Here is a 144,179-nt window from a genome sequence, read left to right as displayed (position 1 = left end):
AAACTCTGCCTGTTTGAGAATCATGTATAGAAGGAAAAATGACCAAGCGCTCTTTTACTGGAAAAGGATTAAGAGCCACTGAACCTCTGTAACTAGTTCACTCTAACGTCTGTGGACTGATGAGTGAAGCTACGAGAGGGGGTTTCGAATATTTTGTCGAGATATGGTTTCATTTACCTAATGCATAGAAAGTCTGAAACTTTTGAGAAGTTTAAAGAATTTCGTGCTTACGTTGAAAACCAATTAGGTAAAACTATTAAGACCTTCTGATCGAATCGGAGAGGCGAGTTCTTAGATACAGAGTTCACCGACCATTTGCTGGAACATGGGATTGTGTCACAGCTTTCGGCTCATAGTAACCCTCAACAAAATGAGGTTGTTGAAAGGAGAAATAGAACTTTATTAGACATGATAAGATCCATGATTACAGACTGCTGTGCATATATTGAATCATGTTCCTTCTAAATCTGTATCTAAAACCCCTATGGAATTGTGGAACGGAGCGAATGCTGGTTTGCTCTATTTTCGTGTATGGGGATGTCCCGCTCATGTCTTGAAAAAGAAATTGAGCAAATTAGAACAAAAAACAAGTGTATGCTTCTTTGTTGGTTATCCTGAAGGGACAAAAGGAGATATATTTTATGATCCTATTGATAGGAAAACTTTCAATTCTACGAATACTACTTTTCTTGAAGATGATTATGTTAAAACCCATAAACCTCGTAGTAAGATTTTACTTGAGGAAGTGATTAGACCAACCCCAACGACTAATTTCGAAGGGAATCCATCTTCACCTACAATTGATGTGAGAGTGAGAGATGAAGAAGAAAACACAAACATTGGTCCAAATGTTATACTGCCTCGTCGTAGTGGAAGGGTCTCTAGAGAGCCTGACCGATATCTTGGCTTTGAAGCAAACGTCATTGCATTGGATGCGAATGACGACGACCCTTTGTCATTTAATGATGCTATGGTCAACTTGGACAAAGACAAATGGCTAGATGCCATGAATCAAGAGATAGAGTCTATGCACTAGAAATTAGTCTGGACTCTGGTAGATCCACCCGATCAAATTAGACCGATTGGGTGTAAGTGGATCTATAAGAGAAAGAAATGAGCTAATAGACAAGTCGAAACCTTTAAGGCTAGACTTATGGCTAAGTGTTTCACCCAGAGAGAAGGAATCGACTACGACGAACTTTTTCTCCTGTAGCCATGTTTAAATCCATCAGAGTTCTTTTGGCCATTACCGCTCATTATGATTATGAGATTTGACAAATGGACGTAAAGACAACATTCTTGAATGGCTATCTTGAAGAAGAAATCTATATGGCTCAACCAGACGAATTCAAACAAAGGGGTCAAGAGCACAAGAATTGCAAATTATTGAAGTCCATTTATGGACTTAACCAAGCGTCTAGATCTTGGAATCAAAGGTTTGATGAGGTAATCAAGACCTATGGTTTCGAAAGAAACGTCTCTGAACCTTGTGTCTACAAGTATTCGAGAAAGGACGTTGTGATTTTCTTAGTACTTTATGTGGATAACATCCTTCTCATAGGAAGCAACATAGCGTTGCTGTCTGATATAAAGGCGTGGCTGGCAAAACAATTCCAAATGAAAGATTTGGGGAATGCTGCTTTTGTTCTTGGAATCCAAATCATTCGTGATAGAAAGAGCAAACTACTAGCTCAGTCTCAAGGCGCTTATATTGATAAGGTGCTAACTCGCTTCTCGATGTGAAACGCACATAGGGCTTTATTTCCGATGCGGTCAGGTTTACACTTGTCTAATGAACAGTGTCCTAAGAACTTCTTAGCTGAACTAAAGGTTGTTCCCAACATGAATGACCTTGTAAAACTCCACTGTGATAACACTGGAGCGATTGCAAACTCAAGATAACCTCGCACCCATAAGAGAGCTAAACACATAGAATGAAAATACCACCTGATAAGAGAAATAGTTCGAAGGGGAGACGTGGTAGTAATGAAGATCTCGACGTTGGACAACATCACACATCCGATGACTAAGGGATTGCCTAAACTTGAGTTTTTCAAAAACATAGAAGGGATGAGACTTAGATACATGTCATATATTCTCTAAGTCAAAGTGGGAGATTGTTAAGAATTCTTGCCCACGAGAAGATATTATTTGTAACTTCTCGCTGAAATATATAATAAAATAAAGTTTTGACATTTATTATATTTTTAGTTGAAAGCGATAGTATCTTAATCCAAAGATTTATCAAACATTTATCATTCCATAGTCTCCGTGTTAAACTGAGTCGCATGCTGGGCATCCGAGTTCGGGCGGTGAACTAAAACATGGTCGATGACTGATACGCACCTCAAAAGCCATATCTAAAGTCATATATGTGGAACATGAGTGAAGGTTGATCACTGAGTGGGAGAATTCTACACTTGAAGAATGTGTACGACCAGGACAAACTGGTTTGGATAGATGCGTCGTTTTAGGACCGTTTCGATGCACTAGCCGAGGTCTCTTATAATGGTCACATTGACGCTTGATCTAAATCCTGAAGTAATCATGGACTTCTAGATCATGTTACAGAGTTCTTTGATTCACCACGTTAAAAGCTAATGAAATGCTGACTAAATAGGTGTTTTGGGAAATCGGGACATGGTCGTTGGATGAAGTGATTTACATATATGAAATCCAGCCTTCCTGAAAGAAGGTAAATGTTCTCTCACCTAAGGGTATATTCCAGAACCGATTGATTGCGCGCACTTCTGAAGTTGGCTTATGTTCGGAAGATTCGTTAGCTGGGGAAACAACTGTGCTTAGGGTATATATGTAACGAGAAATGTATAACGGAAGAAATTGACCTATCTCGATATGGGTTGAACTTGGAGAATCATGATCACGTACTGACTAAATCAGTGGACATCGTCACAGATAAATCGATACGTAAAAGAAAAATGACTATTTCGTCTTTTGATCGAGATTGTTAAGCTTCAAATACTAGGTCCGTCGTCCCCGATTCGGCTTCGATAAAGGCGAATAAAAACTTTCTAATAATAATGATTTCATTATTATTATCTCACAAAGCTGCAATGGTGAAGACAACATTAATTCTGAAAAACGGTTATTTACGGAATTAAATATATATATTTATAGTAATACTGTATATTTATTGTTGGATCAAGTAAATAATTTTTTTTTTATTTATTGTTGGACAAGTAAATAAGAGTTAAATGAGTTTAAAACAATTGGGCCTTGCACTGAGCAAATTTCGGCCTCCCCCTACTTCTAAATGGCCGATTATATCAATTAGGCAAAAAACCAAATTTTTCTCTTTGTTGTTCCTAAAATAAAGGAGAGATAGAGTAAGAGAAATTTTATTATTTAGACTTAAAAGTGATTAAATATCAAGATTATACCTTAATTTTGAAAATATCTCAAATGAACTTTTGACCCAAAATCGGACAAAAATACCCCTCTGAAACCTATACATCTCTCACTCTTTATTTTTATCATTTCAATATTCTCTCCCACACTCAAGTCCACTCAAATCCTCTTTACTTAAGAGGATTTCAAAAGAATCATGGGTAATATTACTAACTTAATTATTTTTACAAAGTTTATGATTGTATATGATAGAATGTAGCAATAAAAATCGATCAGATCTAGAAACATAGTCCAAAATCTGAGTTTCAACTTTTTTGTACGATGATATACGATATGGTAGGATGAGATTTAACTTTTTGTATGATGAAATTTTGAAAAAAAAGTTACGGTCTGTACGATGCTGTACGATGCGGTACGATGCTATACGATTATGTACGATGCTGTACGATTATGTACGATGCTGTACGATTATGTACGATGCAATATGATAGTTAAGCTAATTTTTCATAGTTTGACTGTTTTTTTTTTCAGTTTTTGTCATGGTTAACGGCACTTGGGAGAAGGAAGGACACCTATGGATTTTCACCAATGCAGATACGCATGCATTTGAAGTTCCGAAAGAGGTTACGTACACGGAGTCAGTAGATTTTTTATACGAGAAGCTCGAGTTAGACAGATTCGTGTTCGACTTAAAACTCTAAGTCCCATACACAATCGGTACAATTTTGTTGGGTCCTGCCATTTTGAAGGACAATGGTGATGTTTTGCATTTTATGAAGCACAAATATCGTAATAGATTTCCACTTTGTGTAAGTTTGGTACTGAAACAGATCATTGCGCCTAATGCGTATCGAGGAGTATGTAAAGGGAAAGATGTGGAAGTTGGAAGGGTGTCTCACAATGAACCGAAGAAGAGACGGAATACTCTTGTTATCGAGGATCGACAAAATGATTCTATAATTGAAAACAAAGACAATGGCTGTGACGATGACTTGTTTAACGAGTACAAGGGTACCGAAAACGGTGACGAAGTATACATGCGTGATAGAGATTGTAATCACAACACTGACGAATATGATGGACACAGTAGTGACGAAGGTGATGAATACGAAGTTGGCAAATGTGATGAATACAAAGGTGGAAAAGATGATGAAAACGAAGATGGCGAAGGTGATGAAGAGAATAATGACGGATATGATGGAGATAACAATGGTAGAGGTGAAGAATTTAAAGAATTAGCCAATCCAGAAGAATATGAAGAGTTTGTGGAAACGTTTACAGTACCAACGGGTCATTGTGAACCATCGGGTCAATGTCAGCGTGATCCTCCGATGATCGGATCACCTATCGTTCCTTATTCATGGAAAGCACCCGAGTTCACCGCCGATGATGTTGTGAAGGAAGAACCGAGTCATTATCCAAGTCATTCTTCTACAGGTAATTTAAGTGGATTTAAATTTTCAAGTATAATTTGTTAAGTTATTGTTTAACTAACCTTTGAAAGTAACCGGTAGCTCAGAAGAAATATATATTGGGCAGCAGTTTGAAAACAAACTTGAATTGAAGAAACATATCCACCTGTACGTGTTGAAAAATAATTTCGAACTTAGAGTGAAATCTTCTTCGAAAAAGAGATGGTATGTTCTATGCAAAGACGAGAAATGCACATGGAGGTTGAGGGGTGTCGTGTAGTGGTCTGAGATGTGGGAGATTACGTTGTACGAGGGTAAACACTCATGTGCGCGTGTTGTTCGAACAGTGGGCCATCGAGGAGCTGCACCATGGGTCATCGGTCACGTATTTAAGGACAAGTACTCAATTAACTCTATGGCGGAGTATTCGGCGCATAACGTCAGGGAAGAAGTGAAGACAAGATGGGGTGTGAGCATATCGTATTTGAAAGCTTGGAGATCCAGAGAGAAAGCTATTGGGTACGTGCGGGGTACACCGGAACAATCGTACCAGATGTTACCGTTTTGGCTGTACATGTTGAAGCAAAAGAATCCTAGGACATTAACAGACTTTGTGCAAGATGGTGACAAATTCAAGTATGCTTTCTTTTCTATCGGGGCGTGTCGTAGAGACTTCAAAGCATGTCGGCCGGTCATAGCATTGGATGCTGCATTTCTGAAGACAAAATACGGTGGACAGTTGCTTTGCGCAATTGCAATGGATGTGAATTCACAATTATATCCATTTGCATTTGGAGTTGTAGATAACGAGTGTCATGCTTCTTGGATTTCGTTTTTGAGAAGATTGCGAGAAGCTATCGGTGAAGACGTACCTAATTTGGCGTTCATGGCGTCCTGGTGCACTGCCGCTTGGATGATGCCGCTGAAACTCTACCGAATCTCGTCTGAGCATTCGGCATTGAAGCTGGTGGCGGCGTCTAATTATTCGACATTGAAGCAGATGGCGGCGTCTGAACATTTGGCATTGAAGCTGATGGCGGCGTCGTCCCAGGGTGCAGAATCGCCGGGTATGTCTGCATGGGAGACGGATGATGTTGTGTGTAGGCAAAGAACTGTCACTAAAAGACCTCCATTTGAGCTTGTTGCTCACGCCTCATCTCTTCCATTGCGACCTGTTGTGCGGCCAACGTTGCTTGTAGCTCGCTAACCACTGGATCTGGAACGCGCCTCGATGACAAACCTGATGACGAGCTCTTGTCCTGAGCCTGAGCCAAGAGATATGAGGATCTCGGGATCAAGGGAACTATCTTGACATACCAATCTTGACGTTGCCCGAGAACAGTATCCATCGCCTACTACTCCGCCTGGTCTATATCAAACGTTTGGCCTGACTCCGAAGCTTGTCGCTGAATATCCTCGACTTGAGTCCTAATTCACGCCTTAAAAAATATGTTAACAAAATTATTAAGATTATCGACTATTGATTATTAAGTAATTAACACAAGTAACTTACAAATGCTTGTTTCGCCCAATCTGACGTCCAATTGCCTTGATCATCTTGATGTTTTTTCTCCTACGTGTCTAACACCGAGGCCAAAGTCCCCTTCCCTACTCTGCAGTTTTTATCAAAATATGAGTAATGTATTTATTGCAAAATAAATATTACAAAATTAGAATAAACTTACGTTCAAATGTCGATGAGCCAAGAAAGAAATCGACCCTTGTGTGGACTTCGTTTTCTTGTTCTTTGAATTGTCCCTGTTGCGATCAGACTTATTATGCAAATATTAAATTGCGTTATAATTTGATTTGATAGAAGATAACATAATTTTTTTGAATTATACATTACCTTCCAATCGTCAGTTACGAACTCCTCTATCACCTTCTCCCAATTGTCTTTTTGATATCCTTTTGAGATTTCTTTCTTGGCGACATTTATTTGCCCGCAACATTTGCCTAAAAAAGTCCCTGATAATCTAGACTTTTGGTTGCGCCTCATTTGCTTAGCATCGCGAATGATAGTCTGGTCAATCTGATGACGAAAGCAGTCCGCCGAAAGCAGCTCCTCGGTCTCATCATCCTTGTACACGAAAGTGTACTCGGAATGAAGTGCGCTCAGAATATTGCCCAACATCTGGGGCGTTACTTCATTCCAATCACGAACTATGACCGGGATATGGACTTTCACCAAAGCGCCGCCACGATTGTTGAATACTCCTACCTTTTTTTTATTGTTTTCCTTACATCCTGGTAGAAGGTTTGGTTGATTGGGTCCCACCTAACAACTTTCGCATCGGGTACCCAATGCGCTGCTTTTGCCGAAGTAGAGCCGGTCGTTGGTCCCCTTGTTTTCTTAGGACCTTGTGAACCCGGTGTCTCTAGCGGAGACTCATATCCACCTGCTCCTGAACGGTGTAGCGGAGACTCATCTCCACCTGCATCTGACATCCTGTAAGATGTGAACAATATTAGTAAATAAATATTAGTTTTCAGTTTAAAAAAAAACGTGGACGGCACCACGGATTTTATTATTAACAAACCTCACATATGGTGGAGGAAAACCTTGGTTACATACTAGTAAATAAACATACTAAAAAGATATTACTCATTCATCGTCATCTATGTCACGACCCGCGACTTCTCGTCGGCGGCTCACGGGCCGAGACGGTGGGGTTACGTCTCAGATTTCAACATCAATATATAACAATATATCTCATATCAGCGGAAATAGAATCAAATCAACATAATAACCATAATACTTATATTTAACATAACACGATCATATATAAGTACTATAAGTGGTTATACGAAAACCTGGGTAAATTTTTCGCTGTTTAACTTTAGGAATTAGAGCCTTATAGCGACTCTTATTTATACACAAGCTCCCTAATTTTAAGTATATATACAAGGGATAGTTTGGGGATCATAGTTTACGAAAGGGGTTCAACAAAATATAGATATTATTATAGAAGGATTTGAACCCGGGTGAGTTCCCATTAGCCCAAAGGTCAAGAGATACACGTCTGGTCTTCATCTACGACTTCCTTATTCACATCGGCGCCTTGCCCTTCTCTACATTACCAAGGGTCATAAAACTATGAGTCGATTGACTCAGTAAGTGGGAGTCTAACCTAGAAAAATAAAAGCGACTAATGCCATGTGATAACATGTGACGTGCAAACAGGCACTTAAGAATGCATGGATGCAAATCTAACAAGTTCTAGAGCATGACTCGTGTGTACACACTCTAACTAGTACTTGTCGTCTTTAAGGTTACACACATCCCCCGCTATAACCTCTAGAACGACAAGAGACCAGCCTTAGACTTCGAGCAGCAGTCGTCCGGTACGAAACTAAGAACTCGTAATGACCATATCGAGTACGAAAAGCAGTTTTCGGGATGTCTTCATCTCGAACCTTCAGCTGATGGTATCCCGAACGCAAGTCAATCTTCGAGAACACTGTCGCCCCTGACAGTTGATCAAAAAGATCGTCGATCCGCGGCAACGGATACTTGTTCTTGATCGTTACTTGGTTCAATCCACGGTAGTCAATACAGAGCCGTAGAGAACCATCTGCTTTCTTGACGAACAAGACCGGTGCTCCCCAAGGCGAATGGCTTGGTCGTATGAACCCTTTGTCAAGCAACTCTTGTAGCTGCGTCTTCAGTTCTTTCAATTCCGCTGGAGCCATACGATATGGAGCTTTCGATATCGTAGCTGTGCCTGGAATGAGTTCTATGTTGAACTCAACTTCTCGATCAGGAGGTGGCCCTGGAAGATCTTCTGGAAAAATATCAGGGAAATCTCTAGCAACTGGAATCTCCTGTAGCTGCGGCTTGACCGTCTTCGTGACGTCTACCACGCTTGCAAGGTAACCAGCGCATCCCTGATGCATCATCTTCATGGCCTTCAGCGCCGATACGATCGGAAAACTCGGTTTCCGAGAGGAACCTTGGAACTGCAGCGGTCCAAGTCCTAGGTTCTGGAATAGAACCGACTTCTTTTCGCAATCTATGATTGCATGGTGGGTACTTAACCAATCCATTCCAAGGATTACGTCATAGTCCACCATTTCCAATTCTATCAAGTCTGCTTTCATTATCCGATCATGAACTCGGATTGACACATCTCTATACCAGTATAATGACTGGTACTTTTCCCCAGAAGGCGTAGCCGTGACGAACGGGTACGAGAATTCCTTCTGATACTCAGCTAACTGACCAGACTTCCTAGATGCGATGAATGAATGCGTGGCTCCTGAATCTATCAATGTATATGCAGAGAAGGAATCCACGAAAATCTGACCTGTGACAGCGGTGGACGACCCTGCTCGCACATCATCTTCACTGATGGAGAAGACCCTGGCATTGGCTCTCGGCTGCTCTTTGGGTGCAGGGGTCTTTACTTCTGGATTCTCACATACCCGAGACAGATGACCCTCTTTCCCGCATTTGAAACATACCAGCGCACGAGCATAACACTCTCCCTCGTGCGATCTGCCACACCTTCGGCACACGGGCGACTGATTGCTTCCAGAGGTCCTAGGCTTCTTACTAGGCGGCCCTGACCGTCCGCTATCATCACGGCCTCTGTTCCGGTTCACCGACTGTGATCGGTTTCCAGAACCTCCCTGAGGTCGATAACTCGAGCCTTGCTGGGACCTCATTCCGTCTCCTCGCTGCGGCCGACTCTCCCATCCTGACTGGGATCTGAATCTTTTCCTTGATTCACTCTGCTTTGGGCCAGCAGCTTCAGAAGGTGTTGCAGCAATTGGTTTCGGTGCAGGAGTTCGATCACGCTCGCGCCAACCAGCAATCTGTAAAGCTCTTTGCACGGCGTTGGCGTAAGAGCGAGGTCCATCATCGCCATTATCAACTTGGCTCACAATATCCACGTTGAGCCCATGCATGTACTTCATCTTCCTAGCCTGATCAGTAGCGACTAGGGAAGGAGCGAACCTTGCTAACGTGTCGAACTTTGTCGTATATTCTGATAATGACATTGAACCTTGTTGAAGGCTCATAAACTCGCGCACCTTGTTCGATAGGTTAGCTTCACTCAGGTACTTCCCATGGAACAAATTGAGGAAATGGACCCACGTCATTGAGTGGACATCCTCAGATGACGCCACCACTTCCCACCAGCCCCTAGCCTCATCCTCCAGTTGATTCACAGCGCAAGCTACTCTCTCGCTATCAGACAGCTGCATGTAATTGAAGATCTGTTGTATCTTCTTTACCCAGTTCTCAGCTGCAGCTGGATCAACATGGCCATCAAACGTCGGAGGCTTCTTCTTACGAAACCTCTCGTATACCGGCTCGCTCACAGGAGGAACGACGTCAGGAATATGGAAGTTGAGCTCCTCAAGAGGATCCACAGGCACTGGCGGTGGATTATCTAGTCGTTCTCCTGGAACTGGAGGCACTGGGTGCTGTTGAGGCGGCGCATTCAGCCTCGTTAAGAGTTCTGCGATCGTGCGGTTCTGTTCCTCTAGCTGCTGCGCGAACCTCTTATTCATCTCATCTCTCTGGGTCGCGTCGGCAGCTTGTCTCTCCAGCGCGCGTCTAATCTCCGTGAGATCGGCCGCTGTAGCATTCTCGGCATTAGACGGGTTTCGTCTAGGGCTCATGCCTGCTCAATTCTACTCATGGAAGAGGGCACGGTTTAAATCCAAGTCACAACATCGAGAATGCGAGAAAAGAAACCATATCAACACACGATCCTAACTCAAAACGACATTTCACAAACATTTCTCATATCTACATCAAGTCAAAAGATATATGAAACATGCATTCATGCATTTACTCTTTACACGTCACATGGCAACTAACGCTATTTATACAAATCTAGACTCCCAAAAAGAGACTAGCCTTCTCCGAGGCTTAGCCAGACGAGTTTCAAAAAGGGTAATCCTGACACTGCTTACTAACCATCTGCGTCCTATCAACAACAAGGCAACATTAAGCTCAGTATGATCCCACCATCCGTACCGGAACGTGTATCTCAAGTCTACAGAAAAGGCTAAACCTGGGCTCTGATACCACAAACCCTGTCACGACCCGCGACCTCTCGTCGGCGGCTCACGGGCCGCGACGGTGGGGTTACGTCTCAGATTTCAACATCAATATATAACAATATATCTCATATCAGCGGAAACAGAATCAAATCAACATAATAACCATAATACTTATATTTAACATAACACGATCACATATAAGTACTATAAGTGGTTATACGAAAACCTGGGTAAATTTTTCGCTGTTTAACTTTAGGAATTAGAGCCTTATAGCGACTCTTATTTATACACAAGCTCCCTAATTTTAAGTATATATACAAGGGATAGTTTGGGGATCATAGTTTACGAAAGGGGTTCAACAAAATATAGATATTATTATAGAAGGATTTGAACCCGGGTGAGTTCCCATTAGCCCAAAGGTCAAGAGATACACGTCTGGTCTTCATCTACGACTTCCTTATTCACATCGGCGCCTTGCCCTTCTCTACATTACCAAGGGTCATAAAACTATGAGTCGATTGACTCAGTAAGTGGGAGTCTAACCTAGAAAAATAAAAGCGACTAATGCCATGTGATAACATGTGACGTGCAAACAGGCACTTAAGAATGCATGGATGCAAATCTAACAAGTTCTAGAGCATGACTCGTGTGTACACACTCTAACTAGTACTTGTCGTCTTTAAGGTTACACACATCCCCCGCTATAACCTCTAGAACGACAAGAGACCAGCCTTAGACTTCGAGCAGCAGTCGTCCGGCGGCCTAAGAGTTTTAACATCTGTCTGGGATCCACTAATGGTACCACTTCATTCGACGTCGGCGCCACCCCCAGGCCCTCATAGCCCGTCAAGGTCTTCAGGCCTTCATAGCCTGGCAACAAAGTCGGGTACGACTCTTGGTCGACTCCCCGCTCTTCAGGCCTTCATAGCCTGGCAACAAAGTCGGGTACGACTCTTGGTCGACTCCCCGAAATATGAGTACTCAGCGCCATCCCCCAGGCCCTCATAGCCCGTCAGGGTTCAATTCCTTTTTGGTACCATCGACACATCATTTCTTTAGGGTTCGGGTACTCTGCAGCACTCAGAGTACACACCTATGCTACTTACAGGAGAGCGACTCGGGTTAAATCCCGAAAGAATTATCATTTCACTTTTATGCTCGTTAGTGTTTTAAGTTGAAGACTCGGGATATGACTCCCGGTACTCCTACCCTCGGCTCGAATCCGAGAGTCCAACATGCTCTCCTGTCACCTCAGATCTAGCTAAACTCTATGGTTAGCAGAGGGATCTAACTACAACAAAATAGCAACGTGGCTGGTTCAAGTTAGCATCTGAACCTATGGGTATAAACCCAACTAAATTTTCCAAAAAGAGTGGCCGAAGCCTTAATCTTTGGTGTTTGTGTCTTTTAAGGCTTTTCCTACTATTTTATTATTAACACGTAAATGCACGTAAACAGGATCATTCCCTTGGTAAGTAGTTGACTTATGTCTCCACACTTACCTGGAATACTGTGACAGAAGCTCGACGACCTCCGGCGATGTCTTGCTTTTCACGTTCTATGAGATACTTGACGCTTGTCGAAACGTCTAAAGAACTAGCATCCGAGGTTGAAAGTCCGTTAGTTATTGGATTCAAAATTACTTGAAAAATATAGGGTCCGGTGTCGGGATTAGATTTGAGTCGGTTCGGAATTCGATAACGAGTTACTTCCTTAAGTCCAAACTCTTATCAATTTCCAAAATTCCAAATCCGACATCTCGATTCAAAAACCCGAACCCAAACACGACCAAACACGAATCCAACTAACTAGTCGCAAAATTCTTAGACTTGTCATTAAATCCACATTTCAAATTCAATTCTCACGTCTCAAAATCCCTAACAAACTAGAATATCTCAACATCACAAAACAACCAAAGCAAATTACCTAGCCAAACAAGTCTCACGGCCAAACAAAAGAATGCTCACGGCCAAAGGCACACACATGGCCAAAAATATTTCAAACTCACGTTCATAATTCCAGCTTCAATACCCTGTTTTCAAAAATTCATAACTCACTCAATTCTCAATGGATTTACACGTTCTTGCTCATTTTAGAAACCTCATGACGTCTATTATCCAAGAAAAATATCAACAAATCCAAGTTAAATTGGTACCGAACTGCCCACGTCAATTTACAGAGGCTGTTCACAGCGAGCTCAAAATCCTCAAATCATTCAAAACGGACTCAAAAACACAAATCCGAGCTAGGAACATCATTAATCAAGTCCAACAACCAAATAAAACCCATCAATTCTACTGATTTTAGCTCGGATAAAAAACCCCCAAATCAATGAAACCTAATTTCGAGTTCCTCAATTTGGTTAAACAAACCTCACCTTGCGTTTGGAGAAATCAACCTCTCCGTGCTCACTCTTCTCTTCACCGGCGTCCTCTCTAGCTCGCGGAGGCTTGGCGGCGGTCGCTCGACCTCCTCGGCGAGGCGCGCACGCACGGAGCTCAGGGTCGGGCTGATGGCGCACGGGGATAACGAACGGGGAGGAAGAAGAATGAAGCCGCGAGAGTGATGAGGTGATCTGGTTCGGCCGGAGCTCGTCCTTGGAGCGGTTTGGAATTTTTTTTTTCTTTGTTATCCTTTGCAGGTTTCGCGTGGGAGAAGAGGAAGAAGAAGATAAAGACTTGAAGAAGATAAGGAAGAGAAGAGAGATAAGGTGAGCTGGCCGAATGTGAGTGGAGAAAAAGAAGGGGATAAGAACATCACGTGGCATCTTCTCATTGAGCCACACGTCTCTTGAAACCACCCCTCAAAAATCTTTTTCTTTCACTCTCGTCCCTCAATTTGTTGCACTTTAATCCTTTCCAAATAAATTCTCTCAAACTCGTCCTTAATTTATAAAAAAAATAATCATGTAAAATAACCGAGAATTTCTTATTAATTCCCGTTATTTTAAATATATTTAAGGGATTTCGGAATTTATTTTCATTCTTTAGATTTTAAGTCTCCGAGTACGTTCCGAATAAATTTATTCGGAAATAAATATCGAGTTTACTCGAATATCCTTATTCCGAAATTTCATCGACCTTAAATATATTTATGATTATTATTTTTTTTTCTCCAAGATATTTAAAATTTAAGGACGTCTCATGTGCAACAAGAATTTGATTCAAAATAAAACTTGTTTATTTTATTCAAATTCACAAGTCGAGCATTACAAAAGTTTGTATATTACAATCTCTACCCCCTTAGAAGAGTTTCGTCCTCGAAACTTAGAACAAGGCAGGGTATTTCTTTTGCATTTCGCTCTCAAGCTCCCAAGTAGCTTCTTCTGCGGAGTGTTTCTTCCATAGTACTTTGACTAGAGGTATTGTCTTATTCCTTAAGACTTTCTCCTTGCGATCTAGGATTGCAACAGCTGGTTCTTCATATCTGATGTCAGGAGAAATTTCCACCTCTTGATCTTGCAGTACATGTGAAGGATCAGACATGTATTTCCGCAACATCGATACGTGAAACACATCATGAAGGTTGGACATAGACGGCGGTAGGGCTAGGCGATACGCTGCCTTGCCTACTCGTTCTAGAATCTCAAAAGGTCCAACATATCTCGGGCTGAGCTTTCCTTTCTTCCCGAATCTCATGACACCACGCATCGGGGAAACTTTCAAAAAGACTTTATCTCCTGCCTCAAACTCTAGAGGTCTTCTACGCTTATCTGCGTAGCTCTTCTGACGACTTTGTGCTGTCTTCATCCGGGCTTGTATTTTCTTGATCGCTTCGGTGGTCTGCTCGAGCAATTCAGGCCCGATGTACTCGCTCTCACCAGCTTCATCCCAATGAACTGGAGAGCGACACTTTCGCCCATAAAGAGCTTCATAGGGTGCCATCCCAATCGTCGCTTGGTAACTATTATTGTACGAGAACTCTACCAAGGGAAGATAACGACTCCACGAGCCGTGGAATTCCAAAACACACGCTCGGAACATATCTTCTAACACTTGGATCATGCGTTCACTTTGGCCGTCGGTTTGGGGATGAAATGCAGTGCTGAATTTCAATCGCGTCCCCAAATGTTGTTGTACACTCTTCCAAAATTTGGACGTAAAACGACCATCACGGTCAGAGACGATTGAGCTAGGAACTCCATGTAGACGGACAATCTCTTTGATGTAGAGTTCAACGAGTTTATCCACGGTGTGAGTAGTCTTGATGGACAAAAAATGAGCTGATTTGGTCAATCTGTCGACAATGACCCAGACTGAGTCGTGACCAGCTGTGGTTTTTGGCAAACCTGACACGAAATCCATCGTTATCTGCTCCCATTTCCACTGTGGAATCTCAAGTGGTTGCAGAAGTCCAGCTGGTTTTTGATGCTCTGCCTTAACTTGTTGACAAGTTAGGCACTTCTGAACAAACTCAGCTACATCTCTCTTCATTCCTGGCCACCAATATACCTTTTTCAAGTCTTGATACATCTTTGTCACACCTGGATGTACCGAATAGGGTGTCCCGTGAGCTTCTACCATCAATTGCTTTCTGACTTCCTCGTTGGATGGTACACAAACTCTTCCATTGCACCTTAGAACCTCGTTCTCATCCAACTTGAAGTCACCTTCTTTACCATTTTGAGCCTCAAACATCTTCCCAAGAAGATATTCGTCTGCGTACTGACCATCTTTGATCTGTTCCAGCAACATCGGACGTACGCTGAGAGCAGCTAATCTCCCAGTGATCAACTGAAGTTCTAGCTGCTGAACATCGTCCTTTAGTTGAAGAGAGGTTTCAACCAAACTTGCTAAGGACGCTACAGATTTCCGGCTAAGCGCATCTGCGACTTTATTTGCCTTACCAGGATGATAATGTAAATCAAAGTCATAATCATTCAGGAGTTCCATCCAACGTCCTTGGCGCATATTCAACTCCTTCTGAGTGAAGAGATACTTTAACGTTTTGTGGTCTGTATAGATGTCACAATGGACTCCGTACAGGTAGTGTCGCCATATCTTGAGTGCAAACACTACAGCAGCAAGCTCTAGATCATGGGTAGGATACCTAGTCTCGTAATCCTTCAGCTGTCGCGAGGCATAAGTGATGACCTTTCCATGTTGCATCAAAACAGCGCCCAAACCTTGCTTAGACGCGTCGCAGTAAATAGCGAATCCATCAACTCCTTGTGGAATAGTGAGCACTGGGGCGGTTGTCAACCTGTTCTTGAGCTCTTGGAAGCTCTTCTCACAGGTCTCGGTCCAAAGGAACTTCTGTCCTTTACGGGTTAGTTGGGTTAGGGGCATGGCCAACTTAGAGAATCCTTCCACAAACTTCCTATAGTAGCCAGCAAGACCCAAGAAACTCCTTATTTCAGTGACTGTCTTTGGCTGACTCCACTGCCTCACGGCTTCCACTTTAGCAGGATCTACCATGATACCAGCGCTACTGACAACATGACCAAGGAATACTACACGCTCCAGCCAAAATTCACACTTCGAGAACTTGGCGTATAGTTGCTTTTCCCTCAGCCTTCTTAGCGCTAGTTCCAGATGCTGCTCATGCTCTTCGTTAGTTTTCGAGTAGATTAGAATGTCGTCGATGAACACGATCACGAACTTATCCAGAAAGTCCTCAAATACTCGGTTCATCAGGTTCATGAACGCTGCCGGCGCGTTAGTCAATCCAAACGACATAACTAAGAACTCGTAATGACCATATCGAGTACGAAAAGCAGTTTTCGGGATGTCTTCATCTCGAACCTTCAGCTGATGGTATCCCGAACGCAAGTCAATCTTCGAGAACACTGTCGCCCCTGACAGTTGATCAAAAAGATCGTCGATCCGCGGCAACGGATACTTGTTCTTGATCGTTACTTGGTTCAATCCACGGTAGTCAATACAGAGCCGTAGAGAACCATCTGCTTTCTTGACGAACAAGACCGGTGCTCCCCAAGGCGAATGGCTTGGTCGTATGAACCCTTTGTCAAGCAACTCTTGTAGCTGCGTCTTCAGTTCTTTCAATTCCGCTGGAGCCATACGATATGGAGCTTTCGATATCGTAGCTGTGCCTGGAATGAGTTCTATGTTGAACTCAACTTCTCGATCAGGAGGTGGCCCTGGAAGATCTTCTGGAAAAATATCAGGGAAATCTCTAGCAACTGGAATCTCCTGTAGCTGCGGCTTGACCGTCTTCGTGACGTCTACCACGCTTGCAAGGTAACCAGCGCATCCCTGATGCATCATCTTCATGGCCTTCAGCGCCGATACGATCGGAAAACTCGGTTTCCGAGAGGAACCTTGGAACTGCAGCGGTCCAAGTCCTAGGTTCTGGAATAGAACCGACTTCTTTTCGCAATCTATGATTGCATGGTGGGTACTTAACCAATCCATTCCAAGGATTACGTCATAGTCCACCATTTCCAATTCTATCAAGTCTGCTTTCATTATCCGATCATGAACTCGGATTGACACATCTCTATACCAGTATAATGACTGGTACTTTTCCCCAGAAGGCGTAGCCGTGACGAACGGGTACGAGAATTCCTTCTGATACTCAGCTAACTGACCAGACTTCCTAGATGCGATGAATGAATGCGTGGCTCCTGAATCTATCAATGTATATGCAGAGAAGGAATCCACGAAAATCTGACCTGTGACAGCGGTGGACGACCCTGCTCGCACATCATCTTCACTGATGGAGAAGACCCTGGCATTGGCTCTCGGCTGCTCTTTGGGTGCAGGGGTCTTTACTTCTGGATTCTCACATACCCGAGACAGATGACCCTCTTTCCCGCATTTGAAACATACCAGCGCACGAGCATAACACTCTCCCTCGTGCGATCTGCCACACCTTCGGCACACGGGCGACTGATTGCTTCCAGAGGTCCTAGGCTTCTTACTAGGCGGCCCTGACCGTCCGCTATCATCACGGCCTCTGTTCCGGTTCACCGACTGTGATCGGTTTCCAGAACCTCCCTGAGGTCGATAACTCGAGCCTTGCTGGGACCTCATTCCGTCTCCTCGCTGCGGCCGACTCTCCCATCCTGACTGGGATCTGAATCTTTTCCTTGATTCACTCTGCTTTGGGCCAGCAGCTTCAGAAGGTGTTGCAGCAATTGGTTTCGGTGCAGGAGTTCGATCACGCTCGCGCCAACCAGCAATCTGTAAAGCTCTTTGCACGGCGTTGGCGTAAGAGCGAGGTCCATCATCGCCATTATCAACTTGGCTCACAATATCCACGTTGAGCCCATGCATGTACTTCATCTTCCTAGCCTGATCAGTAGCGACTAGGGAAGGAGCGAACCTTGCTAACGTGTCGAACTTTGTCGTATATTCTGATAATGACATTGAACCTTGTTGAAGGCTCATAAACTCGCGCACCTTGTTCGATAGGTTAGCTTCACTCAGGTACTTCCCATGGAACAAATTGAGGAAATGGACCCACGTCATTGAGTGGACATCCTCAGATGACGCCACCACTTCCCACCAGCCCCTAGCCTCATCCTCCAGTTGATTCACAGCGCAAGCTACTCTCTCGCTATCAGACAGCTGCATGTAATTGAAGATCTGTTGTATCTTCTTTACCCAGTTCTCAGCTGCAGCTGGATCAACATGGCCATCAAACGTCGGAGGCTTCTTCTTACGAAACCTCTCGTATACCGGCTCGCTCACAGGAGGAACGACGTCAGGAATATGGAAGTTGAGCTCCTCAAGAGGATCCACAGGCACTGGCGGTGGATTATCTAGTCGTTCTCCTGGAACTGGAGGCACTGGGTGCTGTTGAGGCGGCGCATTCAGCCTCGTTAAGAGTTCTGCGATCGTGCGGTTCTGTTCCTCTAGCTGCTGCGCGAACCTCTTATTCATCTCATCTCTCTGGGTCGCGTCGGCAGCTTGTCTCTCCAGCGCGCGTCTAATCTCCGTGAGATCGGCCGCTGTAGCATTCTCGGCATTAGACGGGTTTCGTCTAGGGCTCATGCCTGCTCAATTCTACTCATGGAAGAGGGCACGGTTTAAATCCAAGTCACAACATCGAGAATGCGAGAAAAGAAACCATATCAACACACGATCCTAACTCAAAACGACATTTCACAAACATTTCTCATATCTACATCAAGTCAAAAGATATATGAAACATGCATTCATGCATTTACTCTTTACACGTCACATGGCAACTAACGCTATTTATACAAATCTAGACTCCCAAAAAGAGACTAGCCTTCTCCGAGGCTTAGCCAGACGAGTTTCAAAAAGGGTAATCCTGACACTGCTTACTAACCATCTGCGTCCTATCAACAACAAGGCAACATTAAGCTCAGTATGATCCCACCATCCGTACCGGAACGTGTATCTCAAGTCTACAGAAAAGGCTAAACCTGGGCTCTGATACCACAAACCCTGTCACGACCCGCGACCTCTCGTCGGCGGCTCACGGGCCGCGACGGTGGGGTTACGTCTCAGATTTCAACATCAATATATAACAATATATCTCATATCAGCGGAAACAGAATCAAATCAACATAATAACCATAATACTTATATTTAACATAACACGATCACATATAAGTACTATAAGTGGTTATACGAAAACCTGGGTAAATTTTTCGCTGTTTAACTTTAGGAATTAGAGCCTTATAGCGACTCTTATTTATACACAAGCTCCCTAATTTTAAGTATATATACAAGGGATAGTTTGGGGATCATAGTTTACGAAAGGGGTTCAACAAAATATAGATATTATTATAGAAGGATTTGAACCCGGGTGAGTTCCCATTAGCCCAAAGGTCAAGAGATACACGTCTGGTCTTCATCTACGACTTCCTTATTCACATCGGCGCCTTGCCCTTCTCTACATTACCAAGGGTCATAAAACTATGAGTCGATTGACTCAGTAAGTGGGAGTCTAACCTAGAAAAATAAAAGCGACTAATGCCATGTGATAACATGTGACGTGCAAACAGGCACTTAAGAATGCATGGATGCAAATCTAACAAGTTCTAGAGCATGACTCGTGTGTACACACTCTAACTAGTACTTGTCGTCTTTAAGGTTACACACATCCCCCGCTATAACCTCTAGAACGACAAGAGACCAGCCTTAGACTTCGAGCAGCAGTCGTCCGGCGGCCTAAGAGTTTTAACATCTGTCTGGGATCCACTAATGGTACCACTTCATTCGACGTCGGCGCCACCCCCAGGCCCTCATAGCCCGTCAAGGTCTTCAGGCCTTCATAGCCTGGCAACAAAGTCGGGTACGACTCTTGGTCGACTCCCCGCTCTTCAGGCCTTCATAGCCTGGCAACAAAGTCGGGTACGACTCTTGGTCGACTCCCCGAAATATGAGTACTCAGCGCCATCCCCCAGGCCCTCATAGCCCGTCAGGGTTCAATTCCTTTTTGGTACCATCGACACATCATTTCTTTAGGGTTCGGGTACTCTGCAGCACTCAGAGTACACACCTATGCTACTTACAGGAGAGCGACTCGGGTTAAATCCCGAAAGAATTATCATTTCACTTTTATGCTCGTTAGTGTTTTAAGTTGAAGACTCGGGATATGACTCCCGGTACTCCTACCCTCGGCTCGAATCCGAGAGTCCAACATGCTCTCCTGTCACCTCAGATCTAGCTAAACTCTATGGTTAGCAGAGGGATCTAACTACAACAAAATAGCAACGTGGCTGGTTCAAGTTAGCATCTGAACCTACGGGTATAAACCCAACTAAATTTTCCAAAAAGAGTGGCCGAAGCCTTAATCTTTGGTGTTTGTGTCTTTTAAGGCTTTTCCTACTATTTTATTATTAACACGTAAATGCACGTAAACAGGATCATTCCCTTGGTAAGTAGTTGACTTATGTCTCCACACTTACCTGGAATACTGTGACAGAAGCTCGACGACCTCCGGCGATGTCTTGCTTTTCACGTTCTATGAGATACTTGACGCTTGTCGAAACGTCTAAAGAACTAGCATCCGAGGTTGAAAGTCCGTTAGTTATTGGATTCAAAATTACTTGAAAAATATAGGGTCCGGTGTCGGGATTAGATTTGAGTCGGTTCGGAATTCGATAACGAGTTACTTCCTTAAGTCCAAACTCTTATCAATTTCCAAAATTCCAAATCCGACATCTCGATTCAAAAACCCGAACCCAAACACGACCAAACACGAATCCAACTAACTAGTCACAAAATTCTTAGACTTGTCATTAAATCCACATTTCAAATTCAATTCTCACGTCTCAAAATCCCTAACAAACTAGAATATCTCAACATCACAAAACAACCAAAGCAAATTACCTAGCCAAACAAGTCTCACGGCCAAACAAAAGAATGCTCACGGCCAAAGGCACACACATGGCCAAAAATATTTCAAACTCACGTTCATAATTCCAGCTTCAATACCCTGTTTTCAAAAATTCATAACTCACTCAATTCTCAACGGATTTACACGTTCTTGCTCATTTTAGAAACCTCATGACGTCTATTATCCAAGAAAAATATCAACAAATCCAAGTTAAATTGGTACCGAACTGCCCACGTCAATTTACAGAGGCTGTTCACAGCGAGCTCAAAATCCTCAAATCATTCAAAATCGACTCAAAAACACAAATCCGAGCTAGGAACATCATTAATCAAGTCCAACAACCAAATAAAACCCATCAATTCTACTGATTTTAGCTCGGATAAAAAACCCCCAAATCAATGAAACCTAATTTCGAGTTCCTCAATTTGGTTAAACAAACCTCACCTTGCGTTTGGAGAAATCAACCTCTCCGTGCTCACTCTTCTCTTCACCGGCGTCCTCTCTAGCTCGCGGAGGCTTGGCGGCGGTCGCTCGACCTCCTCGGCGAGGCGCGCACGCACGGAGCTCAGGGTCGGGCTGATGGCGCACGGGGATAACGAACGGGGAGGAAGAAGAATGAAGCCGCGAGAGTGATGAGGTGATCTGGTTCGGCCGGAGCTCGTCCTTGGAGCGGTTTGGAATTTTTTTTCTTTGTTATCCTTTGCAGGTTTCGCGTGGGAGAAGAGGAAGAAGAAGATAAAGACTTGAAGAAGATAAGGAAGAGAAGAGAGATAAGGTGAGCTGGCCGAATGTGAGTGGAGAAAAAGAAGGGGATAAGAACACCACGTGACATCTTCTCATTGAGCCACACGTCTCTTGAAACCACCCCTCAAAAATCTTTTTCTTTCACTCTCGTCCCTCAATTTGTTGCACTTTAATCCTTTCCAAATAAATTCTCTCAAACTCGTCCTTAATTTATAAAAAAAATAATCATGTAAAATAACCGAGAATTTCTTATTATTTCCCGTTATTTTAAATATATTTAAGGGATTTCGGAATTTATTTTCATTCTTGAGATTTTAAGTCTCCGAGTACGTTCCGAATAAATTTATTCGGAAATAAATATCGAGTTTACTCGAATATCCTTATTCCGAAATTTCATCGACCTTAAATATATTTATGATTATTATTTTTTTTTCTCCAAGATATTTAAAATTTAAGGACGTCTCATGTGCAACAAGAATTTGATTCAAAATAAAACTTGTTTATTTTATTCAAATTCACAAGTCGAGCATTACAAAAGTTTGTATATTACAATCTATGCCTATAATGTTAATATCATCTTCTATATCGACATCAACATCTTCTCCCTCAAAAACGACCCGTCTCTCATTTTATCTTCTTCATCATCGTCAATGACAGTCACTAACTCAGCTTCATCGGTTTTGTGTCGATGATTCAAACGCTCGATGTTTGACAACTCTATAGTCAATGGGATCGAGGCTGAATTGGAGAGGTCAACTTCAGGAATGTCCCAAATCCCTCTATGATTGCATTCCTAGACGATTTCCCAATCGTTGCCTTTAACAAGATCTTCGATGTAAAAACTTAATTCACTTGAGTCGCGAGTACGTACGGCTCCTCTTTAAACCACTGTTTCGCAGTATAAGCACTCGTTTCTCCAGTAGTCTTATCGGTGTGCACTAATCGGTTTGCATGATACTTGTCACCGTACCAAATGCATTTAAACAATACAACACTACAGTTATGCCTATAGTTCACCACGATGACGTCTTCCATTCGACCATAGTAAGTGAAATCATCCACAAGCACACATACACCACTATTTTGAGTGACTCGTTGATTATCACGATGACGAGTGATGAACTTCACGCCATTTACAAAGCAGCTCGGATATTGATATGCAACTTGAAGGGAACCGATAGAAAGCGAATAGAGCTTGTCAGACACGTCAGAGCCACTAGCTTTCATATAAAAAATCTGGTTACGAAAGAAAGCATTGATTAGCACTTGTGCGTTTATAAAAAAATTGCATTGATATTGTGTTATTACCTTCTTCTCAAACCAAATTTTGAACCTCCCTCTGCTTCAATATCGCGAATTCCAGATTCGCTCAGGAGATCCAAATGCTCATTGTTGTTAAAAACATTACACAACGATACAATAATGAATTGAAACACATTCTCAACGATAATGAATTGAAACACATTCTCAACGATAATGAATTGAAACACATCCAAATTTTGAACCTCTTTCTATGCTCTGCTTCAATATACAAGAATGAATTGAAACACATTCTCAACGATAACTTACGTCAAATATGGATCCACTTCAAGAAAGTTGTATAGATGTACCACTCCGCATTCTCTTTCTGTTCATCGTCTAATACTATTGGCTTCATCATCTCATAAGGCACACACATCTCGGATCGAAAATCAGAGAGCTCTCACACTTGAACTTCATCGACACTTTTTTTATCTTCAAGATACCTTGCAACGAACGTTAGAGCTTCTTCTATAACATAAGCTTCCGTAATAGAGCCTTCTGGTCTAGCTCTATTTTTGACAAAATGTTTTAACATCCCAAGGTATCTCTCAAATGGGTACATCCACCGCATATGCACTGGGCCACTATACAACGCTTCCTCTGGTAGATGAATCGCCACGTGAACCATGATCGTGAAAAAAGCTGGTGGAAATATCATCTCAAGCTTACACAAGATCTCGATGATGGACTCTTGCGCATTTTCAAGATCTTCTACTCTCAAGGTTCTCGAACTTATCAACTTGAAAAAGTTGCAAAGCTCGGAGATCGTCTGCTGTATTTCTTTTGGCACAAAAGGATGAATACCAACAACCAATAACCTCTGCAAGATCATGTGGAAATCGTGTGACTTCAAACCTGTGAGTTTTCCGTCATCAGTCACATTTTTCTTCAATTTCCAGCGAGCCCATATGGGAATTTGACAGATTGTAGGAACTCGGTAAATCGCTGCCTCTGATCAAGGGTTAGGGTGTTCGATGCTTGCGGTTTGTACCAAGAATCCCCTTGTTTTTTTCCAGTGGAGAGCGGTCTTGATGTCCAACCGTAGTTCTTCTTTTCTAAGCTGAGCATGGTTCCGAGAAGATTCTCGCACACATTCTTCTCTTTGTGCATGAAGTCCATGTTATGCTTCAACTCTAAATCTGATCAGTACGGCAACTCGTAAAAGATGCTTTTCTTGGCCCAATTTAGTTCGCACTCGGCTCGATTTCGTTTTCTGCCCACGGAGCCAACGTGTTTTCCAGTTGTCGTGCAAGACACACTACCCAACTAAGCAAGTATGTCTTGCGGAGTCAACTTCTCGGGTTTACTGCGTTTCTCGTGGTGATCCTTGTAGTGATCGGTGCTTTTCCTCAATCGGTGACGCGTACGCAAGAATCGACGATGGTCGTAGTACACGATCCTGTTTCTGACTTTCAAAGACGGCGTGTCAAGGTTGCACGTAGGGCAAGCGAGATACCCATGGCCACTCCATCTCGATAAATACGATCGAGCCAGAAAATCGTTTATCGTCCAGAGTAGCGCGGCAAGCAATCGAAACACTTCATCGCTGGCGCCATCTCGAACACGAAATCCGGTCTCCTACAGTTCTTTTAGCTCTTCAACAACTGGCTGCAAGAACACGTCCATGTCCTTTCCTGGTGAGTGAGGCCCCGGGATCAAAAGCATCAGCATCAGGTACTCTTTCTTCATGCACAACCAAGGCGGCAAGTTGTACGCAGTTAGTACCACAGGCCACATGCTGTACGATAGACTCATTTCTCCGAATGGATTAAATCCATCCTCAGCTAGTCCAAGCCGCACGTTTCTAGGCTCTGCAACAAAGCCTGGGTATCTTTCATCCAGGTTTTTCCACGTCGTACCATCCGCAGGATGTCGCAGAATACCAACTTCCCTGACGCGATCTCTTTCGTGCCACTGCATCAGAAGCGACGTGTGTCGAGATGCGTACAACCACTTCAATCGATCTTTCATGGGAAAATATCCCAAAATCTTTTTCGGTATCATTTTCCCAGTTGGCTTCCATCTGCTCTCATTGCATACTAGGCACACGTCGGCTTCCGCGAGATCTTTTCGAAATAGGCCACATTCGTTAATGCACGCATCGATCATCTTGTATCCCATGCCAAAACGCTTCAGCTTCACCTTTGCCTCGTAATGCTTCTCTAGAATTCGACTACCAGCTGGATGAGACTTCCTCAAGAGCTACAAGAGTTCTGTGAATGACTTGTTCGTCCAATGGTTCGTGACTTTGAGGTGCATCAATGAAACCAAGAAGGACAAAGAAGAAAATGTTGGAATTGATCTAGCGTTTAAGAAAGAGTTTAACGCTTCGGTAAGCGGCGGAATTTTAAAAATTTTCTTTTGATAAGTAAAACGTTTTTACTAACCTAGACAAAGAGCAAGCACATGTAAATAAAAACTAATATGAGCATTAAAGATTACTAACATTTTAGAAGCATGAACGTTGAGAAGCTTGTGGAAAAGGTTGCAACGTTCGTCTCCCCTCGCAGCACGTCTCTCTTCCTTCCTCGGCAACTCGAGCAACCACGAAAGTTTCTATCACTAAATCACTCGAGAGAAAAAGGAATTAGTGTGTGGGCACTTTTAAACACTACGACTTAGGAACAAGTCTTAAAGTCGAAGAGCTAAAACACTAGGTCAAATGAGGACCTAGGTGCCAAAACCAAAAATGAAATTGAATAGAAAGAGAGAGAGATAGAGGAGTCGGCCAAGTCTAGAGAGAGAAGCTCTCAAATCTCCAAAACTTGGATGAATGAAATGTGAAGAATAAGGCTCCTATTTATAGGATAGGTCTTACCTTCAATAAGGTAGTTTCCTCTTCTATAAAATATCACATATTCATGAGCCAATTTCTCATTTTCCCACTTGAGATACTCGGCCAAACAAGGTCTTCTAGAAGCCTTGATTTGTTTCCTCTTTTTCTTTTGGCAAGTATCTTGATACATTTATGCACAAAATATTCTCTCTTTCCCTTGGGTAGTAGGCGCCCATATTCAATCTAAAAGGGGCTTCTAGAAGCTCCTTCATTTGTTCATGACAACATGAAAAAGGCGCATTCAGAATTTTCAATAAAATTCTTATGAAATGAAATTAATCCACAAGGCCCAATAAAACTAATATTGGCCGAGTGATGTATGTCATCAAATGACCATGTCAAAATATTTATTGACATTCATTTCATCCTATGTCTCAAAAGACAAAAATACCATTTTGACAATTTTCGTAAAACTTGTCTCGTTTTTGTTTTGACTTAGCTTCTAGTTTAACTATTTCTACTCGATGTGATTCGTGACAGTGACTTCATGGATCCAAATGAACAAAGCTTGAGCTAAACACTTGGACTCAAAAGTTCACAAACCTTTTCCAAGTTTAGCTTAATGTCAACTGACTCCACTAAAGAGTTGACACTGAAAATCTCTCGGTTCAAATGAATTTATTTTCTACTCAAGAATTCAACCAAATTATGATGAGCGGATCCACTGAATATTATCTATGTTTACCCTTCATGAATATCATCAGCTATTCAGGATTTACGAAATTACCATTTTACCCTTCTAGTTGTTATTTCCTCAACTCCTTTGTCGCTTGTGAATAAGTTAGAAACAATGTATTGACGAGGAGCTAACAAGTCACATTATTTCATCCAAAAGAGTCAAGACTCAATTTGGACACTGGCCAGTTCATTTATTCACACTCCTAGGAACAAAGCATGAAGTGATATACATTGCATTTCAGCAATCTTGTACATGAATTCCATATCTATGAGAACTTCACAAAGTTACTCATGACATCTTCACCACTTAGTACTTCACCAATAGGTCCTGTTCGGAATTACATAGTGAGTCCGAACTCTGACTTTCTCAAATGACAATACGTAAGCTGTGAAATGGCATGTCTCATTTCGAGACATGAGACATGCCATTAAGGTAGGCATGTCTCATTAAGGTAAGCATGATGAAATTCATACGTAGTGACTTCGAGACATAAGAGGTTAAATGGTTTGTTCTTATCTTGTCTCTAGAAGTGCACTGGTCAATTCGGTACCTTTGGAAGATACCTAGAAGAACTATAGAGTCTCCAACTCTCAATGTCCCATAACCAGACATCATAGATTCTCCTAACAATCGTACTAAGGTCAATAGTCCTTTTACCCTTAGATTGCGAATATATCGTTTTAAGCGAACTACGAAGAGTTTGTTCATGCAAATCTATATTTGTCACTTCGTAAGTTGTTAAGTTTGTTTATGGACTAAAGACTAATGTTTTATCATAAAGCTTCAAACAGACGAGGAAGAATGAATGAACGTTTCAACTTTTTATTAATTAATAAGCAATTACAAGCAAGAGTCTTCGTGAGACTTTATTACATCAAATGTACAAAATAAAGACTACAACTCTTCTTGTGGGCACCACTGACAACAGAAAACTCTTTGCATCCAGGGTACAATTCCGCTTCCAACTCGGTGAAGAGGTTTTCCACTTGCTCATCTGCACGCACCACGCTCTGAGTCGGCTCCGTAGCATCGTCAAAATCCTCATGATCCCTAATATCCTCCACAACACCGTGCAATCCTCCTATTCCTCTCTGATCTGATTCTCTGATGGAATCTTCTCCATGAGGAAGGACGCCACGCTCGAGGTCGCCATGACGATACCATTTTGTGTAGCCTGGGGTAAACCCCTTGTTCAGCAGATGATTCGTGACAACCCCAATGTCGTGCCATCTCACGTTGTTGCAAGGCTTGCAAGGACACCGATATTTGTCATTTTAGTTAGGGAATCTTCTTGCAGCGCGAATAAACTCGTTAACCCGGTTTTGTACTGCAATGTCACCCGATTATTCTCTGTGATCCAATCTCTACTTGGATTGGACATTTCGCTGAATGAGAGTGAAAAATGGAAGTTGTGAAGAGTTTTTGATAAAGGACGGAGAACAAAATGAAAGAGAGATTATGAATTTTATGTTATTTTGAAGTCGGATTGAATAAGTTGGGAGTTTTTAGACTAATTGATTCGAAACTCTACCAAAATTTCGGCAGAGTTTCCCCTATTATACTGACAAACCAAAAACCTGCAAAATTATTTAAAACCATATACAAACCATCCAGAACTATCCTACAAATTAGTTCAGCCCTAACCGAACCTCTGTGGTTCAGTCACAACATTTTATAAATGAAAAACCGAAATAAGCAAAATATCACAAACTATCAAAACATGTCACAAACTATTTTTCTTATTTAAAGTTACAATTTCATTTCATGTTAAATCAACTAAACAAAACTAATCACAAATTCATTAACTTAATTTTAACCTAAACTTAATTTTTTACTAAACATGTCACAAATTATCAAAACATGTCACAAAACACAATTAAAACTTAGTTTTAACCTAAACTAATCAAATTATTAAACATCTGACATTATCAATTACAATTACTAATCAATTTCAAAGTAGCATATCACAATTAAAATTACAATTTTAATTTCATTAACCACTTTTAAACTAAACAACCTATCCATGTAATTATTAGACTAATTACAATTCCTAATTGATCGATTACAATAAATCAAAACTAATTAAAACAAAACAAGTTTAAACTAAACACTAACCTATACTATATCACAAACTATATCAAAACATGTAAAAAAAAACAATGAGAACTTAATTTTAACCTCAACTAATCACATTATTAAACAATTGAAGATATCATATTAATACTAATTAAGTTACAATCAATTTAAACTTTTAACCTAAACTAATGGAATTATTAAACTTAACAAAATTACTAAACATGTAAAATTATCAAATTAATACTAATTAAGTTACACATATACAAATTAATTCCTAACACATATAAGCTTAATCTAATTAAAATTACTTAACACCATATACAAATTAATTTCTAGCACATATAAACTAAACATACAATATACAATATAATAATTACACATATATACAATATACAATATATATATATATATATATATATATATATATATATATATGTAGATAGATAGATACAATATATAAATACTTAAACAGAAAAAAAAAGTACTAACTTGGGACTCGGAGAGGGAGCAGGTCACGGCGGAGAGAGGGACTCGGGATAGCGGCCTGCGTCGGAGAGGAAGTACCTGAACGGGGCTTGGCCGAACAGGGCAGCGGGCTCCGGCTATTGGAAGGCCGCGGGAACGGGGCTCGGCCGAACAGGGCAGCGCCGGAGCTGTGGTCGGAGTCAAGAAAGCCGTCGTCTTCTACAAGGGCAAGCCTCCAAAGGGCCTCAAGGCCAAGGGGCTGAGCGCACGGCGAGGTTCGGAGGGGCTCGGGACGTGGCTGTGAGGCAGAGAGAGAGAGAGAGAGAGAGAGACATTCGGAGTTTAAGCAACAACAATTTCAGTAAGTGAGAGAGAGAGAGAGAGAAATACCGGTGGAGGTCGCAGTAGGGCCGACGGCGGAGAAAATCCGGTGGAGAGGTCGCGCGGAGGTCATGGTCTCAGTGAAGCAGAGAGAGAGAGAGAGAGAGAGAGAGAGAGAGAGAGAGAGAGAGAGAGAGAGAGAGAGAGAGAGAGAGAGAGAGAGAGAGAAAGAGAGAGATCTGTAGGAGAGGTTGTGGGGTGGCCTTAATGGTTGTGGAGGTCGTCTGTGGTGGTTTGTGGTGGTGGAGAGGACGGAGAATAGTAGAATCGCGAGAGAAATATTTTTTTAAAAAAACCGGCCGAACAACTGGAGAAGACGAAGTGCAAAATATTTGATTTTATACAAAAACCTAAATTACAGGTGCGACTTTGTCTCATCCGATGGATCTTTCCGGTGCGAGTAGTCGCACCCAATGGATCTTTCCGGTGCGACTAGTCGCATCGGATGATATAAAAAAAATTAATTAAGAAAGCCACATCATAACTGAATGAAAAAAAGAAGGGGGAGAATTGGCCCGCTTAAAATTTTAAACAATTAGGTGCGCCTTTGTCGCACCTAAAAGTTTTTTTAACTATTTGGTGCGACAAGTCGCACCTGATACTCAAAACAAAAAAAAACAATTTTAGCAAAATTTTTTGGACTTCTGGGTGACAATTGGGTGCGACTAGTCGCACCCTAAAGTCATTTAGATGCGATATTTAGGTGCGACTAGTCGCATCTGATAGTCATGCGCATCAGAAAATCAAATTTGTAGTAGTGTACATACAAAACCGAAAAGTTTAAAAAAACATCCGAAAATACAAAATCACGGGATAAGATGATTGTAGAATAAGTCCATGCACCATTTCTTCCTGAACGTTCTTATATTGGCACTTTGAAGAGTGTCAAATGATTCGTTCAGTACTACGTGCTCGACATACTTCACTGCGAACATCCCGCAATCACCGCTACAACACAAAAATAAGTAAAACAAATTGTCAAACTTGTCAAAAAAGTTGTCTAAAAAAAGACTTGAAAAAAAAAAAACAAACTTGTAACAAGACTTGTCAAAAAAAAAAAACAAACTTGTACAATAACTTTTCAAAAAAAAGTTGAATAACTTAACTTGTAAAAAAAACAAACTTGTAAAATAACTTTTCAAAAAAAAGTTCAATTAACTAGTCAAAAAAAACTTTTTTAAAATAACTTGTAAAAAAAAAACTTGTAAAAAATGTTGTAAAAAAAAAAACTTGTAAAATAACTTTTCAAAACAAAGTTGAATAACTTAACTTGTAAAATAAAACAAACTTGTAAAATAACTTTTAAAAAAAAAAAGTTCAATTAACTAGTCAAAAAAACTTTTTAAAAATAACTTGTAAAAAAAAAAAACCAAACTTGTAAAAAGACTTTTCTAAAAAAAGTTGAATAGCATAACTTGTTAAAAAAAAAAAACTTGTAAAATAACTTGTCAATAAAAACAAACTTGTGAAAAATCTTGTCAAAAAAGTTCAATTAACTAGTAAAAAAAACGTTTTAAAATAATTTTTTTTAAAAATGTAAACATGTTTACCTGTATGCACATTGTGGGACATTTTGATCGACTAGCCATGTTGGGTATGTGAACTTAATTTCACCGTGCCCACTCTCCCGGTAAGACACGCGATGATTCTTAAAGAAACCACCTATGGCCACAATCCTAGCAAATGCTCGAGTTCAAGTCTGAATAATAAACATTTTAACAACGATAAATAACCCTTATAATTTTATTAACCACAAATAAAGGTAATAATTGTGAATAATATTTTAAGTAAATCCATCATCTCCGTAAAGTTCTTTTGATAATTCGGCGACTGCATGAGATCCTTTTGACAATCGAGGACGGTAATGATCCAGGCCTCGATGTCGATCCGAAATGTGAACCAATGAACGTTCCTGAAGTTCACGACGAACAGGTGATAGGTGCGTTAATCACGCGGAAAACTCCTATTTTCCCGACTAAATCCAAGCTTGTTCTCGAGTATTTGTGATGTTTTTTTGTGTGTTTTTGAGAGACTTGTAGGTTTTAGAGGCCAATGAGGTATTAAGGAGGTTAGTAGAGCATCACGTGAAGTAACAGAGCAATTTTGAGAAGATTCGAAGACTTTTCGCCAAGTTAGAGCAAAGAAGAAATACAGCGTCCTCTTGTGAACAATTCTGAGAGTTTGAAGTAAAGATTTTGGATGATCCAATTCCATGATTAGATAGAGCTCTCTCTTAGCTTTCCAACGCATATTGATTTGCAAGAATCGGAAAGCTAGGAGTAATGGCCGTTACAAAAACGGTGCGCGCGGGAAGAAAAAGCGCGCGGCGCGACCCAAGGGGGTCGCGCCGCGAGATTCCAAAAATCGTCGAAATCGATCTCCGAGCATGAAGCGCGGAACGCGAGGTCCGCCGGGATGTCAACCTCGCGGCGCGACCCTCGAACTACGCGCCGCGAGGTCCACCGAGACAAAAAAAAGAGGAAACGCGGATTTGGAGTCGATCTGAGCCGTTGGATCACTTTTAATTACCCAATCTGCTCCGAAAATTAAGAGAAACCCAAGGATTTTGACCTAGGCCTATAAATACACCTCTCAATCTCTTGTTTAGGATTTTTAAGCACTTTTTTTTATTGTTGTCACTTAGTATTTTGGAGAGATAGAGAAAAAGAGGAGAACCGTTCTTCATCAATTCGCGCCAATCACAGTTTTATTCTTCTCCTTTACTCTTGAACTCTCGTATTTTAATTTACAATTGAGTATTTAATTATGGTTTCTTCTTCTTCCTATTCTTTTATTTTCTTTTTGTTTTCTCGCTACGCTATGAACTAATTCCATTAAGGACTATGGCGTAGCGGGTTTAGGATTTGGTTATGGATATGATTTAATATATTGAAATTCAATTTCCATTCTCTACTACTTTGCTTAATTAAAATCCGTTTTTAATGCTTGATCGAGATTAGCTACCTTGTTCATGATTTAATACTTCAACCTGATGCTTGAGAAAGATTAGGTTGTTAGTGTTTTGGTTTGAATTACTATGATGCATGCCTAGGTTAGAGATAGTTAGGCTGTCATAGAATCGTGTGAATGCTCTTGATATGAATGCATGTTGTTGTTAGGGATTGAGATCGAGAGAAGATTTTCCTAATTTTGACATAGGTTGTTAGATGCTCGAGAGAGATTTAGCAATATTATTTTGTGAGTATGGTTAGCAAAGAGTAGTGAGTTGATTATTGATTATGCGTCAAATTCGTGTATCCAAACCGTTGAATAAACCCGTGAAGCCTTGGTCCTTAGCCTCTCTTTCTGCTTACAACTTTTATTTGAGTATTTTGTTATTTATTTGCGTTAGAACTTGTCAATAATTTGTGACATCTTTCCATCTCATCTTTAGTTCAATTCGTGCTAGTTGATTTGTCTGTTAATTAAGCTTGTTCCTCGTGGGATCGGCACTCGTACTTAATTCACTATATTACTTGAGCGACACGTGCACTTGCGCGCGTAAAAATCGCAACAACAGGATCTCTCGAGCACCATCCCAAGGCAAAATATCAGTGTCCATATACCCTATCATCGGGGTAATAGTTGCCTTCATGTCCCAGTCCACGGGTTCGGGCTCTGCCCCAAGCTCGATGGCCTTCTTGATGTTCGCTTCTTCATTTGTGAATCGGCCGTACACGTGCTGGACCCACCGACAATCCATGATTCGGACGTCTTACCGATATCCGTCGAGAGCTCGTTAGCGAACTCGAATCTTGTGAATTATAGCATCAATATGCTGAGAAATAACAAACATGTAGCGTTACTTTAAATTAAAAGGGAATGCGAAATATAATAAATAACGTATCAAATCATGTAGCCATTTTGTTTATGTCAACACCGTGTCGAAGAAAGTCGTGGCTCCATCGCACGTCTTCAGGCAAGTAGAATTCATGAATTTCCCGTCCCACTTCTTTGTCCGTAACCACTTAACGAAATTAATAAACTCCTTTAGCCTTGCGTCCTTCAACGGGTTGAACTTGGGGATCGGCTTCTCTGAATACTTGGGCCTCGTCGGATCAGTGAAATCAGCCCAACGCGACGACTTCTGTCGCACTTGCCGATCTGGACATGGCGGAATAAGCTGTGCCTTGTCGCTTTTCCTTTTAAGCGGAGTTGTGAGCCGGAGTTGCTTATCCGGAATGTCTTCTCTATGAGGATTTGACGAAGACGTTGAAAACCTCGGCATAGTCACAGCCTGATCTCCGATCGCTTCGACGACTCGCAATGCGAAGAAGACGACTTCTTCGATGACTCGTGATGCGAAGAAGACGGCTCGTGCGATGAAGACGCCGGCTTTTGACCCGCCGTCGGAGGAGGAGGAGGAAGAGGAGGAGGCGAAGGAGGAGAAGGAAGAGGGGTCCGACGTTTACGACGACCATCAGCTTGGGTCGTGGGAATCTCACCCCCAGGCAAGCCCACTTGTTCCTCAAATAAGATGTTAAGCCTCGTCCACATCGCAACCTGCAAGTCAAAGTAACAAAATATGTGACAAAATTTAAACTTGTCACAAAACTATGAATGAAATATAAACTTAACCCTAAACTCTAAAATGAATTTTTAACTTAACCCTAAAGTAGGGGTGAAATCGGTTCGGTTCGGTTCGGTTTTGGACCAATTTGAAAACCGAAACCGAATTTTCGGTTTTGAAAATTTTGGACCAATGACCGAACCGAATTGGTCAAAAACCGAAAATCGGTTAACCGAAAATTCGGTTAACCGGTTTTGTAAAACCAATAACCGATTTTATAACCGTTTTAAAACTGGTTAACCAGTTTCGAAACCGGTTAACCGAAAAAATCGGTTAACCGATTTCAAAACTGGTTAACCAGTTTTAAAGATGTTATAATTATCCAAATCGGTTATCCGGTTCAAATCGGTTAACCGATTAAAATCGGTTATCCGGTTTAAAACTGGTTATCCGGTTTCAAAACTGGATAAAAAAAAAATCGGTTAAATAACCGATAACCGAATTTTTGGATTTTCAAAACCGATAACCGAACCGATTCTTAAATTCGGTTTCGGTTAACCGAACCGAATTTTCGGTTTGATGACGTGGCACCGAATTTCGGTTACGGATCGGTCCGGTTATCGGTTTAACCAATTTTCGGTCAATTTTTGTACACCCCTACCCTAAAGTCTAATTTTAACTTAACTCTAAAACGTTAAATTAAGTAAAAACTTAACTCTTAAATATTAAATTAAATTTAAAATTAACTCTTAAATATTAAATTAAAATTAGATGAACTTGAATTAAATCTAACCTGGTCTTGCCTAATGCGCGCTATTCTACACCCGTTCGTGTTAAGAGTGTGTAAGACCATTCCTTGTGATTGCAGCAGTTGTTCTTGGGAGGCTCGCATTTCTTCCCACATTTCCCGTGTTAGGACAAAGGGCTCGGGAACGTCGGCGTGCGGGGTCGGTGTGGGCCTCGATCCCACTGTGGGGGTGGTCGGTGTGGGTCTCGATCCCATTGCGGGAGTGGTCGAACTACCAAGATGAACACGTGGAGTGTCTGACACGTGTTCGTCGTCGGAGTCTTCGACGATGACATCGGCTTCGTCTGCGACAGTCGCGACTCGATCTATTTGTTCCTCGGTATCTCGTGGCTCTGTCGCGTCTTCTCCCTCGACGTATATGGGATACAGACATTTGCTCGTCTGCGTGTCGAGGAGAGTGAAAAATTATTTCTCTACTGCCCTTGGTCTCAGCATTTGAAGAACACCCACCTACAAAACAAAAAACATTTATTAATATTCCAAAGTAATGTAACATACATTTGATAAAAGTTACCGTTTTCTTATTTAGGACGGCCTTGATGTCTTTGCCCATGATGACGACATTACTCGACCACGAGTGCATCCTAGGCACACAAATTCCCTAGTTTGACCCGAACCTCATCCCGATCTCTGGGATAGCCTCGTACACCCAGTAATGAAGGGTATGAAGATTACCCATCAATGTGTAATTGGCCTCTTTATGAGCCACATCCGGCTTGTCTTTCAACTTCTTCTGCAACGTCTCGTGATAATGCCTTAGGTTCACCGAGAGGCTGGAATACGTCTCCGACCAACCCAAATTTCCCCAAGGCATCTTGAAGAAGAATGGGAGGTCTTCAATGATGTATAGAAATTTCTGCCACCTTTCCTCGATGACTTTGTTGGCCGGCTACCCCAAAAGATACTCATAGACAAATACGAGCAGCCCGAGCTTGAACGCATCGTCATGGCTCTAACATATGTTGAACGCGTTGATTAACGTGCTCCACTTGCATCCGACGACGCCGTTCAAGTGGTCCGTGATCAGTCGGTCGCTCTTTCGCTCGTCTTGTTCGGCTTTGGTCGGACCGACTTCATAGCTCATCCCCGAGACGAGTGCGTACTCGAGGCATCCGAATCTTATTCGTTTGCCTCTGATATCAAAATGTATCTCCCCATGTGCCATCGCCTCGATCTTCTTTTGAAGGAGAGTATGTACAAGCACTGGTGAGAAACCGAGCTCGCTCTCCGAAAAAAATTGCTCGAACGGAGTTTCGAGGATTCGATCTTTTATCCCGAGCTCATCGAATCTCCTCCGTACCAGCTTCAAGATCCCCGTCCCACCATAGGTGTTACGCCCCGGGAATTAGACGTTGTATATGTAGTTCAAATTGTCCTAACAAAGCAAAAAAATTAGGTCAGAATCATAATTCATCGTATGACATCGTATAGACTCGTATAACATCGTATAAACAAAAAAATTGAATTTTTTTTAAAACTATCGTATAGCATCGTACGATATCGTACAGCATCGTACGACATCGTACAGCATCGTACGATATCGTATGGCATCGTACGAAATATTTTATTGGAAAAACTTTAGCCCATCGTACAACATCGTACGACATCGTATGACATCATACAGATGTATGATTTTCATCGCACGACATTTTACAACATCGTACGACATCGTACGATGCATGATTCTCATCGTATTTCAGCCCCAATTTTAAACCCTAAATATATAAATCCGATCCAAAACAGCTCAAATAACCACAAATCAGATAAATAGTAAGTCCTAATACCTATTCTGACTATTTTCGGTGAGATTTAACAAGAAATTAGTTGAAAAACTCATCTTTTTCGACGTTTTGAGAGCTCGGGATTTCAGAGCATCACCGCCGCCGGAGGTTGAAGCTTGTTTATCGTACGTATTTTTTTAGATGAGAGAGATGAGTTGAGCGAGTGAGATAAAGAGAGACAGAGTGAAAGGGAAGTTAAAATATAAGTCACAGTGGCATTTTTGTCCATTTCTGTACAAAAGTCCATTTACGGATATTTTAAAACATTAGGGTCTATAGTTGATATTTAATGTTTTATTAAGTCCAATTAATGAAATTTCTCTAGAGTAATATATATATATATACACACACATAGAAATAAGGTTGTCCTATATTCTCTCCTTATTTTTAGGAGAATATTTACAGAAAATATTTTCCTATATTCTTTCAACAAATAAAATATTTTATACTTTCATATAAAATAAAATCCTAGATACTGATCTGACGGATGAGAGAAAAAGTAGGATTCATGAGATGTGATCCAAAGGCTTAGATTAAATCCATAATGTGAACACAGAGTGTGAACAAAATAAAAGGAAATAATATATTCTAGAATATTCTAGAATATATCATTTTCACTACTATAAATTGGGGATTCATGAGAGGCAAAAATTAACCTAATTGATCAGCTATAGAATTCGACCAAAAGGAGAACTCCTCTCCTCTTGGCCGACTTCTCCTCTCTCTCCCTCTCCCTTAGGAATTTTGTGATTCCATTCCCATAAATACGGTGTGATCTAAAAACGTTATTTGAGATCACCGTGAGATGAAAGATTGTTGCCCACTCATATTTCTTATTCGCCTCGGAGATTACGTCTCAAAAGACTTTGGTGTCATCACATCGAGTCTGTGAAGAAAAGCTCGCAGGTCTGATCGTTGAGGAATTCAAGGAAGGAAGACGGATTAGGAGAAAGCTTGAAGAGTTCAGTAGTTGAGCCAAAAACTGTAAGTTTCCTATGAACTTGTCATTAAAATACTGGTTGCTTGTCAAAAGCTCTTAATATCAATTAATTAAGTAATCTAGATCTTATTAATAACCATGTTTTAATTAGCTTATGATACGTAATTAATTCTTTTCGCATTTAAATGGTTATTTGAGGTGCTAAAATCACCAACACTAGGCGCCAGCTTCAATCCATATAAGGCCGTTTTCAGCTTGTAAACATGATCAAAATGATGTGGGTCTTCGAAGCCCTCGGGTTGATCCAAAGAGACTTCTTCAGTGAGGTAGCCATTCAGAAATGCACTCTTGACATCCATTTAATGAAGCTTGAAATTCATATTACAAGCCATAGCAAGTAAAAGGTAGGTTGCTTCCAGGCGAGCAACAAGAGCAAAGGTTTCTTCAAAATACACACCTTCTATCAGAGAATAGCCTTGAGCAACAAGTCTTGCCTTATTCTTGGTGATGTTGCCTTTTTCATCGGATTTATTCTTGAAAATCCATTTGGTGCCAATGACATTGACATCAGCAGCACACGAAACAAGATCTCGGGCATTGTTTCGTTCAAACTTACCAAGTTCTTCTTGCATGGCCACTACCCAATATTCATCAACAATAGCTTCTTGAATGTTTTTGAGCTCAATGATAAAGATAAAGCAGTAATAATTAATCATGTCTCGTTAATTGAGAGCAGGCCTATCTGTTTCTTCGTTGTTCATAAAGATCACCAATGATGAAAGAAATATGATTCTTCTGAATTCTTAAGGATGGTTACAAGATGGGAGTGCTGGGAGCTCCTTGAGAGAGTTGCTTCTCATTCAAGTCCTAAAGAGATTTATCATCAGATGAGCCAGGAAATTTATCTTGAAGAGTTGCAGAACTCTCTCCTTGACCAACTTCTTGAACAACCTGGATGAGATTAGTTGATTCAAAAGTTGGACATTGTTCATCATCTGGAGTATTGTGGTCGTCACTGTCTTTGATGGTGACATTAACTTACTCCATTCCAAAAGTCGCATCCAAAAGTCTACATCTGTTGCTCATGGATGCGCCTAGTCGTATCCAAATGTCACATCCATGTTAACGATCATTTGGCTAGATTTGAAACTAGTCGCATCCAAAACCATTCTCACCAAAACGTGAAAACAGTAATATAGACATCACTCTATAAAAGAGCGACATCGATTGTGCGTAAACATAAAATAAGCACTTATCATAGTTGTCACTTTTCTTTAGACGGGAGTCTGAGTTGAGCATCTTCACATTTTTTTAGTTGACTTATTGCATGTGAAATAGTTCGGATTTGTTGCAACATGTGTACAATACTTACGAACTCCTTCGTCGCTCATATTTCATATACCTACATATTCATTTCAAAATTTCAATCAATTTCAATTCCAACAATTTCATTTATAATAATTTCAATTCCAAGCAATTTCAATTTCAAGTTTTCTACCTTATAAACCAACAAGTACTACTCAAACAATCATTCAAACATAAACTTACTTAAAAAAAAAAGAATTTCTTGGTTAAGAATATGTTTTTTGAGTCGCCGTAAAAGGTGGTGATTCGCCGGAAAAAGTGGTGATTCGCCGGAAGTCAATAAAAATTCTAAAAAAATATATAACATAGATTTTTACAATACAAACATCAATATTATATGAAAAAAATCAAATTACTCAGCAAAATCAAAAAATAAAATCATGGGTTTAGGTTTATAAGACGAACCCAAAATCGGGAGGGATGTCGCCCATTGTCACCAATTTTGTGATGATTTTGCACTCCGCCGTGTCGAAACGAATGGAAAGACACCGATTTTCGCTGGCATCTACGTGGTCACCTTCGCTGACCTTCGAACGGTGAAACTCGCCAGACGCCTATTGCTTCACTAGACTTTCACCAAAAGTCCACGAGATTTAATGTGTTTTGTTCATTAAAACGAACGAAAAGTGGCGGTCGTTTTTTGTTCGAATGACGTGTCGTTTCGTCGGTATTCGAATGACATTATAAAAAAATGACAAACATAATATTCGTCGATCATTTTTATCCCGGTGGCGGCGTTGCCGTCGAATTTTGCCGAATTTCAGCGGTTTTTAGAACACTGGTTTGTACTTTGTAATATAAATAGTTTATCTCAACAGTTTAGTGTATTAAATTGGATGAGTGGTATGGGTAGCCCAATAGTTTACTCATCCAATTCGGCTTGGCGTGTCAGCTCGCGATTCCCTCTTCCCATTTTCTCTCAATCATCACCACTATCCCCTCTCACTCCCCGTCTCAGACTCACCCTCTTCTCTCAACCTCTCTCAACGTAACTCTCTCTCTCTCTCTCTCTCGCTTTCAACATTTTGGTTCAGTCGCTCTATATATAGTTAGTTTTGAATGGTTGACTAAACCCTCAGATTGTTTGCTATAATTGAAGTTTTTTTGTTTTTTTTTCCTTTTCCTAATTTGATTTTTAAATTAAATGAAATGAAACACAGTTGAACGAATAGAGTCAATGGCTTAATCAACTTCCAGATTATAATTCAGGTCCTGTAGTTTCGATCGCGGACTTCTTGAATTTTCTCTGGTGTTCTTAAAGGTTCAATCGTACGATAAGTTTGATCACGTGTCCAAAGAATTTGTTGTTCAATGAGAATTCTGGCTTTACTCAGAACCGTTTCCTTGCCAGTTGCAGAGCTAGATTGCCGAAGCCAATAGCCATGGAAGCTCCCAAAGCCGATTCAGCGAAAATTTTTCCCATCGGATTGGATTCCACGACAGAGGAAGAGTACAGCTCTCAGTCAAAGTTGCTTCAGGATTTCACTAGCATCTCCAACATCGATAAGGCTTGGACTTTCAAGTCAGACCTCGGTACGATTCTGGAATCGACATCTTCTCGCGAATTACTATCTATGAAAGTGTAGTTTTATAGTCCCCCACTCGATTTTTTGGTGCAGGAAAAGGTTCGCATGCAATGTTCTTAGTAAGTCAAGCGAATCTTCTGGCAAACAAGAGGAGGAAGTTTATGCTTTCGGCTCAAATCTCGAAAGAGAGTACGGATTCTGTGAACTTTGAGTGGGCCCCATTTCCCGTTGAGATGACGGGTGTTTCGGCGACTGTGCCGTCGCCGTCCGGAACGAAGCTTCTTGTGATTCGGAACCCCGAAAGTGACTCACCTTGCAAGATTGAAATCTGGGGGCCGGCGCAACTAGAGAAGGAATTCCATGTCCCGCAATCTGTTCACGGATCGGTGTACATAGATGGATGGTAATTCGTTTATGTGTTGTTGTTTTCATGTTTCATTCTTTAGCATTACTAGGCTATATGTTTGGTATATGAAAATCGTAGAATTTTACTTGGATTTGTTTGGATTAAGGAAAAAAGATCTGAAGGAAGATTTGAGGGAGAATTGTATAACTAGAACATGAACTTATTCTTACTGAAAAAAGAAAGGAAAATTAAAATTTCGGGGAATTAACCCCAAGTGGTTGGTCTAGTGGTAAGAGGGATCATCGGGACCTTGTCAGTCTCCTGATAGATAGTGCCAGGGCCTCATGGATTTTAGCTGGGTCTAACTTGGATACCACGGCTATAAATAAAAATCATAGAAAATTCTTATGTGTGCGAGATTTCATTTTCGTTGTGTGAGACACGCGTGCTTCGTTTGTCTTCCTTAAAGTTTCCGTAGTTTTTTTTTTTCTCTCGTTAAAATGATTTTAACACAACCAAACTAGAATGATAAAATATAAAGGAATCTGCTTTTTTATTCTCAGATTTTCGTAAAAATCCGAACATAATATAGAATGATATATTTTAGCTTCACTCAACCTTTCAGATCCCTTAAATTTTTTTATTTTCCCAAGTCAAATTTGAATTCCAAGCGTAGGCTAAGTACGGTTTACGAGTTTCTTTTCCGGTATAGGTTTGAGGGGATTTCTTGGAACTCCGATGAAACACTCATTGCTTATGTTGCGGAGGAACCGACTCCCACAAAGCCCGCATTTTGCGATTCGGGCTATAAGAAAACTGGCTCGACAGACAAGGATTTGGGTAGCTGGAAAGCACAGGGAGACTATGAAGAGGAATGGGGCGAGACATATGCCGGGAAAAGACAGCCTGCGCTTTTCGTGATCGACGCCAACAGGTTTTTCATTGCTTCATTATAATTTGTTGTAGCTAAAATGTACTTTTTAATTTTTACAAGAAAACTTATTTTGTATTTGTGGGCAGTGGAGAAGTAAAAGCAGTGAAAGGAATTGACAAGTGTTTGAGCGTTGGTCAAGTTGTTTGGGGACCTTCAAGCAAAGGTCTAGACCAGCATTTGGTTTTTGTCGGGTGGTCGTTTGATACGAGAAAGCTCGGAATAAAATACTGCTATAACAGGCCTTGCGCGTTGTACGCAGTTAAAGCGCCATCTTATGAACCAGAGACCAACAATGGTGATCCTAAGTGAGTTTCGTTTTTGCAATGTCCATGGATTATGAGCTATGTTTTGCTTCTTATGACATCATTCATATCCGTCTTTGAAGTTTGAACCTCACTGAGTGTAATGTTCTTCCAGAGATGGTTCAGCTGTAATCTCGCCTGTGATCAATCTCACCCAAAGCATCAGTAGTTCCTATTTTCCACGGTTCAGGTTTGTATCTCATACTAAAAAACATGACTCAAAATTTGTATTAATTAATTATGTACTACCCTAAGTCTCTAATTTTCTTTTTATCAAACCCGCGCCTGTTTCAAAGAGACAATTCTCCAGTGTTTGGAAGAACTTAATTGTTTTTGTCTTTTCACATCTATAAGCCTCGTTTATCTTAGAAGGCCGTATAAGATTTGGAGTGACCAAATTGAATATACTAATTCCAGTTTTAATCATAATTTGATCTAGTAGTTGAGAGTGTTACTCCCCATCCTAACATGATCTTTTGTTGGTTACTTGAGTGTTTTCTGTCATTGACTCAAATATTAGCTAAATAAATTAGTACGTATCAAAATTTGGAGGCTAGTTCGAAAATTCATATTCACGTTATCTATTTTTTTTACCAGCCCAGACGGGAAGTTCCTCGTGTTCTTGTCTGCAAAGACTTCTGTGGATTCTGGGGCACATTCCGCAACAAACTCACTTCACAGAATCGAGTGGCCAACCGATGGAAAATTGTCTTCTCTGAAAATCGCCGATGTGGTGAGCTTTTCTTTTCCTATATCAATGCACTAGACTTGCTAATATTTGGTTGATCTCTATTTCATGATATGATTTGTACTTTACAATCGTATTGAGCTAATTAAAAAGAAATTCCAGATTATTTTCGTTGTTTTAGAAGGAATTATATATTTTCAAACTCTTTCCTTTTAATTAATTTTCCCCATTAACTAATGATGCTTTTATACTCGTTGAAGATTCCCGTTGTAATGTCCGCTGAAGATGGTCAGTTCCCGGGGCTTTATTGTTATGATATTCGTAGCAATCCATGGCTCTCTGATGGCTACACCATGATTTTATCGTCCATCTGGGGAAGCCGTCAAGTGATACTTTCGGTCAATGTGTTGAGGTAACTATAAAACAAAGTAATATAACTAATTACTTCAAAATATTTGCCTTGCTTTTAACATGGCTTATATGTGTAGTTTTTTATTTTTTATTTTTTATAATTTTATTTAAATCTAATCACAGTGGAGAGGTATCACGTATCAGCCCAAGTGATTCGGATTTTTCGTGGAGTATTCTTGCATTGGACGGCGACAATGTTGTTTCAGGTAACTTAAAGTTCTACATATATTTATTTCGATATATGATATATTCTATCTATTTTAATTTTATTTTAATTTTTGGATTTTTGAAGTCTCAAGCAGTCCAGTAAATGTTCCTCAAGTCAAGTATGGAAGACTTGTTGCTAAATCGAGTTGGAGTTGGTCAGAAGTATCGAGCCCCGTATTCAAAGTCTCCGAGAAGGTCAATGTTTGACATTCTTTTCTTTATAATTTTAGATTATGTGCTAACAATTATTAAACAATTGAATCATCCCCTTGCAGGTCAAATCTCTGCTGTCAACCAGTCAGTTTGAAATTCTTAAAATCCCAGTGAACGATGCTTCTGATCACATCACTGAAGGTATTACTAGTTATATCTCTTCCGATCATCGCTTCAAGTCATCAGAGCAAATGAGTCAAACAAATTTTCTAAGTCATTACAATGGACAAATTGAGTTCTTATATCTTCACAAGACCTTCGAATTCCAATGACAGTTTATTTTGTTTTTTTTTCTAAATATTTCAGGGGCAAAGAAACCTTTTGAAGCGATATTCATGTCCTCCAACACTAGTAAGAACGATGCTTGTAATCCACTGATCGTAGTACTTCATGGTGGGCCTCATACCACGTCATTGACATGCTATTCAAAGTCCCTCGGATTTCTCTCTTCCATAGGATTCAACTTGTTAATTGTCAATTATAGGTACGTCCTTAAAACTTCTTCAGTATCTCAAATCCTATTGCTCTGTGATTTATTAATCTCTCTGTTTCTGGATATCTCGTCTGCGAATGTCATATTCTCAGGGGCTCATTGGGGTTTGGTGAGGAAGCACTGCAGTCTCTACCAGGGAAAGTTGGGACTCAGGTGTGCTGATTATCGAATTTCATTCTTAATATTGAAATGTATTTATCTCTCAACCATAGTTTATGTAGTTTCTTGTCCTAAAAGCCTTGATTGATTTTTCTTTTTATTATAATTTACGAGCAGGACGTTAATGACGTACTCACTGCCTTAGACCACGTGGTTTCCATGGGACTTGCCGATTCGAAGAAGATCGCTGTTGTTGGCGGTTCCCATGGTGGTTTTCTTACAACCCACTTGATTGGCCAGGTTACATCTTTTCTCTACTATCTATATCACATTTTATTTTAATGTATTCCGTCTTAAATTATGTATGAATTCGTTAGACCGGGTTTAGGATGATTTTAGGTGATTTGTATATCTTCTTATTAAGCAGAGAGATATTAGCGATACTTATTATTATTATTATTATTAGAGAAATTGCATCAGCTACCACCATTTGATATATTTTTTCAATTTCCCACCAAAAGCTTAGTTTGGCAAAAAATACCACTAAGTCACTTGTACAAATACAATTTTACCATCAACAATTGACGTCAACAATTTATGTCAATTGTTGACAATAGATATCGATTGTTGACATCTATGTCAACAAACAGAGAACCAAAAAACTCACAGATGTCAACAATAGATGTCAATTGTTGACATCATATTGAGGGTAAAATTGTATATGTACAAGTGACTTCATAGTATTTTTGGCCAAATCAAAATTGTGATGGGAAATTGGAAAAAACTTATCTAATGGTTGTAGCCGAGGCAATTTCTCTTATTATTATTATTATCTAATAGATTGCCTCAACTACTACTATTCGATAAGTTTTTTTCAATTTCCCACCCAAAGTTTAATTTGCCCAAAAATATAAGTAAATCACTTGTACAAGTACAATTTTACCCTCAACATGATGTCAACAATTAACATCTATTGTTGATATCTGTGAGTTTTGGGTTCTCTGTTTGTTGACATAAATGTCAACAATCGATATCTATGTCAACAATTGACATAAATGGTTGACATCAATTATTAAGGGTAAAATTGTATTTGTACGAGTGACTTAGTAGTAATTTTGGTCAAATTAAACTTTTGGTGGGAAATTGAAAAAAACTTATTAAATTGTGGTAGTCGAGGCAATTTCTTTTATTATTATTATTATTTTATTATTATAATTATTATTATTATTATTATTATTATTATTCTTCTTTAGAGTTGTATTGGTGGTGGTGGATTGGCCTATTTCTCGAATCGAAGGCCGATTCAGTGTATCATCAAGTTCATAATAACAATAATTAGCAAATTAGTCATATTTACACTTTTAGATTGCTATTTAGCCAATCTTTAATAAATATTTAGAAAATAGCCATAATGATTACGTGGCAGCATGTAAATAACCACAAATTTTCAAATTCAAAATGTAAATAGGCGCGCCTTTCGCCTTTTAGTCAGCATACCGCTTCAAGGCTTACGCCTGGGAGTGTTTCTGGCGTTATGCGCCTCGGTCGAAAAAGGCGAGCGCCTCTGGCGGTCAAAACGCCTGAGAATCGCCTTTTACCGCCTTTGAAATGGGAGTTTTTTAAAAAAAAAACTGGGCCAAAATAATCAGCCGGGCTTTTAATTCGGGTCTTTTTAGGTTTTTTTAATGACAATTAACTATAAGTAATTAAAACAATCGGTATGTCAACCGTCTCACGCAAAACTCTCTCTCTCACGTTGATAAACTGCGCTCGTCCCTCAAACTTCTACCGACTCTCAAACTGCTCTCATCCCTCTCTCACGCTGCTCTCGTTTATAATGTAATCTCTGTGTCACAAGTCACAGCAATGAGTCTAAAACTCTTTTTTTAGTTATTGTTTTAAAACTTATGAAAACTTGAAAATTACTACGAATTTTATATATATTATATATTTTCTATATTATTTTTGAGGCTTACGCCTCGTACCGCCTAAAGGCTTACCGCCTCCGCCTAGAAATGGATTTCGCCTAAATTCCCGCCTCCGCCTTATTAAACATTGGTTATTTACCAAATATTTACTTAAGATTGGATAAATAGAAATCTAAAAGTGTAAATATAGCTATATATCTAATGGACCATAAATAATAATATCTACTTTCTGTTGTTAAATGTAGCCTTGTATCTCAGTTTCTATAATTAAACCATTTTTCTATTTTTCATCCTAACAAGGCGATATATTCAACGTATAAGTCTCATTTTGTTTTTGTGAATTGTGTCAGGCACCGGATAGATTTTATGCGGCAGCTGCGAGGAATCCAGTTTGCAACTTGGCGTTGATGGTCGGCACGACGGACATTCCTGATTGGTGCTATTTCGAGACTTACGGAGTCCGCGGTAAAACCTGCTTCACTGAAGCTCCTTCAGCAGAGGACTTGATTGCTTTTCTCAAGAAATCTCCCATTTACCACATTTCTAAGGCAAGGATTTTTCTAGTTTCGTGTTCAAGACAGAGTAGATCATAATAAGGAGATAAAACAAAATTGACACGGAAGCGCTACAATTTAATGCGACGACAAGGAGTTACAGAACCAATATACAATCTATCTCTCAAGTCCTTTCAGAGTATTTCGGCGGGAAATATTTTTACTTAGGAGCTTAATTTATTCGACTAGTTTTACCATTGCAATTTTATCTCCCAGGCCGGGACGGTTCTAGCTTAGGCACCGAAATTTTTTTCTTTTACCCTTAATTTTTTTTTTTTAAATTTTTTAACATTCATTCTCTTTTGATCTATGAAGGTGAAAACACCCATCCTATTCCTTGTGGGTGCTCAAGATCTTCGTGTTCCGGTTTCCAATGGGCTTCAAGTAAGTAGACATTTTCACTACATTGACTCCTTTTCGTGCACTTTTTAATTCTTTTTCGATTCGGATTTTTTCACTGAGAGAGAAAAATGCTTAATGATGTTCATTGAATTCGCAGTACGCTCGGGCCTTGAAGGAGAAAGGCAGAGATGTCAAAATTATTTTGTTTCCCAATGATGTTCATGGAATCGAAAGGTTTATAAATATATATATATTACTAATTTAATCCGATTTCGATCGTCTTAATAATATACATTATATTCTCTTTTATTTGGCAGGCCGCAATCTGACTTCGAGAGTTTTCTCAACATCGGAGTCTGGTTCAAGAAGCATAATAGCCAATAAAGCAGGTTTCATGATTGCACATGAAAATATGAAACAAAAAGTGCAGTGATTTAAGTCGATGATGACTTCTTGTTTTCCTTGGGAAACATTTACCTGATTAATAAAATGAAATCCACCTCGTTTGATTTCTCTAAATTGATTTTGAGGTTTGTGAAAGCTATTTTTTGTGGTCCATAAGCTCAATAAGCTATTAGAAGAACCGCCAAAGCTATTAGGTTTCAGTAACTTTGCAAGACGGCCACCATAGATGAAAACAAACCACCAAAGCAAACAAATGGAAATCAACGTCAAACGAGAGTACTCCGGCTTCTTTTTTTTTTTTTTTTTTTTTTGCAAAGAGGCTGATGAAAAACCAGAAGAGGACCGCCACAACCCGAAGAGCACATGTTTCTCCACCGAACACTGTCCGACGTAAACGTGGGCAAAAGGGACGGAACAAAAAGGAATTTTCTGTTTCAGTTGCCTAAATACCGGAACCAGAATTTTCAGTTTCAGTCCCGCGAATAATGGTGGAAAGGAAATTCCATTTGCCCACACTGTTCCAATATATATATATATATATATATATATATATATATATATATATTTCCAATATATATATATATATATATATATATATATATATATATTTTTGAAACGCTTGGCATATTTTAGTTTTTATTTTTATTTTTATTTTTTATTTTTTATGAGCAGTACAAATAATAATTTTTCGTAAACGTTTACTCCGAAGTTGAGCCCCTCGCTGCTCGCATCGCCAAAGCCCCGTAGAAGGACTTGCTTCCAAGAAGTCGCTCCTTGGGTGTACAAGTACAAGCTCATCTCCATGAACTAGGTTTGAGGTCCATGATATCTCCTAGTCTTGGCTGATCAGATTCGCTCATCATCTGTAAAAAGTTTTGTCAAAGAGCCAACTTGTGTTCGATATTTTGTGTGCAGTATTGGTATTCTACTATCAAAATCTGACCAACATTTGAACTCCATGAACACTTTCATATGATTTTATGGATGAGCCCGGTTTGTATAGTATTAACTTGATTTGTATACAGACTTTCAAAGTCAAGTAATTGTGTAAGCTTCTATCTAATGAAATTTTGTTCATTAAAAAAAAAAAAAAAACTGTCGGATATATAATGCATTTTATCTAGAGACCAGTAATGTGTCCAGAGAAGAGACCAATAATATCGGTCAAGTCCCTGACATTAATTTATCTATTTTCGTAAATAAATTTGGTTCCATTATGGAAAAGTGGTTGAATGCGACGTGTGTGTGTATTTAATATACTATATAGTTTATTCCATATTGTATTCCATTAATGGAATGGGTAGCCCAATAGTTAACTCACCAGTCACCACTCACACACACTCTCTCTCTCTCTCTCTCTCTCTCTCTCTCTCTCATAGTAGTTTTATCTCTGCTCATCTTTAACTGTTCAAAACTTTTGGTTAGTCGTTCTATATATTGCTGGTTTTAAATGTTCAACAAATTCCTCATATTAATTGCTATAACTGAAGAAATGTTGTTCATTTAAATTTTCTCTAGTGTTCTTAACCTCTTAATATATTTAGCATGAAAGTATTATCACTTGTCTAATCTTTCTCTCGCTCAACCATTTTTGCCAGTCATATACTCAACAGCTTGCTGTATATTCAGAATCATTTCTTAGTTCACAAGCCATTACAGTCAACAACTTGTTTACTGAGTGAGTCGAATTTTTTACTTGCGATTAGCGGAGCTAGATTGGCAAAGCCGTTAGCCATGGAAGCTTCTAAAGTCGATCCAATAGAAAATCTTCCGATCGGACTGGATTCATCGACAGAGGAAGAGTACAGCTCTCAGTCTAAGATACTTCAGGATTTCACTAGCATCTCAAACATCGACAAGGCTTGGACTTTCAAGTCCAATCCCGGTATAAATCCTATTAAGTCCCTTAACACCATGAAATCCGTAATATCGTTGTTGACATCATTGCTAATTTATACCCAACTCAACTTTTTTGGGTGCAGGAAAAGGTTCTCAGGCAATGTTTTTAGTCAGTCGGGCCGATATGTTGGCGAACAAGAGGAGGAAGTTTATGCTCTCGGCTCGAATCTCTAAAGAGAGTACGGTTTCTGTGAACTTTGAGTGGACCCCGTTTCCAGTTGAGATGACAGGCGTGTCTACGACTCTGCCATCGCCGTCGGGAACAAAGCTTCTTGTGATTCGGAACCCCGCAAATGATTCGCCGTGCAAGATCGAGATTTGGGGCCCGGCGCAAGTGGAGAAAGAATTCAATGTCCCACGATCTGTTCATGGATCAGTGTATATTGATGGATGGTAATTCATTCCATGTTTTCACTATGTTTGGTAGGAGAAAAAAACATGAAAGGAAAATTTGAGGGAGTTCTATAACTAGAACATAGGTTCCCTTTCCCTAAAATTTAAGGAACTCGTATAGGTTCGGATTTTTATTTTTCCTTACTTGAGACACACGTGCTTTCTTTCTCTTCCTTAATTTTCACATTTCCATAGTTTTTCTACTTGAATTCTTCTTAACACATCCAAATTACCAGAGTGAGATATATAATAAGGAATCTATTTTCTTACCCCTCAAATATTCCTTGACTTCCAAAAATACTGCACAATGAAGTATTTTGACTTCACTCTTGGGTTCCAAGTTAACGACGGCTAAGTATGATTTACGGTATAGGTTTGCGGGGATCTCTTGGAATTCTGGTGAAACCCACATTGCTTATGCTGCAGAGGAACCATCTCCCACAAAGCCCACATTTTGTGATTCAGGCTATTTAAAAAGCGGTTCGACGGACGAGGATTTAAGCAGCTGGAAAGCACAAGGAGACTGGGAAGAGGAATGGGGCGACACATATTCCCGGAGAAGAAAGCCCTCGCTTTTCGTCATTGATGTTGACAGGTTTCATGTCGTTTGATTATAATTTGTTGAACCTAAAATGTAGTATTTTTTTTTTTTTAGCAACAACAAACTTATTTTTGTATGTGTGAACAGTGGAGAAGTAAAAGCAGTGAAAGGGATCGACAAGTGTTTGAGTGTCGGTCAAGTTGTTTGGGGACCTTCAAGAAAAGGTCTAGATCAGAATTTGGTCTTCGCCGGGGCTTCGTTTAGTACGAGAAAGCTCGGAATAAAAAACTTCTATAACAGGCCTTGCGGGTTGTACGCGGTTAAAGCGCCGTCTTACGAACTAGACACCGACAATGGTGAATCTGAGTGAGTTCCTTTTTTGCTTCGCATCATCGCATGACATCGTTTTTATATGTGTTTGAAATGCACTTGTTGTTTTAGCTTATTTTCTTGTGTTCCAGGGGTAAATCAGCTGTTAATAATTCGCCTGCGATAAGTCTAACCCAAAGCATCAGTAGTTCCTATTCTCCACGGTTCAGGTGGGTATCTCTTGAAATCTGAATTCCTTTCGTGATTTTGTTTTCACAGCCACAAGTCTTGTTTCTCTTGTCATAACAATTTAGAATCGCTCTTTTGTTTGTTAACCAAGTGTTTTCTGTCATCCAATTTAATAATTAGCTTTTAAAATTAATACATTATAAAAAATGCGTATTTGTTATTATTCTATTTATGTAGGGTTGTGTTAGTTTTCCTTTATTTGGTTGTATAAGAGTTATATACATACAATATTGTATTTCTCCTCATTACGTTTATCGGTTTATTTATTTATTTTTTTTTTTCGCAATCTCTAAATCTTTAATTGTTACTCGGCCAGCTCACGCTACGCGCGAATGAGAGTATTGAAGTGGGATAGTCCCACATTGGTTGTGTGTGTAAATGAACATTTGTTTATATATCAGTTGAACCTTTCCACTTGACACCAATTGATTTTACGATGGAATTCAACTTAGTATCAGGCATTGTCCATTCACACAACTTGAATTTGGTTCGGCCCACGCGAAGCGTGGGGGGGATTGTTACTCGGCCCTGATCACGCTACGCGTGAGTGGAAGTATGATTTTAAGATGAAATTCAACATTCATAAATGTCTGTTATTTACCAGCCCAGACGGGAAGTTCCTCGTGTTCTTGTCTTCGCAGACTTGTGTGGATTCCGGGGCACATTCCGCGACAAACTCACTTCACAGAATCCAGTGGCCAACCGATGGAAAATTGTCTTCTTCTTTAAATATGGTCGATGTGGTGAGCTTTCTTCTCCTATATCAATGAACTAGACTTGCTAATATTTGATCAAGCGCGCTTTCCTTTTTATTAATTTTCCCAAATAACTAATTATGCTTTTATACTCGTTGAAGATTCCCGTTGTAATGTCCGCCAATGATGGTCAGTTCCCGGGGCTTTATTGTTATGGTATTCATAACAATCCATGGCTCTCTGATGGCTACACCATGATTTTATCATCCATTTGGGGAAGCCGTCAAGTAATACTTTCGGTGAATGTGTTGAGGTAACTATAAAAACAAAGTAATAATAGAACTAATTACTTAAAAATCTTTGCCTTGCTTTTGTAACCTATGCCTTATATGTGTAGTTTTTTTATTTTTTATTTTTTTATAATTTTATTTATATTTGACCACAGTGGAGAAGTATCGCGTATCAGCCCGAGTGATTCGGATTTTTCATGGATTATTCTTGCATTGGACGGTGACAATGTTGTGTCGGGTAACAACGTAACACCAATCAATTAACAGATTTACAATGCAACTAAAAATGTAAATAAAGAGACAAGGAATTGATAATTGAGTTTGGCGCCAATCGTGCCTATTTTTGGAGAGTTTTAATCCTGGTGGAAAAGAACTTTACTATGCAATAGAATAAATGCAATGTAGACAATCCTGAATATGATCACCTTTCAGATTGTCTAATTTCAATTCTACCCTGTGAAATTTGACTCGGGCTCCCCTGAATCTGAGCTCCCCTCACTTTCACTTAACACACTCACCAAGTGGTTGATCAACGTTTATAATTGTCTGTGATCTACAATACCACGATTACACAACCCAATTCTATCAATTACACGAACAACGGCAATAAAGAGCAAGACAGAATAAAAATCACACAAAAAACAAAGTGTTTACGCTCAAAGACTCACGAGTGTGTCAAAAAGACTCCTAGGGTAAACTTATGCTTTTATAAGAGTCGAAACCTAGCTTTAGACGCGTTGCTAGGGTTTCCAGATAAGATCGCCAAGTTCTGATTCGGTAGAGAGAAAATCGGATGGGAATCAGACAATCAAACAAACTTGCACAATATAACCACAGAATCGGATCTGTCACGATCTTTGCCAAGCAGTACTCATAGGCGTGATGTTCTATCATCCTTTTAGAACATTTGAACACAGTTTTGCCAAACTAAAAAAAAAAGCCAATTCAATGTTTCAACAAGAATTCTAACGTTTTTGTTTTTGTTATTGGATTTTGGAAGTCTCAAGCAGTCCAGTGGATGTTCCTCAAGTTAAGTATGGAAGTTTTGTTGATGAATCCAGTTGGAGTTGGTCAGATGTATCGAGCCCCATATTCAAAGTCTCTGAGAAGGTCAATGTTTTTACATTCTTTTCTTTATATTTATAGATTATATATGCTAACAATACTATTGAATGATTCCCTTGCAGGTTAATTCTTTGCAGTCAACCTGCCAGTTTGAAATTCTTAAAATTCCGGTGAACAATGCTTCTGATCACATCACTGAAGGTACAACTAGTTATTTCTCTACTGATCATCACTCCGAATCATAAGAGCAAATAAGAAATATTTTTGTTGTTGCTATTAACTGGAGTACTTTTTATTTCTTAATTTTTTTACACCACAGATGAATAGGATTCTTCTAGCTTCTCAATACCTTCGAATTATTTTTATTACAAGTTTGTATTTCTTTCAAATACTTCAGGGGCAAAGAAACCTTTTGAAGCGATATTCGTGTCCTCCAACACGAAGGAGAGCGACGCTTGTGACCCTTTGATCGTAATACTTCACGGCGGGCCTCATTCCACATTCACGACAAGCTATTTCAAGTCCCATGCATATTTCTCTTCCATCGGATTCAACTTGTTGATTGTCAATTACAGGCACGTCTTTATACCTTACTTATCTCAAATCGCCATCTTTCTGTGATTTATTAATCTCTCTGTTTATGGACATCTCGGCTGTGAATGTCGTATTCTCAGAGGCTCATTGGGGTTTGGTGAGGAAGCACTACAGTCTCTACCAGGGAAAGTTGGGACTCAGGTGAGCTGATTATCGAATTTCATTCTTAATAATGAAATTTATGTATCTGGTTTCATGTCCTAAAATTCATGGTTTATTTATATATTTCTACGAACAGGATGTTAATGACGTACTCACCGCCTTAGACCACGTGGTTTCCTTGGGACTTGCCGATCCGAAGAAGATCGCTGTTGTTGGCGGCTCCCATGGTGGCTTTCTCTCAACCCACTTGATTGGCCAGGTAACACCTTTTTCTACCATCTATATCACATTTTATGTCGATGTAGATTGACCTACTTCTCGAATTGTAGTCAGATTTGTGTATCATCAAGTTCATAATAAACAATAGTATCTTTCTAGTTTCTCTACTTCACTCTTTTTCGCTTTCTGTTTCTCCAAAGAATGAACTACATTTATGTTCAGATTCTCTCTCAACGGCTTTGCCAATTACCAATAAAAGGCCTGTGTTTCTCTTAAGGAGGCAATACATTTATGTGCAAGTTTCGTTTTGTGAATTGTGTCAGGCACCGGATAGATTTTACGCGGCAGTTGCTAAGAGTCCAGTTTGCAACTTGGCATTGATGGTCGGTACGACAGTCATCCCTGAATGGTGCTATTTCGAGACTTACGGAGTCCACGCTAAAACCCGCTTCACCGAAGCTCCTTCAGAAGAGGACTGGATTGCTTTTCTCAAGAAATCTCCTATTTCCCACGTCTCTAACGTAAGGATTTTGTTAGTTTTGTGTTCAAGCAAAAATTGGATCTCGATAAGAAAAAAAGAAAAAAGAAACAAAACAAGAAGTGCTACAATTTCGTACGACAGGAACAAGAAGTTACTAGAACTGATACACAATCTCCAAAGTCCTTTCGGATGTTTTGCCGGGACCATAATTTATTACTTTGGAATGGAGTTCGACATTTTTATACTATTGCAATTTTCTTTCCGAAGTAGTAACTTCTTGTTTAATATCTGCTCTCTTTTGATTTATGAAGGTGAAAACACCCACCCTTATCCTTGTGGGCGCTCAAGACCTTTGTGTTCCAGTTTCCAATGGCCTTCAAGTAAGTAGACATTTTCACGTCATTGATTCCTTTTGTGCACCTTTTTTTTGGCTCGATGTTTTTTTTTTTTTTTTTTTTTTTTTTTTTTTTACTTTATAAAGAAAGATGCTAACGAAGTTTGTGGAACTTGCAGTATGCTCGGGCCTTGAAGGAGATAGGAGGAGAGGTCAAAGTTATTTTGTTTCCCAATGATGCTCATGGAATCGATGGGTATTATTCTGAACATGAACACAAAATTTTCAAAATTTATCCGATCGTGTTAATAATATGTATTCTCTTTGGTTCGCAGGCCACGATCTGACTTTGAGTGTTATCTAAACATTGGAGTCTGGTTCAAGAAGTATTGCAAACGATAAGCAGGTTTCATGGTTGCGCATGAAAATTATGAAATAAAAAGTGTACTGATTTAAGCTTATGACGACTTCTTGTTTTTCCATGAGAAACATGTATCCCATTTATAAGATAAAATCCACCTATTTTGACTCTTCTAATTGTTAATTCTATTTCTCCTTTGCATGATTAGGATAAAAACTTCTTATATATTAGAGTTGAGAATTGATAGTGTAGAAGATAACGTGTCACACACGTCACTAGTGAGCAAGAGCTGCCAAGGCTCTGCTGACATCACGTGACACGTCGGACGAGTTTGTTAGGCTGTTAGGAGTTAGTTAGAGATCCTATGGCAGTCCAATGTATTTAATCAATATCATGTACAGATTCTCAATTCAATGAAACAGTAAACGAGAAGAGAATTCTCTCTCGATTCAAACACTCTACGTTTTTCTTGTTTCTTCAAAGTTTATCTTGGTATCAGAGAATCATCAATGGCGACCGAAGGTGTTTCTTCTCCGTCATCTCAGATCAACAACGATTCAAGTCCAGTGATCAGTCCTCACTTCACTACGACGCTCAACAATGCAGTCACGGTGAAACTCGATCGCGAAAATTATTCGATCTGGAGGTCTCAAGTCCTTCCAGCGATTATAGGCCACAATCTTCAAGGTTTCATCTATGGAACCAGATCTCAGCCGCGGCGATTCAATGAATCGATCGACGAGCAAGGAGCCAAAATCTCAATTCCGAATCCGGAATTCGAGATCTGGACACGCGAAGATCAACTCCTCTTGAGCTGGATGTTGTCATCGCTAACCACGACGATCCTCAGATCAGTCACAAGAGTTCGAACTGCTCAAGGTCTCTGGATCGCACTGGAACAACGCTTCGTCGTCAAATCGAAGGCTCGAGTTATGCCTCTTAAACTCCAGCTATAAACCACAAAGAAAGGTTCACTCTCAATCTCTGACTCTCCAAGATGGAGAATCTTGCAGACTCTCTCTTTCTTGCCGGCTATGAAGTCTCAGAGGATGAACTTGTTCTGGCGATCTTGATGGGATTACCGGCCGAGTATGATGTCCTAGTAGCACTGGTGAACGATAAGCTACAAGGTCATGAACTCAATGGCACAGAAATCTCCGTTCAAGAGGTTCTTGCCATGGCTTTGGCTCAAGAATCTCGAATCGAACACATGGCGTACATCATTGACAATCAAGTTCACTCAGCAATGGTGAATCACGTCGAGACTCGTGGACGGGGACGTGGTTGCGGCAGAGGAGGACGAGGAAGGTCTAATAGAGCTAGAGGCTCAAGCAACTCGAGACCTACCTGCCAGATATGCAACAAGCAGGGACACATTGCTACAGCTTGTTGGTATTGTCTTGATGAGTCCTATCAGGCCACACCGCCGCAACACCAACAATCTCATCAACAAAAGGAACAAAGCTCTGCAATGTCAGCCTTCTTCGTTGGACCATAGACTGTCTATGACCCTGCCTGGTATGCTGACTCAGGTGCCACCAACCATGTGACTTCAGAATTGGAGAACCTGCAAGTGAGCACAAGTTACAAGGACAAAGAGAAGCTTATGGTCGGAAATGGTAATTGTCTAAACGTTACTCATTTAGGCCATTCTAATCTGATGAATAATGCTGAAAGCAAGAGAAATAGTCAAGAGTTGAAACTGAAAAAACATATTGCGTGTACATGAAATAAAAAAGAGTTTGGTGAGCATATCACAACTAACAACTGATAATGATGTGTTTGTTGAGTTTCATGCGAATTGTTGTCTTGTTAAGGACAAGAGGACAGAGAAGGTTCTTCTAAGAGGAACAACTGAAAATGGATTGTACCTGCTCAAGAATTCAACATCAGGCAAAGGTGTCAAGTCCAATCCTACCAGTTTCATAGTTCAATCTTCTCCAACGACCTCAGTGCAAGAGACTACTCAGCAGTGTGATCAAGACTCAACTATCACCAACTCTCAGAGACTTGATTCAAGTTGTTGTACCCCTAATAATACTGATAAATGGACTATGTGGCACAGACGCCTTGGTCATGTACCTGAGAAAACATTACTCATGATATTGAATAAGTGTGGTGTTGTATGTCCCAAAAGAAACACAACTGAATTTTGCTTAGCATGTCAATATGGGAGAAGTCATGTTTTACCCTCACCACTGTCTCAAACCAAGTCCACTAGAGTATTACAACTCATACATACTGATTTGTGGGGTCCTGCCCCAATTGTCTCTACTAACGGGTACAGGTAATACATTCATTTCCTGGATGACTTCACAAGATTCACGTGGATCTATCCACTCAAAGTGAAATATGAGGCTCTCAATGTCTTCAAAAGCTTCAAGAAATTTGTGGAGAAGTCACTCAAGGAGAAAATCTGTGCAGTGCAGTGTGACTGGGGAGGAGAATATCGTCCATTTGCACCCTTTCTTGCTGAACAAGGAATTGCGCTGAGACATCCATGTCCATATGTACACACACATAATGGGTAAGCAGAGAGGAAGCATCGTCACATTGTGGAGCTAGGCCTGTCAATGCTTGCTCAAGCACAACTACCACTTGAATTCTGGTGGGATTCTTTCACCACATCTGTTTTTACCATAAATGTTTTACCCACACCTGTCCTAGAAAATCACATCCCTTTTCAAAAAATGTTCAGTAGGATTCCTGATTACAAATTTATCAAGGTGTTTCATTGTAGTGTGTATCCTCATCTGAGACCCTACAATAACCACAAACTAGAGTTTAGGTCATCCAAATGCATTTTCCTAGGCTATAGTCCATTACATAAAGGTTACAAATGTCTTCATAGTTCTGGTAGGTGTTACATCAATGCCATATTCAATGAGTTTGAATTCCCATACAAAGATCTTTTCCCAGATGAGTCACATCCTACAGAAGAAACCATACCCGTCATCCTACCATCCTTATACCCACTCAACCAAACACTAACCTATAGTCAACCTACTACAATCTCAAATGACCTTGTGGAACCCATCCCTAACTCTATCTCAAACACATTACCAGTCCAACCCAACAGCTGTGGTCCCCAATCACACTCATCATCACCAGAATTAGTGGTCCCAACAGGTGAAGCTACCCCAAGCACCCTCCAGTCAGTGGTTGCTGATGACTCCACAGTAGCTTCACCACCTCGAGCTCAGCCACAATCTGCTCCTCTTCAGGCTTTACCAACATCATATATGTACACTAGGTCCAAGTCTGGTATCTATAAACCCAAGGTGTTTACTGTGTCACGTCATCCTCTGTCTATGTGCCCGAGTCCAGCTGAACCGTCGTCAGTCAAGCAAGCTCTTGCTGACTTGAACTGGAAAAATTCCATGATAGCTGAACTCAATGCCCTGTATCAGAATGGTACCTGGTCTCTAGTTCCACCATCACCAGCTCAGAATGTCATCGGCAACAAGTGGGTCTTCAAGGTGAAATACCTCCCCACTAGTGCTATCCAGAGGTATAAAGCCCGGCTAGTGGCTAAAGGCTTTGCTCAAAATCCTAGTGTAGACTTCTCTGAAACGTATAGTCCTGTTGTCAAGCCATGCACAATCAGGATAGTACTGACTCTGGCTGTGTTCAAAGGTTGGGATATTCAGCAGCTATACGTCAATAATGCGTTCCTGAATGGGGTCTTCACTGATGAAGTCTACATGGCACAACCTGATGGCTTCTCTGACACGTCTCGACCTGACTATGTATGTAAGCTGCATAAGGCACTGTATGGGCTAAAACAGGCTCCACGAGCATGGTTTGATCGACTCAGACAAGCCTTACTGCAATGGGGCTTCATTGAGTCACGAGCTGATATCTCGCTGTTTGTCTTCTCCAATAATGGCGTCCACATATTGTTACTTGTATATGTGGATGATATTCTTGTCACCGGAAACAACAATGTGGCTATCAAGAAGCTTGCTGAGGATCTTCACAAACAGTTTGCCTTGAAACAGCTGGGATCATTGCATTACTTCCTCGGTATTGAAGCTTTTCGAGACAGCTCAGGCCTCTATCTCACCCAGTCCAAGTATGTTGCTGACTTGCTACTCAAGCTAAACATGACAGGGGTGAAGCCCTGCTCCAGTCCTGCAGCTCCAGGTCAAGTCCTCTCCAAACTAGATGGTGAAGCTATGAGTGATTCTTATGTCTACAAGAGTACCATTGGAGCCCTTAAGTATCTTACGCTAACTCGCCCAGATATAGCACACATTGTGAACAAACTGAGTCAGTTTCTTCACACTCCCACGTCTGTTCACTGGCTCGCGTGCAAGAGGGTCCTCCGATATCTAAAGGGCTCAATCACTCATGGTGTCACCTTCAGACCAGCCAAAACACTTCGCATCACAAGCTTTGTGGACGCTGATTGGGCAGGCAACCCTGACGATCGTCGTTCAACAAGTGCGTACTGTGTTTTTCTCGCTGGCTGCCTGGTCTCTTGGAGCTCACACAAGCAGGGTGTTGTTGCTCACTCAAGCACTGAGGCTGAGTACCGTGCCCTAGCTCACGTAGCAGCTGAACTGGCTTGGATTCGCTCACTACTCACTGAACTTCATGTCCCGCTCACGCAAGCTCCAATTGTTTGGTGTGATAATCTCGGGGCTGCTGCGATGACAGCCAATCCAGTCTCCACACTCGGACGAAACATGTGGAGATCGATCTCCACTTCGTTCGTGACATGGTTCTTCATCGCCAGCTCGAAGTTCGCTATGTTCCCACGGCCGACCAAACAGCTGACGTGCTCACGAAGACGCTATCCGTTGGCCGATTTCTACGCTTCAAGGACAAGCTAAACGTCGCGGAGTCGCCGTCTAGCTTGAGGGGGGATGATAGTGTAGAAGATAACGTGTCACACACGTCACCAGTGAGCAAGAGCTGCCAAGGCTTTGCTGACGTCACGTGACACGTCGGACGAGTTTGTTAGGCTGTTAGGAGTTAGTTAGAGATCCTATGGCAGTCCAATGTATTTAATCAATATCATGTACAGATTCTCAATTCAATGAAACAGTAAACGAGAAGAGAATTTTCTCTTGATTCAAACACTCTACGTTTTTCTTGTTTCTTCAAAGTTTATCTAGAATGCACAGAGACAGAGTAATCACCATTAAAAAGTAAAAAAGAAATCAGTGAAAGTTTGAGTTTCAAATTGATAGAGTCGAAGGAAGAAAGGAACATAAGCTATATTTATCGCCTAAGTTAAGAGTTCAATTTTGATCCCCTGAAAGAAGAAAGGATTTGAATTCAACTGCAAATACTGTTGTTAAGGACCTGCTTCGAATCTTAAAAGATCCTTACAAAGGCGATTACAAAGCTAGACTCTTTGAGAAACCACGTAAGGTTTTCATCAGCTAGCACGGGGTTGCTTGCTGGACAAGGAAGGTGACAATAGCCGAAAAGCAGTCGCACAGTGGTAAAGAAAGAGAACGAGGAACTAGCTCATTTAGCTTGCTCAAGGAAATGCTAAATGACTTGTGAATCACGTTACCATTGGTAGGATGTTTTTTTATTTTATTTTTTATTTTATTTTTTATTTTATTTTTTTTAAAATGACTAGCCAATTCTGATGGAATTCTCTTAACAGAAACAAGCACATTGGAAAACGATATTTAACTCTACTGAAAATTTGTAATCAATTGTTTTTTTTATTTCTTTTTAACGAAATTAATCTCAGGAATTATGGAACGTCATCATTGAGAAAAAAAAGTTTTATATGTTTAAACTTAGAGAAAAACGGTACATATTAAATGTTTTCAGTTTGTATCACTTATATATCTATTGTTTAAAAGTTACGGAATAAATATTCAATGTCGATTTTTTTTGCTCTCCGTCACTATAAGACTTTTAACTTTGAATGTCAATATCACATATCATCATTTGGTAATTTTGATAAAACAAAAAAAATAAAATATAATTTTTACTCTATTTAAAATTTAAGAATATGAAAGAATCATCTCTCTCTCTCTCTCTCTCTCTCTCTCTCTCTCTCTATATATATATATATATATATATATATATATATATATATATATATATATATATGATGGGTGTTCATAAAAACCGTCAAACCGAACAACCCGATCATCCAAACCAAACCGTACTGTTTTATAAACCGCCACATTAAAACATGATGAAGTTTGGGTTGTAACCAACCTAAACCGCAAAAGTTTCGGGTTGGTTTGGTTTTTTATAGTTGTGAGATTGGGTTGAACCAAACCAACTCGATGGTATTAATCATTTAATTTTTTTTAAGATTGCAAGTATAATATATGTACTATTGTTAAAAAATATCAATTTTTAATAATATTATAATTAAATAAAAAATATTAAGTATTATACTTTATTATTTGCGAATACATGAAGATTTAGTAATTAGAAATATGCCGCAATTTTTATTTTAATATTCAAACTTTCTAAAGATAAGTAAAATTTTGATCATATTTGATATAACGTATTAAATATAATATACAGACATGATTTTCATCCAAGTTATAAAGTCATTTGTCGATAATTATAGTCCGAAAAATCTAACCCAAACCAACCCGATTAGTTTTTGGTTGGTTTGGTTTGGTTTTACCTTTCAATCGGGTTGGTTTTTTAAAATTAAAAAATGAGTTATAACGGTTCGGGTTGATAGTGTTGGAATTTTGAACGTAAACAATACGTTATATTGTTTTATTCCACATATTATTGTCAGTAAAATCCTTATTTAGTTTGTAATCAAATACACAATGAAGCTACGAATTAATGCCCGTAACAGCTCACATTTCCATTTCTCTCTGATGGAAAGAGAATGATTATAAATTGTGAGAGTGAGTTTTGGTCCCTAAGCCAATAATCTCATTCATAAAACATACACCATCTAGTTCGAGATTATCAAGTTTTAGAAGAGCATAACTTCGTTTTCGTGTCCATTGGGACGCCGACGCCGTCGTTCCGAGTCGCCATTAAAGCTTCGACGATATTCCGATAACAATGGCCGGAGGTAAACACATGATCCATTTTGCTTCCGCTTGAAGGTTCATGTTTCTAATCATGTGTGTTCGGATTAGAGACTTTCAAATTCTTACATTTGGTATCAGAGCATTCCATACCTTTGCCTTGGTGTTAATGGTGTTGTTATTTCCATTTTTGGGGTTTTCATGTTACACGTTGTTTTGAAAAATTAATACGTCCAATCCTTTTAAAATTGTTTTTCTATCAATTGTGGGCTTTAAAATCTTGAAAACCATGGAGAAATAATGGAGAAACCGTCGGATTTTTTAAATGGGTTTGCGGGTCAAAATATGGTTTGATGGGTGAAGAAGACGATCTTAAACGACATGTCGTATAGTTTTAATGAAGAAATGTTGTTTTTATAAAGCTGCCGTTTTTTCATATAGATTGCAATATATCGGTAAGCTGGTAAGCTATATTGGGCTTTTGTGTATTTGCTTGTAAAACCCAATGCATTGAGCCTATTACACGTGCCAAAATATTTTGTTATAATGTGTATATATATGGAGTCGTGCGCATGTGCAATATTTTTACATGCTATTACACTGAATCTTTTTGTATGTATCTATCTATTTATCTATTTATTTTTTATTTATTAAGAATATGATTTATTGTCATATTATATAGAAAATAAAATAAATTGATGCATGTTATTAATTTTATTTGCATTATTTAGAATCTGTATGCAAATATTTAGTTTTAAATTTGTATTGTGTTAGAATAATTAAGAAGTTATATGACTGTTTATTATTATTATTTTGTAATATACATATAACATTTAGCAATTTATTGACTAGCACAATATTATTTATTTATTTATATTATTTTTTTAATTAATATGATCTTTATTAATTAGAGAGTAGCCACAACATCTTTAATTAATCTAGGTTGTATATTTAGAATTAAATTCACATTAAAATAATAATTGTGGTTAATCATATGCTATATTATGAAATCTACCCACATGAATTTTGTAATATTTGTATGATTAATTAGGATAAAATATCAAATTATATTTCCTAATTAACCCACTGGTATTAGGAAAAGGAACGTAGTTTGATAGTTTTATATCATAATCGTGTGAATCTAACTAAATTAGAACTTTAGCCCACAAGCAAGTTTTATGTCTCTAGATTCATTGAATAAAACATGTTTTGCATTGGTAAATCATGATATAGTTATTTTCTTCAAAACATATTTTAATAAGCATGTTTAATTTCTGTAAATTGCTGCTAGTCAAACTGTAGGTTACTTTGATATTAAGTGCAATGTTCCCGAACTCAAAGGGGGACATTAATTTTAAGGTCTGGAAAGAGAGAGTTCTCCTTCAACTAGGATGGATGGATATGGACTATGCCATAAGAAAGCCTGAACCTCCCTCAATCACTGAGGAAAGTACCCCAGATCAGGTTGATCTTTATGAAAAGTGGGAGCGATCTAATCGCCTTTGCGTTATGTTCATAAAGATCAAAGTATCTGCTGGGATTAGGGGTTCAATTGAGCAATATGACAATGTTCGTCTCTTAATGAAAGTAATAGACGATCAATTTGTCACTTCAGATAAGGTTTTGGCAAGTACTCTTATCATGCAGTTCTCATCCATGAAGCTCACTGGGGTAGGAGGTATGCGTGAATATATCATGTGCATGAGGGATATTGTGGCCCAATTAAAGACGTTGGAAGTTGAAATGTTTGAAACCTTTCTGATTCACTTCATTCTGTGCACTCTGCCCCAGCAATATGGCCCATTTAAGATTTCTTATGACACACATAAAGATAAATGGCCAATTAATGAAATTATGACCATGTATGTTCAAGAAGAGCATAGGCAGGCTATGGAAGAGGGTGAGAAAGTGAATATGACTTTCTCTTAAAGGAAGAAGAAAGATCGTGCCAAAGACAAAGGCAAGATCCCTGTCAAACTGGACATTAAGAAAGAGTCAAAGTGTTTCTTTTGCAAGAAGAAAGGACACATGAAGAAAGAATTCTCTAAGTTCAAAAATTGGCTTGACAAGAAAGGTATTCAACTTTCGTTTGTATGTTATGAATCAAATCTAACCGATGTTGGTCATAATACTTGGTGGATTGACTCTGGTTCTATAATCCATGTTTCAAATACTGTGCAGGGTATGCAAGACCTACGAAAGCCAGTGGGAAGTGAGCACCACATCCTTTCAGGAGGCAGGATGAGCTCACATGTGGAGGCTGTTGGTTCTTGCAATTTGGTTTTAAGTAGTGGCTTTGTTTTGCATTTAGAAAAGACCGTTTATGTTCCTAGTTTTTCAAGGAATTTAATTTCAGTTTTAAGACTTGTGCCTCTTGGTTTGGACTTTAATATTTTCGGATGATGGTTTTACATTATTATATAAATCCGGAATTGTTGGTTATGGTACATTATCTTATGGTCTTTATTCAATTACATTGCAAAATGATGTTGCTAATAACTCCTTGAATGTTACTGCTGGGTTGAAGCGTTGTATTATGAATGAAAATTCTTCTTTATTGTGGCACCGGAGATTGGGACATATCTCCATTCTTAGAATTAAAAGGTAAGTGAATGAGGGAGTACTTAGTGCTCTTGATTTTACTGACTTTGAGGCTTGTCACTACAACAAATCTCACCATTACCGACGATTTTTTTCGTTGCTAATAACCCATTAATCGTCGCTAAATCTCTTTAGCGACGATTTTAGCGACGATTTTTATCGTCGCTAAATGTCCATGCCTAAATATATTTAGCTACGAATTAATCGTCGCTAAATATTTACCGACGATATTAGCGACGATTTTGTCGTCCCTAAATGTTTAAACGAGATTTTTTTTTAATTCTTTAGCGACGACTTAATCGTCGCTAATTGACGCGGGGAAATTTCGCGCGCGAATTAGCGACGATAAAGTCGTCGCTAATAAGTTAATTTTTTAATAATTAGCGACGACTTTGTCGTCGCTAATTACAAACTTTTTTTTTCGATTTTTAAAATTATTAATTTTTATCGTCGTTAATTATTTATTTTTTATTTTGTTTTTCGTTTATGAAATTCTAAAATGAAAAATCAAATAAAAATCAAATTATATTATCGAAATGAACTTATATATAAAATACGGTTACGATTTCGATTATCGACAAATATGCAAATAAAAATCTACTATATACAAAATATGTAATAAAACACTAGTCGCGACCTTTGCTTCGTCGTTCAGCCACTCGTTTTCCCCCGCCTCGACGTGAAACGCTCTTCTGCTGGCGCTGAAACTCTGCATGGTGCGGCGGGATTACAATTTGCTCATCAGCCGACTGACACCGCCGGGCGTCGTCTGCTGGCTGTGGGTCGACGGAGCCTGCTGTGAACTATGCGAACCCAAATAAGTCACACAACCAAACACGAATCAAACTAACTTGTCACAAAATCCTTAGACTTGTCATAAAAATTTCTAGACTTGTCATTAAAATTTTCTAACTCGTCATAAAATTTAAATTTCAACTTCAAGATTAACTAGCAAAAAGCCGAGCCCGAACAAAAAAAAATCAATCTCAAATCATTATTCATTGATTTCAAAACTCAACTGTCAAATCCATTTTCAAATTAATTCCTAATCCAATCACAACTTCAAAAATCGAACGCGAAACGGAATAATCACATTTCATCAATCTCAATCAACCATTAAACCAAACAAGCGAATCCTCATCAAAATCACCAAAATAAATAACCCGAGGCTCAGAATCACAAAACGCAATCGGTCAAGACAAGTCCTCGGCCAAAAATAACATCACGGCTATCTCAAATCCTCGGCCAAGATAACACATGGCAAAAACGAGCACTCGGCCAAGACAACAAACAAGTCTCAATAATTCCAAACAAAACCTCAAAATTCAAACGTCCAACACAATTCCAAACCAAAATTCGTCTAAAAAAATTCAACAAAAATTAAAACATGCCCTACAATCATCACCCAACCATTAAACACTCTCATAAACGTCTCATGATCACAAACAAGCCTTAAGAAATCAAAAAGCCCCAAAAATTAACTTCCATGAACCCTAGCCTTGAAATTCGGCCAAAAAATTCAAATCACCACGAGAAATTCATCTTCAATCCTCAAATTTATGTCATACTTATCAGTAATCAAGTCCCACCACCACATAAAACTCATCAGTTTCACATATACAACTCGGATTCAAAACCCCCCCAATTTTTGCTATGAACCCTAGATTCAATTTCAATCTAGTCCAAGGAGAGGAAATTCCTTACCTCCAATCACGAAATAAGCTTCTCCGGTCCTCACTCACCCCTTCTCTGGTTGTCACTCTTGCTCCGGTGACCACACAACTCACGGCGACTTCATTTCACGGAATAATTTCACATTTTTATTCATTTTTAAATCTATAACCACTTAATTAATGTCACATTTTTATTCATTTCTAACAAAAATTAAATCCATTTTCAATTTCAATTTCAATTTCAATCCATAACCAATTAATTAATTTCACATAAACTACCTAATTTTCGTTAAACTAATTCATTAATTTTAAATTTTCTAATCGTAATTAACAAAATTACATTTCCTAATTTATTAATCTCTAATCTACTATACTTATATACGTACATATTTAATCTATAATCCTAATTTACAATTTTAAATTATCAAACATCCTAAATTATATCGTAATTAAATCCTAAATACTAAATTATATAATAAATTATATACTAAATACTTATATCCTAAATAATTATATATAACTAATTATATAAAACTTATATCCTTAATTATATACTAAATTATGTAAATATATAAAATATAGCTTATATGTATGTATATATATATATATATATATATATATAAACTTACCGGCGGTGGCGGATCGAGGAACAGACGTGCAGGCGGAGGAAGAGGCGGACGAGCTGGACTTCGGCGTCGGCGGCGGAACGTCGGAGGACGGCGGTGGACGGCGACGAGCTTCGGAGAGACAGATTTGAGGAGAGAGAGAGACGTGAGGAGAGAGAGATGTGAGGAGAGAGAGACATGAGGAGAGAGCGACTTACCGGAGCTTCGGGGACGGCGGACGACGGCGGAGGACGGAGGTTCGTCGGAGGAGAACTGGGTTTTTGGGAGAGATTGGAGAAATTTTAATTTTTAGGTCTGGGAAAAATGGGGGAAACTAATACGCGATCTGGTATTTAAAGACATTTACCGACGATTAAATCATCGCTAAATGTTTAAAATTCGTAGCTAAATGAACTTAAATTTTCAGTTCATAACCAGGCATTTAGCGACGATTTAATCGTCGCTAATAGTTTTTTTGAAACATTTAGCGACGATTTTATCGTCGCTAAATCATTTCATTTAAATTATTTTGGGGGATTTTTCCCTCTTTAAATTTCGTTAAAATTCGAAATTAATTCGATATTAATTCCAAACTATTAGCGACGATAATATCGTCGCTAATTGTTTTCCCGCGAACTTAGCGACGAATAGATATAATTAGCGACGAAAATATCGTCGCTAATTGTCTTTGCCGCGAACTTAGCGACGAATAGATATAATTAGCGACGAAAATATCGTCGCTAATTGTCTTTGCCGCGAAACTTTAGAAGTTTTGGCACCAAATAATTAGCGACGATAAATTCGTCGCTAAAAGGGTGATTAGCGACGAAAAATTAGCGACGATTAAGTCGTCGCTAATACTTCCGTAGCTAAATGTCATATTTCTAGTAGTGTGTGTGGATTGCATTAAGGGAAAGCAAACGAACAAGTCTAAAAAGGGTGCAAAGAGAAGTACTGAATTGTTAGAAATCATACATAGAGACATTTGTTGTCCTGATATGGATGCAAGTAGTCCAAAGTACTTTATCACCTTCATAGATGATTTCTCACGATATATGTATCTCTATTTACTTCGTTCTAAGGATGAAGATTTAGGTGCCTTTAAAGTTTTTAAGGCTGAAGTAGAGAATCAATGTGGTAAACAAATCAAGATCGTGAGATCAGATAGAGGTGGTGAGCATTATGGTAGATACACTGAGAATGGACAAGCACCTGGGTCATTTGTGAAGTTTCTTCAAGAACATGGGATTGTTGCCCAATACACTATGCCTGGTACTCCAGACCAAAATGGTGTCTCAAAAAGAAGAAACTGAACTTTAATTGACATGGTGATAAGTATGAAGAGTAAAATAAAACTTCCTTAATTCTTGTGGACTGAAGCACTAAAGACGGCTGTGTATATATTAAACCGAGTTCCAACCAAGGCTGTTTTAAAAATGCCTTTTGAGTTATTCAAAGGTTGGAAACCCAGTTTGCAACACATACGCGTTTGGGGATGCTTGTCCGAAGTGGGAATTTATAATCTACAAGAAAATAAACTAGACCCTAGGACTACTAGTGGGTATTTCATCGGATATACCGAGAAGTCTAAATGTTATAGATTCTACTATCCATCTCATAGTACTAGGATTGTGGAATCAGGAAATGCAAAATTTCTTGAGAATGACTTGATTAGTGGGAGTGACAAATTGCGTGACTCGGTCTCTGCATTGGATCACAATGAAGCTCAACATTCTAATTCAAGTGATAGACTGATTATCATACATACTCCTCAAGCTCAATCGTGTGTAGGACAACCAGCTATTGAAGTTCCACAAGCTAATAATGCTGATCCTTTAGATCAAGTTGCTGATCAAGATCATGTTGAACAACCTATTGAACATCAAGAGAATGATGAAGCAACATTAAGAAGATCTACTAGAGTTAGAAGATCAGCAATCCCTAGTGATTATGAAGTGTATCTGCAAGAAATGGATTGCAACCCGCTTTTACATGTAAGTCGTGATTATGATTTTTATTCCGTGTGAGTTCTTGTTGATGCGGTTTGTGATTGACTTGCAGTGGTATTTTTTGCATCTCTTCTGCGATGGATATGAATATTTGCTGTCTTGATTTATGTTGATTAAACTGGTAGGGTAATTGTATCCATTTATTTTCTGGCGTTAGGAACGAAAAAAGGGCTTACATGTTTAATTTATGTTTTCATATGTGTATATTTAGAGAGAGAGAGAGAGAGAGAGAGAGAGAGAGAGAGAGAGAGATGTCTCTTTTTATATTTTTAAAAATTAAAATACAATAAAAATAAATTTAATATATATAATTTTTGCAAAGTTATCATATGACGACATGTGGCATTGACATCCAAAGTTAACAGTCTGGTAGTAACGGAGAGATAAAAAATCGATATTGAATATTTTTACCCCGCAACTTTTAAATAATAAGTATATAAGTGATATAAACCGTAAACATTAAGTATTTTTATCGTTATTTCTCCGAAAGTTAAATACTAATAACATTTTTTTTTTCATTTGGAATTGAATGTTAAATCGAGAATACAAGTTTGCTACCATTTTGCACCATCCTATTAGGTTGTATCTTTATTCTCGATTAACCCTCTTAATTATGTTAATAAAATGTGTTTGTTTTAGAGTCTATAATAAGTCCCGTCACTATTTCATTAAGGCCTTGTTTAGTAGTAGAAATATTTATGCAGATAGATTTACGTGAGAAAACTAATTCCTTGTATTGTTTGATAGGGTGGATGGAAAGATAGAAAATATATTAAGCTGAATTTGCAGTTTATCGGACACACAAATAACAATCAATCTCAATTTGAATGGATCGGGAAGGATGATAATTTTTTATCATCCAATTACAATTATAACATTAATTTATGTAATTATTATATAAAGATAAAGATAATATGGTAACTTTAGTATAATAGAAAGTTATCATTCCTACGTCCTTTTTATCCATACTAAAAAATAGGTTAATAAATTGTGGTCTTCCTATATATTATACCAATTAACTTTGTAGAAATTTATAATCTACCACTTTTTTCTTTCACCATCCTCTAACTCATCCACTTATGTTTTAGAAGTGGCGGGAAAGGTTTTGAAGCGACTTTAGAAGCATATTGTCGCTTCTAAATCTTTCTTGCCATATCGCGGGTAATATTTAGAAGCGACTTTAGAAGCGGATTAGGCCGAGAGACGATAATCGAGTGTGCTCAACCCGTTCTCGCACATGATACTCAGTTATGGTCTCTTCTTTTAGCATGTTCATGCCCTCGAACTTGGTGGTGAAAATTTGAAGTCTTTGAATGCGCACTTTGGAAGTTCCTTCATGAGCAACTTCAAGAATCTCCCACGCCCCTATGGAACTTGTACAAGTGTTTATGAGCCTGAAAATGTTTTTTTCAACACCATTATAGATTGCATTTAGAGTATAAGAGTACCAAGAGCAACTTTATCTTCAGTGGGATCTTTTCCGGTTTGGTAGATATGACAACACATTTATCATCTTTGATAGTGGGGATAGACCAGCCAATTACGATAGCTTTCCAAGTCTTTTTATCAATGGACTTAAGAAAGGCACTCATCCGAGCTTTCTAGTACCCATAATTTGTTTCGTCAAGAACCGAAGGATGATTAACAGACCCACCTTTCCTGGTATTATCCATTACAAATAGAAAGAGGTCAACAACGTAAGGAAAACAACCTCTAGATCTGGGAGGCTGCTCCGATACTAATTGAAATTCTGTTTAGTCAGATACAATATTTCGCACACAATGTAGAATCAATATGTGCGACAATCTGTTCCGATGCAAGAGATATTATAAACAAGACAATGCGTAAAAATAAATGACACAAAGAATGATAACCCAGTTCAGTGCAATGTCACCTACTCTGGAGGGCAGTGTGCCTAGTAGAAAGGAAAATGACTATAACAATAAGTAGTCAATAATACAATAATGGACTTATATGAACAATCCATGTCTCAATCCACTTTTCCTATTACTACCTGTGAATTCCGAATTAGGCTCCCCCTGAATCTGAGATATCCCCTCAATTCCACTCTCAAATGCACTCTTCTAGTACCCCCAAAACTTGAACCTTTGCTTGTCCTCAAGCAACACACAAAATTAGACAATAAAAATAAACAAACAAAAAACTTTACACTAAAAACGAATGGCGATTATAAAATTAGCAATGTGTCAAGTGTTAAATGCCTCAACCTACATAAATTTCCGAATCCGAGTCAATTACCATATGAAAAAAAATAAATATTTGCAACACATTGCCAACCAAAAACCCCCACGTGCGAAATGTGTCCCGAAATAGAGAGGGATCAAATCGAAAGTTTTTTCATGCCCTCCAATGTCTAATGCTCAAATAAAAGAAATACATTACTCGAACACCATAATGTCTAGCGACTCAATCTCACCAAAGCTCACCAACTCTCACATGATATTATTTACTTACCCATTCTCAAATTCATTATGGCACAAAATTTCGCCTTTCGAGAACATTTCCTTTCCTAAGTCTTTATGTTCATCTGTTTCCCCATAAACTTCGACTATACAATGATCTAGTCTCTAAAACTGATATCACATAACGCCACGCCAAAAACTAAAATAAAAAAATTAAACAGTGAAATAAAATGCAAAAATTAAACACTCTTTTTTTTGCATTTTTTTTTCTATTTCTATTTCTATTTTTTCTTTTTTTTTCTTTTTCTTTTAGCATAAAATAATAAATGTAAAAACAAAAAATCACTGTCGTGGTGTCTAATGAACTATAAAACACGTAGACACTAGAAAAACATGTCACAAAATTGAAAAACAATCGTTCACAATGTCACTCAAGGAAATCCTTCTTCCTTTGGCCTGCGCCGCCACGGACACTTGGACCACGGTCGCCTTGTCCAGCTCTGGAGCGGACGTCTTGGCCGGCTCTACCTCGGCCGCCGCGGCATGCTATGGTTCGGCCAAAAAATCCTAAGAGAAAAGAGAGAGTAAGAGAAAGCACACCAAGTTAAGAGGAGCGAGAAGTAAAATGAGAGAGTGAAACACATTGTTTTAAAAGTGAAAATTATGTTTTAGAAGGCATTTTTATCAAATTATACATGTATTTCAAATTTATAACAAATAGCCCTTATTTAATGAATTTTTATGTAGAAACGAAATTTCATTTTAAACGGTAAAGAAAACAAAAGTAGATAGGACTTAGTTTTAAAAGCACCCATCAGCGCCTTTTCAACTGTTTGCACTGGGAGTCAATAATAAGCCATCTCATAACTTGATTAACACCTTGTTTGGTAAGAGGGGTTTATGAAGGATGGATTAATATGAGAGGATTTGGGTGGAAGAAATTATAATTTTTGGTGTTTGGTACATAAGAGAGGAGGGATGAAAAGCATCTTAGAAAGGATTTAAATCAATGGGTCCCACCAAAAAGTCATCCCCCCAAAATTGGACGGAAGAAGAATGAGGGAATACCTTTTTTTGAAGATTTACATTATTGTCCCTAAAAACTGATGGCAATTTCGTAATATTTATTTATATAAATTTAATGACTCTTTACCTTCTCTCTCTCTCTCAACTCCATCTGCTAAACATTTCTCAGAGTAATGGTGTGTTTCTCCACCATTGAAAAGCTTGTGTGCATAAGTAAGGGTTTATTTATTTATTTATTATTTTTTCTTATCCATATTTTTTTAAAACAAGCTAATGTTTAGTATTATTCTTATCACACTCTTTTTTCAGAACCAAGTTCTTGAATTTCTCCAAGACTCTCCCTAATACATAATACATTGCTTCACAAGGTATGTAATTTTTTTTAACCTCATTCGTATGTGCAATATTGTAGTCTTTCTTATTTACAATGTTCACATTTTTTATTTTATCATTGGTGTGTACATTTGTTTCTAATTATTTGTGTTTTATGCAATTATTTTTATTCACCTATTGGTAGCAATTTTGTGTGTTTATTATAGCACTATGGTTACAAGTTTATTTTCCTATTTAGATGGATCAACAAGAAAACTCAACCAATGAAGATGAGAATTTAGGAGAGAACATCATTAAGATATATCAAGAAAATATAAGAAGGTTCAAGAATGAATGGGAAAAACAAAGACGTATAGCCACTACCCAACTCGTGTGTTACATAGTGGAAACAATATGCATGATGGAATTGTATTATTGCTCACATTATGTAGACCCGAGCTTTCTTAATTGTAGCGTCGATAGTGAAAATACTAGGAATCAACTTATACATCGACTTAGTATTGATGAAAAATGTCGTGATATTATACGAATGAGTCCCTTAGCATTTGCTAACTTGTGTGATCTACTTCGACAATCGGGTCGCCTCAAGGATAACAAAAATTCGATAGTAGAGGAAAAAGTGGCTAAATTTCTCTTCATAATATCACACAATGCCAAAAACCGCCTCATATAATTTTTCTTCCGTCGAAGTGGCGAGACAATAAGTAGGCATTTTCATGAAGTGTTGCAAGCAATCATTTCATTGGAAGATATTTTTATGAAGCAACCTGATGGAGAAGAGACACCCAAGGAAATACTTGAAAATTTTAGATTCTACCCTTACTTTAAGGTATTTATTATCATTTAGGCGATTCATATGATTACTATGAATATTTTAGTTCGAAATGAAGAATAAATTAATTTCACGATTGTGTTGGAGCAATTGACGGAACTCACGTCCGAGTGAAAGTGTCTCGAAACGAGGCTTCACGATATCGGGGAAGAAAAGAACATCCTACACAGAATATCATGGCTGCATGTGGATTTGATATGAAGTTCACTTATGCTTTGCCTGGATGGGAAGGAACGGCTTCCGATTCGAGAATTATAAAAAATGCTTTAGTAAGGGAAGATAAACTTATAATTCCCAAAGGTAGACCAAAATAGACACACACATTTATGTATGTATGTATATATATATATATATATATATATATATATATATATATTCATATGCTAACAAACTAAAGACAAAATTATTTTGTATATAGGCAAATATTATTTAGTTGATGCGGGATACATGTTACGGAGTGGACTTATCACCCCATTTAGAGGAGTACTTTATCATTTGAAAGAGTACTCACAACGTGGTCCGGAAAATCATGAAGAGTTGTTTAATCTTCGACACGCATCATTGCACAATGTAATAGAGAGAGCCTTCGGTGTGCTAAAAAAACGTTTTCCTATCATATCGAGTGGAACCGAACCTCAATATCCTATCAAGTCACTCACAGAAATAATACTAGCATGTTTTATCTTGCACAACTATCTAATCGGTGAAGATCCGGATGATGAGTTACTTAGACAAGTAGATCAAGAACTCATGAACCGAGAATCGGAAGTAGATGAGTACCTCAATATCGCAAATGATGGAGAAGATGCTAAAAAAGGGGTTGCCTTGAGGGATAATATAGCACAAGTCATGTGGCAAGACTATTTAGTGATTAGGGAATAATTTTATGTCATATATATGCTAGCTTTTGTAGTCATATTCATGTACTGTTTGATATTATGTCTTTTATTGTTGTTATAATTTCTTTGAAATTAATACTACAAAGTAATACTTATTATATGTTGTGCAAATGCATGTGCAGAAAAATCCTAAGGCAAACAAGTGGAGATATTGTGCAATTCAAAACTATGACAAATTATATGAGTTATTTGCCAAGGATAGAGCTACCGGAGAACATGCAATGAGTGCCAAAGAGAGAGCTAAGAAATGGCAAGATGAAGATGAAGGCAATCAATTTGTTGATCTTGAGGTTGATGATAATGCCACAATTAATACCTCTCAACCAAAGTCTTCAAAACAAGCCTCTCAAACTCCAAACTCCTCTAAAGGTACAAAAAGAAAATATAATATGATGGATTCCTTTGATAAACACATGGAGGCTATGCAATCAAGTATAAGTGGTGTTGTTGATGCGATGAAAGAAGGCAATGTTGTAATTCGAGAAAGCAGTGTTATAGCTGAAAAAGGGGTTGATGCAATAGAGAGAGGACGACCAAAAATTTATTCAGAGGAGGAAGTCTATGCGGAGTTATTGAAGATTGAAGTTCTGGATAATATTCAACTCGATGCTTTTCTATTTTTAATCAAGGATTCCTCCAAAGTTCGAGCTTTTTTTTGCGGTGCCAAGTGACCGTCGTCTTGAACTTCTTTTGAAGATGATGTCTCCAAGCAACAACAGGGAGTAACACTTTGTGAAATTGATGACTATAGAATCTCGTAAAGCTTTTTGGTAAATTGTCGTTGGCAAGTGTTTATTTTGGTTTATTTTGAAAATGTATTTTGCTTTTGAAGAAATATGACATCTAAATAGTTTGATTATTAATCTTTTGAATGTGAATTTACAAAGAATATGTAATATTTAGAATTCGTATAAAATATTTTCTTTTGTTTAAGCACTAATTATGCATTAGATATGTAAAAATTATATGTACTTCATTTGCATGTTAATATGCAGTGTACACTGTTAAGTTTATATATATATATATATATATATATATATATATATATATATATATATATAATATGTGTGTACGTATATGATTTATATAAATGTATATATTTATTAGTTTTACATGAAAATTAGGCTTCACTTATTATAAGAGTATAAAAGTAATTTGAATATATAAATTTAACTATTCTTTTTTATTTTTTATTTATACCAAACAAACAAATGGATGGATAGTAATCTTTCTTCCTATTATACCAATCAACATTTGAGAAAACTATAATCCACCACTTTCTTTTCCTTTCTTTTCCATCCTATCTAATCCATCCACCCATGTTTCTTTCCTTCTTACCAAACAAAGTCTAAGTATGCTTAAAATTTGATTAGTACGTCACTTTGCATAGATATTCAATCTTGTTCCAACTGCAATAAAATATTAAGTTTTGGTAGTGTTAGAAAAAATATAGAAAATTTAAAACTAAAATCTAGTCTGATATCAAAATGAAGTTCTAAACGATACAGTCGGAACAAAGTTTCAATCTTTTACTATTCCATGAATAAAAATGTTCAGATTTAAAATGCAAGCGAAACATAATTTGATTCAGATCTGAAATATGTCTCAATTGTTAAACTATTCTAAGGTTTAAAATATCGATACCGAATTTTTTGATTTTACTGATATATCGACTACCGACTGGTATATCTATTGGTATCCTATAAACATATATATATATATATATATATATATATACTGACTACCGATAATACTGATGGTATATTGCTGATATATTGCTTATTGACAACTATACCGACTAATATATTATAACAAAATATAATTACAAATATGTTGTTGATTTATTTTTTAAAATGTATATAATATATATTAACGTGTCTAATAAATATACATAGATATATGTATTTTTGTGTACTTTTTATATATAAACATTTATACATAGGTAAAAGCAAAACAAAGACTCACTATGAAAATAACATACATATGCACAAAGTATTTCGGTCACTTATGTATGTGCACAAAAAAAGATCGTATGAAAACTTAAATGTAATTGTGCATGTAGTTATAATTTTAAGAGCATTGCTATGTGACACGGGTCACGATCACGAACGACCCACACACATTTTGACACGTGGCACCAAAGTGCCACGTGTCAAAATGTGTGTGGGTCGTTCGTGGTCGTGACCCGTGTCACAGAGCATTTCCGTAATTTTAAACATAATTTTCGAGCAAAAACAAAATAAAATATTTTTAAAAATAGTTCACGACGATTGTAATTGAAATTTATTTAGTTCAAAATTAGAAGAAGAAAAAAATATCGATAGTTTTTCGGTATTTAGTGGGTTATAGTATTTTTTTTTGTATCAAACTTATTCTTTTTAAATTTATCTATTTATTTTTGTCTTTCATTTTGCTGGTGTGAAAATAGTGAGCTGACATGACAATGAGCCTAATGTACATCAACGTGTATTAGTGTGCTGATGACATGGTAATGTATTGTTAAGTTAGTTACAAGTTACAACAAGCTGTTAGCATGGCTGTAAAGTACATAATATATACACCAAGTGTAATTTGTTTTGTGCTAATGACAATAACACTTCAAAGAATCAATCGCAGCTCTCTGTCTCAAATCTCCACCGCTGGAAATATTCAAGTTGACACTTCAATCTCGTATACGAATCTGAAGTCAAAATCCATTTCTTTCGGTCATCGTCTCAGTTTCTAATAGTAAAGAGGTCGTAAAGACACAAGCTTTACCGCAGAATGTTGGTTAACCTCCATTCGGACACTGGTCACTCCGTTTCGGGTCTATCCACGAAGATTGTGCCAAAAATCGGAGTCTCACTCTCTCCTCTCGAAAACATCAAACCACTCAACAAAGACAGCAAAAACAGAGCTCTTAGAACGCATAACGGAAAAGGGCTTCTCAGGAAGCAGCTCGGCGAGAGAATCAATGGCGGTCCGAAGGAAAAACAAAGTTTCGTCGAGAATCCACGCACAGAACATAGAAGCGTCCCGAAAAAGAACGATTCCGGGATGGGTTTCAAAGCTACGGAAGAGCACGCCAAGTCCTCGACGAAATGGGTGAGAGAAGAAAAGAACGTACGAAATAACAAGAAACCGCACGCCAAGTGCTCGACGAAATGGGCGAACTACGGAGGGTGTATACCAGCGATTCTGAAAGCTCTGGACGAAATCTCTGATCTCGACGAAGCCTTAAAGCCGTGGGAAGAGAGCCTTAGCAACAAAGAACGAAGCATAATCCTGAAAGAGCAGACGAACTGGGAGAGAGCTCTCGAGATATTCGAGTGGTTCAAGATAAAAGGGTGTTACGAACTCAACGTGATCCACTACAACATTGTCCTCCGAATCCTTGGCCGGGCCAGGAAATGGAGCCACGTGGCGAGCCTCTGGGACGACATGTGTCTCCGGGGAATCTCGCCGGTCAACTCAACCTACGGGACTCTCATCGATTCCTACAGCAAAGCCGGGCTCACCCACGAAGCTCTTCAATGGCTCGCGATGATGAAAGAACAAGGAATGAGTCCCGACGAAGTCACTATGGCCATCGTGGTCCAGCTCTACAAGAAATCAGGGGAGTTTCGAAAAGCCGAGGACTTTTACAAGAAGTGGTCGAGAAACGAAGAAGAGGGCAAGAACGTAAATGCTGGTGGAGGCCCTTCTCTGAGCTCGCACACGTACAACACTCTGATCGACACGTACGGGAAAGCGGGTCAACTCAAGGAAGCCTCGGAAGTCTTCACCCGGATGCTCGGGGAAGGAATATCTCCGACGACTGTGACCTTCAACACCATGATCCACGTGAGCGGAAACCACGGAAGCTTGGAGGAAGTGACTTCGCTGATGAAAAAAATGGAAGAGCTTCGAATCCCGCCCAGCACGAGGACGTACAACATCCTCATCTCTCTCTACGCAAAGCACAACGATATAACAATGGCCACCGAGTACTTCTTGAAGATGAAAGAGGCTCGCTTGGAACCGGACCCAGTGAGCTATCGAACCCTTCTTTACGCGTACTCAATAAGACGAATGGTTTCTCAGGCTGAAGAACTTGTCTCGGAGATGGACTCTCGAGAGCTCGAGATTGATGAGTTCACCCAATCAGCTCTGACTCGGATGTACATCGAAGCTGGGGAAATCGAGAGGTCTTGGCTCTGGTTCAGGAGATTCCATCTCCGGGGAAAAATGAGCTCGGAATGTTACTCGGCGAACATCGATGCGTACGGAGAACGAGGCTTCGTCTCGGAAGCCGAAGAGGTATTCAATTGCTGCCGGGAAGCTGATAAGCTAACCGTCGTCGAGTTCAACGTGATGATCAAAGCCTACGGGATAGCCAAACGGTACAGATCGGCCTGCGATCTCTTCGACTCCATGGACGTTGCTCCGGACAATTGTAGCTTTGGCTCACTGATTCAGATCCTCGCCGGTGCTGACATGGCGCGAGAAGCCGTGCCGTATTTGAGGGCAATGCAATGCTCAGGGTTCGTCAAGGATTGTATCCCTTACTGCGCTGTGATATCGAGCTTCGCGAAGTTCGGGGATTTGGAAATGGTGGAGGGTTTGTACCGAGAAATGGTTGGCCATGGTGTCAAACCCGATGTTATTGTTTTCGGGATTATGATCAATGTATTCGCCGATGCTGGGTCCGTTGAGAAAGCCCTCGGCTATGTCGAGGATATGAAGAAGGCAGGTTTGCCTTTCAATGAGGTGATTCGCAACTCGCTGATCAAGCTCTACACCAAGGTCGGATACCTGAAGGTAAGCCGGAATTTATAGTTACCATTATTCAGAAAAAAATCGGTTAGGTTAAGTTAACAGATTGTTTTTTATTTAAATTTTACTTTTTTCATTTAATTAAAATTTCGATGAAAACACCGAGGAACCTTTGGGACTTGAAAAATCTGATGAACAAAAAATGAGATTTCATTATATATTTCTCGTGTTATTTGGATTGATAAAAGTTGATGGAAATAAATTTGGAGAGAAGACACGTAAATAAAATGCTTAAAAATGAAAAAGAATCTCATATATAATATAACATGGGTCACTCTCTTTTCTTCCAAAATCGTTTTTTACTTCCAAACACAATAGAGAATTTAGAATTTTGATTTGCCTCCATATTTTCCTTCAAATTTTATATATTTTTTTTTCATCCCAAAATTAAGTTCCAAACATAGCCTTGAGAAATACTAAAACAATATAATTTTTTTCATATCGTTGACCTGTATCGCATATTTTCCAGGAGGCGAGAGAGATGTACGATGAGCTGGAAGGTCCGGCGAAGATGTACTCGTCGAACTGCATGATCGACCTGTACAGCGAGCAGTCGATGGTGGGGCCCGCGGAGGAGATCTTCGAGGGGATGAAGAAGAGAGGCGAGGCGAACGAGTTCTCGTACGCGATGATGATGTGTATGTACAGGAAGATCGGACGGTTCGACGACGCCGTGGCGATCGCGCGGCGGATGAGGGACCTCGGCCTCTTCGCAGACTTGCTGAGCTACAACAACGCGATCGCGCTGTATGCCGCCTGCGGGCAGTTCGAGGACGCGGCTGCGGTGTTCGGCGAGATGCTGAGGTCGGGTCTCCGCCCCGACGATTCCACGTTCAAGTCGCTCGGCGCGGTGCTCGTCAAATCCGGGGTCTCGAAAGGGGCTGTCTCAAAGTTGGAGGCTCTGGCCAAGCGCGACCCGTTGAACGGGATTCCGAAGTGGGTCTCGGCTCTCGATTCCGTTGTTGGAGCCGACTTTTCCGACGCTGATGATGTGTCCTACTGATCACGGGTTATTTATTTATTGTACGACTTTCTCAGAGGTAGAAATGTGTCGAGTAAATATCTGTAGAGTAATTTAGTTGATCACTATTTTTGTATGAATAATTCTAGACCATGTATAATATGACATCGAGAGCTGGTTAATAATGTATGGAAGAACAGATAAACGAATTATTTGTGCTTCATTCGTTTATTGAGAGAAAATGAGAGATTCAAAAGAGAGATAGTAGACATTTAATGCTATTATATGAAGATTAAAAAAAAAAGGTTCTCATTAATGTGGTTAGTTAGAGTTGCTAATTCTTTTTTGTTTTTTTTTTTTAAGATAGGGTTGCTATTTATAGGAGAGTGAATATGAGCACTCTTTTTGGAGTAATTTCAATTTTGACGTTTCTGGCCGCTAGAGTCAGAAAACTCACCGGACTTGGGACAGTCTCCAGCTTGCTCGCGAGACTATGGACTCTTAGTCGGTGATACCTAGCTTTGCCGCTATACACTCCAAGTCTGGTACGAACTTGGATGCAAGGATTGAATTAAAGTTACCGGTATTGAATCGGGACTCAGATTTTATGAGGATATCGAAGGTTTACCGGGGTATTTCGTGAACGATATACCGTTATCAAATTGATAAATCGCTAAATACGGGATTTACCAAGGGATTTTTAGTGACAAATAATAGTCCCTTAGATATTTAGCCTTATTCAAAGTTTTAGTTTGTCATTTAGTCAACTTTTAGTAAGTTTTTGGTAAATAGTCATGATCAAATATTTACATGCATAAATTGACTGAAAAAATATATCAAAACGTTGACTATTTACATAAAACTTACAATATGATAAATTAAATATTAAGATATATATATAATAATATTAAATAAACTAAATATTATATTTACATTTATTGTTTTCTAGAACTAAATGATCATATATAATATAGTCACTAGTATAAATATTGGATTCTACAATCTATATTCTACAACACTTACGGTTAAGTGTTATAGAAACTGAAGATTATACAACACTTAAAATAAATGTCGTAAAAATTGAGTGCTTCTTCTTTTTATACATTACAATTAATATACGGATATTTTAATTTTCAATCTGATATGTATCGTCAGTCTCGCTTATGTACCAACCAGCACACCAGACGTTTAAGCATAATAGTGGAAATTTCATGCGAGGCCTGGCTTACAATGAATTGGTACATCTGTAATGTCATTTGCCCGGGATAGACTAAGATACAGATCACATTAATCTTGAGCAAGGAAATGAAACTTCTAAGACGACTCTAGTGTGATGTGACATACCGCTATAGGGAATGAATCATTGAAGCAAGTAAAGTTCAACGAATTGGTCATAAAACAATTTTTATTTATAACTGTGGCGTGCCCGGGTTTGACTCGACTAAGATCTATAAAACCTTGGCATCAAGAGGTGAATAGAACCTAAGACTGTCGGACCTCAGAGTTAAAACACATTGTTTAAGTACCCATATTTCTCGACAAACCCAACAATTTGAAAAATTCAAACGGCTCTTCACTTCAAAGCAAACATTAAGGCATTGGAAAACAGCATAGAACATAGCAAACCATTCAATCGAAGAAATAATCTTATCTCATAAACTAGCATATCCAATTCAAAACAAAAGTTTAAAACTCAAGGTCGAGCCATTTCTCAGGCATCGGCTCCTCTGTACTATTAAACCTAAATTGGGGTTATCCACTAAGAATTATGGTAGAGCTGTTCAAGAATGTACATGTGAAGAAATGATCAAAAGGGCAGTCTTTGCGAGAGAATTGGGAAGGTGGGCTTCATCAACAGGTCCGTGTGCTCTTGGAACAGAGAATTGGTGAAGCGAGTCTCTTTCCAGAACTCGGGGGTCAGGAAACCGTAAGTTTTCAATAAGCACTCAAATGTAGCCTGCAAAAATGAATCATACACATATATTATACCTGAAAATGAAACTTGTATATACATATATATTCGTATACCCATAGTGTAAGATAAACCTAACAATTGACTTCTAAAACGACACTTTGTTGTAATTGAACGCAACATTGGACACGTGTAATTGAAGTTAGTTGCTTAGAATTCAGCTCGCTCGGTTCGGCAGCTCGCTCAGTTCGGCAGCTCGCTCAATAACGCAGCGTTGAACACGTGTAAGTCTAGGAAGCTTAGCGACTAAAAACTGGTTTAACAGTTTTTTACGCAGGTGACCGTTGGATCATATCCAACGGTGACGTGGTTACTAAGCTTTCTCCAAATGTCTATTTATAGCGTTTGGATGGTCTGTGTTATAGTTAGTACGTTTTTCTGAGTCTGAATTAGAGAGAGAGAGAGAGAGAGAGAGAGAGAGAGAGAGAGAATTAGAGAGAAAATCGAGTTGATCTCAGAAACTCGATTTGGGGATAATTCTAGGGTTTCTTTGCTCGTTTTTCAATTTCTCAGTTGTAATCTGTATTGCCGTTGATAGTAGTGATCGGAAGCTGGACTATGTCGTTAGTGACTGAACCAGGGTAAAAACTTCGTGTCTTCTTCTCTTATTTCTTCTGACGACATCGACAAGCTCGTTTCCTGGTTTTCCGGTGATTGTGGTATCTCAGTTTCGAGGACTCAATCCGGGAATTGGCGTAACAATTGGTATCAGAGCCATCTCAACAATCGACATCAAAGAAAATGAGTCTAAGGCGTATCGAAGTTGATCGCTTCGATGGGAAAGGCGATTTCTCGCTATGGCGTACTCGAATGAAGGCACTGATGGTTCAGATGAAGATCGCGAAGGCTCTGCAAGGAGAGAAAGGGCTACCAGACTCGTTATCCGCTCCTGAGAAGCAAGACATCCTCGAGATGGCGTTCGGCACGCTAATTCTCCATCTCGGAGACAAAGTCTTGCGTGAAGTGTCGTCGGAGAAAACTGCATCAGGAATCTGGGCAAAGCTCGAGTCTTTGTACATGACAAAGTCTCTCACCAATCTCATCTACCTGAAGGGGAAGCTTCATTCTTTCAAGATTCAAGAAGACAAGCCTATCTCCGAAAGTCTTGATGACTTCAACAAGATCATACTTGATCTAGCAAATCTTGAAGAAGTTGTCATGGATCAAGATCAGGCTGTCATGATCCTGAATGCCCTTCCAAAATCTTACTCCTCTCTGGTTGATGCCCTGAAGTATGGAAGAGAAACTCTTTCTCTTGAAGACGTTCAGGTTGCCTTGAAGGCCAAGGAATTGGAATCTAAGTCCGACAGGAAACAGACCGCTGAAGGTCTTAATGTGCAAGGCAAATCCAAGAAGTCCTCCAAGTCCAAGAACAAATACAAGGCAAAGCCAAAAGGAGATCCTTCAGAACCTTTCCAATACAAATGTTACCACTGTCACAAGCAAGGGCATATGAAGAAGAATTGCCCGGATCGCGACAAGACCTTCAACAAGCAAGGAAACGTGACTGTTGCTGAGCAAGGATATGACAGTGCTGAAGCCCTCACCATATCTGAAGAAGGAGCCAAAGATGTTTGGGTTCTTGACAGTGGATGCACCTACCACATGTCACCAAACAAGGAATGGTTTAAGAGTCTTCAGACTCAAGTTGGAGGGTCAGTTCTTCTCGGCAATGATGATTCATGCAAGGTGAAAGGGATAGGTAACATTCGTATCAAACTTCTGAATGGCTCTATAAGAACCATCACTAATGTTAGATATATCCCTGAACTGAAAAGAAATCTTATATCTCTTGGAACCCTCGAATCTCAAGGTTATACTTTTAAGTCTGAAAATGGTGTTTTAATTGTTTCTAAGGGATCTAAGGTGATTCTTGAGGGTAATAGACATAATGGCCTGTATTTCTTGAATGCAACTACTCTTGTTGGTGCTGTGAATGTTATTGACAGGGATACAATGGCAAGTCTCTGGCATCTGAGACTTGGCCATGTCAGTGAAAAAGGACTGATTGAACTCAACAAGAAAGGTTGTCTTGGAGATTCAATGCTGGGAAAATTGGTGTTTTGTGAGGATTGTGTCTATGGTAAATCCATCAGGAACAAGTTCTCAAAGGGCACCCACAGAACTGAAGGAATCTTGGACTACATACACTCAGATCTGTGGGGTCCAGCCAGGGTAAATTCTCACGGAGGGAACAGATATTACATGTCCATTATTGATGATTATTCCAGGAGAGTTTGGGTCTACATACTCAAGCACAAGAGTGAAGCTTTTGATAGTTTCAAAAACTGGAAAGCCATCACTGAAAACCAAACTGGCAAGAAGGTTAAAACCTTGAGAACAGATAATGGACTTGAATTCTGTGCTGATGTTTTCACTGAGTTTTGCAGGAGTGAAGGTATTCAAAGGCACTACACTGTGGTTCACACACCACAGCAAAATGGTCTTGCTGAAAGGTTCAACAGAACCATAATGGAGAGAGTTAGATGCATGTTACAACATGCAAGACTCCCTCACACTTTCTGGGCCGAGGCAGTTAAAACTGCTTGTTATTTGATAAACAGGTGTCCCTCAAGTGCTTTGCAGCTCAAAACTCCCATGGAAATGTGGTCTGATCACAAGACTGACTACTCAAACCTGAAGGTGTTTGGGTGCACTGCCTATGCCCATGTGAAGCAGGGAAAACTTGATCCTAGAGCCCTAAAGTGTATCTTCATAGGATACCCTGAGGGAGTCAAAGGATACAAGCTGTGGTGCCTAGAACCTGGTCACAAGAAATGTATTATAAGCAGAGATGTCATTTTTTAATGAACATGATTTTCAGGGTAGGAAAGCTGATGAGACAGACACGCCTCTTGAGGAGCAGGAAGAAGTGCAAGCTGCAGAGATTGAGGTGGAGAATCACACTCAAGAACATGCACAACCTCAACCTCAGGTGGAGATTCAACAAGATCATCAAGCATGTCCTGAGACACCTGAACATCCTGAAAATGAAGAGCATGGTGCTGAAGAAGGTCCTGAAGAAGAGCCTCAAGATATCACTGACTATAACTTAGTCAGAGATAGAGAAAGAAGGGTGCCTAAGCCAACTCAAAGGTTTGGGTATGATCTTACTGCTTATGCTTACATGACAGCTTCAGATGTTCTTGAGGAGGAGCCTAGGCACTACAAGGAAGCTGTTAACAGCAAGCACAAGAAATCATGGCAGGATGCCATGTTAGAAGAGCTGAAATCCTTAAAAGAAAATGAGACATGGACTGTGGTGGACAAGCCAAAGGACAAGAAGATTATAGGCTCGAGATGGATCTTCAAAGTCAAGAAAGGCATTCCAGGAATTGAAGCTCCAAGATTCAAAGCCAGACTAGTTGCCAAAGGGTTCTCACAAACTGAAGGCATTGACTACAATGAGATTTACTCTCCTGTAGTCAAACACAGGTCCATTCGAACTATCTTGTCTTTGGTTGCTAACTTTGATCTTGAACTAGAACAGATGGATGTAAAAACAGCTTTCCTCTATGGAGATCTGGATGAGGTCATATACATGCAACAACCTGAAGGCTTTGAAGTTAGTGATAAACAAACCAAGGTTTGCTTGCTTCATAAGTCCCTGTATGGACTAAAGCAATCTCCTAGGCAGTGGTATCTAAAATTTGACAAATTTATGATTGATCACAGCTTTAATAGGAGTGAGTATGATTGGTGTGTTTACTTCAAGTGTCTGAACAATTCTATAATGATTTATCTGTTGTTATATGTGGATGACATGTTAATAGTGTGCCAAGATAAATTTGAAGTTAACAGGTTGAAGGAACAGCTGAGAAAAAGGTTTCAAATGAAAGACCTAGGACCTGCAAGAAGGATCTTAGGGATGGAGATTGTCAGAAACAGAAAGGACAAGAAACTGTGCCTTTTTCAAAAAAGCTATCTGTCCAAAGTCCTTGAGAGGTTTGAGATGACACACTCAAAGCAGGTTGCCACTCCCATACGTCAGCATTACAAGCTCTCAACATCACAGCAACCTGTTACTCAGGAGGATAAAAACTACATGACCAAGGTGCCATATGCAAGTGCAGTGGGGAGTCTAATGTTCTCAATGATCTGTTCAAGGCCAGACCTAGCTTATGCCATCAGTCTGGTTTCAAGGTTTATGGCTAATCCTGGAAAGGAACACTGGAATGCAGTGAAATGGATTCTCAGATATTTAAAGGGGTCTATTGATTATGGCATTGAGTATGGATCTGGTAATACTAACAATGTGCAGGTTGAAGGTTTTGTTGATTCTGACTATGCAGGTAGCATTGATACTAGAAAATCAATCACAGGCTATGTGTTCAAAGTTTGTGGTGGAATTGTGAGCTGGAAAGCCTGTCTGCAATCTGTTGTTGCTCTATCAACCACGGAGGCTGAATACATGGCACTCACAGAAGCCATGAAGGAAGCTCTATGGATGAAAGGTCTAGTCAGCGAGCTTGGTTTCAAACAAGACCAGGTGATCATTCACAGTGATAGTCAGAGTGCCCTGCACTTAGCCAAGCATCAAGTCTTCCATGAGAGGTCAAAGCACATAGACGTCAAGCTTCATTTCGGGGATGTGGTCAACGCAGGGGAAGGTGAAGGTGGTAAAGGTTTCAACTGAAGAGAACCCTGCTGACATGCTTACCAAAGCTCTACCAAGAGTCAACTTTGAGCACTGTTTGAAGCTGTTGCACGTCAAGGGGTTCCAGGAGGTAGAACCTTAGGGGGTTGGGTCCGGTCACTACTAGATGATATGAAGATGTTGTGTTCAAGGTGGAGAATTGTTGTAATTGAACGCAGCATTGGACACGTGTAATTGAAGTTAGTTGCTTAGAATTCAGCTCGCTCAGTTCGGCAGCTCGCTCGGTTCGGCAGCTCGCTCGGTTCGGCAGCTCGCTCAGTTCGGTAGCTCGCTCAGTTCGGCAGCTCGCTCAATAACGCAGCGTTGAACACGCGTAAGTCTAGGAAGCTTAGCGACTAAAAACTGGTTTAACAGTTTTTTACGCAGGTGACCGTTGGATCATATCCAACGGTGACGTGGTTACTAAGCTTTCTCCAAATGTCTATTTATAGCGTTTGGATGGTCTGTGTTATAGTTAGTACGTTTTTTTGAGTCTGAATTAGAGAGAGAGAGAGAGAGAGAGAGAGAGAGAGAGAGAGAGAGAGAGAGAGAGAGAGAGAATTAGAGAGAAAATCGAGTTGATCTCAGAAACTCAATTTGGGGATAATTCTAAGGTTTCTTTGCTCGTTTTTCAATTTCTCAGTTGTAATCTGTATTGCCGTTGATAGTAGTGATCGGAAGCTGGACTAGGTCGTTAGTGACTGAAACAGGGTAAAAACTTCGTTTCTTCTTCTCTTATTTCTTCTGACGACGTCGACGAGCTCGTTTCCTGGTTTTCCGATGATTGTGGTATCTCAGTTTCGAGGACTCAATCCGGGAATTGCCGTAACACACTTGAATCAGGAAAATTTGAATTTCCACTTTATTACATGTACCTATGTGAACATAATTTTACATACTGAACTAAAATGAACTTTGGAACTTCAAACAGAGAGAGAAGAGTAAATATTTACCATTGACCCTTACATACGACTGAAAATTGAAAAAAATAATTTAGCCCTGCTAAACACACATCCTAGCACATAATCCAAATCATAATGCCTTCTCATATTCTAATTTCAACCATATCCATAAACAAAAGTCTATCGTATCAGAAACCCTAAAAACAAAACTACATAGGTTAAGCCCATAGGAATAAACAGTATATATATATATATAATCAATCAATAAGAATCATCAAAACCCACAGCGAACACAAACAAACATTTCAAAACAAAGCAAAAACAGAAAATGCAAACCTTAACGAAGTTTCCAAGAGTCTTGGTCGAGCCCCTGGAAGAGGTGTACACATCATCTATCCCGGCGAACTGAAGCACCTTCTTAGGAACCCTAGCAGCAACAATCCCAGCCCCACGCGGCGCTGGAATCATCCTAACAGTCACGGAGCCACACTTTCTGGTGACCTTGCAGGGCACTGTTGAATAATTAAACTTAATTTTGGGTTATAGTATTTGGGCCTAATTATTTTCTAATTGTAGTTTGGACTTTTAGTATTTTGCACTAGTACAAAAAACTGTTGGAATCGATCTAGGGTTTAAGAAAAAGTTTAACGCTTCGTTAAGCGGCGGAATTTTAAAAATTTTCTTTTTAAGTAAAACTAGTTTTTACTAACCTAGACAAGAGCATATGCATGTAAATAAAAACTAATATGAGCTATGGAAGTTACTAACCTTTCTTGAAGCTTGAACCTTGTAGAAGCTTTTGGAAAGTCACAACGCTCGTCTCCCCTCGCAGCACGTCTCTCTTTCTTTCCTCGGCAACTCGAGCAACCACGAAAGTTTCTATCACTAAATCACTCGAAAAGAAGGAATCAGTGAGTGGGCACTTTTAAACACTACGACTTAAGAACGAGTCTCGAAGTCGCAGAGCTAAACACTAGGTCGAGTGAGGACCTAGGTGCCAAGACAAGAAAAATCGAAAATATAAACTAGAGAGAGAGAGAGGAAGGGGCGGCCAAGTCTAGAGAGAGAAGCTCTCAATCTCTAAAACTTTGCATGAATGAAAAGTGTGGAATGAGGCTCCTATTTATAGGAGAGGTCTCACCTTCAATAAGGTAGTTTCCTCTTCTATAGAATATCACATATTCATGAGCCAATTTCCCTTTTCCTTCAAAGAGGTGCACGTCCAAGACAAAACAAGTAAGTCCTTGGATTTGTTTCCTCTTTTGTTTGCTTCTCTCTTGACCACATTTGGGCGCCCACCATGTTTCCTCTTAGGGGAAATTTGTTTCCTCTTTTTCTTTTGGCAAGTATCTTGATACATTTATGCACAAAATATTCTCTCTTCCTATGGGTATTATGGGCGCCTATCACCTTCTAGAAGGGGCTTCTAGAAGCTTTTCCATTTTGTTCATGACAACATGAAAAAGGCCCATTAAGAATTTTCAATAAAATTCTTATGAAATGAAATTAATCCACAAGGCCCAATTAATCATATTATGGCCGAGTGACATTAAGTCATCAAATGAACTTGTCAAAAAATTTATTGACATTCATTTCATCCTTTGTCTCAAAAGACAAAAATACCCTTTTGACTATTTTCGTTCTTGTTTTGACTTAGCTTCCAGTTTAACTATTCCTATCGATGTGATTCGTGACAGTGACCTCATGGACCCAAATGAACAAAGCTTTAGCTAAACACTTGGACTCAAAAGTTCACAAACCTTTTCCAAGTTTAGCTTAATGCCAGCTGACTCCACTAAAGAGCTGACACTGAAAATCTCTCGGTTCAAATGAATTTGTTTTCTACTCAAGAATTCGACCTAATTATAATGAGCGGATCCACTGAATATTATCTATGCTACCCTTCATGAATGTCATCAGCTAGTCGGGATTTACTAAATTACCATTTTACCCTTCTAGCTGTTATTTCCTCAACTCCTTTGTCGCTTGTGAATAAGTTAGAAACAATGTATTGACGAGGAGCTAACAAGTCACATTGTTTCATCCAAAAGAGTCAGGACTCAATTTGGACACTGGCCAGTTCATTTATTCACACTCCAAGGAACAAAGCATGAGGTGACATACATTGCATTTCAGCAATCTTGTACATGAATTCCATATCTATGAGAACTTCACAAAGTTACTCATGACAGACTCACAACTTAGTACTTCACCAATAGGCCTTGTTCGGAATCACATAGTGAGTCCAAACTTTGACTTTCTCAAATGAGAATACTAAGGTGTGAAATGGCATGTCTCATTTCAGGATTAAGGTAAGCATGATGCAATGCATACATAGTGACTTCGAGACATAAGAGGTTAAATGGTTTGTTCTTATATTGTCTCTAGAAGTGCACTGGTCAATTCAGTACCTTCGGAAGATACCTAGAAGAACTATAGAGTCCCCAACTCTCAATGCCTCATAACCAGACATCATAGATTCTTCTAACAATCGTACTGAGGTCAATAGTCCTTTGACCCTAAGATTGTGAATATATCGTTTTAAGCAAACTACGAAGAGTTTGTTCATGCAAATCTACATTTGTCTCTTCGTAAGTTGTTAAGTTTGTTTATGGACTAAAAGACTAAGGTTTTATCATAAAGCTTCAAACAAAGAAAGAATGAATGAACGTTTCAACTTTATTATTAAATGAATAAGCAATTACAAGCAAGAGTCTTCGTAAGACTATATGACATCAAATGTACATAAATAGACACTACTACTCTTCTTGTGGGCACCATTGACAACAAACTCCCACTTGACTCAAAGAAGATGTGAGTAGTCCTACATGCCTAATCCCTCTCGAAGTTGGTCGAAGACCATGTTCGCTAGGGCCTTGGTGAATGGATCTGCCAGAGATCTACTTCACCTCCACGTCTCCGCGCTGCGCGATCTCTCGAATCAAATGGTATTTCCTCTCAATATTTTTAGAGCGCTTATGGCTTCTAGGTTCCTTTGAGTTAGCGACAGCCCCACTATTATCACAATAAAGGGTCATGGGCTCGTCGACGTTTGAAACAACTTCCAAATACTTAAGGAATTTTCTAAGCCATATAGCCTCTTTGGATGCTTCACAAGCAGCCACATATTCTGCTTCCATTGTGGAGTCAGCAATGCAAGATTGCTTAATACTCCTCCACACAACAGCTCCACCATTAAGGATGAACACAGATCCCGAAGTGGATTTCCTGGAATCCTTATCCGCTTGAAAATCGGAGTCGGTATATCCCGTCATAGTCAGGTCAGTACCTGAGTATGTAAGCATCAAGTTCCTAGTTCTTCGAAGATACTTAAGAACATGCTTAACAGCAATCCAGTGCTCGGGTCCAGGGTTGGATTGGAAACGGCTAACTACGCCAACGGCGAAACAGATGTCAGGTCTAGTGCAAAGCATAGCATACATAAGGCTTCCTACGGCAGAGGCGTAAGGAATTTTACTCATTTCTTCAATCTCTTGTGCAGTCTCCTGGTCCTTAGAGAGTGAAACTCCATGCCTAAAGGGTGTTTGGCCCTTCTTGGAGTCTTGCATCGAGAAGCGATCCATTACCTTATCAATATAAGATGCTTGAGAGAGCGACAGGGTCCGGTTTTTCCTATCTCGAAAGATTTGGATCCCCAGAATGTACGCGGCTTCTCCTAGATCCTTCATATCGAATTGCTTTGCCAGCTAGACCTTAACCTCAGATAACTTACCCACGTCATTACCAATGAGTAGTATATCATCGACATATAGTACCAAAAACACAACTTTGCCTTCGTGTATTAACTTGTAAACACAAGGCTCATCTATTGACTGTTCAAAGCCAAAGCTTTTTACAGTTTCATCGAATCTAATATTCCATGACCTAGATGCTTGCTTTAATCCATAAATGGACTTAAGCAACTCAAAAACCTTGGTCTCTTGACCTTCCTCCACGAAACCGTCTGGTTGAGCCATGTAAATGCGCTCATCAAGATTGCCATTCAGAAAGGCTGTCTTGACATCCATTTGCCAGATCTCATAGTCGAGAGCTACAGTTATGGATAGGAGTATGCGGATGGATTTAAGCATCGCGACTGGCGAGAAGGTTTCTTCATAGTCAATCCCTTCTTGTTGGGTATAATCCTTCGCCACAAGTCGTGCTTTGAACGTCTCGACGTTCCCATCAGGACCCATTTTCTTATTGTATATCCACTTACACCCTACGGGTTTAATCCCTTCAGGAAGGTCTACAAGTTTCCAGACATTGTTGACATACATCGAGTGCATTTCAACTTTCATGGCGTCAAGCCAAAGGTTTGATTCAGAACAAGCCATCGCTTGGCTATAGGAAACAGGATCATCCATGTCAGAGACGGCTACAAGAGAGTCTCCATAAGACATGTACCTGTCAGGCTTTTGAGTAGCCCTCCCACTACGTCGAAGTACTACTTGACGAGATTCTGATGAGTTAGGTTGTGTTTCAGTTGGGGTAAGAACGGTTCTTACAGATGAGGTAGAAGCTTCCTCACCCAACTTTTCTTCAAGCACAATTTTGCTTCTAGGTTTCGCATCCTTCATAAAGTCCTCCTCAAGGAAACGAGCATTCGTGCTAACGAAATTCTTATCGTCCTCGGGACTATAGAAAGTAAAACCTTTGGTTTCCTTCGGATATCCTACAAACAGGCACAATTCTGACCTACTAGCCAACTTGCTAGTCTTTTGCCTCAGCACGTGTGCAGGGCAACCCCAAATTCGGATGCGGCTAAGATTCACTTTACGGCCATTCCATCGTTCATAAGGAGTACCAGGAACCGTTTTAGACGGAACTTGGTTCAGAGTGTAGGCGGCTGTTTCGAGGGCATATCCCCAAAAGGAAAGCGGGAGTGATGAGTAACTCATCATTGATCTAACCATCTCCATAAGAGTTCGGTTTCTTTTCTCTGACACTCCGTTTTGTTGAGGTGTGCCAGGTGCGGTTAGCTGAGAAGCGATACCTTCTTCTTTAAGAAAGTCATCGAACTCTCCAGACATATACTCACCACCTCGATCAGATCGAAGGGTTTTGATCACTTTGCCAGTTTGCTTTTCCACTAAAGCCCTAAAGACCTTAAATACGTTAAAGGTCTCGGATTTGTGTTTAAGCAAATAGACAAACCCATATCTTGAGTAATCATCAGTGAAGGTAACGAAGTATTCGTATCCTCCACGTGCCTGTTGGTTGAGCGGACCACATACATCAGAATGTATTAGTTCCAGCAACTCAGTGGCTCTTCGACCCTTATCGGAGAAAGGTCGCTTAGTCATTTTTCCTTCTATGCAGGATTCACAAGTAGGTAGTGAACCTATTGCAGAGGCTTGGAGTGGACCATCCCTCACAAGTCTCTTAATCCTATCTAGACTGATATGACCAAGTCTTAAGTGCCAGAGGTATGTTGATTTTGTTAGATCAGAGGATTCAGAAAGTTTGATCCTCTTTGGCTCCCTAATTAGATCGTTATCTAGTTCGGTGTCTAAGAGAGAAGGTTGAGTGGGATAGATGTAAAAAAGACCATTCTTCATACATGCATCAGTGACAAAAGAATTAGAAAAAGAAATACGAATTCCATTCTTTATAAACTTTAAACAATAATCTTGCTCAAGAAGACGAGCAACGGATATTAAGTTCTTACCAAAGGTAGGAACAAAATAAACATTATTCAAGTTTATAGTGCGGTCTTCAAAAGACAATGTCACGGATCCCACAGCCTTCGCAGACACCAGGCTCCCATCACCCTATTTGAAACAGAACTCGCCTTCCTCTAAGCTTTTGGTTTTCTTGAAACCATTCAAGGAACAACAAATATGGTTAGTAGCAGCGGAGTCAAGAATCCACGATGATACATTATCAGCTACTAAGCATGCTTCGGTAACTAGTACAATACTATGTTCCTTTGCTTTGAGATAGGCGGGACAGTTCTTTTTATCGGCCTTGTAAGGTCTCTTCACAGTTCCAGAGGCGGAGGCTTTTTGCTCAGTAGCATGTGCCTCTCCTTGATTCCTCTTTCTCTTAGTGAGACCTACAGCAGTGTGAAGTTCCTCCATAAGCTTGGTAACAGTGTACTCTAGCTTGTTTATTGAGTAGTTCATCTTGGAGGTATCAAGAGATGCGGGGAGAGTTTCTAAGATCATATCTATGACATTCTTCCCATCATTCTCAGATCCTAGGATTTCTATCTTATTTAGAAAACTAATGATCAGTATCATAAAGTCTCTAACAGGAGTCCTAGCCTTCATATGACAGTTAAAGTCTCTAACAGGAGTCCTAGCCTTCATATGACAGTTCATAAACTGTCGGACTTCTTGTTGCCTTGCTTGACGCCTTTGCCCTCCAAAACTCTCAAGGAGATTGTAGATCATGTCAGCGGAAGTCTCGATGTCACGATGTTGCTTGTTCAGCATATTGTTCATAGATGCTAAGATATAGCACCTCACAATCTCATCGGATCGAAGCCAGGCCGCTAAGGCGTCATTGTCCTCTTGAGTTGAATCATCATTCGTCAGAGGAGGACACGGGGTGGTGAGTACCCATTTGCGCTTGTTAACGGTAGGTATTATGTCGAGGTTACGTTTCGAATCTATGTAGTTTTCGTTTTCGAGTTGGTTCGAGGAAAGAAAGATAGAGAGAGGGTTGAGAGACATATTGCCTATAACAGTTGAAACAAGTTTATGATTAGTCTTTGGTTTAGGATTTAAGTTTCATTAAGACTTTTGTAAAATCCAAAGGTGTTATGAACGAAATGACACTTTACTCCTTCGAGGGAAGGCCGCAACGAGTCTCCTTTCATAAGTAAATGACTCATCATTAATGCATAGCCAAGATGTCAATACATCAATTTTGACTAGCCACCTTGTAAATTGGTTTGATCACTCACATCCTTTCGCAGGGCCTCGAGGGAGGATTACTAGGGATTGAGTCTAAGTGTGTAACCAACCACTTAGTCCAAAAGATTGACTTTGAAAAACAATCCGCCGAGGGGAGGTCTTGTCATCATCGTCTCACTCTCGGACGTAGCTCATTGAGCAATGATCAGAGCAAAGCGCCCTTGAGTACTCTCATTTAAGAGAGGGCCACGAGGGTGACTCTTAGTCCGGCGACACTTGCACTTTTCATTAGTGTTGGGGATCGTGGGTTACAAACAACAAGTATAACCCTCCCACTTAGTTTTTGGAGTTGGTTCATCGACTCTTTTAAGTTCGGAAACAAATTTCCTAGTTAGAGAGCGACAGAGCGGACAACTAGAAGAGAATCCTAGATCGACATGTTCAGAGCAGTATTAGTGCATAAAGGCACAAGGGACATACTCGATCTTTTCCTATTTTCTATTTCGGGAAAGTGCGTGAGGGAAGTGTGAACTTCAACTCACTCGAACACTTGAAAGTTTGAGATTACACATCCTTTTATTTTTTCGGCTTGTCTACAAGGAGACCTCCCACTCAAATTTTCAAGAGCATATAGATTTTGAACATATGTGATATAGATATAGTTTTGAAAACATTTTGAAAATTTATTTGATTTGGATGACAAAATATTTTTCAAGTTTGAAAGTGAAAATGGTTTTTCAAAATTCAAACTAGTTTTGTAAAAATTCAATTTCAATTAATCTTTCAAAAATCAAAACTTTTAATCTTTACACATCATGTTTATAATCATATGAAAAACATTTTTGCTCAAGAAAATTTTCTCATTAGAGTTCTATAACTCATGGTAGTGGGGTTTGAAAATCCGGATTTCTAAAAAACTGGAGTTTCAGACAGCCGCGCACCTCGGAGTAAAATCGCCATATCTGGCGGCTCCGATGTCCTTTTCAGCCGAAACCGGTGGCATTGGACAGAGGACAGACAGAGCTTTAATTTGATTCAAGAATCATTAAATTTAGATTTTTGAGCAGAGAGTTATGCCGCTTTTAATGCGGGTTTACATTCCAGCTCGAAGAAAAAGAAATAAATTAAAGCTTCGTCCTTTTAGGTGCGAAAAAGAATCGAGTGTAACGGAACGTTTTAAGATGTTGTTTAAAGCTTTTATTTGTGTTTTATTAGCAAGGTAATAACAAGGCATAAAAGAAATAACAACATGCATAAAACGATTCAAGTAAATAAACGAAACTAGCAAGAAAATAAAACTAGTCACAAAATTTACTCGAAAATTCTCAAACCTTTAAAACACGTTTTTCAATATAAAAAAATTAAAAACTTTTAGAACTGATTCTAATGTGTTTTAACATCATCCCAAACTCATAGAAAATCAACATGGTTTTTAATTTAAAGGCATGAGCAATAAATTAAAAAAAAATCTAAGATTACAATTCTAACTTGTCACAAAATTAGTAAACTTTCGAAAACGATTTTCAAGCTCATAATATAAAAACATGCACATGCATTCCTTTGACCATAGCTCTGATACCATTTGTTGGAATCGATCTAGGGTTTAAGAAAAAGTTTAACGCTTCGTTAAGCGGCGGAATTTTAAAAATTTTCTTTTTAAGTAAAACTAGTTTTTACTAACCTAGACAAGAGCATATGCATGTAAATAAAAACTAATATGAGCTATGGAAGTTACTAACCTTTCTTGAAGCTTGAACCTTGTAGAAGCTTTTGGAAAGTCACAACGCTCGTCTCCCCTCGCAGCACGTCTCTCTTTCTTTCCTCGGCAACTCGAGCAACCACGAAAGTTTCTATCACTAAATCACTCGAAAAGAAGGAATCAGTGAGTGGGCACTTTTAAACACTACGACTTAAGAACGAGTCTCGAAGTCGCAGAGCTAAACACTAGGTCGAGTGAGGACCTAGGTGCCAAGACAAGAAAAATCGAAAATATAAACTAGAGAGAGAGAGAGGAAGGGGCGGCCAAGTCTAGAGAGAGAAGCTCTCAATCTCTAAAACTTTGCATGAATGAAAAGTGTGGAATGAGGCTCCTATTTATAGGAGAGGTCTCACCTTCAATAAGGTAGTTTCCTCTTCTATAGAATATCACATATTCATGAGCCAATTTCCCTTTTCCTTCAAAGAGGTGCACGTCCAAGACAAAACAAGTAAGTCCTTGGATTTGTTTCCTCTTTTGTTTGCTTCTCTCTTGACCACATTTGGGCGCCCACCATGTTTCCTCTTAGGGGAAATTTGTTTCCTCTTTTTCTTTTGGCAAGTATCTTGATACATTTATGCACAAAATATTCTCTCTTCCTATGGGTATTATGGGCGCCTATCACCTTCTAGAAGGGGCTTCTAGAAGCTTTTCCATTTTGTTCATGACAACATGAAAAAGGCCCATTAAGAATTTTCAATAAAATTCTTATGAAATGAAATTAATCCACAAGGCCCAATTAATCATATTATGGCCGAGTGACATTAAGTCATCAAATGAACTTGTCAAAAAATTTATTGACATTCATTTCATCCTTTGTCTCAAAAGACAAAAATACCCTTTTGACTATTTTCGTTCTTGTTTTGACTTAGCTTCCAGTTTAACTATTCCTATCGATGTGATTCGTGACAGTGACCTCATGGACCCAAATGAACAAAGCTTTAGCTAAACACTTGGACTCAAAAGTTCACAAACCTTTTCCAAGTTTAGCTTAATGCCAGCTGACTCCACTAAAGAGCTGACACTGAAAATCTCTCGGTTCAAATGAATTTGTTTTCTACTCAAGAATTCGACCTAATTATAATGAGCGGATCCACTGAATATTATCTATGCTACCCTTCATGAATGTCATCAGCTAGTCGGGATTTACTAAATTACCATTTTACCCTTCTAGCTGTTATTTCCTCAACTCCTTTGTCGCTTGTGAATAAGTTAGAAACAATGTATTGACGAGGAGCTAACAAGTCACATTGTTTCATCCAAAAGAGTCAGGACTCAATTTGGACACTGGCCAGTTCATTTATTCACACTCCAAGGAACAAAGCATGAGGTGACATACATTGCATTTCAGCAATCTTGTACATGAATTCCATATCTATGAGAACTTCACAAAGTTACTCATGACAGACTCACAACTTAGTACTTCACCAATAGGCCTTGTTCGGAATCACATAGTGAGTCCAAACTTTGACTTTCTCAAATGAGAATACTAAGGTGTGAAATGGCATGTCTCATTTCAGGATTAAGGTAAGCATGATGCAATGCATACATAGTGACTTCGAGACATAAGAGGTTAAATGGTTTGTTCTTATATTGTCTCTAGAAGTGCACTGGTCAATTCAGTACCTTCGGAAGATACCTAGAAGAACTATAGAGTCCCCAACTCTCAATGCCTCATAACCAGACATCATAGATTCTTCTAACAATCGTACTGAGGTCAATAGTCCTTTGACCCTAAGATTGTGAATATATCGTTTTAAGCAAACTACGAAGAGTTTGTTCATGCAAATCTACATTTGTCTCTTCGTAAGTTGTTAAGTTTGTTTATGGACTAAAAGACTAAGGTTTTATCATAAAGCTTCAAACAAAGAAAGAATGAATGAACGTTTCAACTTTATTATTAAATGAATAAGCAATTACAAGCAAGAGTCTTCGTAAGACTATATGACATCAAATGTACATAAATAGACACTACTACTCTTCTTGTGGGCACCATTGACAACAAAAACAGCATTGGGTGCGACTTTTTTCGCACCTGAATGTCAATTTTCGCACCCAATGATACCTTTAGGTGCGACTTTTTCGCACCCGAAAGTTCGCACCTAAAGGTCATGGATGCGAAAAGTCGCACCCGATGGTCATGACTTTTAGGTGCGGTTTTCCGCACCCATATTCGCACCCATAAGTCAGAAAAGATGTGCGAAAAAGTCCGCGGGAAGGCCATTGGGTGCGACTATTCGCACCGAAAGGCATACCCGCCAAACCGTTGGGTACGACTAGTCGCACGCGTTGGCCTACCCGCCAAATTTTTGGGTGCGACTAGTCGCACCCGTTGGCCTACCCGCCAAATTTATGGGTGCGACTAGTCGCACCCGATAGTTTTTTTTAACTTTTTATTTATTTATTATGCTTATGAATTTTATAATTGTAATAAAATAATATGTACTAAATAGTTTATTAATTAGAAAATTCATTAATTAATATTCATAATAATAATAAAAACTAACCATTTGTTGTTCGATTACAATAATTATTATAATGTACGACAAATAATTAAAAAAAATGTTCATTCTTTTCCCTTTCCTTTTCCTCGGTTTGTAAACCACTCCTTGAACATTTTACTCCCTCTTCCGCCAAATCTTCCTCCAGAACTGTTGCTACCTCCTCGTCCACTGCCGCTCGTACGCTCACTGCCGCTCGTACGCTCTCGCTAGAAATCTACTGAAGCTGGCGGCGTCGTCTGAGCATCTGCCATTGAAACTGATGGCGGCGTTGTCTGATGCATAGGGTGCATCTGAGGCGACGGGTGCATTTGAGGCGACGGCGTTGTCTGAGGTATCTGTGGCATCGTGTCGGGCGACATCTGAGGCATCTGTGGCATCGTGGACGACATCTGAGGCAAGGGCGAAAACTGCTGCGTGAACGCGAACAGTTGCCGCTGCATCTCCTCAATCTGCTGTTGGTTGGCTCGCCTCATCTCATCCATAGCGAGTTGTTGTGCCGCCACCTGAGCTTGGAGCTCGCCAACCACTGGATCTGGAACGCGGCGCCGCGACGAGCCTGAGCCTGAGCCTGACGACGAGCTTTCGTCCTGAGCCTGAGCAATAGCCCAAGATGATCTCGGGACCGTTGGACCTATTCCAACGTACCAATCTTGACGGTTCCCGAGAATTTCTAGCATTGCGTGCTCCTCTGCGTCGTCCTGGTTAAAGACTACGCCTTGCTCTTCTGCTTGTCGCTGAAGATCCGCCAGTAGAGTAACTATCCGTGCCTTTACACATAAAAAAAATTATTAAAAATTAATTATTATGTAAGTAACGTAATCTTAATTATCACATATGACTTACATGTGCTCGTCTCGCCCAATCTGTCGTCCATTCACCTTTTCTATTATGGTGTTTTTGCTCCCACGTCGTTAACGCGGAGCCCAAAGTCCCATCATCCTTACTCTGCAATTGTTATGAAAATATAAGTATTGAATTTATTTCAAATTAAGTATTTCAAAATTAGAATAACTTACGTTCAAATGACGATGAGCCAAGAAAGAAAGAGATCCTTGAGTCGACCTCGTCTTCTTCTTCTTCGAATTCTCCTTGTTGCGATTAGACTTTTTCTGCATATAATTAATTTTGTCATTATTCAATCTGATAAAGATATTGTGATTTATTACAATCATACATTACGTACCTTCCAATCGTCAGTTGCGAACTCATCTACCACCTCCTCCCAATCCTCTTTCTTATATCCCGGTGGTGTTTCCGCCTTAGCGTTTTCTGTGCTCCCACAAAACTCCAACCTGAACTTCTCTGATAGCTTGGACTTCTGGTTGCGTCGCCTGATCTTGGCATTCCGAATGATAGTCTGATTAATCGTATTCTGATAGCAATCCGCAGGCAGATCCTCGCCGGTGTCAGGATCTGTGTACACAAATATGAACTCGGAATGAAGTGCGCTCAAAATAGCAGCCAACATCTAGGGCGTCACTTCACTCCAATCACGAGTCGTAGGCGGGATATGTGCTTTCACCAAAGCACTGAGGCGGTTGTTAAATAGTCCAACCTTTTTATTTTCTTTTCTTATCTCTTGATAGAATGTTTGGTTTATTGGGTCCCACTTGACCACCTTCGCACCCGGTACACCCTGTGTTGCTCGCGCCGACGTCGAGCCAGTTGTTGGTCCCCTTGATTTCTTAGGACCTTGGGAATCAGGTTCCTGTGGCGGACCTTGAGAATCCGGTCTCTGTGGCGAATCTCCACCAGAACCTGAAGCGGTCGACATCCTATAAAATGAAAACAACATTTGTAAATTGACATCGTATAAAATAAAACAACATTTGTGAACATACATCACAAAACAAAAGGAAACAACATCATACAAAAACGTGGGTGACACCACAGATATATTTTATTATAAAACCTCACATATGGCGGAGGAAAACCGTGGTTACATAGATAGTTCTCATTCATCGTCATCACTACCTATATCAACATCAACATCAACATCAACATCAACATCTTCTCCCTCAAAAACGATGCATTCCTCATGATCATCATCGTCTTCCTCACCATCGTCAATGATATTTACTAGCTCAGCATCTTCGATTTCATGTCGATGATTCAGACGATCGATGTTTGACAATTCTATTGTCAACGGAATCGAGGCTGAGGTGGGGGGGTCGACTTCAGGAACGTCCCAAATCCCTCGATGATTGCATTCCTGAACGATTTCCTAGTTACCACCTAAAACAAGATCTTTGATGTAAAAGACTTGTTTCGCCTGAATTGCGAGTATGTACGGCTCCTCTGTAAACCACTGTTTCGCGGTAAAAGCACTCGTTTCCCAACTAGTCTTATCGTTGTGAACTAGTCGCCGAGAATCGTGCTTGTCACCGTACCATATACATTTGAATAATACAACACGACAGTCGTACCTATAATTCAGCACCAAGACGTCTTCCATCCGACCGTAGTAAGTGAAATCATCCACAGGCACACATACACCGCTATTTTGAGTGACTTGTTGATTATCGCGACGATGAGTAATGAACTTCACGCCGTTAACAAAGCAGCATGGATATTGATAAGCGACTTGAAGGGAACCGATAGAAAGCGAGTAGATCTCGTCAGACACGTCAGAGCCACTAGCTTTCATTTCAAAAATCTGGTTATTACGAAACAAAGTATTGGTTAGCACTTGTGTGTTTATAAAAAAACGGGTTATTGTGTTATTACCTTGTTCGCAAACCAATCTTTGAATCCCTTTCTATGCTCCGCTTCAATATCGCGAACTCCAGATTCGTTCAGGAAATCCAAATTCTCGCTGTTGCATGTTTAAAACATTGCTTAAACAAAATACAACAATGAAATAAGTTAGAGAAGCAAGTGGATCGATTACTTACACCAAATACGGATCCACTTTAGGACAGTTGGTATAGATGTACCATTCCGCTTTTTCTCTTTGCTCATCGTCTAATACTATCGCATTCATCATCCCATAAGGCACACACATCTCGGATCGAAAAACGGAGAGCTCTCGTACTTGAACTTCTTCAACTACTTTCTTATCTTCAATATACCTTGCAATGAACGTTAGAGCTTCTTCTACATCATAAGCTTTTGAAATAGAGCCTTCTGGTCTAGCTCTATTTTTGACAAAATGTTTTAACATCCCAAGGTATCTCTCAAAAGGGTACATCCGCCGCATATGCACCGGGCTGCCGTGCAACGCTTCCTCTGGTAGATGCATCGCCGCGTGAACCATGATCGTGAAAAAAGCAGGTGGAAATATCATCTCAAGCTTACATAAGATCTCGACGATAGACTCTTGCGCTCTTTCAAGATCTTCGGCTCTTAATGTTCTCGAACTTATCAACTTGAAAAAGTTGCAAAGCTTAGTGATCGTATCATGTATTGGTTGTGGCACAAAAAGGACGAATACCAACAGCCAACAATCTTTGCAAGATCACGTGGCAATCATGCGACTTCAAACCTGTGAGCTTCCCATCAGTTGTCGTATTTTTTTTAAAATTCCCAGCGAGACCATCGGGAAATTTGACAGATTTTAAGTACTCTGTAAATCGCTGTCTTTGCTCAAGGGTCAAAACGTACGACGCTCGCGGTTTGTAATACCCACCCTCATTTGGTTCCAAGTGCAAAGCGGTCTTGATGCCAAAGTCCATCAAGTCAAGCCTCGCCTTCTCGGTGTCATAGTTCTTCTTTTCCAAGCTGAGCATCGTCCCGAGAAGATTCTCACACACGTTCTTCTCTACGTGCATCACGTCCATGTTGTGTTTCAACTGTGACTCAGACCAGTACGGCAACTCGTAAAAGATGCTTTTCTTGGTCCAATTCAGTTCGCACTCAGCTCGCTTTCGTTTTTTGCCTACAGAGGCAGCGTGTTTGCCAGTAGTCGTGCAAGAAACACCAGCCAACTGAGCGAGTATGTGTTGCGAAGTCAACTTCTCGGGTTTATTTCGTTTCTCGTGCTTATCTTTGTAGTGATCGTTGCTTTTCCTCAATCGGTGACGCCTATTTAAGAACCGACGATGGTCGTAGTAGACGATCCTGTTTCCGACTTTTAGGGACGGCGTGTCAAAGTTGCACGTAGGGCAAGCGAGATACCCCTGGCCGCTCCATCCCGATAAATACGATCTAGCCGGAAAATCGTTTATCGTCCAAAGTAACGCGGCACGCAACCGAAACACTTCATCTCTGGCTCCATCACGAACGCGGACTCCATTCTCCCACAGTTCTTTCAGCTCTTCAACCACAGGCTGCAAAAAAACGTCCATATCTTTTCCTGGTGAATGGGGCCCCGGGATCAGAAGCGTGAGCATCAGGTACTCTTTCTTCATGCACAACCAAGGCGGCAAGTTGTACGCCGTAAATACTACAGGCCACATGCTGTATGATAGGTTCATATCCCCAAACGGGTTGAATCCATCTGCAGCTAGCCCAAGCCGCACGTTCCGAGGCTCTGCAGCAAAACCTGGGTATCTCTCGTCCAAATTCTTCCACGCTGTACCATCAGCAGGATGTCGTAGAACGCCAGCTTCCCTGACGCGATCTCTTTCGTGCCACTGCATATGAAGCGCCGTGTGTCGAGATGCGTACAGTCGCTTCAATCGATCTTTCAAGGGAAAATATCGCAATATCTTCTGCGGTATCTTCTTACCAGTTGGCTTCCATCTACTCTCGTTACATATCGGGCACACGTCGATGTTCGCGAGATGTTTTCGGAATAGGACACAGTCATTAATGCACGCGTCGATCATCTCGTATCCCATGCCAAATCGCTTCAGCTTTGCTTTTGCCTCGTAGTGCTTCTCCGGTATTCGATTACCGGCTGGATGAGACTTCCTCAAAACCTGCAGCAGTTCTGTGAACGACTTGTTCGTCCAATGGTTCGTGACTTTAAGGTGCATCAACTGAACCAAGAATGACAACGACAAAAACTCCTTGCATCCAGGGTACAATTCCGCTTCCCACTCAGCGAACAAGTCTTCCACTTGCTCATCCGCACGCACATCGCTCGGAGCCGGCTCCGTAACACCATCGAAATCCTCGTGATCTCGTATATCCTCCACAGCAGCATGTATTCCTCCTACTCCTCTCTGCGCTGTTTCTCCGATGGGGACTTCTTCAAGATGACCGACGGAACGCACGACCTCGCCATGATGATACCATTCTGTGTAGCCCGGGGTAAACCCTTTGTTTAGCAGATGATGCCTTACAACTCCAATGTCGTGCCATCTCACGTTGTTGCAAGGCTTGCATGGACATCGATATTCGTAATTATCGTTCGGAAATCTTCTTGCAGCGCGGATAAATTCATTAACTCCGATTTTATACTGCAAGGACAACCGATTGTTCTCGGTGATCCAATCTCTACTTGGATTGGACATTGATTTCGCTAAACGAAAGAGAAAAAGAACAATTATTAAGAGTTGTTGCTAAATGACGAAGACGAATGAAGTCGATTACTTATGTTGGCGCTGATGCCGAATAGTGCGGCTTAAGAGTTATTGCTAAGGGACGAAGAACTATAAATGTGAAATTATGAATTTTATGTTATTTGAAGTCGAATTGAAAAAATTAGGGTTTTGAGAATAATTGGTTGGAAACTCTACCGAAATTTCGGCAGAATTTCCCCTATAATTCTAACAAACCAAAAACCTGCAAACTCATTTAAAAATCATATACAAATCATCCAAAACTATCTTAATAATCAACTAAACCCTAAATCGAACCTCCGTGGCTCGATTACAACAAAAATTCAATAATATCAACTCATTTATCAAAAATATGTAAACTAAAACTAAATTATACAATAACTCAACTAAATTCAATTTCATGATTAACAATTGAACAAATAACTTAAATTATATGATATTAACTTAAAAAATTACTAAGTAAATTAATTTCAATTACATAAAACATTTTACCAATTTTACTAATTATATCAAATTAATTTCAATTACATGATTAACAATGTTAATAATTATATCAAATTAATTTCAATTACATTAACAATTTTACTAATTATATCAAATTAATTTCAATTACATAATTAACAATTTTTATAATTCTATCAAATTAATTTCAATTACATAATTAACAATTTTATCAAACTAACTACATTATTAATACATATATACATATAAAAAACTATTTAATTACCTAACTAATTAACAATTAGACTAATTATACTAATTACAATTAATCTAAAGTAATTAAAAACACAATTAAAAGGACTACGAGAGGCTAACCTGTAGGCGGGACTTGAGCACGGCGAGGCTGCGAGAGGCACGACGGTGCTGCGACGGGGAGTTGAAGCGCGCGGGTCTCGAGCAGCTTGGCGGGACAGCGGCTGTATGAAGCGCTCACTCAGGTGCTGGGACAGCAGCTTGACGGGGAATTAAAAAAAATAAAAAATACACACACTCAGACTTAAACACACATACACACACTGTATGAAGTACGCGGGTCTAGACGAAGAAAATAAGAACGAAAATCTGAGACTAACCGGCTTGATTACGAGGTAGAGGCTCTCAATTCGAGGGAAGCGGAGCCGCCTGAGACTGAGACTTCTTGGCTGCAGCTAGAGAGACTCACGGACACACACTCAAGTGCAGAGGCTTCGAGGGGTCGCGCGAGGAAGAGGCCGGTTCAGATCGAGTCTGGCTCGAGGGGTCTCCGGGGCTGGTCGTCGGAGGACTGGTCCGAGGCTGAGAGAGAGAGGGTAGTGGTGGCGGTCAGAGGCTGAGAGAGAGAGCGTAGTGGTGGCGGTCGGAGGCTGAGAGAGAGAGCGTAGTGGTGGCGGTCGGAGGCTGAGAGAGAGTGGTAGTGGTGACGGTCGGAATGGTGGCGGCGACGGGGGTCGGAGAAATTTCAGAAGAGTTTCGGAGAGAGAGAATAAGGGTTTTGGTGTTTGGCTCGGGTAGAATGAAAACCGAGCAGCTTTTTATATAGAAATTTGAATTTGGGTGCGACTTTGTCGCACCCAATGACACCTTTGGGTGCGACAAAGTCGCACCCAATGACTTGTGTCAGTGATTTCGGGTGCGACAAAGTCGCACCCAATGACATTTGTAAAAAAAAGGGGGAAGTTTGGCCGCGGAAAAATTTAGGTCATTTAGGTGCGACTAAGTCGCACCTAATACTTTGGAGAAAGTATTGGGTGCGACTTAGTCGCACCCAAAAGTATTAACACACTTTTGGGTGCGACAAGTCGCACCGAAATTCAAAAAAATTCGCGAAAATTTTCCAGCGCTTAATTGATTTTTGGGTCCGACTATTCGCACCTGAAAGTCTTTTTGGTGCGACTTTTAGGTGTGAAAAGTCGCACCCAAAAGTCATCCGCACCGGAAAACTGTATTTGTAGTAGTGTTGGGCCCATTTTAGTTGTCATCTTTCTAGAATACTCTTGATGTGTCTTGAGTCTTTAGGTGTAAGAAATTCTAGAATAATTTTGTATTTTCCTAAAGTGTCATTAATTAGGAGAATTCTCTAGAAAATGTTGTATCTAGAGATTTCCATAGACTAGTATAAATAAGGATGTAATCCTACACTTTTGATCAAGCCAAAATAAAAAGTTCTCCTTTCTACAAAGAAATTCTCTCTCTCTCTCTCTCTAGTTTTTACCCAAGCCTCCAAATTTCTAAACCTCTTCCCTAAACACCCAAAATATATAAACACTTTCTCCACCTACCCAAAACTTCCTTCCAACAAAGTGGTATCAGAGCAACAAGATCCTCCTAAAGATGGCGAATAGCGGTGTTCCCTTCCAAGTCCCTATGCTCACGAAGAGCAACTATGATAACTGGAGTCTTAGAATGGTGGCTCTCCTTGGTGCACACGACGTGTGGGAGATAGTCGAGAAAGGCCACGCTGACCCGGAGAACGAAGATAGTCTATCTCAAACTCAAAAGGATAGTTTGAGAGACTCAAGGAAGAGAGACAAGAAGGCTCTCTGTCTAATCTACCAAGGTTTAGATGAAGACACGTTTGAGAAGATCTCGGGAGCAAAGTCGGCCAAAGAAGCTTGGGAGAAGCTTCGAACATCTTACAAGGGAGCGGATCAAGTCAAGAAGGTATGCCTTCAAACTTTAAGAGGAGAGTTTGAAGCCTTGCACATGAGAGAAGGTGAACTCGTCTCCGATTATTTCTCGAGAGTCTTGACGGTTACCAATAACCTCTAAAGAAACGGCGAGAAGATAGATGACGTGAGAATCATGGAGAAGGTTCTTCGATCTATGGATTCGAAGTTCGAGCATATCGTCACTGTCATCGAAGAGACGAAGGACTTGGAGGCCATGACAATGAAGCAACTCATCGGGTCGCTTCAAGCTTATGAAGAAAAGAAAAAGAAGAAGGAAGATATCGTGGAGCAAGCACTCAAGACACGAGTTGATTCGACAAATGATGATCGCGGTGGAAGCCAACAAAGAAGAGGTGGCGGTCAAGGACGAGGACGTGGACGAGGTTGGAGGCCCAACGATGACAACAACAACCAAAGAGGAGAAAGCTCATCCAGAGGTCGCGGGAGAGGAGCCATAAAACCAAGGTATGACAAGTCACGGATCAAATGCTACAACTGCGAGAAGTTTGGGCATTATGCTTCCGAATGTAGAGCTCCGCGCAACAACAGAGTTGAAGAGAAGGCCAACTACGTTGAAGAAAGAACTCAAGAAGACGCGACGTTACTGTTGGCTCACAAGGACAATGAAAGGGGTGGAGATACACAATGGTATCTCGATAGTGGCGCGAGCAACTACATGTGCGGGCGAAAAAGCATGTTCGTAGAGCTTGACGAATCGGTGGAGGGGAAGGTTGCTTTCGGAGATGAATCAAAGGTGGCGGTGAAAGGTAAAAGGAAACATTTTCATTCGATTGAAGAATGGCGATCATCAATTCATTTCCAATGTCTACTACGTGCCAAACATGAAAAGCAACTTCTTGAGCCTAGGACAACTCTTAGAGAAAGGTTATGATATTCGATTGAAAGATAGTAACCTTTCTATAAGAGACAATGCGAACAAATTCATCGCTAAGGCGCCGATGACAAGAAATAATGATGTTCATCCTCAACATTCAAAATGACGTCGCACAATGTCTCAAGATGTGCTACAAGGAGGAGTCGTGGCTTTGGCATCTTCGATTTGGGCATCTCAACTTTGGAGGATTGGAGCTGCTCTCCAAGAAGGAAATGGTCAAAGGATTGCCCTCCATCAACCACCCAAATCAAGTCTGTGAAGGATGTCTACTCGGAAAGCAATTCAAAATGAGCTTTCCAAAGGAGTCAAGCTCAAGAGCTCAAAAGCCGTTGGAACTCATACACACAGATGTGTGCAGTCCGATCAAGCCAAGATCACTTGGTAAGAGTAACTACTTCCTTCTCTTTATTGATGATTATTCAAGAAAAACATGGGTATACTTCTTGAAGGAGAAATCCGAAGTGTTTGAGAACTTCAAAAAATTCAAAGCCCATGTTGAGAAGGAAAGTGGCCTTGTGATCAAAGCCATGAGATCCGACCGAGGAGGAGAGTTCACTTCAAACGAGTTCCAGAAGTATTGCGAAGACAATGGTATTCGGCGACAGCTAACGGTGCCAAGAACCCCCCAACAAAACGGAGTGGCGGAGAGGAAGAATAGAACAATCCTTGAGATGGCGAGGAGCATGCTCAAGAGCAAGAGACTACCAAAGGAGTTATGGGCAGAAGCAGTAGCATGCGCGGTTTATCTATCAAATCGATCCCCGACGAGAAGCGTTCTGGGTAAAACACCACAAGAAGCATGGAGTGGAAGGAAGCCCGAAATTTCTCATCTCAGAGTCTTTGGAAGTATAGCTCACGCTCATGTACCAGACGAGAATCGAAGCAAGCTAGATGACAAGAGCGAAAAGTACATCTTCATCGGCTACGACACCAACTCCAAAGGCTACAAGCTCTACAATCCAGATACGAGGAAGACAATCATCAGCCGAAATGTCATCTTCGATGAAGAAGGAGAATGGGATTGGAGATCGAGCAATGAAAATTTTAACTTCTTTCCACAATTTGAAGAAGATGATGTGGAACAGCCAGAGCAACCAAGAGAAGACGCGGCTACCCCACCGACTTCACCAACTCCGAGTTCTCAAGAAGGCGAAAGTTCAAGTGAAAGGACTCCCCACTTTAGAAGCTTACAAGAGTTATATGAGGTAACAGAAAATCAAGACAACCTTACGCTCTTTTGTCTATTTGCGGACTGCGAGCCTATGAACTTTCAAGAAGCTTTGGAAAAGAAGACTTGGAGAAACGCCATGGATGAAGAGATCAAGGCAATAAAGAAGAATGATACCTGGGAGTTAGCTTCACTTCCAAATGGGCATAAGGTGATCAGTGTGAAATGGGTCTACAAGGCAAAGAAGAATTCCAAAGGAGAAGTTGAAAGATACAAGGCGAGATTGGTGGCGAAAGGATACAGCCAAAGAGCCGACATCGACTATGACGAGGTATTTGCTCCTGTTGCTCGATTAGAGACTGTTAGACTAATCATATCTCTAGCAGCTCAAAACAAATGGAGGATACATCAGATGGATGTCAAATCGGCATTCTTAAATGGAGTTCTTGATGAAGAAGTCTACATCGAGCAACCACAAGGCTATGAAGTTAAAGGAGAAGAAGACAATGTCTTGAGGCTGAAGAAGGCGCTCTATGGGCTGAAGCAAGCCCCAAGAGCTTGGAATGCTCGAATCGATAAGTATTTCAAAGGAAGAGGCTTCATCAAGTGTCCATACGAGCATGCACTTTATATCAAAATTCAAAACGATGATATATTGATTGTATGCTTGTATGTAGACGACTTGATCTTCAAAGGGAACAATCCAAGCATGTTCCATGAATTCAAGAAAGAGATGACGAAGGAGTTTGAGATGACTGACATTGGATTCATGTCTTACTACCTCGGCATTGAAGTAAAACAAGAAGACCACAGAATCCTAATCAATCAAGAAGGCTATGCCAAAGAGGTGCTCAAGAAGTTCAAGATGGATGACTCAAACCCATTCATCACGCCAATGGAATGTGGAATCAAGTTGTCAAACCACGAGGAAGGAGAAAAAGTGGATCCAACACTCTTCAAGAGTTTGGTTGGAAGCCTGCGATACTTGACGTGTACGAGGCCTGACATCTTGTATGCAGTCGGAGTTGTCAGTCGACACATGGAGCATCCAACTACCACTCATTTGAAGGCGGCAAAGAGGATTCTTCGCTATATCAAAGGTACGACAAACTTTGGCTTGTACTACACTGTTTCTAATGATTACAAGCTTCTTGGATATAGCGATAGCGACTGGGGTGGAGACATAGACGATCGAAAAAGCACAAGTGGCTTTGTGTTCTACATTGGAGACACAGCCTTCACGTGGATGTCGAAGAAACAACCGATTGTCACTCTTTCTACTTGCGAGGCGGAGTACGTAGCTGCCACTTCATGTGTCTGCCATGCAATCTGGTTACGAAATCTATTAAAGGAGTTGAGTGTACCGCAAGAGGAGGCAACCAAGATCTTCGTGGACAACAAGTCAGCAATAGCCTTGGCGAAGAACCCAGTCTTCCATGATCGGAGTAAGCACATTGACACACGTTATCACTACATTAGAGAGTGTGTTACCCAAAAGGAGGTGCAATTGGAGCACGTGAAGACCCATGACCAAGTAGCCGATATCTTCACCAAGCCCCTCAAGCGCGAAGACTTTGTCAAGTTAAGAACTTTACTTGGAGTAGCAAAATTAAGTTTAAGAGGGGGTGTTGAATAATTAAACTTAATTTTGGGTTATAGTATTTGGGCCTAATTATTTTCTAATTGTAGTTTGGACTTTTAGTATTTTGGGCCCATTTTAGTTGTCATCTTTCTAGAATACTCTTGATGTGTCTAGAGTCTTTAGGTGTAAGAAATTCTAGAATAATCTTGTATTTTCCTAAAGTGTCATTAATTAGGAGAATTCTCTAGAAAATGTTGTATCTAGAGATTTCCATAGACTAGTATAAATAGGGATGTAATCCTACACTTTTGATCAAGCCAAAATAAAAAGTTCTCCTTTCTACAAAGAAATTCTCTCTCTCTCTCTCTAGTTTTTACCCAAGCCTCCAAATTTCTAAACCTCTTTCCTAAACACCCAAAATATATAAACACTTTCTCCACCTACCCAAAACTTCCTTCCAACAGGCACGGTGTGAGGCTTCCCGATCTTGTTCCCCCAGAGACCACGCCTCACCGGAATCACCGAAAGCTTCGCCAAGATAATAGCGCCGTGAATCGCCGTCGTGACTTCCTTGCTGCACTTGACGCCAAGTCCGACGTGGCCGTTTCCGTCTCCGACGACGACGAAGGCCTTGAACCTGGTCCTCTGACCAGCGCGAGTCTGTTTCTGGACCGGCATGATCTTCATGACCTCGTCTTTCAGACTCGGTCCGACGAGAGTGTCGATGATCTGATGTTCTTGTTGGATATGGTCTCTGAGTCAATACATCAAAGTCATAGACACACACATAGTTTCTACAACAATAAAGAAAAATAGGAGAAGTAATTTGATTTGCAAGGAAAATATAATTCTGGCGATATTTTCTATTCTATTCTGGATTACCATTACAAAGTAGAGTACCTTACATATATATAGAAAAGAAATTAAGTACGTTACCCACTAACCCACTATGTATACCTTACCACTAATCTAGGAGATAAATTAGGATATATTAAAGACTCACTAACACACTAACACATCCACTATTTCAGCACACAACAACAATTACGTGGCTTTAATTAACAAAACAAACATAAAGAACACTCATAAAATAAAGATAAAAAAAGGCCCTTGACCAAGTTAAGGTTATATCTAACAGTTCTTTGACGGCGAGCGAGTGGAGGTAGATCTGCTCCAGGGAAGAGATCTTTCCTTCTTTCACGAGACGGCCGACTTTGGTCACCGGAACCCATTTTTCTTCCTCCTCACGCCTGGGGCCTCGGCCTCCCCGGCGACCACGTCCACGGTCTCCACGGTCGCCACGGCCTCCTCTCCCACCGCGGTCCCCTCGGTCGCCGCCGAAACCGCCTCTTTCACCGCCTCTTTCCGCCATTGTTTTGTGTGGAAGCTCGAGAGTAGTTTTTTGGGCTGAGAGTATGGGGAAGTGAGATGTCAAATATGAAAGTGGAATTTGTTGTTGAAGTCAAATGAGTCTAAATTGTATTGTCTCTTTTTTTTCATACTTATCACATATACAATGTCTTAATTACTCTGCTTTTTTTTTTATATCCAACAAGAATTCATAATCACACTCAAACCCTAATATCTCATCAAATTCTCTTCCAAACCCTAATCTCTCTAGCTCAAGCTCCGATCACCGCGCTGATCGCCGCTCCGACGAGGCTACCATCGCCGTAACCTTCACCGGAGCTCTCCGCCGGAATCACAGAACCAACCTTCTTGCGGCCTTGAAGCCACCGTGCTCCGATATCCCCTGGTGTTCGTCTTCGCCGGCAGAGATTCGGACTGGGCTCGACAGAGAACCAGTCCACAGAGTACATAGTTTCGACCATGACGAAGCCGACGAACTCACCATCGCCGCCTTCGCCGGATTTCGAGATCGCGGAGATTCTCCGGGTCCGGTGGCGGTGCTCGCCGGAGCAGGCAAGGGATCGGACGCCGCCGGCGCCGGGGACGGCGAGGAAGCCGTGGTGGTGGGAGTTTGTTCCGACGGAGAAGAAGAGGACGAAGGAGTTGAAGTCGGCGCCGGGGAAGCGAAGGCAGCAGAGGCGGTTTCTGACGGGGATTTTGGCGGGGTCGAGGTCAGAGGGGGGCATAAGCGATGGCGACGAGAGGACGGTGGATTTGGTGGCCAGAACGGGGCTGAAAACGACCGGAGCTGAGCCGCTCGGGAAATCGCCGGCGTATTCGGACCTATCTCTCTTCTTTTCGATCGTCGGAATCCTAACACAACAACACTCAATTGGAAAACAATCCCTAAGCTTGGGGTGAAAAAAATATCAATGAATGAATTTTCAAGGTTTGACAATAAGATGATCAATAGATAAATAAATTGGCTACGCGGCGTAAACCTTCGTCGAGAACGGAATGGCCGACGGAAGACTCTGTACCATCTCCAAAGAGGTATGAATTGAAGTCGTGTTTTTGGCTTTGACATTTCGTCGAACAGGTAATACGCGTCGAACAGATAATACACATTGAAGAAGTTGGTGTGTGTTTTACGGCGGTGAAACGAGGAGGCAAGGCGGCGGCGTCTTTCAAGGCGGCCGCGGCGGAGAACGGTGCCGATAAGTTGTCCAACGGAGTCGAGGCGCTTCAGATTATCGATTTCTTCTTCTAGTCTACTTTTGTTTTGTAAATATTTAACTGTAATTCTACTTTCTTCTTCTAGTCTACTTTTGTTTTGTAAATATTTAACTGTTGTTTTACTTTCTTCTTCTAGTATACTTTTGTTTTGTAAATATTTAACTCTGATTCTACTTTAAGGGTATTTTGGTCTAATAATAAATAAGAGTAACTTACATGCAACACGTTTTTTTGGTGGTGACATAGATGCAATTTTGTTCATAAGAAGTGACTTTGGTGCAAATCTCTCAATATGAAACCCTAGTTACAATTTACAGTGAAAGCATTAGGTTTCTTAAATGGGCTTCGGTCAATTGGGCTTATGAGCACTAATTTGTGCAATTCGCCAAGGGAAATTTCTCGTAATAGGAGTAGAAAAACTGGTCTTGATTTTTTTGGACTTTAGCTTAGTGTTTCTACAACGCTTATGACTAAGTGTTGTAGAAGCTTGATGTTTATATAACACGTATAATAAGTGTTGTAAAATTTCACCATCTTTCAAATCTCCCACAACTGTTAGACTATCCGTTGTAGAATTCTTGTTGCGGCGAGAACGTTCTACTACAAGATAATTTAAGCGTTGTGGGATTAGTGACATTTAACGAACCTCGCCACGGCGAGAATTCTACTTCGTCACGGTAACAATATCCGTTGTAAGACATTCTCGCCGCGGCGAGAATACGTGAATTTTTAGAGTTCCACTATAAAAGGTAAAATTCAGCTTTTTTTCATTTTTTCTAAGACCCAAATCTAGAGACGACCGAGTTTGTGAAGATCTCGCCACCCAAACGTCGTCGCCAAGTCCTCGCCGCCGCGAAATGTCGCGGCCATCCTCTCTCGCCACGTCCTCGCCGACATTTTCTCTCACCGTTGTCCCCTCTCTCTCTCTCTCTCTCTCTCAGTCTTGCCGCCGTCCTCTCTCTCCCACAAATGGTCAAGGTGTGATTTTGTATGTTTTCTATGGTTGTTAGCTTGAATTTCATGTTGTCTTCTCGAGTTTCATGGTGTTTGCTCAAATTTATTTAATTCATAACACAAAAAAAATTAGGGTTTTGTTTGTAATTAGTTTGTTTAGAACACGAAATTATGATTGTGTTTGAATTTGTGAATGAATTGAGTTAGAATTTGTGAATGAATTGAGTTAGAATTTGTCATTGCTTTTAATTCGATGTTGAAATTGACTTGGAATTTTGAGATTGTGATGTTTAAATTGAGTTGAAATTGATATAGAATTTGTGATTGTGTTGAAATTAGGATACCTAAAAGTAAGCCGAAATTTATAGTTACCGTTATTCGGAAGAAAAAAAATCGGTTAGTTTAAGCTAACATATTGTTTTTATTTAAATTTTATTTTTTTTCATTTAATTAAAATTTCGACGAAAACATGGAGGAACTTTTGAAACTTGAAAATTTTGATGAAAAAAAAAATGAAAAGTCATTATATTTTTCTCGTGTTATTTGGATTGAGAAAATTTGATGGAAATAAATTTGGAGAGAAGACGAGTGAATAAAATGCTTAAAAATGAAAAAAATATCTCATATGTAACATGGGTCACTCTCTTTTCTTAACAAGTTTAGAGAGCAAAGAAGAATTGGGGAAGATGAAGAATGAGGCAGTTAGGAGGTTGTAACTGAATGAGCCATGTCATCACATAAGTGGTTGATCTAATATCCCCCCTCAAGCTAATCGGTCGAAATAATGTTTAGCTTGGATCTTAAAGTAGCAAAGCGAGATATAGAGAGTGGCTTTGTTAAAATGTCAGCTACTTGATCTAAGGTAGGTACATGAAGAACTTGCATATGACCAGCTTCAACCTTCTCTCCTACAAAAATAGAGATCGATTTTCACGTGCTTTGTGCGAGCATGGAGAACACTATTTGACGTGAGAGCAATCGTGTTGATGTTATCAACCCAAACTGTTGGTGATGACAGTACTTGACGTGTAATTCGCCTAACAGAATACAGACCCACGTTACTTCCGCTACTGTGTGAGCAAGACTTCGAAACTCAACCTCGGCGCTGCTACGTGACACAATGGCTTGCTTTTTAGAAAACCACGAAATCAAGTTTCCACAAAGGAATAAACACAACCCCGATGTAGATCTTTGATCATCTGGATTTGCCCCCAGTCTGGGTTGGAGAACGCCTCCAAGTTGAGTATAGATTGTCTTTTGAAGCTCAGACCATGATCAATTGTGCTAGCGAGGTACCTAAGAATTCTCATAGATTCTTTCTAGTGGGGTATTCTTGGACTGTGCATGAATTGACAAACCCAGTTGACACTATAAGAAATCTTTGGCCGTGTAATACACGCATACTGCAGCGCTCCCACAATACTTCTATATAGTGTTGGATTGTCTATGAGATCACCAACTTCACTTGACAACTCATCCGAGCTCAACATTGGAGTACGAACAGGTGATTTAGCTGTCATATTTGCCTTGTGCAGCAATTCTTTGATATATCATTGTTGAGAAAGATGATACCCATGTTTAGTTGTTGTTACTTGCACACCAAGGAAGTAGTGAAGAAGTCCGAGATCTTTGAGCAAGAAGCTGAGTTGAGAGCTGTGATAAGCTGCTTGATTTCTCTTATGTTACTTACTATAACTAAAGTGTCATCTACGTATACAAGGATGTATAATATAGATGATTTTGTGTGCCTCACAAATAGCGATGTATCAGTTTTGCTTCACTTGAATCCTTGACGTGACAGAGTGACAAATATTTTGTGAAACCAGGCTCGTGGAGCTTGTTTTAAACCATATATTTCTTTGTGAAGATGAAAAACCGCACCTAGTGACTTTGATTCTATAAATCCTAGCGGTTGCCTCATGTACAATGTCTCCATCAAATCGCCATTTAAAAATGCGTTGTTGACGTCTAGATGACGTACCGGCCAAGCTTTAGACAATGGTATGTTGTCAATGGTGCCCACAAGAAGAGTTGTAGTCTTTACTATTGTACATTTGATGTAATAAAGTCTCACGAAGACTCTTGCTAGTAATTGCTTATTCATTAATAAAAAGTTGAAATGTTCATTCATTATTCCTTGTGTGAAGCTTTATGATAAAACCTTAGTCTTTAGTCCATAAACAAACCTAACAACACATGAAGAGACAAATGTAGATTTGCATGAACAACCTCTTCTTGGTTTGCTGAAAACGATATATTCGCAATCTAAGGGTCAAAATGACTATTAACCTCAGTAAGATTGTTACGAGAATCTATGATGTCTGGTTATGGGACATTGAGAGTTGGAGACTCTATAGTTCTTCTAAGTATCTTCTGAAGGTACTGAATTGACCAGTGCACTTCTAGAGACAAAATAAGAACAAACCATTTAACCTCTTATGTCTCGAAGTCACTACGTATGAATTGCATTATGCTTACCTTAATCCTGAAATGAGGCATGCCATTTCATAGCTTACGTATTCTCATTTGAGAAAGTCAGAGTTCGGATTCACTATGTGATTTTTAACAGGACCTATTGGTGAAGTACTAAGTTATGAAGATGTCATGAGTAACTTTGTGAAGTTCTCATAGATATGGAATTCATGTACAAGATTGTTGAAATGCGATGTATATCACATCATGCTTTGTTCATTTGAATGTGAATAAATGAACTGGTCAGTGTTCAAATTGTGTCTTGACTCTTTTGGATGAAACAATGTGACTTGTTAGCTCCTCGTCAATACATTGTTTCTAACTTATTCACAAGCGACAAAGGAGTTGAGGAAATAACAGCTAGAAGGGTAAAATGGTAATTTTGTAAATCCGGACTAGCTGATGATATTCATGAAGGGTAAACATAGATAATATTCAGTGGATCCACTCATCACAATTAGTTGAATTCTCGAGTAGAAAATAAATTCATTTGAACCGAGAGATTCTATGTGTCAACTCTTTAGTGGAGTTAGTTGGCATTAAGCTAAACTTGGAAAAGGTTTGTGAACTTTTGAGTCCAAGTATTTTAGCTTAAGCTTTGTTCATTTGGATCCATGAGGTCATTGTCACAAATCATATTGAGTAGGAATAGTTAAACTAGAAGCTATGTCTAAATAAGAACGAGACAAGTTTTACGAAAATTATCAAAATGGTATTTTTGTCTTTTTGGACATAGGATGAAATGAATGTCGATAAATTTTTGACATTGTCATATGATGACAAATGAAACTATATCACACGGCCAAGTTCAAGTTAATTGGGCCTTGAGGATTAATTTCATTTTATAGAATTTTATTTGAAAATTCTAAATGGGCTTTTCTTATGTTGTCATGAACAAGTGAAGAAACATCTAGAAGCATGTTCTAGATGCCCCAATTTCATCCATACCAAGAGAGAAAAGAGAGTTTATTTTGTGCATTAATGCATGAAGATAATTGCCAAAAGAAAAAGAGGAAACAAATTTCCTCTACAAGGCAAGAGAGATTTTAGGCCAAGGCAAGGTAGAGAACAAAAGAGGAAACAAATCCAAGGTCTTCTAGAAGACTAGTTGGCCGTGTGGAATAAAGGGAAAGAGGCCAATATTTGCTCATGAATATGGGATATTCTATAGAAGAGAAAACTACATTTATGAAGTTAATCCCTCCCCTATAAATAGAGGCCTCATTCTCATTGTTTTCTCATCCCACATAAGTTAGAGATTGAGAGCTTCTTTCTCTAGACCTTGTGGTGGCCGCCCTTTCCCTCTCTCTCTCTCTAAGTTATCTTTCGTTTTTGTTTTGGCAACTAGGTCCACATTTGACCTAGTGTTTTAACTCTTCGACTCTTAGACTTGTTTAAAAGTGCCCACACACTAATTCCTTTCTTTCTCGAGTGAATTTAGTGATAGAAACTTTCGTGGTTGCTCGAGTTCCCGAGGAAAGAAGAGAGACGTGCTGCGAGGGGAGACGACCGTTTCAACCTTCCGAAGGCTTCTCAACGTTCAAGGTTCTCAAAGGTTAGTAAATTTATAATGCTCGTTTATAGTTTTAAATTATATGTACTTGCTCTTTGTCTAGGTTAGTAAAATCGTTTTACTTGTTTTAAAGAAAATATTTAAATTCCGCCGCTTGCTCGAAGCGTTAAACTATTTCTTAACCCTAGATCAATTCCAAAAAATGGTATCAGAGCTATGGTCAAAGATATACATGTACATGTAATTAAAATTATGAGCTTGAAAATCGTTTTCGAAATTTTACTAATTTTGTGATAAGTTAGAATTGTTTTCTTATTTTTTTTTTTTAATTTATTGCTCTTGCCTTTAAATTGAAAAACGTGTTTTTAAGTTTGAGAAAATTTCGGTAAATTTTTGTGACTAGTTATCTTGTCTTACTAGTTTCTTTTATTTACTTGATTCGTTTTATGCTTTTTGTTATTTCTTTTAAACCATGTTATTACCTTGTTAATAAAACACAAATAAAAGCCTTAACAACTTCCTAAACCGATCCGTTACACTCGATTATTTTTACGCACTCAAAGTCCGAACTTTAATTATTTCCAGTTTTCTTTGAGCACGAGAAAACCCGCAGTAAAAGTGGCATAAGTCTCAGCTCCGAATTCGAAATTTAATAATTCTTGAATCAAATTATAGGTCTGTTTGTCCTCTTTCCAGTGAAATTGGTTTTAGGTCAAAAAGACATCGGAGCCGCCAGTTATGGCGATTTTACTCCGAGGTGCGCGGCTGTTCCGAAAGTCCAGTTTTTTAGAATTCTTGATTTTCAGCCCCACTACCATGAGGTATAGAACTCTAATGAGAAAATTTTCTTGAGAAATTTTTTTTTTCATAAGATTATAAACATAATGTGAAAGATTAAAATGTTTTTTTTTTTTTAAGTTTAATTGAAATTGAATTTTTACAAAACTAGTTTGAATTTTGAAAAACCGTTTTCGTTTTCAATCTTGAAAATTTTTGTCATCCAAATCAAATAAGTTTTCAAAACTATATCTATATCAAATATGTTCAAAATCTATATGCTCTTGAAAATTTGAGTGGGAGGTCTCCTTGTAGACAAGCCGAAAAATAAAGATGTGTAATCTCAAACTTTCAAGTGTTCGAGTGAGTTGAAGTTCACACTTCCGTCATGCACTTTCCCAAATAGAAAATAGGAAAAGATCCGAGTATGTACCTTGTGCCTTTATGCACTAACACTGCTCTAAACATGAAGCTCTAGGATTCTTTTCTAGTTGTCCATTATATCGCTCTATAACTAGGCAATCTATTTCCGAACTTATACGAGTCGATGTACCAACTTCAAAAACTAAGTGGGAGAGTTATACTCGTTGTTTGTAACCCACGATCCCCAACACGAATGAAAGAAGTAATTAACGTGAGACTAAGAGTCACTCTTGTGGCCCTCTCTTAAATGAGAGTACTCTATGGCTTTTTTGCTTTGATCATTGCTCAATGAGCTACGTCTGAGAGTGAGACGATGAAGACAAGGCCTCCTCTTGGGGGATCGTTTTTTCAAAGTTGATCTTTTGGACTAAGTGGTTGGTTGCACACTTAGACTCAATCCCTAGTAATCCTCCCTTGAGGCTCTGCGAAAGGATGTGAGTGATCAAACCAATTTAAAAGGTGGCTAGTCAAAATTGGTGTAATGACATCTTGGCTAAGCATTAATGATGTGTCATTTACTTATAAATGGAGATTTTTTGCGGCCTTCTCTTGAGGAAGTAAATTATCGTTTGGCTTATAACACCTTTGGATTTTATCAAATGTTAAAAACTTAAATCCTAAACCAAAGACTAATCATAAACTTGTTTCAACTCTTATAGGCAAAATGTCTCTCAACCCTCTCTCAACCATTCTTTCCTCGAATAAACTCGAAGGCGACAATTACGTCAACTGGAAACGTAACCTCGACATAGTCCTTACTGTCGACAAGCACAAATGGGTTCTCACCACCCCCTTTCCTCCTCAAACGAATGAAGATTCGACACAAGAGGAGAAAGACGCCTTGGCGGCTTGGCTTCGATCCGATGAGATTGCGAGGTGCTATATTTTGGCATCTATGAACAATGTGTTGCAACAACAACGTAGTGACATCGAGACTGCCGCCGATATGCTCTACAATCTACATGAGATGTTTAGAGTGCAAGGACGTCAAGCTAGGCAACTAGCGGTCCGACAGTTTATGAACTGTCGTATGAAGGCTGGAACTCCCGTTAGAGACAATACGATGTTGATCATTAGTTATCTAAGCGAAATGGAGATCTTTGGATCTGAGATTGATGGGGAGACTAAAATAGATATGATCTTGGAAACTCTCCCCGAGTCTTTTGATACCTTCAAGCTGAACTACTCCATGAACAAGCTAGAGTACACTATTACCGAGCTTATGAAGGAGCTTCAGACCCCTGAGGGACTCACTAAGAAAAAGAGGACTCAATGAGAGGTACATGCTACTGCCTCCACCTCTGGATCTAAGAAGAGACCTCGCAAAGCCGAGAAGAAGAACCAACCTAAGGTTCAAACGAAGAAGAAGGCGCCGAAGGCTCCGAAGGTGGATAAGTCTAACGACAAATGCCACCACTACAATGAGCCTGGTCACTGGCGTAGGAACTGTCCTGCCTACCTCAAAACCAAAGTAAAAGGCATTGTACTTATTAATGAAGCTTGTTTAGTAACTGATAACGTATCATCGTGGATTATTGACTCCGCTGCTACTAACCATATTTGCTGCTCCTTGACTGGTTTTAGGAAAAGCAAAAGCTTAGAGGATGGCAACTTCTACTTCAAGTGGGGTGATGGGAGCATGGTGCCTGCGAAGGCTTTGGGATCCGTGACGCTATCTTTTGAAGACCGCACTTTAAATTTGAATTATGTTTATTATGTTCCTTCCTATGGGAAAAACCTAAAAGCTGTTGCTCAACTTTTCGAGCAAGATTATTATTTAAAGTTTATAAAGAATGGAATTCATATTTCTTTTTCAAATTCTTTTACCACTAATGCATGTATGAAGAATGGTATTTTTTACATTTATCTCACTCAACCTTCTCTTTTAGACACCGAAATAGATAATGATCTAGTTAGGGAGCCAAAGAGGATCAAACTATCTGAATCCTCCGATCTAATAAAATCAACATATCTCTAGCACTTAAGACTTGGCCATATCAGTCTAGACAGGATTAAGAGACTTGTGAGGGACGGTCCACTCCAAGCCTCTGCAATAGGTTCACTACCTACTTGTGAATCTTGCGTAGAAGGAAAAATGACTAAGCGACCTTTCTCCGATAAGGCTCGAAGAGCCACTGAGTTGCTGGAACTAGTACATTCTGATGTATGTGGTCCGCTCAGTCAACACGCACGTGGTGGATACAAATACTTCGCTACCTTCACTGATGATTGCTCAAGATACGGTTTTGTCTATTTGCTCAAACACAAATCCGAGACCTTTAACGTATTTAAGGTCTTTATGGCTTTAGTGGAAAAGCAAACTGGCAAAATAATCAAAACCCTTCGATCCGATCGAGGTGGTGAGTATATGTCTGGAGAGTTCGATGACTTTCTTAAAGAAGAAGGTATCGCTTCTCAGCTTACCGCACTTGGCAACGGAGTGTCAGAGAGAAGAAACCGAACTCTTATGGAGATGGTTAGATCAATGATGAGTTACTCATCACTTCCTCTTTCCTTTTAGGGATATGCCCTCGAAACAGCCGCTTACATTTAGAACCAAGTTCCGCCTAAAACGATTTCTGGTACTCCTTATGAACGATGGACTAGCCGTAAAGTAAATCTTGACCGCATCAAAATTTGGGGTTGCACTGCACACGTGGTGAGGCAAAAGACTAGCAAGTTGGCTAGTAGGTCAGAATTGTGTCTGTTCGTTGGATATCCAAAGGAAACCAAAGGTTTCACATTCTATAGTCCAGAGGATGATAATACTTTCGTTAGTATGAATGCTCGTTTCCTTGAGGAGGACTTTATGAAGGATGCAAAACATAGAAGCAAAATTGTGCTTGAAGAAAAGTTGGGTGAGGAAGCATCTACCTCATCTGTAAGAACTGTTCTTACGCCAACTGAAAAACAATCTAACTCATCAGAACCTCGTCAAGTAGTACTTCGACGTAGTAAGAGGGCTACTCAAAAGCCTAATAGGTACATGTCCTATGGAGACACTCTCGTAGCCGTCTCCGACATGGATGATCCTATTTCCTATAGCCAAGCGATGTCTTGTTCTGAATCAAACCTTTGGCTTGACGCCATGAAAGTAGAAATGCACTCGATGTATGTCAATAAAGTGTGGAAACTTGTAGACCTTCCTGAAGGGATTAAACCCGTAGGGTGTAAGTGGATATACAAGAAGAAAAAGGGTCCGGATGGGAACGTCGAGACGTTCAAAGCACGACTTGTGGCTAAGGGTTATACCCAACAAGAAGGGATTAACTATGAAGAAACCTTCTCGCTAGTCGTAATGCTTAAATCCATCCACATACTTCTATCCATAGCTGCAGCTCTCGACTATGAGATCTGGCAAATGGATGTCAAGACGGCCTTCCTGAATAGCAATCTTGACGAGCGCATTTATATGCCTCAACCAGACGGTTTCGTGGAAGAAGGTTAAGAGACCAAGGTTTGTGAGTTGCTTAAGTCCATTTATGGATTAAAGCAAGCATCTAGGTCATGGAATATTAGATTCGATGAAACTGTAAAGAGCTTCGGCTTTGAGCAGTCAATAGATGAGCCGTGTGTTTAAAAGTTAATGCACAAAGGTAAAGTTGTATTTTTGGTACTATATGTCGCTGATATATTACTCATAAGTAATGATGTGGGTAAATTATCAGAGGTTAAGGACTGGTTGACAAAGCAATTCGATCCAGAAGCCGCGTACATTCTTGGGATCCAAATCTTTCGAGATAGGAAGAACCGGACTCTGTCGCTCTCTCAAGCCTCTTATATTGATAAGGTGATGGATCGCTTCTCGATGCAAGATTCCAAGAAGGGCCAAACGCCTTTTAGGCATGGAGTCTCACTCTCTAAGGACCAGTCTCCCAAGACTGCACAAGAGATTGAGGACATGAGAAAAATTCCTTACGCCTCAGCCGTAGGAAGTCTCATGTATGATATTCTTTGCACTAGACCTGTTATCTGCTTCGCAGTTGGCATGTTCTCAAGTATGGAGCCGAGCATTGGATTGCTGTTAAGCATGTTCTCAAGTATCTCCAAAGAACTAGAAACTTGATGCTTACATATTCAGGTACTGACCTGACTATGACGAGATATACCGACTCCGATTTTCAAGCGGATAAGGATTCCAGGAAATCCACTTCGGGATCTGTGTTCATCCTTAATAGTGGAGTTGTTGTATGGAGGAGTATTAAGCAATTTTGCATTGCTGACTCCATAATAGAAGCAGAATATGTGGCTGCTTGTGAAGCATCCAAAGAGGCTATATGGCTTAGAAAATTCCTTAATTATTTGGAAGTTGTTCCAAACATCGACGAGCCTATGACCCTTTATTGTGATAATAGTGGGGTTGTCGCTAACTCAAAGGAACCTCAAAGCCATAAACATATTGAGAGGAAATACCATTTGATTCGAGAGATCGTGTAGTGCGGAGACGTGGAAGTGAAAAAGATCTCAACGGTGGACAACCTGGCAGATCCATTCACCAAGGCCCTAGCGAACAAGGTCTTCAACCAACATCGAGAGGGATTACGCATGAAGGACTACACACATCTTCTTTGAGTCAAGTGGGAGTTTGTTGTCAATGGTGCCCACAAGAAGAGTTGTAGTCTTTACTTTTGTACATTTGATGTAATAAAGTCTCACGAAGACTCTTGCTTGTTATTGCTTATTCATTAATAAAAAGTTGAGGAAATAACAGCTAGAATGATAAAATGGTAATTTTGTAAATCCGGACTAGCTGATGATATTCATGAAGGGTAAACATAGATAATATTCAATGGATCCACTCATCACATTTAGTTGAATTCTCGAGTAAAAAATAAATTCATTTGAACCGAGAGATTCTCAGTGTCAACTCTTTAGTGGAGTTAGTTGACATTAAGCTAAACTCGGAAAAGGTTTGTGAACTTTTGAGTCCAAGTATTTTAGCTTAAGGTTTGTTCATTTGGATCCATGAGGTCATTGTCACAAATCATATCGAGTAGGAATAGTTAAAGTAGAACCTATGTCTAAATAAGAACGAGACAAGTTTTACGAAAATTATCAAAAGGGTATTTTTGTCTTTTTGGACATAGAATGAAATGAATGTCGATAAATTTTTTGACATTGTCATATGATGACAAATGAAACTATATCACACGGCCAAGTTCAAGTTAATTGGGCCTCGAGGATTAATTTCATTTCATAGAATTTTATTTGAAAATTCTAAATGGGCTTTTCTTATGTTGTCATGAACAAATGAAGAAACATCTAGAAGCATGTTCTAGATGCCCCAATTTCATCCATACCAAGAGAGAAAAGAGAGTTTATTGTGTGCATTAATGCATGAAGATAATTGCCAAAAGAAAGAGAGGAAACAAATTTCCTCTACAAGGCAAGAGGGATTTTCGGCCAAGGCAAGGGAGAGAACAAAAGAGGAAACAAATCCAAGGTCTTCTAGAAGACTAGTTGGCCGTGTGGAATAAAGGGAATGAGGCCAATATTTTCTCATGAATATGGGATATTCTATAGAAGAGGAAACTACATTTATGAAGGTAATCCCTCCCCTATAAATAGAGGCCTCATTCTCATTGTTTTCTCATCCCACATAAGTTAGAGATTGAGAGCTTCTTTCTCTAGACCTTGTGGTGGCCGCCCTTTCCCTCTCTCTCTCTCTCTAAGTTATCTTTCGTTTTTGTTTTGGCAACTAGGTCCACATTTGACCTTGTGTTTTAGACTTGTTCTTGAGTCGGCGTGTTTAAAAGTGCCCACACACTAATTCCTTTATTTCTCGAGTGATTTTAGTGATAGAAACTTTCGGGGTTGCTCGAGTTCCCGAGGAAAGAAGAGAGACGTGATGCGAGGGGAGACAAACATTTCAACCTTCCGAAGGCTTCTCAACGTTCAAGCTTCTCAAAGGTTAGTAAATTTATAATGCTCGTTTATAGTTTTAAATTATATGTACTTGCTCTTTGTCTAAGTTATTAAAATCGATTTACTTGTTTTAAAGAAAATTTTTAAATTCCGCCGCTTGCTCGAAGCAGTAAACTTTTTCTTAACCCTAGATCAATTCCAACATGCTATGCATAAGATGACTCTTATGGTCACATGTTTTGCAATCGGACCGAAAGTCTCAGTATAATCAAACCCTTCTTGTTGAGTGTTTCCATGAGCGACGAGCCTCGCCTTGAATCTCTCAACCGTGCCATCAGACTTCCTTTTAATTTTAAAGACCCTCTTGAATCCGATGATCTTTTTATCTTTAGATGTTGAAACAAGAGACCAGGTTCCTGTTGGAATCGATCTAGGGTTTAAGAAAATAATTAACGCTTCGGTAAGCGGCGGAATTTTAAAAATTTTCTTTTACAAGTAAAACCAGTTTTTCCTAACCTAAACAAAGAGCAAGTACATGTAATTAAAAACTATTATGAGTATAGAAGTTTACTAACCTTTCTTGAAGCTTGATCGTTGAGAAACTCTTAGAAAGTTGCAACGCTCGTCTCCCCTCGCAGCACGTCTCTCTTTCTTTCCTTGGCACCTCGAGCAACCACGAAAGTTTCTATCACTAAATCACTCGAGAGAAAAGGAATTAGTGAGTGGGCACTTTTAAACACTATGACTTAAGAACGAATCTCGAAGTCGCAGAGCTAAACTCTAGGTCAAATGAGGACCTAGGTGCCAAGACAAAAATCGAAAATAAACTAGAGAGAGAGAGAGAGGAGTTCGGCCAAAGTTCTAGAGAGAGAGTCTCTCAAATCTCTTAAACTTGGATGAATCAAATGTGAGGAAATGAGGCTCCTATTTATAGGAGAGGTCTCACCTTCAATAAGGTAGTTTCCTCTTCTATAGAATATCACATATTCATGAGCCAATTTCCTCTTTTTCCCTTTGAGATACTCGGCCAACACAAGGCTTCTAGAAGCCTTGATTTGTTTCCTATTTTGTTCCATGCCTTGCCTTTTTCTCAACTTGGCCGATTCCCTACGCATCCCATATGCAAATTTGTTTCCTCTTTTTTTTTTGGCAAGTATCTTGATTCATTTATGCACAAAATAATCTCTCCTATTTCTCTATAGGGTAGGCGCCCAAACTCATTATAGAAGGAGCTTCTAGAAGCTTCTTCATTTGTTCATGACAACATGAGAAAGGCCCATTAAGAATTTTCAATAAAATTCTTATGAAATGAAATTAATCCACAAGGCCCAATAAGACTAGTATTGGCCGAGTGATGCATGTCATCAAATGACCTTGTCAAAAAAATTATTGACATTCATTTCATCATATGTCTCAAAAGACAAAAATACCCTTTTGAGAATTTTCGTTCTTGTTTTGACTTAGCTTCTAGTTTAACTATTCCTACTCGATGTGATTCGTGACAGTGACCTCATGGATCCAAATGAACAAAGCTTGAGCTAAAATACTTGGACTCAAAAGTTCACAAACCTTTTCCAAGTTTAGCTTAATGTCAACTGACTCCACTAAAGAGTTGACACTGAAAATCTCTCGGTTCAAATGAATTTATTTTCTACTCAAGAATTCAACCTAATTATAATGAGTGGATCCACATAATATTATCAGTGTTTACCCTTCATGAATATCATCAGCTAGTCGGGATTTACAAAATTACCATTTTACCCTTCTAGCTGTTATTTCCTCAACTCCTTTGTCGCTTGTGAATAAGTTAGAAACAATGTATTGACGAGGAGCTAACAAGTCACATTGTTTCATCCAAAAGAGTCAAGACTCAATTCTGACACTGGCCAGTTCATTTATTCACACTCCAAGGAACAAAGCATGAGGTGATATACATTGCATTTCAGCAATCTTGTACATGAATTCCATATCTATGAGATCTTCACAAAGTTACTCATGACATTCTCACAACTTAGTACTTGACCAATAGGCCTATTTCGGAATCACATAGTGAGTCCGAACTCTGACTTTCTCAAATGAGAATACGTAAGGTGTGAAATGGCATGTCTCATTTCAGGATTAAGGTAAGCACGATGCAATTCATATGTAGTGACTTCGAGACATAAGAGGTTAAATGGTTTGTTCTTACCTTGTCTCTAGAAGTGCACTGGTCAATTCAGTACCTTCGGAAGGTACCTAGAAGAACTATAGAGTCTCCAACTCTCAATGCCTCATAACCAGACATCATAGATTCTTCTAACAATCATACTGAGGTCAATAGTCCTTTGACCCTTAGATTGCGAATATATCGTTTTAAGCAAACTACGAAGAGTTTGTTCATGCAAATCTACATTTGTCTCTTCGTAAGTTGTTTAGTTTTTTTATGGACTAAAGAGTAATGTTTTATCATAAAGCTTCAAACAGATAAGGAAGAATGAATGAACGTTTCAACTTTTTATTAATGAATAAGCAATTACAAGCAAGAGTCTTCATGAGACTTTATTACATCAAATGTACGATATAAAGACTACAACTCTTCTTGGGGGCACCATTGACAACAAACCTTAAGAGGGTTTTTCTTTGCAATAGTTGATGAAGGCATTCTATTTATCAAGTACACAACAGTGCTGAAAGCATCATGCCAATATTTCATATGCATAGATGCTCGAGCCAGTAGTGAGAGACCCATATCAACGATTTTCACGTGTTTTCGTTTTCAGCGAGCCCATTCTATTCGTGTATGTGCGGATACAGATGCCTATGTACTATACCATACTTGGATAAGATAGTTGTTAGGCTCATAAATTCACCACCCCAATCTGTTTGTAATACCTTGATCTTTTTATTGAGCAAATTTTCTACTTGAGCTTTAAAATGCACAAACAGTTTTAGAACATCAGACTTTGCATTAATGATGTAGATCCATGTAAATTTGCTATACACATCCATAAAGTGAACATACTATGTACTTCCATCAATACCCATTATAGCAGTTGGACCCCACACATCTGACACAATCAATTATGATGATTTTGATACACAGTTTAAAAGTCAGCAAAGTGCATTTTGTGGCTTTTTCCCATATAACAAGAGTTGCAAAATAGATCACCATGAGTGCCATAGTCGATTTTACACTTAGCTAACACTGATTTAACAACTTGTAAAGCCGGATTGCCAAGTTGCATATGCCACAGCTTGATAGTAGGAGATACATCATTGCTACAATGCTTATTTGACAAAAAAACATAAGTAGTTCCAATACCAGCAAAACTTGAGCTTGAAATCTTATTTTCTTGCACTTCACACACCTGAGAGTCTCTCTTCCACAGCTTTGACAAATTCTCGAACACATAGAGTCCTTGATTAACATTCCCGGATAATAGCACCTTGTGAGTAGCTCGGTCCTTGGCAACACAAAGATGAGGATAAAACTCAAAGTAAGCATCATTATCCTTAGCAAACTGAGATACACTCAATAGATTCTTAGTAATGCTACGGACATGAAGCACTTTATTTAGAGTTAAATGCCTAGTTATTTCACCTGTTGGAGCACAAAAAGAATTAGAACCAATATGTATGATGGTCGAAACTGCACCATTGCCTATCTGCACTTTCTCTGGGCCTTGATACGGTGCACCTATAGAGAGGTGCCTCGGCTCATTGGTGATATGATTGGTTGCACCAAAATATGGGAACCAATTCGGATAAGAGAAGATGTTGGATTGGTTCGAGTTGTGGTTGAATCCAGGTTGATTGTTGTTGAAGCCGAATTGACATTTGAGTGCAGCCAAATTGGCTGATTGATTTTCTGAACCAGAATACATTTGATTTCCTCCTTGAGATTGCTGATACAGAGGCGATTGAAAACTTTGATCGAAGCGTAGAAGCAGTTGAGCGCCATGTGACGTGCTTGCCACAAACTTGGCATTGTATATTCGACCTGCCACCTCCTCTACCTCTTCTATTCGCATTGAAGCCTCATCTTCCATTGTTGTTATGGTTATGATTGTTATTGTTGTAGTTCTGATTGTTGTATCCTCCACCATGGCCTTTGTTCGATCCACCTCGTCCTTGATTTCCTTGTGCGAAATTGGCGGATACTAGACCTTCAAGACATGTGTTATTCTGTTCTAGCCTTGATTCATGTGCGATAAGCCACACACTTATGTCACAGAGATTGAATGGCTCAAATCTCAACGTGATTGACATACACAAACGAGTCATAGTCCGATCCAAGGCCAGTAAGAACATAGAGCGCCAAATCATCATCGCTTACAGGTACACCAATGGCATTAAGAAAATCAACGTAGGATTTCATCTTCATGAGATAATCAATGATCGATAAATCACCTTTCTTTTGAGTATGAAGTTTCAATTTGTATTGAATTACCTTCGCCTTTGATTGCATAGCGTAAAGCTATTTCACAGAACTCCAGATCTCCGATGCGGTGTTGCAAACACACAAGCAATTGATCTCGACGACTCTATTGCATATAGCTTGGATTGACAGATCTTCTAAGATTGCTTTGATTTTCTGGTTCGTCTCGTATCATCTCTGGTGGACAAACCATCGCTCCGGTGACGTAGCCTTCGAGACACCTGCCGCGAGTCGCAGCTGAGACTTGTTGATGACATATTAAATAGTTCTCTCTGTCGAGTTTCACAGAGATAGGATAAATGGATGGAGTGATAATCGGAAGAGGAGATTGTGACAGAGATGATGTTGCGGAGGATGTCTGAGCGGCCATTGCGGAAGCAAAATAAACGGAATCAGGATCAACACTGCTGTGATACCATGTGAAAGTATCATGAGGTTCCTTCTCAAAACCAATTGGTAATGAGAGGAGTAACCCAGTTTGTTCCCATTCACTTTCAATGTGGGATTCCTAACACGTCCCTTCAAGATGGTGGCTCTTTGCATTCGCTCATCTTGGGCTGAGTCCAATGATTGGATCTGATTTCCGTTTAGGCTTAATGGGCTCTGATACCATGAATGAGTTTGCAGAGCAGAGAGGAAGTGGGAAAGATGAATAATGAGATAGTTAGGTGGTTTTAACTGAATGATCAAGATTGATCATTGGGCTTTTCCATTCTCATTTTATGTACTGTACAATTACACACTACTAATAGCTTACATTATGAGCCACGTCATTGTTAGGAATATTGTCCACTAGAAGATGATGATTAGTAAATAATATAAGAAGTTACTTTATTAGCATCATATGATTAGCGGGTTGAGGTCTGATAACATTCAGAATCACTAACAACTATCATCCATGGTCTCCGTATCAAACTGAATCGCATGATGGGCATCCGATATCGGGCGGTGAACTAAAACTTGATTGATGAATGATATGTGCCTGGAAAGCCTTATCTAAATCATATATGTGGAACACAAGTGAAAGTTGATCACTTAGTGGGATTATTCTGCACTTGTGGTAAGTGTACGACCTAGACAGACCTTGCCTGTAGATGTGTCGTTTAAGGGCCGTTACGACACACTAGCCAAGGTCACAAATAATGGTCACAGTGACGCTTGATCTTAATCTTGAAGTGATCATGGACTTTTAGATCGTGTTACCAGGTTCTTTGATTCATCACGTTAAAGGTCAATGAAGGTTGAATAAATGGATGTTTTGGGAACTTGGGACATGATTGTAGAAGAAAGTGATTTATAGATACGGAATCCAGCCTTCCCGAAAGAAGGTTAATGTTCTCTCACTTAAAGGTTGATTCCAGAACCGATTGATTTTGCACACTTCCGAAGTTGGCTTACGTTCGGTTGAATCTTTCGCTGGGGAAGCAACGATGCTTAAGGCTTATATGTAACGAGAAAGGTATAACGGAACAAATTGGCCTATCTCGATACGGGCAGAACCTGGAGGGTCATGATCACGTACTGACTAAATCAGTGGACACTCGTTACGATGAGTAAATATAATTCTAGTATTAAAAGAGAGTTCAGTCTTAGCTTACACGGTGGAGTATTAACTAAGATTAGACGAATCGATCGAAAAAGAGAGGATTTTTTTCATCTTTTTTATCGGATTTGTTAAGCTTCTACTACTAGGTCCATCGTCCCTGATTCGGCTTCGATAAAGGCGGATAAGAACGTTAATATAATAGTATGTATTATTATTATAATCTCACCTGCTGTAATAGTGATTGACAACATTAAATTCCAAAAAGGGTATTTTGGGAATTAAATAAATATTTATAGTAAAGCTGTTTATTTATTGCTAGATCAAGTAAATAAACTTATTATTTATTGTTGGACAAGTAAATAAGTGTTTAATGGACTTAAATCTATTGGGCCTTGAAAAAGCAAAAAAATCGCATACCCCCTATGGTGTTGGACATTTTTTGCACTGGTGTGGTAACGAATATTTTTTCTGTTTCTCTGTTCCTAAAATATAGGAGAATAAATAAGAGATATATTTTCTTATGTTCTCTCCTAATATTTAGGCTAAATATTTGGAGGATATTTAGGAGAATATCTAGGAGAATATAATTTCCTAGATTTTCTCAACATAAAATATTTTATATTGTTGTATAAAATAAAATCCTAGATATTGATCTGATGGATGAGAGGAAAAATAGGATTCACTCGTTTAGATCCAATGGCTGAGATTTAATCAACTAGTGTGAACACAATAAAAGGAAATAATATGTTTTAGAATATTCTGGAATATTTTATAAAGATATCTTTTAAACTGCTATAAATAGATGGCTGATGTGCAACAAAATTAAAAAAAAAAAAAAAAAAAAAAAGAACCTAGCCATACAGCTAAAAACGCCCACACGCTCTCCCTTGTGTCCATGTGCTTGCTTCTCCTTCCTCCTCTCGGAATTGCTTCAATTCCATACTTAGAAATAAGAGAGAAAGATCGGAAACACCCCGTTTCCGTATCTAGTGAGATATAACGAAGCCCACTCTTTTGTCTTATCTTCCTCGGAGATTATGTTTCACAAGACTTTGGTGTCATCACATCGAGTCCTTGAAGGAGGAGTTCCAGATCTGATCATGTGGAGGCTTGTACGTTCAACACGAAGACGGATTGTGAAAGATTTCGGTTTGTGAGCCAAAAACTGTGAGTTTTCTTAAACTCGTCTTTTATCTGATGTGGTTGCTTGATGAAGTTTCTTATGATTAATTAATTAAGTAATCTAGATCTTGTTTAATAATCATGTTAATAATTAGCTCTTGTAAGCATAATTATTCTTTTCGGCATTTAATTGGTTATTTAAGGTGCATTAATCACCAACAGTCATCACCTGAGCGGTTGATCTAATATTGTCTTCCAAAATATTTTTTCTTACTTCTAAACAAAAAAGAGAATTTAGAATTTTGATTTGCCTCCACATTGTCCTTCAAATTTTATATATTATTTTTCATCCCAAAATTAAGTTCCAAACATAGCCTTGAGAAATACTAAAACAATATAATTTTTTCCATATCGATGACCCGAATCGTATCTTTTACCGGAGGCGAGAGAGACGTATGATGAGCTAGAAGGTCCGGCGAAGATGTACTCGTCGAACTGCATGACCGACCTGTACAACGAGCAGTCGATGGTGGGGCCCACAGAGGAGATCTTCGAGGGGATGAAGAAGATAGGCAAGGTGAACGAGTTCTCGTACTCGTTGATGATGTGTATGTACAAGAAGATCGGACGGTTCGATGTCGACGTGGCGATCGCGCTGTACGCCGCTTGCAGGCAGTTCGAGGATGCGGTTGCGATGTTTAGCGAGACGGTGAGGTCGGGCCTCCGCCCCGACGATTCCACGTTCAAGTCGCTCGGCGCGGCACTCGTCAAATCCGGGGTCTCAAAAGGGGCTGTTGCAAAGTTGGAGGCTCTGGCCAAGTGCGACCTGTTGAATGGGATTCCAAAGTAGGTCTTGGCTCTCGATTCCGTTGTCGGAGCCGACTTTTCCGATGCTGATGATGTGTCGTAATGATTACGGTTTATTTTTTAACTGTGTGACTTTCTCAGAAGTGTAATTGTGTAAGTAAATATATGTAGAGTAAACTGGTTGATCACAATGTCATAGTGATCAAGACTTGAGGGGACCATAAATCATATCTAAAAGAGGAGAAAAGTCTTTTTTTCTTCCTACAAGTGTTTATTGAGTTTTTTTTTGTTTGTTTGTTTCAGTTAGATAAAAACAAAGTTTGGTCGGAGAGTTATTTGAAGGGATTTACGTTTAGTTAATGTTTTATAAAAAAATGTATAATATTTAATCTATTATTTCACATCCACGTTCTCATCTTCATAGAAAAACCCTAAGTATAGCAAAAATTACCCATTGTAATTAGTAAACTATACAAGAGAACTACATTTGTTGCAAATTAAAGAAGAACTTACAAGATTTGGATGTGAGTTGAGAGTTGTAAACGAGGACGATGCAGAACGAGTCGAAATAGTGTTTCAAAAAAATTTTCGAGTATGGTTTTGAGATTTCTAGGTGAAAAAGGTGAGAGATGAGAATTTATATCACCGGTCTCGTGTTTCTCACTCCGGCGAGATTTTATACTTCACCGCGGCGGGAATTTTTTACAACACTTATTTAAACGTTGTACAAAGATATTCACTGCGACGAAATTTATACTTTGTCGCGGCGAACCTAATTAGCCCTTTTAAGAGAAGATATTCTCGCCGCGGCGACTTCTTTTCTCCCCGCGGCATATTCCTATCGCCGTGGCAAGAAAAGTTCTAAAAAGCCCTTTTTTGGAGAAGATAATCTCGTCGTAGCGACGTTTTTTTCTGGCCGCGGCGAAAATTAGCCTTAATCGTGACGAGAAAATTTCCAGAGAGGCTTTTTTTGGAGAAGATAATCTCACCGCAGCTATGTTGTTTTCTCGCCGTAGCATTTTTCCCTCGCCACGGCGATAAAAGTTCCAGAGAGCTCATTTTTGGAGAAGATAATATTGCCGCGACGACGTTGTTTTCTCGCCACAACATGTTTCTCTCGGCGCGGCGAGAAATAACCATCGCCTGGCGAGAATACTTCCAGAGAACCCTTTTCTGGAAAAGACATTCTTGCCGCAACGTCGTTGGTGTCTCGGCGCGACGAGATAATTATGGGTTCACTTTTCAACAGTCTCGCAGCGGCGAGAAATAGCCTTTGCCGAGACAAGAATTCCACAACACTTACTCTAAGCGTTGTAGAAGCGTTTTAAAACCTAAACATTTTAATTTTTTAAAAAATCAGCCCAAATTTCAGACTCTGAATTTTAGACTTAAACCAATTTTTATTTTTCATTCTTCTTTTTCTTTATTCTTCATTCTTCTTCTCTACACTATATCACTATCTCCGCCCTCACTTCTCTCTCTCTCTCTCTCTCTCTCTCTCTCTCTCTACCCCTCACTTCTCTCTCTCCACCCTTACTCTCTCTGCCCTCATTTCTCTCTCTCTCTCTCTCTCTCTCTCTCTCTCTCTCTCTCTCTCTCTCTCTCCGCCCTCACTCTCTCTCCGCCCTCACTCTCTCTCCTCCTTCACTCTTCTTCTCCGCCCTCACTTCTCTCTTCGCCCTCACTTCTCTCTCTCTCTCTCTCATTCTCTCTGCCCTCACTCTCTATCCGCCCTCACTGTTTTTCTCCGCCCCCAGAAACTCAAAACCCCCAAACTTATACCCATAACCCCAAACCCTAAATCATAAACCCAGAACCACAAACCCGCAAAATCCACCACCACGTCAAACCCACACAAGCCTAGGCATCTTCGGCCACAACTCCGACTCTCTCTCTCTTCCACGCCTCTGTGCTCCTCTTCTTCATTCCGGGTTAGTTTTTTGTTAAGAATTATATATAGTTTAGGTTGAAAATAAGTGTTTGTTTGGAACTAAGAGTATGAATTAATATAATTTAGGTTGAAACATCATATTTGTTTGATATGTAATTGGAATTGAGTCTGCATTTGATATTTAGTTGGTATTTAGATAGAATTTTTATTTTATCTTGTGTGTGATTGAGTTCTTGATCGGATTTGAGTTGAAATTGTGATTGGATTTGAGTTGAAAATTGAGATTATGTTTTGAATTGTGTTTATTAGATTCCACGTCGTCCACTACTACTAGTTCTAGTGGTAGCGGTAAAAGGAAAACTAGAAGACAACTAGCACTAAATCCCGATGAGAATGGAAAAAAGATGAAATACTCTTATGAGTCCGGTTAATAAAGTTAAAAATCTTGATAAAGGATAGCATTTGTCTAAACATGGAAAAGCAAATACCAGAAAAAGTGTGTAAAAATTTCGAACCGGCCGAAATGGATATCGAAAACTTGATCAAGAAAATGTTAGATTTATATATTTATTTATTTTAGTTATTCCATATCTTAACAAGCAACGGAAGGGACATGAGTGCCGGAAACGGCAAAAAACATCTTGCAAGAAGCTTTGGGAACGTCGTGAGTTTATAGTTAATCCAAGCACATTTCGCGTTTCAAGTACTTTGTTCCTCCAACCCTGAATGAAGAAGTAATTAAGATGCGTCATGAAATGAATTAGTTGAAATATTTGGTAATGAAAGCATTCAGTGGACATGGCAGTATGAATGTCAGAGATGCTAATGTCGAGTCGACTAGTATCGAGCATGTGGAAGAGAATCTCAATGAGAAGGTTATTGATGGTGAAGAGATGGCTAATGTTGAAGACCACGTCAATGAAGCAGTTTCTTTAGGTATCTTAATTCTTTTTTGTATCTAATATAGTAATAAAGCTAAATGTTTCGATATTAAGTTATTGACATTGTTCGTGATTTTCTTAGAACACGACGATGTTGGCGTGAATGTGCATGTTGGTGATCGTCTGAAAATCGATCTTATAATTGTTGAAAAACTCGATAGTGTTCATGCTAGTTGCTCATTGAATCCAATCACGTCGGTGACACCGAGTTCGGATGAAAGCGCCGAGTGTCTTCTTCTCATTGATGATGGTGTGAAATGAGGCACGATTCATATGATGAATGGGCGAGCGTACATGAATGGGGGCGTAGCTCACTTTTTACCTTCGGAGGAAAGAAATGTACGCATGACCGTTATAGGGGTTTTGATTAAAAAAAGCCAAATTTCCGATTCTCACCAAAGAAGCGAAAACCATTGAAGATGCCATCGGGGGGGTTTATTTCGATTGCTCTCTCACCATTTCAACAAGGTGATGTTACCACAAGGGGATGTAATTATGGTCAAGATTTTTGCAAGTCTCATTGCTATCCCAATTTCGGTGTCATTTGATGATGTTTCCGATTTTTTGCAATATGAGGAAATTGGCGGGGGTGCATAACGGTTTATATGGAGTACGTGTTTCCTTTATATGCTTTATCTAATAGCAATAATCAATATTTAGTGTTTTGATTAATTTAATACTTGTTTGTCATAGTTATCTACGCTCGAGGCTAGAAAATGGGAAGAAGAGTCAAGACTATTGTTTTGTAGATCCGAGCTTAAGTTCTCACATCACATACAACGACGACGTTGGTTATTTGTCCAAACGTGTCAAGGACGTTGGAAACGTGGTACAACAATGCAACTTTGGTCAACTAACTTTGATGCCGTACAATAAAGACCAGCATTGGATGCTCGTTGTCCTCGACCTTTGAAGAGATAGCGCTATGTTCTTCGACCATTTGAGAAATAAAATGCCAATCGATTTAACTTGATTAATAAAAATGTAATGTTTTTTTCTTGAACCATCTTTATTATAAATCATTATAGTGTTTTTTTCTCTTATGGTTTCCGTGTTATAGGATTTTTGTGGATTTCAAGCTCGAGCACCAAGACGCCCAAAGTAATGGCCAATCAATCTACATCAAGGCTTGTAATGCTCCGAGACAATCCGGAAACACGGAGTGCGGGTATTTTTTGTTATCTTATATGCGCGATATATATAGTTGTAGGAGGTGTAAAAAAATTAGAAACTAAGAAATCCTATACACCAGAGGATTTAGAGAGAATAAGAGAAGAATGAGTAATTACATACAAACATTTATTGAATGCGATGATTAGTTAGTATTTGCGAATTTTGGATTGGTTTTCGATGTAGATATTTTCTCTTAAATATTTTCAGGTACCTATTTTTACAACCGGTTTCAGAACCATGTAAAAACTAAATTCAGGTTCAAAATTATGGTGTGATTCTCGCCCGAGTGACTTTTAATTCTCGTTGCGGCGTGTTACACGTGACGCGGCGAGAAAGTTACCGAGACCAACCAATTTTTTAAAACATAAATTCGTTGTGGCGACGTTTTTTTTCTTGCCACGGCATGTTAATATTGTCGCGGCGAGAGGGTGAGATTTAGGCATCCCCGCGGCGAACTTTTATTTTTTTTATTTTTTAGTTTTTCTGAAACTTCCTACAACGGATCTAGATCCGTTGTATAACCTTCTCGCCGCGGCACAAAATATACGTCGTCGCGGCAAGATTTAAGCCAGAACTTCACCGCGATGATGTATATATTTTTCCGTGTCGAGAAAGTTCTACAATGGATTAAACATCCGTGGCAGAATACCTTGCTGCTGCGAAAAATACACATGCGAGGATTTATTCATAAAAAAGAAAAAATTCGCCACGGTGAAAAACTTCTACAACGGATAAAATATCCGTTGTAGAATATCTTGCTGCGGCGAGAAAGTTTGGAATATTTGAAAATTGTACAATGGAACTATACCGTTGTAGAAGCTTATACAACATATGTGTAAGCGTTGTAGAAGGCAAGTTTGCCTTTCAATGAGGTGATTCGCAACTCGCTGATCAAGCTCTACACCAAGGTCGGATAGCTAAAGGTAAGCCCGAATTTATAGTTACCGTTATTCGAAAAAAAAAATCGGTTAGTTTAAGTTAACATGTTGTTTGTTATTTAAATTTTACTTTTTTTCATTTAATTAAAATTTCGATGAAATCATCGAGGAACCTTTGGATTTGAAAAATCTGATGAACAAAAAATGAAAATTCATTATATTTTTCTCGTGTTATTTGGATTGAGAAAATTTGATGGAAATAAATTTGGAAAGAAGATGAGTGAATAAATGCTTGAAAATTAAAAAAAAAAAATCTCATATATGACATGGGTCACTATCTTTTCTTCCAAAATATTTTTTTTTACTTCCAAACACAATAGAGAATTTAGAATTTTGATTTGCATCCACATTTTCCTTCAATTTTTTTTTTCCATCGCAGTATTAAGTTTCATACATAGCCTTGAAAAATACGAAAACAATATAATTTTTTTCATATTGTTGACCTGAATCGCACCTTTACCAGAAGGCGAGAGAGACTATGATGAGCTGGAAGGTCCGGCGAAGATGTACTCGTCGAACTGCATGATCGACTTGTAGAGCGAGCAGTCGATGGTGGGGCCCACGGAGGAGATCTTCGAGGGGATGATGAAGAGAGGCGAGGCGAACGAGTTCTCATACGCGACGGGATTCCGAAGTGGGTCTCGGCTCTCGATTCCGTTGTTGGACCTGACTTTTCCGACGCTGATGATGTGTCCTAATGATCACGGGTTATTTAGTTATTGTATTACTTTATCAGAAGTAGAAATGTGTAGAGTAAATATCTGTAGAGTAATTTAGTTGATCACTATTTTGTATGAATAATTCGAGACCATGTATAATATGACATCGAGAACTGGTTAATAATGTATGGGAGAACAAATAAACAAATTATAGGTGCTTTATTCGTTTATTGAGAGAAAATGAGAGATTCAAAAGAGAGATGGTAGACATTTAATGCTATTATGCGAAGATTAAAAAAAAAGTATTTATTAATGTGGTTAGTTAGAGTTGCTAAGGTTTTTTTTTTTTTTTTTAAATTAAAGATAGAGTTTCTATTTATAGGAGAGTCAATCGGAGACCTCTTTTAGGAGTAATTTCAATTTTCATGTTTCTGGCCGCTAGAGTCAGAAAACTCACCGGACTTGGGACGGTCTCCAGCTTGCTCGTGAGACTCAGGACTCTTAGTCTGACGATACCTAGCTTTGCCGCTATACACTCCAAGTCTGACACGGACTTGGATGCAATGATTGAATTACCATTACTGGTATTGAATCGGGATTCATATTTTATGAGTATGCCGGAGAATATCGAGGGTTTTACCGGGGTATTTCGTGAACGATATACTGTTATCGAATAGATAAATCGATAAATACCGGATTCACAGGGGTTTTTAGTGACAAATAATAGGGTCCCTTAGATATTTAGCCTTATGTACAGTTTTAGTTTGTTATTTAGTCAACTTTAGTAAGTTTTTGATAAATAGCCATGACCAAATATTTACACCCGTAAATTGACTGAAAAACTCTACCAAAACGTTGACTGTTTACCTAAAATTTACCTTAAACTTTAAAAATGATAAATTAAATATTAAGATATATATAATTAATAATAATATTAAAATAAATTAAATATTATATTTACATATGGTTATCATTTTCTAAAATTAAATGATCATATATAATATATATTTTTTTTTAATGTTTGATGAGTAATTATCATATTGTTAATTATTAAGTGAAAAATTTAAAAGTTTACAATAATTATAAAAAAAAATAGATTAATAACAAACAATAATAATAATAATAATAATATTAATAATAATAATAATTGTTGATGTCGATTTCAACAATCTCAAATTATAATATAGTATATATATTTGATTTATTATAATTATGGGTTTCAGAAGACGTCGTATAAGAAGCAAAGGAAATTCAAATGAAATGGACATAAACGAATATAAATGCTCGAAGTTTTTATTAATAACCGAAGAGATTACAAACTAGAAGATGGCGGAGTGCCGAACTCAACAAGGACGAACTCACAGAATATAGAGATAAGAGATCGAAAGTAAGATTGTAAGCTTGCGTGTGCGAAATTTGACATATCGGCTTCTATTTATAGTCGAGGCTGGTTCGTTGAAGTGGACACGTGTTCGTCAATTCGGCTATGCCACGTCGCTAGTCGAAGTTATCTCAGATCCGGTCTTCGCGGCGGAGTCTTCTATCTGACCATGATCGATTCCTCTCGCCGGGTCAACTCGGGCGGTTCGTCATTCCTGTGGCGAACTGGGCTCCTTATTCGGCTTGGGCCGAGCTTCTGGAGTTGAACTGGGTCCAGATATGTCCTTGAGAGCCTGACTGGGTCTGTTGTTGGGCTTTGGTCAAACCTAAGCCCAACTTAAATGGTTTTGTTATTTTTATTTTTAGAAAATTGATTTTTAACCCCCACAATTAGCCCCCGAGTAGTTTTGAAAAATATTTCAAATATTTTTTAAAATACTTGAGCGAAATTTTCGGAATCCCGAAATAAAATAGGGGGAAAGATTCAAATATTCGATTTTTGGGGCGCGCGGTGCGTAAATTTCCGGGATATTTTGACACGTGGCGCGAGTTTAACTGTGCTTCGTCAGTCGAAGTCGAAGAGTCAGCCGCCAGTTGAGATTTTATATTATTTTAACCGACCGAATATTTGATTTGATCCGTAATCATTAGATACTCTCGGAATTTGGTTTTAAAATAAATTGTTTTAAATAAGAGTAATTCGAAGGGTTCTCTCATTTCACTTATATTCCAAGCGGCTTTGGCGAAAAGGTAACTTCTCATTCTCTTTACTTCTTCCGAAACACTTTTCTCTCTTTTCTCTCTCAAACATTTTTCTATTTCCGTGACTTCGGCTTTAAATTTCTTCATTTCACTTGGCGAACTCAAGCTAAATTTTATTTTCTGAACACTTCGTCCTTAGTTCTAACAGCGAACTCACACGAAGTTCCTATCTTCAAACACTTCGACATCGTTTTCTTAGTTTAACTTTCATAAACCTCGATGTCTGGGTCTGAGATTCCACAGCCAAGACCCAATCCTCTGGGTAATGAGGACATCCTCATGCCCTCGGCTATCAGGAGCTCGGATCTTTTGAGCATCCGCCATAAATACCAAATAGCCCCCGAGATCGGGCTTCTTCTGCCTCCACCTCTTGCTACAACGGATACCTTGGTTGAGGGGTACTGTTGCATGTATGAGGTCTGGTTGGAGTCGTGCGAACTTCGGTTCCCGATCCACCCCTTCTTTTCGACTTCGTCGAGGCCCTGGGTTAACTTTGCCCCAGATGTGCCCCAACTTTGTCCGAATGGTCATGGGTCTCTTGTTTGTGGCCCAAGAACAGAAGGTTGACCTCGCTTTGACGGACTTAGTCCGTCTTTGCGTGGTCAAGGCAAACTCGAAACACGACCCCAAGTGTTTCTATCTTTCGAAGGCTGCTGGCCGGGGAGTGATCTCTGGTCTTCCTTCGAAAGACAAGAACTGGGGACGGCGTTATTTTTATTTCGCCGTCAATGAGCAATCCCTCGGGAGCCGAGCTCATAATTTTTCAGCGAAGTGGGCGAGCTCACCGAGTATGCGAACCTGTTATTAGATACTTTTAAACCTTGCTCTTCCTCTTTTTTTATAGGCGCTTTAACTGTGTATTGTTATCTCTGTTACGATAGGAAAAATCAAGGCTCTCTCGATCGCGGAGTTTGTAGTTAAACTTGACCAGCTTCGTGAAGGCATTGTTGATTGGCCGAGCTTCACTCCGGAGCGATTCACCTCAGCCGGACTTTGGCCTCCCCCTCCTGGAGACGGTAAGTTCGGCATTTATATGATTCTTGTTTGAGGAGTCTATCAATCACCGCTCATTTCAATCATTTTTTTATTACTTATTATTATTATTTATATATTTAGTCACCGAGGAAGCGATGAATGTCCATCTAGGTGCTCGGGACGCGAGGCGCAGCAAGAAGACCGCGGCGGCATCCTCTTCGGCTGCTGCGCCCTCGGGTCCCTCTCATGATCCCGAGGTCGAGATCATCGGAGAGCGCTTCCATGCCGATATCCCGGTTGTGGATGTCGAGACTGAGGTCGCCCCTGCGAGGGCCGGAGAGGCTCGGGGCGATTTAGCCCTCGGGTCTGTTTTCGCTACGTCTGTTGAGCAGGCGGGCACCTCGGCTGGGGCCACAGCGGGGCCCAAAAAGAGGAAGACTCCAGCAGGCCGGAGCGAGGGCCGAGATGAAGAAGAGGATGCCCCTCGTGAGGGCAGGCTAAAAATGAAGAAGAGGAAGGACAGGGGTGACGGGGGCAGGGACCCGGAACCCGTGGTCGCTCCAGGCAAACCAGAGAACGCTCCTGATGTCGGAGCGGCGCAGGGGGAGAGCACCCCGGCCGGTGATAGCGGCGCGACGAGGACTCGGGGTGGTCTTGCGAGGGCGCGATGAGGTGATCCCGGTGCTTCTTCTTCGAAACCGAAGAAGAAGCATCTCGTCAATTTTTATTACAACCAGGATCACCTTCTCTGCGATGATTTTTATTCGTCCGCAGGACTCGTCACGCAGTTGACCATAGAAGGTCACGGGCTGCCTAAGGTTCCCAAGCTGACGGAGTCGGACTGGTATCGATGCATGGCATCAACCATCACCGGGGTAAGTATATATTTTGTTTTTTCTAATGATTTTTATGGAAGGGTCGAACTTAGATACTTAATATTTCTCGTACTATTTTCTTTTCTCTTTTATTTTTTGTAGTTGTGTACCCAGTTCAACCGGGGGGTCTATCGGTACGAGAGGCGCCTTCGAAAAGCGATTGCTTCTCTCGCCGAACTTGACTCGGTGAAGAAGGGGACAGAGTCCCTTCAAGCCGAGCTCAAGGAGGTGGGCGGGAAAGTCACTTCCCTCGAGGAGGGCGTTGCTGCCAAGGACGCACTCTTGGGGAAGTACAAGGCCGCTCAGGCCGACCTGGAGGCAAAGGCCAAGGGCTTGGAAGCCGAGGTTGGGAAGAAGGAAACCGTGATCGAGAAATGGGGCGTTCACGCGGCCGAGCTGAAGAAAAAGCTAGACGTGTCCGAGGCCAAGGTGAGGAACCGGGATCGAGATCTGGCCACCGCTTTGAGCGAACTGGCGAAGGTCAAGAGGTCGGCAAATGTTGAGAAGGCTCGGGCAGTCCTGTCGGCGCGGAAGGCGACTTCGCTGCGATACTGGGAGCAGATACTGAAGTATCGTGCTCAGAAGGAGAAGATGGACGAGACCATCATTGTCCTGAGGAAGCTCGAGCAGTGTCGGGGCAACAGGGAGTTGATCTCGGAAGCCCTGAAGGGGGATATTTCCGACTGGTCGGGCGAGCTCAAAGACACCGAGGATGACATCGCTCAGTATGAGGCAGATTTTTCCGTCATCGCCATTCCCGAGGTCGAGGATATCCCCTTCACTCCCTATGCCGACCATTCTCCTCTCGAGGTCCAGCCCGACTCCGCTCCTGATGCTTCCGCCGAGGTCCCCGAATTCGAGGTTCCTCCCTTTGACGAGCACGGGTCGATGATGGGCGTGACGGACGAGACCCTGAACCCGATTCCCGAGGTCGAGGAGGAGGCTCAACGATTCACCCCTTCCCCCGAGCGTCCCGAAGCTTGAGCTCAGAGCCGTTCTCATCGTGGTCTCGCTCTTTGTTCATCGTTTTTGTTTTCCAGCATTTTTATCTCTATATTTTGGGCCCGTTTGTTTTGGGCGAAACTTTTATATGTCTTGAAACAATTATAGGGGGCTTCGGTACCCCTATCTATTTTGGATTCCTTGTTTTGTTTATTATTGTTTCTTTTTTATTTTATTTTAATACGGTTTTCATTTTTTAAATATTTGTCAAGTCTTTTAGCTCGCCAAAATTTTCTTTAAGAGTGGATGAATGTATGAGTCTTTTGTCAAAGTTTATCAGGTCGCCATTTCGTTCGGAGGGTTTCCTTAAAATGTTACCTGGTAAAACTCTTGGTCACTTTGGGTTTTCTAAAATCTGTTAAGTCTTTTAGATCGTCGGGATCTAAAATGTTTCCCTTAAGATTTTAGGCCGAGGTCATATGGCGATATTTTCGAAGCGGCTAAGTCTTTTTTATTATGCAGTATCTAAAATGTTTCCCTTAGGCCGGAGTCGCGTTGCCATATGTTTTTATAGTTGCTAAGTCTTTCAGATAACCAAGATCTAAAATGTTTCCTTTAGGCTGGAGTAAACAAATGAATCTTACCCGGGTGTTGTCTAGTCTTTTTAGATCGCCGAGATCTAAAAATCTTCGCTAGGTTTTTCTC

At 39.7% G+C, this 144,179-nt stretch overlaps 6 protein-coding genes across 8 annotated transcripts; 3 read left to right on the top strand and 3 right to left on the bottom strand.

Annotated features, from left to right (window-relative positions):
- Positions 1–7,789: 7,789 nt before the first annotated feature.
- On the bottom strand, positions 7,790–13,010 carry LOC149393275 (uncharacterized). The gene is made up of 3 exons (XM_089617963.1): positions 12,726–13,010; positions 8,296–11,283; positions 7,790–7,853 (listed from the first exon to the last, which is right to left on the bottom strand). The coding sequence occupies exons 2-3, from the start codon at positions 10,410–10,412 to the stop codon at positions 7,790–7,792; spliced, it is 2,181 nt and encodes a 726-aa protein (XP_089474089.1). The 5' UTR covers positions 10,413–11,283; positions 12,726–13,010.
- Positions 13,011–17,083: 4,073 nt separating this feature from the next.
- Positions 17,084–21,500, bottom strand: LOC149393274 (uncharacterized; the record flags this gene model as incomplete). Its single annotated transcript, XM_089617962.1, has 2 exons — positions 21,071–21,500; positions 17,084–19,628 (listed from the first exon to the last, which is right to left on the bottom strand). A coding segment is annotated over exon 2 (1,674 nt), but the record flags the coding sequence as incomplete, so codon positions are not given.
- Positions 21,501–39,794: 18,294 nt separating this feature from the next.
- On the top strand, positions 39,795–47,853 carry LOC149393273 (acylamino-acid-releasing enzyme-like). 3 transcript variants are annotated; one of them, XM_089616858.1, is made up of 18 exons: positions 39,795–39,952; positions 40,322–40,497; positions 40,584–40,893; positions 41,549–41,770; positions 41,857–42,075; positions 42,188–42,262; positions 42,670–42,805; positions 43,021–43,172; positions 43,295–43,377; positions 43,464–43,573; positions 43,654–43,732; positions 43,898–44,075; positions 44,177–44,237; positions 44,361–44,483; positions 46,462–46,659; positions 46,981–47,049; positions 47,165–47,241; positions 47,325–47,853. In XM_089616858.1, the coding sequence occupies exons 1-18, from the start codon at positions 39,801–39,803 to the stop codon at positions 47,389–47,391; spliced, it is 2,487 nt and encodes an 828-aa protein (XP_089472984.1). In that variant the 5' UTR covers positions 39,795–39,800; the 3' UTR covers positions 47,392–47,853. The 3 variants fall into 3 exon arrangements, with proteins under 3 accessions (XP_089472984.1, XP_089472983.1, XP_089472986.1); XM_089616857.1 differs by having other exon boundaries at positions 40,316–40,497; XM_089616860.1 differs by lacking the exon at positions 39,795–39,952 and adding an exon at positions 40,133–40,225.
- Positions 47,854–49,146: 1,293 nt separating this feature from the next.
- On the top strand, positions 49,147–55,235 carry LOC149393272 (acylamino-acid-releasing enzyme-like). Its single transcript, XM_089617961.1, has 17 exons — positions 49,147–49,297; positions 49,395–49,704; positions 50,078–50,299; positions 50,393–50,611; positions 50,707–50,784; positions 51,408–51,546; positions 51,660–51,811; positions 51,944–52,026; positions 52,789–52,898; positions 52,976–53,054; positions 53,251–53,428; positions 53,528–53,588; positions 53,686–53,808; positions 54,092–54,289; positions 54,561–54,629; positions 54,763–54,839; positions 54,919–55,235. The coding sequence occupies exons 1-17, from the start codon at positions 49,147–49,149 to the stop codon at positions 54,983–54,985; spliced, it is 2,316 nt and encodes a 771-aa protein (XP_089474087.1). The 3' UTR covers positions 54,986–55,235.
- Positions 55,236–76,879: 21,644 nt separating this feature from the next.
- Positions 76,880–80,336, top strand: LOC149393271 (Tetratricopeptide repeat (TPR)-like superfamily protein). Its single transcript, XM_089617815.1, has 2 exons — positions 76,880–79,107; positions 79,592–80,336. Exons 1-2 carry the CDS (start codon positions 77,092–77,094, stop codon positions 80,123–80,125), a joined length of 2,550 nt encoding a protein of 849 aa, XP_089473941.1. The 5' UTR covers positions 76,880–77,091; the 3' UTR covers positions 80,126–80,336.
- Positions 80,337–81,890: 1,554 nt separating this feature from the next.
- LOC149393270 (uncharacterized) lies at positions 81,891–111,828 on the bottom strand. The gene is made up of 4 exons (XM_089617959.1): positions 111,593–111,828; positions 110,925–111,210; positions 87,930–88,121; positions 81,891–82,040 (listed from the first exon to the last, which is right to left on the bottom strand). Exons 1-4 carry the CDS (start codon positions 111,826–111,828, stop codon positions 81,891–81,893), a joined length of 864 nt encoding a protein of 287 aa, XP_089474085.1.
- Between the last annotated feature and the right edge of the window lie 32,351 nt (positions 111,829–144,179).

This window comes from Urtica dioica, chromosome 6, assembly GCF_054948205.1.
Source record: "Urtica dioica subsp. dioica isolate 48M chromosome 6, U.dioica_male_clone48M_v1_H2, whole genome shotgun sequence".
In the NCBI taxonomy this organism is placed as follows: domain Eukaryota; kingdom Viridiplantae; phylum Streptophyta; class Magnoliopsida; order Rosales; family Urticaceae; genus Urtica; species Urtica dioica.
Note: the sequence above shows the minus strand (reverse complement) of the source record. Positions and strands in the feature narration are given on the sequence as shown.

Excerpts from the sequence above, each read along its gene's own strand:
- LOC149393273 (XM_089616857.1), top strand. The coding sequence starts at position 39,801 with ATGAGTGGTATGGGTAGCCCAATAGTTTACTCATCCAATTCGGCTTGG. Across the intron at positions 42,263-42,669 it reads TCCTATTTTCCACGGTTCAG|CCCAGACGGGAAGTTCCTCG; the intron begins GTTTGTATCTCA and ends TTTTTTTACCAG. Across the intron at positions 43,173-43,294 it reads CTTTCGGTCAATGTGTTGAG|TGGAGAGGTATCACGTATCA; the intron begins GTAACTATAAAA and ends ATCTAATCACAG.
- LOC149393272 (XM_089617961.1), top strand. The coding sequence starts at position 49,147 with ATGGAAGCTTCTAAAGTCGATCCAATAGAAAATCTTCCGATCGGACTG. Across the intron at positions 53,589-53,685 it reads CAGGGAAAGTTGGGACTCAG|GATGTTAATGACGTACTCAC; the intron begins GTGAGCTGATTA and ends TTCTACGAACAG. Across the intron at positions 54,290-54,560 it reads CTATTTCCCACGTCTCTAAC|GTGAAAACACCCACCCTTAT; the intron begins GTAAGGATTTTG and ends TGATTTATGAAG.
- LOC149393275 (XM_089617963.1), bottom strand. The coding sequence starts at position 10,412 with ATGAGCCCTAGACGAAACCCGTCTAATGCCGAGAATGCTACAGCGGCC. Across the intron at positions 7,854-8,295 it reads CAAGTAACGATCAAGAACAA|AGAAGGGCAAGGCGCCGATG; the intron begins GTATCCGTTGCC and ends TTGGTAATGTAG.
- LOC149393271 (XM_089617815.1), top strand. The coding sequence starts at position 77,092 with ATGTTGGTTAACCTCCATTCGGACACTGGTCACTCCGTTTCGGGTCTA. Across the intron at positions 79,108-79,591 it reads CCAAGGTCGGATACCTGAAG|GAGGCGAGAGAGATGTACGA; the intron begins GTAAGCCGGAAT and ends CATATTTTCCAG.
- LOC149393270 (XM_089617959.1), bottom strand. The coding sequence starts at position 111,828 with ATGGCGGAAAGAGGCGGTGAAAGAGGCGGTTTCGGCGGCGACCGAGGG. Across the intron at positions 88,122-110,924 it reads AGATCGGGAAGCCTCACACC|TTTAATTATTCAACAGTGCC; the intron begins GTGCCTGTTGGA and ends CCCAAAATTAAG. Across the intron at positions 82,041-87,929 it reads CTCTTGGAAACTTCGTTAAG|GCTACATTTGAGTGCTTATT; the intron begins GTTTGCATTTTC and ends TCATTTTTGCAG.